Source organism: Microcaecilia unicolor, unplaced genomic scaffold, assembly GCF_901765095.1.
Source record: "Microcaecilia unicolor unplaced genomic scaffold, aMicUni1.1, whole genome shotgun sequence".
NCBI classification, from domain to species: Eukaryota; Metazoa; Chordata; class Amphibia; order Gymnophiona; family Siphonopidae; genus Microcaecilia; species Microcaecilia unicolor.
This window is the reverse complement of record NW_021963742.1, coordinates 244,135-388,313: the sequence shown is the minus strand read 5'-3', so window position 1 is coordinate 388,313 and position 144,179 is coordinate 244,135. Positions and strand designations below refer to the sequence as shown.

The 144,179-nt window shown below is 45.3% G+C and overlaps 2 protein-coding genes across 2 annotated transcripts; one reads left to right on the top strand and one right to left on the bottom strand.

Moving 5' to 3' along the window:
• Positions 1–35,522: 35,522 nt before the first annotated feature.
• LOC115459604 (COX assembly mitochondrial protein 2 homolog) lies at positions 35,523–51,972 on the bottom strand. Its single transcript, XM_030189414.1, has 4 exons — positions 51,954–51,972; positions 46,310–46,432; positions 42,734–42,805; positions 35,523–35,754 (listed from the first exon to the last, which is right to left on the bottom strand). Exons 2-4 carry the CDS (start codon positions 46,388–46,390, stop codon positions 35,674–35,676), a joined length of 234 nt encoding a protein of 77 aa, XP_030045274.1. The 5' UTR covers positions 46,391–46,432; positions 51,954–51,972; the 3' UTR covers positions 35,523–35,673.
• Positions 51,973–60,343: 8,371 nt separating this feature from the next.
• Positions 60,344–112,246, top strand: LOC115459608 (centromere protein N-A-like). Its single transcript, XM_030189417.1, is given in 12 exon segments — positions 60,344–60,482; positions 61,693–61,775; positions 70,536–70,581; positions 71,453–71,512; positions 73,376–73,452; positions 75,069–75,114; positions 75,117–75,238; positions 91,289–91,390; positions 92,044–92,101; positions 101,144–101,256; positions 109,613–109,739; positions 111,752–112,246. Coding segments are annotated over 12 exon segments (1,062 nt in total). The 3' UTR covers positions 111,841–112,246.
• The last annotated feature ends 31,933 nt before the right edge of the window (positions 112,247–144,179 follow it).

Below are 144,179 nucleotides of genomic sequence, written 5' to 3'. Positions count from 1 at the left end.
GGCGGGTGGGACTGTGGCGCCGGGCCCGGGGAATTTTGTCCCCCCCCCCCCCCCCCCCCCCTCGGCAGCCCTGGAAAAGAAAACCAAGACATAACCTTCCCAACTTCCAGTAACTAACACGGCTGTATTTTAAGCATTTTTTAAATATATTTTTTTCAGATCGTGCTAATTTTCATAATAGCATGCTTTTATCTGAAAAAAGTTAATGCAAGAGCACTTACTGGTAGCTGGTTAACGCTTCCACGCCCATGACACATCCCCAGCAAAAGCGTTTTTTTTTCTTTTTTTTTCAAATAGCTAACTCACGAGTTACTGCAATCTGACAAACCTTTTTTTTCCTGCATTAAGCACTCGTTAATAATGCGGTTTAGTAAAACAATCCCAAAGTGTGACAGAATCTTGTTGACCTTCAAACTGTATTGGGAGCTTCATAGGACAGGGAAAACCTTGATTCAAATTTAAGAAAAAAAATCGCAGTGTTCCAGTAAAAGAAAACAGGTTGACAAGTACTGTATTTTCATCTCCACTTAAAATCGAATGCACTTTGGTACAGGTTTTCTGGTTTCCATTTGCTAGGGCTTTTGTAAAACAAGACACTTGAAAGCTTTCTCATAGAGTACTGAAGACCTCAGAACTGATTAAAACCCCTACGTTCCTCTGTCCCACTAGTACTCAGACTTACAGCTGTACCTGAAAGAGTATCTTAACTACTTTTCACAGCGTTTGAAATGCGTTTGCTAGGTACGTTATTTTATTCAGTATAAAAGTTTGTTTTGTAAAATCTGCAGAGGTATTGCATTTGTATATACTGAAGCGATCGTTAGTGCGATCCTGCATGGAAATTTGATTTTCTTGTCGCACTTTGTTTACCAGATCAGTACTTTCCTTTTAATGTAGTGACACAATCAATGACAAATGACCATAATTAAAACCTTTCAAGCTCTATGGGGGAGATACTACATATGGCGCCTAAAAAAGCGGCGATGAAATCAGTTCCAATTAAGCATATTTTATAATCTAGGCGCCTCTTATACATAGTAGATGACAGCAGAAAAAGACCTGCACGGTCCATCTATGCCCACGATAAACTCATATGTGTATACCTTACCTTGATTTGTACCTGTCTTTTTCAGGGCACAGACCGTATAAGTCTGTCCAGCAGTATTTCCCGCCTCCCAACCACCAGTCCCGCCTCCTATCACTGGCTCCGGCGCAGACCCCGTATAAGTCTGCCCTCCCCCATCCTAGCCTCTCAACCACCAACCCCTCTTCCCCCCGCCACCCAATTTCAGCTAAGCTTCTGTGGATCCATAGTAACATAGTAGATGTAACATAGTAACATAGTAGATGACGGCAGAAAAAGACCTGCACGGTCCATCCAGTCTGCCCAAGATAAACTCATGTGTATACCTTACCTTGATTTGTACCTGTCTTTCTCAGGGCACAGACCGTATAAGTCTGTCCAGCAGTTTTTCCCGCCTCCCAACCACCAGTCCCGCCTCCCATCACCGGCTCCGGCACAGACCTCGTATAAGTCTGCCCTCCCCTATCCTAGCCTCTCAACCACCAACCCCTCTTCCCCCCGCCACCCAATTTCAGCTAAGCTTCTGTGGATCCATTCCTTCTGCACAGGATTCCTTTATGCCTGTCCCACGCATGCTTGAATTCCGTTACTGTTTTCATCTCCACCACCTCCCGCGGGAGGGCATTCCAAGCGTTCACCACCCTCTCCGTGAAGAAATACTTCCTGACATCTTTCCTGAGTCTGCCCCCCTTCAATCTCATTTCATGTCCTCTCGTTCTACCGCCTTCCCCTCTCCGGAAAAGATTCGTTTGCGGATTAATACCTTTCAAATATTTGAACGTCTGTATCATATCACCCCTGTTCCTCCTTTCCTCCAGAGTATACATGTTCAGAATATGCTTAGTTGATATTATTAGTTCATGTTATAGAATATGCTTAGTTGATATGTCAGCGCCTAAAACTATGCGCATCCATTTACACCAACAAAAACGTGTCCCGGCACGTAGATTTACGCACACTAGGCCATATTCTATAACTACATGTATAAATTTTGGAACGCCCGTTTCTCTACCCGTAACCATGCCTCTATGCCTGTGCGCATTAGAAGTTGAGCGCACTTTTGTTACAGAATACGCTGAGTGAGTTGTGCATGTGAATTCTAATTAGTGCCAATTAGTGCTCACTATTGCTTGTTAAGAGCTGTTATCGGCGCTCACTAGCTTGCTTAGGGGTCCTTTAGCTGCGGCAAAAGGAGGCCAGTGCTGGCATCAGCGCATGTTTTTGACATACGCTGAGGACCCTTTTTACTACAGCAGATAAAGGGCTGGGATTTTTTTTTTTAAGAAATGGCCATGAAGCACTTGCCGCATGGCCATTTCGGGGAGAGCACGTACTGCCACCCATTGAGGTGGCGGTAAGCGCTCCCGCACTAACCTGGTGGTAACCGGGCAGCGCGTAGCACTGCCCTATAACTGCCAGGTAAACACCAGAAATGGCGCACAGTGGGGGTGGGAACTACCACTGGGCTACTATGGTAGCCTGGCGGTACTGCCTGTTTAGCGAGCGGTAAGCCCACGTTGGGCTTACTGCTGCTTAGTAAAAGACCCCTAAGCTTTTGCTATTGAATCCACTTTGATTTCAGCGCGGATTTCTAGGCACGCTATATAGAATCAGGGCAGCCAAGAGACTAAGCTGGGCCTGGGGCAAGGCCGCCGATGCTGCTGCAGTCCCCGGTCTCACCTACTTGTCCTCGACTCCGTCCGCCACCGGGCCCCCTGCATTAAAATCGGCAGCACCTTCAGCTGAGCTCCGTTTGGAAAGGCAGATCACCTCTCTTCGGACCTTCCCTCCCTGTGTCCCGCCCTCGCGGAAACCGGAAGTTACATCAGATGAGGGCGGGACACAGTGAGAGAAGGCAGGCAGGTGAGACCGGGGACTGCAGCGCCAGCGGCCTGACCCCGGTGCCGGCCCGGGGAATTTTGTCCCCACTGCCCTCCCCCTCTCGGCGGCCCTGTATAGAATCTGGGGGTATATATTTAAAGGCTATAAAGTTTTGTATTTCTGCGGTAGTTTGGGCATTATGCATTCTAACTAATGGGGTCCTTTTACTAAGCTACAAGAAGTACTAAATGTGCTTATCGCAGCAGAAAAAGCCTTACTGCGGGGTGCGCTCAGGTGTCCCGCAGTAATTTGGGGATCAGTGGACGCTTACCAACACGCTAAAAAATAAAATGTATGTTTTAGCAGGGGGGACGGGACTAGGGGCGAGAGTGGGCGTGTTCTTCACTAATTGGTTAGTGCATCTACATTGCCTCGCACTAACTGGTTAGTGCATGAGCCCTTACCATCTACAAAATAGGTGGCGGTAGAAGCTCACATACTAATGGCCACGAACTAATGGCAAAATTAGCACGTGGCCATTAATACTGAAAATGGAAAAATCAACCATTTTACTCCTGCTGTGAAAATGGCCTCAGCGCGTGTTAGCGCCTTTCATCCAGCAAGCTTTCCCATGATTAGAAAGAGAGAAACCTTCATTTCTCTCTGTCCAGAAATATGAGGAATTAATTCTATATATTAAATAATTGGAGGTCTTCCGCCTCCTACACTCGCAAGAAATGACCCACCTAAGGACGTGCTAAGACCACTTTTTACTGCAGTGTGGTAAAAGGGCCCCTAATTCTTTTTTTTTTTCCTCTTCTCATGCTTACCATTCTTTTCCTCTGCAACAGGCCAGTTTTGTGGCCAGTGGTTTTCAACTGGGTCCCCTATCATGGAGGAAATAAGGGCAGGGAGTGAATTACAAATGTTGCACTGTATCGATAAGCCTTACTGTTAGCATCCTGAATCCTTTAGATCCTCCCCTTTAAGGAGCACTAGAAAATACTTTGATCTGAAGGAAGAAACTTTCGCAATTATGCCAAAGTGGAGAACGAAGGCTTGCACTATAATCTGACTTTTAAATCGGCATTTAATTCTATAGAAATTGTCCATTTTGTATTCCCAGCTGTTGTACAAAACTTTTCTCAGTAGCACTACCCGTGTGGCAGAAAAGAACTCTGTGGGGGGGGGGGGTTGTTTTCCAAAGGAGAATAGCAGGTTATTAAAAAAAACGGAGAAGAAAAATATCACTGCTTCATCTCCTTTATTCCTGATGTGTTGAATGTCTTCGAGTTATTGAAAATTCTGATTCCTAAACCTCTTCCGTAGTTTGTGGTTTCTGCAGTGCTGATCGTCCTTGGGAACCTGATGGGGAAAGAAGAGTGAAAGGTTAAAAAAAAACAAATTGCATTTTGGTAGAAAAGCAAAGGAAGTGGGCAAGAAGATCATGAACAGAATAGTAATGGCCTGGTGCAGGTGATATAGTATGGTTGAAACTCCTAAATCTGTAGGTCCCAAGAAGCTTTCGTGTGATGGATTTAGATCTAATTATTCACATTTTCCAAATCTGACCTCAAGGTGATTTGCAATCCATAGATATTTCCCCCGTGCAAGTGTGATGATGAAGAGTAAAGTAGCTTTCCCCAAGATGAAAAGGAGGGTTGGAATTCTGACTTCCCTAATTGTCATTCTGCTGTTCTAACCACTAGGCTACCCCTCCATTTCAGTCGAAGACTTGAGTGTACAAAAAGACTTAGTTTAGAAAGGCTTTTGGACATCCAGGATCACACTCCCACCAGTGGCATAGCCAGGGGAGGTGTCAGGGGAGCAGCCGCTCCCCCAAACGGAGTTCTGCCAGTTCCGGTGCCTATTTTTTTCATGTGTTGCATTGAAAATGTGCGCCAGCCCGCTCTTGCGCCGCTCTCGCTCCCCCCGCACCGTCAACCTGGCTCCGCTTCTGACTCCCACATTGAAGCATGTAAGGGGGACAACTTTCAAAACGGCTCACCAGATGTAAAATCCATGGGTCCAGTGCCCTCATGCAGTTGATACAGATTTTGAAAGGGAACGTTCACAGGTACTTTCCCTTGAAATGGCCCATGGGTACAGTTGTTTTTCTGTGCAGGCTATATTTGGATGGCTAAAGGTCTGCACAATGTAGAATCCTTTTGAGTATCATTAACCGGGTAAGGTGGGCAAACTTCAGGCAGCTCTGTTCGTTTGAATTTTGACATCAATTAATTTTTTTTAGATGGTTCCCTGTGATTTTTGGTTCCGTTTTAGGGGTCCTACAGGAAAATTTGGAAACTGTGGAATACAACAAGCACTGGAGCTCCAAGTGAAAGTGAGTTTACATAACCCACAGAAAGACATTCCTAGTCAGTGCAACATTTAAGAACTTTTATGAGCGGGACTGTGTGGCCCGTGTCGGCATACATACCTGCATTTGAGCCACATTGCATCACGTTAACAGTTGTAAAATACTATAGTATACGTTATTCTGAACCTGGGCAGTAGGGTGGGGCAGGATATCAGCACTGATTGCAGAAAAAGAAATGCTATGTCTTGCAGAGAAATATGGGACCAAAGCATGAGAAAGCATTATACGGACCACCAATGAGTCTGGCCAGGAAGATGATGGAAGTCACCACCTAGATTCCAGAGTGTAAGAAGATTTTTGTTAAGGCTTCAGTAAAATCTAAATAGTCGAATTAGGATGCTTCCTGGTGACCCAGATACTAAGATCAGATAAACCAGAATGCTCTCGGCCTCCTTTTTTCTTGGGATCAAAAACGCAGGCTCCGAGAAGGGGGGAATCCTTCCCTAGCCTTTTGGCTGAATGAGAACCTGCGCAAGATGGGGGAGGGGCTAATAACCTGACTCCTTTTTGGAAACACGATTGTGTAAAGTTTCTAAGGAAAAAAGGTACTTAGCCTCAATCTTCTTTGCCTCAAATTGTCTCTTCAGCAGAGTACAACATATATTTAACATTTAGCTGTAAATGATCTTGGGTTGTGACAGTAACATCTACCATACCACAGAGAGCGACGGAAGGATTTTTTTTGTTTTTTTAAATGTCCTTTTATGTCTATTGGTAAGGCTTATCAGCATCCCCTGGAGTGGACCCTATGTACCAAAAACTGAAAAGGGTGAGTCTACACATTATATTTACGGCAAAAAAATTTGCACAAAAAAAAAAAAACAAAGAATGTTGCAATGTGGACCATTTAAAGATTTTATTTTTGTTTGTGTGCCATGGAACAGACTAAACAATTTATAATGTTTGTATTAAGCAATTAATTTTAGAAGCGTACGGCACCCCATAATCATCACGTGGTAAATATCTTTTGATATTGGTGCAGTACTGAAGGACCTGTAGCTTCTAATATATCAAATTGACTGAGCTGATTTGTACATGATTTATTTGTCTGCTCATGTAAACCAGTGTATGGACATATTTTTGGGTGCCTTAGAAGTTGTATTTTTCATGTGTGTTAATAAACAGTATTTATATATTGTGAGAAGCCATTTTGAATAAAAATGCAAGAAAATCTTTTTTTTCTTTAGTTTGTCTGTTCCCAGTCTCAGTAATGATAAAGTGCTCGTTTTAAAAGCCCTTTTCCTTTTGAGACATGCATAAACCAACAATTAAGCTTTTACAAGGCCAGGATATGCACATCTATAACCCAAATGTGTGCAAATGGCAAAGGGGACAGGATCTGGTTGTGTTTTGGGTGGAGCAAGGATCAGTGCCGTAGCAAGGGCAGGGCGATGGGGGAGGTCCGCCCCGGGTGCACGCTGCTGGAGGGCTGCAGAGATCAGCCGCGCGCCTGTCGGCTCCGCTGGTTCCCTGCTCCCTCTGCCCCAGAACAGGTTACTTCCTGTTCCAGGGCAGAGGGAGCCAGTGGAGCCGACAGGCACACGGCTGCTCTCTGCACCCTCCAGCAGCCAAGAATGCACCGGGGGGGGGGGCTTGATGCACTAGGGAGGGGGGTGTCATTGCGCCAGGGGGGTTGATGCGCCGGGGGGTGTCGTGCTGCACCTTGGGGGGGACGGACGCCCCTGTACCTGGGGGGGGGGGGTGCGCAGTGGCGATCCGCCCCGGGTGGCAGCCGACCTAGGAACGCCACTGGCAAGGATGTAGTTGGTAAATACACATTGATTCCACATTTCAGAAGGGGATTAACCTCCAAATGCTATATATAGCACTCAGAAATGTGCATGCAAATTTGGGCACATGTCCAACTTGCATGCACAATTTAATTGAATAACGAGATAATGAGATGTCCTGATAGTCAATTATCGGTGTTAATTGGGATTAATTAAAATTTACATGTACATATTTGCATGCTGCTCCAAAAAAGGGGCATGGCCATGGGAGGATCAGGGGTGTTCCCACAATTTATGCACGTTGTTACAGAATAAGGGGGATCCGCACCTAATTTAGGCAAGAGGATTTACACCAGGGTTTAGTTGGTGTAAATATTCGTACCAGTGGCGTAGCCAAGGGTGGGCCCATGCCCACCCACTTTGGGCTCAAGCCCACCCAGTAGCAGCACACCTATGATGTGGCTGGCAGGGATCCCCAAGCCCCACCAGCCAAAAACTCCCAACAACTGTCCCTCCTGCATACCTTGTAAATAGCAGATCTTCGCCTGCAATGAGCAGCGACTGATACACACTGTTCGGACCGGCTCCACAGCCTTCCCTCTGATGTATTCCCACCTAGGCGGAAACAGGAAGTTGCATCAGACGGAAGGCTGTGGGGCCAACATGAGCAGTGTGTATTAGTTGTTGCTCGCTGCCGGTGAAAATCTGATACTTAAAAGGTATGTGGGGGAGGGGGGATATTTGAGAGACCATATAGTATGCAGGCGAGAGAGGGAAAGACCAAATTACTTGTCGGACAGGGCGGAGTTCTGCCCACCCATGTGGGGCCCAGGCCCACCCAAAACTGGGTGTCTGGCTACGTCCTGCACTAGGGAAGGGAAAAGAACAAGGGGTCCCAAAAGGGACTGGAGCTCATGCAATGCACACAGCGCTAACTAGTGACACAAGGGAAGGGCAACAGACAAAATGCTGGCAGGTTCAGACTATGACCAGAGGGAGAGAATGCACACAAAAGCTACACAGAAACACAGGTAGCAGAGACGAAGCCCACAGGGAAAAACGGGAAGCCGAGGACAGAATGGGACACGGACTCTACAAGAGCGAAGCTCCATAGGAATGGCTGACCAGGGAAAAACAGGCTGAAGGCAGTGGCGTACCAAGGGCGGGGCGGTGGGGGCTGTCCACCCCGGGTGTAAGCGAGTAGGGGGGTACTCCACTGGCATCCCAGTCCCCACCTGCCTACCAGCTCCATCGCCAGACGACCCTCTTCTCCTGCCACCCGGCACCTGACCCAGCCTTTAAAAAAAAAATCTCTGAAGTGGCGCCTCGCATCTCTGCGTGTAAAGGAAGAAAAATCGCCTCGTCGGCTGGCCTTCCCTCACTGTGTCCCACCCTCATGGAAATAGGAAGTTACATCAGAGGGCGGAACACAGTGAGGGAAGGCCGGCCAATGAGGCGATTTTCCTTTACACGCAGAGCAGATGCGAGGCGCCGCACCACCACTTCAGAGATTTTTTTTAAAGGCTGGGCCAGGTGGCAGGAGAAGAGGGTTTTCTGGCAACAGAGCTGGTAGGCAGGTGGGGACTGGGTCGGGGAGGGGGGCTCAGATGGGAGACTTCTACGATCTACGCCCTAATTGTGACTGAATAGATAGAGATGGACTGGAGTGTATATTTTAAGGGGCTTCAACATTAGCTTCAATCAGAACTTAGTACAAGAACAGTACTGGCAGACTTCTATGGTCTGTGCCCTGAGACTGGCAAACTCGGGTATACATATAAAGTATCACATACCATGTAAAATGAGTTTATCTTGTTGGGCAGACTAGATGGACCATGCAGGTCTTTATCTGCCGTCATTTACTATGTTACTATGTTACTCTTTGGGGTTCTACATGGAATGTTGCTACTAATTGGGAATCCAGAATCTTGTAACTCTTTAGGATTCCAGAATCTTCAGAACTTAGAACAAGAACAGTGCTGGGCAGACTTCTACGGTCTGTGCCCTGAGACTGGCAAACTCGGGTATACATATAAAGTATCACATACCATGTAAAATGAGTTTATCTTGTTGGGCAGACTGGAGAATTCCTTTATTAAATGAAAGCGGAAAATCAAATTTCAATACATTACACTGTGCAGTTATAAAGCCAGCCCCTCTATACTTTTATACAAAAATGCAAATTTTACACAAAAAACCGTCCCCCCCAACCCCCCCCAAACATTCAACTCAACTTCAAGCGTACATGCTTCCACCAAACCCCAAAGGTCTTTACCCCCACCTCCACCCGTTCCCATCGGGCCACTTCCTGGACAGCTCGGACAACGTCCCAGGAGACCTGCTCAGCAGACCTGCACTCCTGGCCCAGGGACACCCCGCAGCGAGCCATCCATAGGCAGTATCTGATGATAACTGAGATTAGAAAGGCGGTACCTGGCTCTAGCCGCCCCGTCTCCCCCTGCCTCCCATACACCCAGTCCGCATAGGTGTAGGACGTGAAGCTGGGGATGGCCAGCAAGGCAGCCACTCTCCGGCAAACCGCTATGGAGAATGGACACTCCTTCAGGAAGTGGTCCATGGTCTCCAGCCGGCCAGCACACTCCCCCCTTGGGCAGTCTCGGTCCTGCTGGTTCCTACACCGAAGGTTTGCCCTAACATACAACCTGCCATGTAGGGACAGCCAAGCAATGTCCCTGTACTTGTGTGGGATGCGTTTGGATGAAATAAACCGCAGGCCCTGCCTCAGCACGGGCTCCGGAGCATCCCTAAGAGCCAGGGGAGAGGAGAAGCGTTGGGAGCGAACCCGCTCCACCCAGATCTCCCTCTGTCCTGCCCTAACTTCCTCCCATGTAATGTCCCACAGCCGAACCAGCTTTACCAAAGATTTATAGTAGCCTACCCCCTCCGGGAACCCTTTCCGCAACCGTCCCACCCTACCTCCCCCCAACCAAGGACCCCAAAATCCCTCCCACCACTGGACAACACTGTGTACCCATCCTGGGGCATTCAGACCCCCCGCCCGCCCCAGGTTAAACTGGATGAAGAGGGAGGAGAATAGCAAGACTGGGTTTACCATTCCCACCCCCCCTTCCTCCCGCGACCGGTAAGTGAAATTACGTCGAACTGGGTTCATCCTGTTCCCCCACAGGAGTTGAAAGAACACGCTGTAAATTGCCGTGAAACAGCGTTCCGGCAGGAGACAGATGTAGCTCAGGAACAGGAACATGGGGACCACCTGGCTCTTCAGCAACCGGACCCGGTCCTCCATGGGCATCCGCCACCCCTTCCAGCGGTCCACCTTCTCCCTCGCCTCCGCTATCCTTTGTTCCCAATTTTCCCGCCCGTAATCCCCTCCCCCAAAATACACTCCCAAAACCCTCATTTTCTCTATCCCATCCGGGAACCCTCCACCTAAATTAAACCGCCGTCCCTCTGGCCCCACCCACAAGCTGGTGCTCTTGCCCAGGTTTACCCGAGACCCCGAAGCCTGGGAGTATGCTGCAAGGGTCTCCTGCAGCCTCCTCCCCTCCCTGCGATCCGCCACCCAGACGGTGATATCGTCCGCATAGGCGATGACTCGCAACACATTCCCTTTGCCTACTTCCACTCCTCTGAGCCCGTCCTCCCCCCCCCCCCTTCCAGCCTCCTCACCAGGGGATCAATGGCGAAAGCGTACAGCAGGGGGCTCAACGGGCACCCCTGCCGCACCCCCGCCGAGATCCCCACCTCCGCCCCCCTCCATCCATTCACCAGGGGAAAGAATCGCGCCCCCGCATACAATAACTGAAGTTGCGCGATCCATTCCCCGGGAATCCATAGTGGTCTAGGACCTTCCATAAAAAACCCCACTGCACTCGGTCGAAAGCCTTGTCCTGGTCCAAGGCCACGACCAGCCTGCCCTCTCCCACCCGACTACGTTCCAGGCCCTCCCTCACCCAGGCCACTGCCTCTAGCACCCCCCTTCCCGGGACCCCACACCCCTGCGGGGCTGCCAGCACTTCCCCGGAGATCTTCCTCATGCGGGCAAGGAGCATGTGAGCGAAGATCTTCCGGTCGGTGTTCAGAAGTGCAATCGGCCGCCAATTTGCCACATCCTGGGGGTCCTTGCCTTTGCTAAGAAGGACCAAAGCTGATGCCCCCATCGACTCAGGCAAGGATCCCCCTGTTCGTGCCGCCTCCCAGATTGCCAACAAGACTGGCGCCAACTGATCCCTAAACTGCTGGTAGAACTCTGCCGGGAGTCCGTCTGGCCCCGGCGCCGTCCTGCGCCGCAAGGCCCCAATGGCCTCCTGTACCTCCCGCAGCGTCCACGGCCGCAGCAAGGCCCGAAGATGAGGCCCCCCCTTACCCACCCCTGGGGTTTCCTCAATGTACCTCGCCATGGCCTCCTCCCCCAACCGTTGGTCCAAAAAGGCCCGCCCAAAGTGGGTCCCCACCACCTGCAAGATACCTTCCCTAGACTGCTGGAGCGTCCCCCCCTCATCCCTTAACCCCTCTACCACCCTCCTCTCCCTTCTTTCCTTACAGCAGTCATAAGGGTTCGGGCTGAGCAGCTTCCCGAAGTCCCGCTCATAGACGAGGGAAGAGTACCGATTGTATTGTACCCGTTCCACCTCCTGCTGCAAGGCCTCAATGTCCTCCCTCTTCCCTCCCCTGGAAATCAAATTGTCCCTTCGCTTCCTCAGAGCAGTTCCTAGCCGGGTGACCTCCCTCCCCTGCCTCCTCGCCTGACGGAGAAAGAACCCCCTGGTGCGGTGTTTCAAAACTTCCCACCAGTCCCCTAGGGAAGGGAAGACACCCTGAATGGATACCTGGTCTGCCAGAAACTCCAGATACTCCTGGTACAACACCCCCTCCCTCAACCATTTCTGATTTAAACGCCACAATCCTTTCCCCAATCCGTGAATCCCCCCTCCCCCCAGCTCGACCAGCACCATCTTGTGGTCTGAGAAATCAACCTCTACCACCCTTGGTGCCTTCCCACACGCCCCTCCCCGAACTAAAAACCGGTCGATTCTACTTCTACAAGTGCCCCGGGCAAAAGTGAAACCCTGCGTCCCACCACCAAACTCTATGTGCGCGTCCACCAATCCCGCTCCCTTCATGATCCCTGCTAGCCGTACCCCATCGTAACCTACTTGCGCCGCCCTCCTCCCCCTATCCTCCTTCCTCAGGACTGTGTTAAAATCCCCCCCCCAAACTAGCTGCCGTGAGGTGTAAAGGTACGGCCGAATTTTCCCAAACAGTGCTGCCCTTCCCCGTTTGCTTTGCGGCCCGTAGATGTTAATCACCCGCAAAGCCACCCCCCGCAATCTCACATCTAACACCAGACACCTCCCAATTCCCAGCTCCACCACCCTCTGGATCTCTACTTTAAATGTTTTGAAGAGGATGCCTATCCCCCCATACCGTTCCCCTGCCAGACCCCAAATAGAGGGCCCCCATCTCCAGGCCTGCTTTGCCCGCCGAACCTCCTCCAGCGTTCGCAGCCTGGTCTCCTGCAGAAGAAAACAGTCCACCGCCACGGCAGAGAGGCCATCGAACGCCAAGCATCTCGCCCTCTGGGAGGCGACACTAGCCACATTAAGTGTGGCGAATGTTAACAGCAGTCCAGCCATCATTGTGCCGTTCCATACCCCCCGCCCTCCTGGCTACCTTCCCTCTGCTCCATACTACCTCCAGGGATCCCTTCCCCTTCACCCTCCCCTTCCTCGTCCGCCCAGTCCCGGACCCCTAGCTCAAAAAGCCCCCCCCCCCTTCCTTACTTTCTCCCTCCCCTTCTTCCTCTTTTCTTCGCCCACCTCCCTCCCTTCTTGGGAGTCGTCCACTGACCCTCCCCCCCCTGCCTCCTCTCCCGCCCCTTCTGCCCCTTCTTCGACCCCCTCCATCTATCCTGCCTCCAGCCCATCCTCCCTCTCCTCTCTTGCCTTCATCCCTGCCTCCTGTCCTACCCTCCTTTTCTCCCCCACCCTCCCTTCAGCCCCCCCCAATCTGCCCCCCTCCTCCCCGACCTCCTCCACTACCATTTCCTCCTCTTCGTCCCTCAAAACCTTCTCCCTCTTCTTCTTCTTCCTTTTACCCGCTGTTCCCTTTCCAGCGTCTGCCATGCTTTCCAACCCATCCTGCCGGCTCATCCCATCCTCTCCTTCCTCTCCTGCCAGTTCGTCACCCCCTCCCTCATCTTCCAATCCCCTAAATCTGTTCTCTACTTCTATCCCCATTTCTGCCTCCCCTCCCCCTTCCTCCCGTACCCCCGTCACCTTCCGTTGTTTTTTTGACACCCGCGTCCAACCCTCATCTGCCCCGTCCTGCCGCTTCCGCCCTTCCCCCAACCCTTCCCCACCTCCCACTCCCTGTCCCTCCGCAGCTCCTTTCCCCCCCACCCCGGGAACCTGATCTCGCCCTACATTCACTCCCCCCCCTCTCCCTCTGAACTGGACCGCCCCCTCCCATGTCCTCCTCTCCCCCGTTATGGGAGGCCCAAGGGCAAGCTCTGAATGCATGCCCCAGACCCCCACACAAATTACACCGGATAGATGCACAAGACTCCGTAGGATGCTCCTTAGACCCGCACTTCCCACACTGCCGTACTGGGCACGACATACTAAAATGTCTGAATGACCCGCACTTGTGACATTGCCGCGGCTGCCCCTTGTAAAAGCAGAGGATCCGATCCCTGCCAATGAACGCCGCGGAGGGAATGTGCTGGGTCACGTGTCCTGCCTGCTTCAGCCTAACCTGCGCACACCATCCTCCCGCCCACACCCTACTGGGGTCAGGGAGTTTGGACAAGGGGGTACGCAATTCTGCGTACCGCTGTAGCCAGAAGGCCAGGTCCGCCCCTGAAATGGATTCATTTCGGACCAGCAGGGTTACCTGCACCAGGTCAGGTCTGCTGATCGGTACGGCCCTAAAGTTTCTCCAATCCCCTTTCCCCCTTACCCCCTCGTATTTCTCCCAGAAGACCTCCATGCCTCGCTGGGTCAGAAAACTAACATCATACTCTGGGATATTCACCGGGTGGATACAGGCATAGAGGTCCTCTGGGAGAAATCCTAAACCCAAGACCAACTTCAGGGCCTCATCCCTACTTGGCATCCCCCCCTCCCCCACCCACCTTAACTGAATCACATTCCTCCTTTTGGGAACCTGGCCCCCCCACCCTCCCCCCCATCCTTCCCCAATGCTTCCTGCCCCCCCATTCCCCCTGCGCCCGCCCCTCCCACCTACTACCGCCGCAAAGGATGGAGCACCCCCCCCACCGTCCCCCTCCTCCATCTCCTGCACTGAGACCCCCCTGCTCCTGCTGCGCCGTACCCCCCCCTCTCTCTCTTGCCTCCCCTCTCAGCCTCCCTCCCTTCTCTCCCTTCTGTCAGCAGACTTTGCACATCCCCTGCCTTCACAGTGTGCATCTGTACCATTTCCCCTGCAGCAAAAAACCTGCCATTGTCCCCTTCAAAACGTTCGCTAGAGACAGTGAGAGCAGGTTCCCCTAAATACTTGTTCCCCTCCCAATGCCCCTGACCCCCTCCCCCGCCCACCGAGCCAACCCTCCCCTCCCGGCCCGAACACTCCCCCCTGGCTCGCACCCCTGCAGCCTGGCCAACTGCAAAGTCAAAGGTACCAGTCAAGTTTCCTTCTGGCGCACACTGCAAGGCAAACACCTCCCGCTCCTCCCCCCCTCCTTCCCCCCCGGAACCTGCTCTCTGTGCTGGGTCCCTCCTTGCAACGTGCTGCTCCAGCTTTCCCTGTGCGGGCCCGCTGTTTTCCTGGGAACTGGTCTCCCCTCTGGCGTCCTGCTTCGTTGGGACTTCCTGCTCTGCCGTTTTGCAAAGTAAGAGTGGCTTCCCGCACTCCAGCACCACTCGCTCTCCCAAACATGGGGAATCCTCCTGCGCTGTAGCATTCTCCTCTGCGGCCATCCCTGCTCCTCCAGCCCGATTGGCTGGCGCCTCCTGCTCCAATGTGCTGGGCGGGCATGGCATCCCGCCACCCGGCAGCGCAGTTCCTTGCCATTCTGAACCTTTTTGTGGGGAACACTGTGTGGCCTCCTGTGCTTTCTCTATGGAAAACCACTCCTTGTCTTCACCTGCCTTTCTTCCTGCATTCTCCTTTAAGAGGCAGCTCCCTGCAGGAACATCTCCACTTTCAGTCCTTAGCCCTGCTGCAGGCTGATTGGCTGGAACATCCTGCTCCTCAGAGCTTTGTGGGTGAGGCCTCCCAGGCATTTTTTCCTTGCCGTCTGCTTTTACTACAGGCAATGGGAACAGGACAACCTCCTCTTCTCCAGGTAAGTTCTCTGTTTCAACTTCCACCACCACTTCTGTGGAAAAAGGTTTCTCTCCTGAAATTGCAGCCTCTGTTTCAACAATGTGAAAAGTCTTAGTGTTAAAGTTTTTTTCCTGTTCTGTTCTCCCACACTCAGGTGCTCTCAATGAGGCTTCCACAGCCCCACCTTCAGTCCTGCTTACTCCAGAAGCTGCCTGCAGAGGCCCCGACTGACTAGCAAGGTATTGCATGAATTTTAATGTATTTTGGGTGCTAGTTCCTGGCAGCTCCCCTGATGCTTCAATGTTCTGGGGTCCAAAGCCTGGGCTGATTCCTTCCTGCTCTGTTTGTTGCTTCCACTGTACCGAGGCTGACGGGGCCTGTCCCCCCGAGGCCATCCTGTCTCTGTTGATATAGAGTTCTCTCAGAGGATTTCCAGGGCCTTTCCTCAGGGCCCTCAGCAGCTGTTCTTTTCTCTGGAGAAGCCTAAGCAGCCTGGTTTCCTCTTTCATATAGGTTTTGCGATGCTCTGCTGGGGCCAGCCTGCTCAGGGCTTGTGCCATTTTGACTCGCTTCCCCAGGTGCACCACCTCCTTCTCCGTACTTTTAATTCTCTTCACCACTTTAATTATGCCACTGGCCGGGTCCTCTGGATCCTGGCAGTAGTCCACAAGCTCTTCCTCCTCTAGATCGTCACTATCCTCACTGCTTTCCTCCTCCACCTCCGGCAGGGCCTCTTGACAGATCTCCATTACCACTCTTTCCTTCTCAGACCAGCTCTTCTCTAGGGTCTCCGCCAGCTCTCTCTCCCCCTCACCTGCTGGACGTCGTGCGGCCGCGAGGGGGGTACCAGTCCGGCTTCCTCCCTTGGAGTCTGGCCCTCTTCTATCCACAGGGCTCCTTTCCCTCCTCCCTGCGGCACTGCAAGGGAGGAGACCGCTTTTCCTGACCCTCTGGTCCCTGAGCCCAAGAGGCCCCATGGCCTGGGCCTGTCCTGGGGAACGCTCCCCAGAGGCCCTCCACATCCTTGGGGAGGGAGTTAGGCCTCACTCTCCTCCCACTGGAAGTCTGCAGAGCTCTCTGAAACACCTCCTTCCACCTCAGCAGACTGAATGGACCATACAGGTCTTTATCTGCCGTCATTTACTATGTAAATCCCAATAAATATTTCAAATGTATGCAAAAGTGCAAATACATAGTAACAAAAACCAAACACTCAAAAATTGCAAAAACAATTCATTAAAAAGAAGACTAAACAAACTTTTTTGAGTCTCCTACTTATCAATGTTATAAGAACCTCCTTCAGAATATAAAATGTTCTCCGAAAGGGGTAAGTTTATAAGCAATTTCAGCCTGGACATCAGCATTTCATACCTTGACATAGGCTGTTATAAATTTCCCCAGTGTATCCTGGCATTTCTGAAGCAAAACTGACCTCAACAGGAAGAAGGGTTTCAGGATTTATGCACCAGCATTGTGGAATAAACTTCAATTAGCATTATGGCAGGAAGAGAACTGCCGCAGATTTTTAGTATATTCAGACGCCTGTGGTTCTGTGGAATTTAGTTGAATTTTTAAGTTACTATGCGTTATTGTTTTGTCGTAAGATATATTTTAAGCTGTATTATATGCTATTAAGTTGTCATAGTTATTGTTTTATGTTCGTCTTTTTTATTTCCTTTATTTCTTATTAGTTACCAATATTCCCAGAGTTCAATGCGACTTACATCAAGAACTAAAATACGCCCATCAGAAATACATGGTAAAATTTAAAACAAAAGAAAAAGAACTTCAATATCTCATAATAAACTAAGTACTGACAATCATTAATTATTACACATTCCATAAAACATACCTTTTAAATAGATAAACTTTCAAAAATGTACAGAACACCCCATAATGAATCATAGTCCTTATCTGAATCAGTAAATCGTTCCATCATTTTGCGGATAAATAAGGTAAAGTCAGTGCACGTAATGACTCAAATATAATACCTTTGGGGGAAGGAAATGACAGATCCAAGAAATTGCCAGCCATAAGTACATAAGTAATGCCATACTGGGAAAAGACCAAGGGTCCATCGAGCCCAGCATCCTGTCCACGACAGCGGCCAATCCAGGCCAAGGGCACCTGGCGAGCTTCCCAACGTACAAACATTCTATACATGTTATTCCCGGAATTTTGGATTTTTCCCAAGTCCATTTAGTAGCGGTTTATGGACTTGTCCTTTAGGAAACCGTCCAACCCCTTTTTAAACTCTGCTAAGCTAACCGCCTTCACAACTTTCTCCGGCAACGAATTCCAGAGTTTAATTATACGTTGGGTGAAGAAAAATTTTCTCCAATTTGTTTTAAATTTACTACACTGTAGTTTCATTGCATGCCCCCTAGTCCTAGTATTTTTGGAAAGCGTGAACAGACACTTCACATCCACCTGTTCCACTCCACTCATTATTTTATATACCTCTATCATGTCTCCCCTCAGCTGTCTTTTCTCCAAGCTGAATAGCCCTAGCCTCCTTAATCTTTCTTCACAGGGAAGTCGTCCCATCCCCGCTATCATTTTAGTCGCTCTTCGCTGCACCTTTTCCAATTCTACTATATCTTTCTAATTATAGGTAATAATATCTGCTGATTTAAATACTCAGGCAAATTTCCATACAACATCAAATAAATCTTGTTTTTGAAATTGTTCTTGACGTGTGCTGAGGTCCTTTATACCACAGCAGGTAAAAAGGCCAAAAAAAAGACATGGACATGTAGTAAGATTGCTCTTACCGTGTGGCCAAGTGGGGGGAGCACTTACTGCCTGCCACCCATTGAGGTGGCAGTAAGGGTTCCCATGCTAACCCAGCAGTAACCAGGTAGCACACGGTACTTCCTGATTACCACCAGGTAAACCCCTGCGGAAATGTTTTTCAAAGATTTCCGCTAGTGCCGGAAATGCCACACGAGCGGTAAGCCTGCCGCTTGGTAAAAAGACCCCTAAGCTAGTAAAAGGTGCTCTGCACAAATCATCCTAATACCTCATTTTGGGTGCCATTTTTATTTATTTATTTATGTATTTATTTGTTGCTTTTGTATCCCACATTTTCCCACCCATTTGCAGGCTCAATGTGGCTTACATATTACCGTTAGTGGCGTTAGCCGATTCCGGTCTGAACAACCCCATGGTATGAATGAATACAAAGTGATAATGTGGTGGAATGAGGTACAAGTAGTGTACATTGCGGTCTTTGGTTACATTGTGTCGCAAGTGTCCAGGTTTTTTTATATTGGGTCGGTGGGGTATGCTCTTCTGAACAGTTCCATCTTTAGTGCTTTCCGGAAGTTTAGATGGTCGAACGTAGTTTTTACTTCTTTTGGCAATGCATTCTATATTTGTGCGCTTAAGTAGGAAAAGTTGGATGCATAGGTGGATTTGTACTTGAGTCCCTTGCGGCTTGGGTAGTGGAGGTTTAGGTATGATCGTGTGGATTTTGTAGTATTCTGGTTGGCAGGTCGATGAGGTCTGTCATGTATCCCCGGTGCTTCACTGTAAAATATTTTACGAACGGTCGTGCAGATTTTGAAAGTGATATGTTCTTTGATTGGTAGCCAATGCAGTTTTTCTTTATTGAATCTAGCCCTTATTTACCCTCAGTTTGACACCCAGCTTTTGGTGCATCTCTAAGCGGAGCAGGAGTCCTCCGCCTACAGTCCTGTCAACAAGGGGTGCTGTTTCACTATCACATTTTCAATAGTGAGGGACAGGCAAGCTCTGCAGGACTCCAGGGAAGCTGCCTGTCTGTAGGAATTGAAAACGCAATATTGAAGCACTGCCCCCCACCCCACCCACTGGCAGCAATGCAGTTAGAGGACTCCCAGTCAGCTTAGAGGGAACAGTGGTGCACTATATAGAATTAGGGGACTAGGTACCTCTAAAAAATAGGCACAAGGCAGGAATCTATGTGCCTTTCCCACCCAGGCATCCAGTTACAAATTTTCCCCCAGTATGATCAACACCCTGCAGGACACAGACAAGGTAGGGCAATCCATTGGAAGGTTCTAGAGCAAGAGTTCTCAACCCAGTCCTCGGGACACAACTAGACAGTCAGGTTTTAAGGATATCCCCAATGAACATGCACCAATCAATACTACTCAATCCAGGATCACTATCTAATAACAGTGATGGACTAATATATGTATATTACAAACAATCATTGTACAATTAACCATTCATTTCTGCATATTTTATTATTAACATCATTATTAGAAAAACATTCCTACCCCATACGTTCCAAGTAAAATTAAAATCTGATGACAAACGCAACAAGGGCTCTGCAAATTTCTAATTACAATGCCTGCAACAGTTTCATAATATAAGCTGCTTGATACATCCGGAGCATCTCCCAAGTCTGATGATAAACCTCAAATGTCTTTGCAACATAAAATCCTGATTGGTAGTCGAAGGTAAGGATGATCTTTTAAACTTTGTCATTGTTTTGGATGAAGATACATAGTCATAACCAGCTCAAAGTGATTTGTGAGAGACTATAATATATTGAAGACATTTGAGGTTTATCATCAGACTTGGGAGATTCTCCGGATGTATCAAGCAGCTTATATTATGAAACTGTTGCAGGCACTGTAATTAGAAATTTGCAGAGCCCTTGTTGCGTTTGTCATCAGGTTTTTATTTTACTTGGAATGTATGGGGTAGGAATGTTTTTCTAATAATGATGTTAATAATAAAATATGCAGAAATGAATGGTTAATTGTACAATGATTGTTTGTAACCTACAATGAATATGCATGAGATCAATTTGCATCCACCACCTCCATTCTATGCAAATCTATCTCATGCATATTCATTGCGGATAGTTTGAAAATAATCTGATTGCTAGGTGTGTCCCAAGGACTGGGTTGAAAACCCCCTGCTCTAGAGACACCTGAATATCACAAACAGCAGAGCTGCCAAGTTACCCATTCCAGGAGACTACTTGGCCAGTCCTGATTTTAAACTTACTTCCCAAAGCAGTGTAGTATTTGAAGTCCATGATTCTATCCATTGAAATCGGTGCTGCAGGTCCCATAATGCACCAGGATGAAGTTGGCAGAAATCCAGGACCGGCCAAAAAATCTCCCTCCTGGAATGGGTAACTTGGCAGCTCAACCAAAACAGACCAGAAAACCAAGGGAGTAAGAGCACCAGAAAAGTTTAATGGGACCCTACACAGTCCATGTTTCGGCCAACAGGCCTTCCTCAGGGGTCTAAAACAAAACAGAACAAATAAATTAACATATGTACAACTTGAATATGGAAGTACAAATGTTGCAAAATTAAAAACCTTAAAAGTACAAAATCAAAAACAAGGTTAAAAACAAATCCAGATTAACAGCGAATCCAAAAATATCAATAAAATGCCAAAACATATAGACACACATCACAGACATACTAAAAATATCAGGACCATATAATAAAATAATTATGCCATGTAAAATATGGGTTATATACTAGAAAAAATAATGACAGTACTAATATGTAATAAAAGACACAATCTTACACTTCATGAATAAAATACAATTATGTAACGTCATTTGGAATATTACAGAATGACATAGCAAACACAGACAATTGGCAAAATGTGCAGAATTCATCTGAAAGAGGAAATCAAAATCCTAACAGATCATGACCACAATGTACATATTAATAAAAATGTTATTTAAAAATATTATTTGGAAAGTAAGACTGAATTCAACATATTAATAAAGATATTAATAATGTGGTTCGTTTGTTTTGATTCTACGGGAGATTTGGACCTTTCTCTTGTGTGTTCGGTAACTTGGCAGCTCTGCATACAGTGTACATGGGAATACATGGATCCTCAGGAGCTTACAGATCAATGTCACAACAAAAAGATTTTATTGAAGATACCGTGTATGCATAGGCGCCCCGTATAAGAGGCTTGGCCCAACCATGACCTTTAAAACCGGCTCCGATCCCCACCTGGCAGTGTCGACGGCGTCCCCTGTGCCTTTGGGCAGCTTACCGGCACACGCAGCACTTCTCTTGTTTCTCCTCTTCGTTGCCGTCGTCCCACCCCCCCCTTCACGCGATTCGCGAACCGCGCTGCCGCTTAGCAGGGTTGCCAGGTGGAAAATTTTTTTCCCACCCAATCCAGCCTAAAAACAGCCCAAAACCCGCCCAAACTCAAACCCCGCCCCTGACACCCCCACCCCCGCGTCATCACCCCGCCCCCGCCGTCATCAACCCCGCCCCCGCCATCATCGGCCCTGCCTCCCCGTCACTGGCCCTGCCTCCCCATCATCGGCCCCGCCTCCCCTGTCATCGGCCCCGCCCAGAACGTCACTAACCCCGCCCAAAACGTCATTAACCCCGCCCCCGCGGCCGAAAAAACCGCCCGAAAAACCGCGGAAAAGAAAAAAAAAGAAGCCCAAAAAACCGCGACCCGCCGCGGGCAAAAATTTCCCGCGGCGGGTCGCGGAAAACCGCCCAATTGGGCGGTAAAACCGCCCACCTGGCAACACTGCCTCTTAGCACTGCTTTAAAAAATTTACACGTCAGCAGGAACAGGCTGCTTCAGCCAATCCCAGGAGCCTTCCTTCAGCCCTCAGGGGCGGAACACGTTGAAGGAAGGCCCCTGGGATTGGCTGAAGCAGCCTGTTCCTGCTGACGTGTAATATTTTTTTTTAAGCAGTGCTAAGCGGTTCGCGAATCGCGTGAAGGGGGGGTGGGACGACGGCAACGAAGAGAAGAAACAAGAGCAGTGCTGCGTGTGCGGCACAGGGGACGCCGTCGACACTGCCAGGTGGGGACCGGAGCCGGTTTTAAAGGTCATGGTAAGCCTCTTATACGGGGCGCCTATAGGAGCATGTGCAGGGCAAAAGTTTTGGTGTGTTGGACAGGGAGGATGCAGGTGGCACGTGTTGGGAGCACCTAAGACAGTAGCGGTGTGTAGGGGGTGTCTACCTGTTGGTGAGATGTGGGAGTAGGGGCTTGTGTATGTTGGGGCACCATGAGACTTCAGCCCCATGACCAACAGCACAAGCTTAAGCACTTAAACACATTTAGTTACTTTCTGGCTGCTTTGGGGAGGGTTAAAAACTAGAATCAGGAGGCAACGTGGCTGCACTGCTGGAGGTGAGTGCCATGTGTGTCAAACTTACCACCTCCCAATACTACCACTGTTGCCTTAGATATTTTGACAAAAATTTTGAACTGTGGGTCCAGCATCAGGTAGCTCTACTAGCTGGTGGCCACAGGATTTTTGCTGGGCTTGTCAAAGATAGCTGTGCCCCTGGATAGACTCTTTAACTCAGGGCAGGGGTTTGTGGGAAAAAAAAAAACTAACCATATTTAGCTTCCTTCCAGTGCAGTAATTAACATATATCTGTGGTTTCCCCAGAGGTAAGAAGGAAGAAATCTAAAATTGTTTTTTAAATGAAGAGAATCAATAAGATTACAAATAAGGCAAGTCTGTTTTAAACTTTTATGAAATAGAGTTCACAGAGAATGTGAAATCTCAATAGATCTAATCTAAATGCTGTTCATAGGCGCCCGGTATAAGAGTCGGATACTGGGCCAGCATGATCAGAAAAAGTCACCAGACAACAAAGGTAGAAAAGATCATTTTATTTTCATTATAGTGTTTGGAATATGTCCACTTTGAGAATCAGGTGCTCAACATTAAAAGTTTATATTTATTTATTTACTTATGGCATTTTATCCCACATTAAACATGAATTAGGGTGTTTTGTGGCTGTACATGAGAATTGTATATATTTATTACATTTGTATCCCACATTATCCCACCTTTTTGCAGGCTCAATGTGGCTTACAATTCATCGTGGATGCTCGGAAAGAAAAGAAGGTACATTTGGTTTTACAGACGTTTTGGGTACATGATGGTGAAATACATAATACTGGAAATGGAAAAGGAATGTACAATTGGTTTTACGTACATGGTGGTGAAATACATGATAGCAGGGGCGTATCTGCGTGGGGCCTCAGGGGCCTGGGCCCCCGCAGATTTTGCCCTGGCCCCCCCTACCGCCATCAACCCTCCCCCGCTGCCGTTCTTACTTTTGCTGGCGGGGGACCCCAACCCCCGCCAGCCGAGGTCTGCTTCCACCTGCCGCTGCCTTCAAAACTTCTTCTTCAGCCGGCGGGGGACCCCAAACCCCCGCCAGCCGCCCCGCGCTGTTTAAAATTCATCTTCGGCCTCCGTGGCCGTGCTGCTGGGATAGGCGGCGCTGTTGAAATCCACTTCGGAGTCTGACGTCGTTGTACGTTGTACGTGCTGCGACGTCAGACTCCGAAGTGGATTTCAACAGCGCCGCCTATCCCAGCAGCACGGCCACGGAGGCCGAAGATGAATTTTAAACAGCGCGGGGCGGCTGGCGGGGGTTTGGGGTCCCCCGCCGGCTGAAGAAGAAGTTTTGAAGGCAGCGGCAGGTGGAAGCAGACCTCGGCTGGCGGGGGTTGGGGTCCCCCGCCAGCAAAAGTAAGAACGGTAGCGGGGGAGGGTTGGCGGCGGGAGGGGGGTGGAGAGACTAAGTTATTGGTGGCGGTGGGGGCTCGGCGGCGGCGGCGGCGGCGGCGGGGGGGGCGGGGGGGGCGGGGGGGGCGCTAAAATGTGCCCCCTCCCTCTGGCTCTGGCCCCCCCTACCGCCGGAGTCCAGATACGCCCCTGCATGATAGTGTTAAGCAAAAGACATTAGATACATGATGTGAGGCAAAAGACATTAAAGAACATTCATGGATATCTTAAGAATGTAGAGTTACGCGAGTTGTTCTTTATGATATATTTTGTCGAAGAGATTGACGGTCTGCACTTTCCGTATGGGTGGTATATTGGTGTATTAGGTTCTGCCCAGTGTAATATTTATGGTACAGTAAGGTTCTGAGTGTGTTTTTGCACAAAGTTGTGCATAGTGTTTTACAGTTGAGCGATTGTGCTTAGAATATGCTTTGAGCAACCACTTTATTCTTTGACATATGATACATATTTAATAAAAGGTATTAATTGTGACTTTTATTTTTATTTATTTATTTTTTTGTGTGTTATCAGACAATTATGGATTTAAGCTCCACCCCTGGCCCCACCCCTAACCCCGCCCCCTTTAGCCTCCCCAAACAGTTGGGCCACCGACCGCCTATGCGTGTATGAACAAATCGCCCGACACAGGTGTGTCCATTTGTGTATGCTAGAGACCACAGGATTCCTGTTTGAGCTGGTTTTTTCTTGACTTTTATGCACCATATTTGCCCCTTTACGAAGGTTTCAAATTAGCCCCTGACACAGCCCTAGGTGGGCGAAACACGGCCTGTGTCGGGCGATTTGTTCATACACGGTATCTTCAATAAAATCTTTTTGTTGTGACATTGATCTGCTGGCTTTCTTTCCCATATTGGATTTTGCAGATCGTTTGCCTTGTTGTTTTTTGGGATCCTCAGGAGCTTAGCCAAGATTGGGTGCCAGAGCCGGTAGTGGGAGGCGGGGCTGGTGGTTGGGAGGCGGGGATAGTGCTGGACAGACTTATACAGTCTGTGCCAGAGCCGGTAGTGGGAGGCGGGGCTGGTGGTTGGGAGGCGGGGATAGTGCTGGGCAGACTTATACAGTCTGTGCCAGAGCCGGTGGTGGGAGGCGGGGCTGGTGGTTGGGAGGCGGGGATAGTGCTGGGCAGACTTATACGGTCTGTGCCAGAGCCGGTGGTGGGAGACGGGACTGGTGGTTGGGAGGCGGGGATAGTGCTGGGCAGACTTATACGGTCTGTGCCAGAGCCGGTGGTGGGAGACGGGACTGGTGGTTGGGAGGCGGGGATAGTGCTGGGCAGACTTATACGGTCTGTGCCCTGAAAAAAACAGGTACAAATACTACTACTATTTGACATTTCTAAAGCGCTACTAGGGTTACGCAGCGCTGTACAATTTAACATAGGACAGTCCCTGCTCAAGGAGCTGACAATCTAAAGGACAAATGTACAGTCAGTCAAATAGGGGCAGTCTAGATTTCCTGAAAGGTATAAAGGTTAGGTGCCGAAAGCAACATTGAAGAGGTGGGCTTTGAGCAAAGATTTGAAGATGGGTAGGGAGGGGGCTTGGCATAAGGGCTCAGGAAGGTTGTTCCAAGCATAGGGTGAGGCGAGGCAGAAAGGGCGGAGCCTGGAGTTGGCGGTGGTGGAGAAGGGTACTGAGAGGAGGGATTTGTCCTGTGAGCGGAGGTTACGGGCGGGAACGTAAGGGGAAATGAGGGTAGAGAGGTAATGAGGGGCTGCAGACTGAGTGCATTTGTAGGTAAGAAGGAGAAGCTTGAACTGTATGCGGTATCTGATCGGAAGCCAGTGAAGTGACTTGAGGAGAGGGGTGATATGAGTATATCGGTTCAGGCGGAATATAAGACGTGCAGCAGAGTTCTGAACGGATTGAAGGGGGGATAGATGGCTAAGTGGGAGGCCAGTGAGCAGTAGGTTGCAGTAGTCAAGGCGAGAGGTAATGAAAGCGTGGACGAGAGTACGGGTGGTGTGCTCAGAGAGGAAAGGATGAATTTTGCTGATGTTAAAGAAAAAGAAGTGACAGGTCTTGGCTATCTGCTGGATATGCGCAGAGAAGGAGAGGGAGGAGTCGAAGATGGATCAAGGTAGGGTATACACAAAAAGTAGCACATATGAGTTTATCTTGCTGGGCAGACTGGATAGACCGTGCAGGTCTTTTTCTGCCGTCATCTACTATGTTACAAACCTTGTAAACTACAGAGCTGCCCAGTTCCAGGCAGTAGCATTGCCAAGGGGGACCTCAGGGACCTGACCCCTCCCCCTCCCGACATTGTGGCAGCCAATACATGGCTGGCAGGGGAGCTCAAGCCCTACCAGCTAAAGAGTTTCCCTACTGGAGCCAGCCAGCCCATGCTGCGTGCACAGCAAGACGTTGGCAGGGTGCTCTAGCTGCTGATGCTGGAACTTCCGCACATGCATTTGAACTGAGCATGCATGGAAATGCTGATGTCACAGGCTGGAGCAGCCTGCTTCCCTGCTTCTTAGACAGCAGCTGCAGGCCTCTGGAGGCAAAACGTCAGCTGCCAGGGCTCGAAAAACTTTGCCAGCAAAGGTATGATCAGGAGCGCAGCAGCAGCAACACCAGCAGTGGGGAGGGGAGGGGGCTTGAGAGGAAATGCTTGACCCCCTAGTCCACCCATGGACCCCTCCCCCCCCCCCCTTCCCAAATCAACTTCTGGCTATGCCCCTGGTTCCAGGAGGGAGGCTTTTTGGCCACTCCTAGTTTTAAACATATCCCAAAGCAGCGTGGGATTTGTAGTCCCTGATTCTATCCGTTGAAATTAGTGCTGCAGATCCCATAATGGATAAGGACGAGGTTAGTAAAAATCCAGTACTGGCCTAAAATCTCCCTCCTGGAAATGGAAGCTCTGCAACTATTGTCTGCTTTTAAAAAAGTTTAAATACGTGTGGTGACACCAAAGTTTGAGGATAAGTCAAGGCAGGGGCACAACAGGATACTGAACAGCGTTTTTTGTTTCAGATCCGAAAATAAACATGGGTCACAGACATGTGCCCAAACCAGAAGACAGGCTGCAGTAGTTCTGGGTTTAAATTTTTGTTAATTTATAGAACTCAACTACATCACTGTTGTACCCATATGATTGCTTTTATTTATTTATCTTTTTTTATAGCAGTGTAATATTAACATTCTATGGGGCTGGTGGTTGGGAGGTGGGGCTAGTGCTGGGCAGACTTCTACTACTACTACTACTAACCCTCATCCACACCCTTGTCACCTCTCATTTAGACTACTGCAATCTGCTTCTTGCTGGCCTCCCACTTAGTCACCTCTCCCCTCTCCAGTCGGTTCAAAACTCTGCTGCCCGTCTCATCTTCCGCCAGGGTCGCTTTACTCATACTACCCCTCTCCTCAAGACCCTTCACTGGCTCCCTATCCGTTTTCGCATCCTGTTCAAACTTCTTCTACTAACCTATAAATGTACTCACTCTGCTGCTCCCTAGTATCTCTCCACACTCGTCCTTCCCTACACCCCTTCCCGTGCACTCCGCTCCATGGATAAATCCTTCTTATCTGTTCCCTTCTCCACTACTGCCAACTCCAGACTTCGCGCCTTCTGTCTCGCTGCACCCTACGCCTGGAATAAACTTCCTGAGCCCCTACGTCTTGCCCCATCCTTGGCCACCTTTAAATCTAGACTGAAAGCCCACCTCTTTAACATTGCTTTTGACTAGTAACCACTCGCCTCCACCTACCCTCCTCTCTTCCTTCCCGTTCACATTAATTGATTTGATTTGCTTACTTTATTTATTTTTTGTCTATTAGATTGTAAGCTCTTTGAGCAGGGACTGTCTTTCTTCTATGTTTGTGCAGCGCTGCATACGCCTTGTAGCGCTATAGAAATGCTAAGTAGTAGTAGTAGTAGTATGGGGCTGGTGGTTGGGAGGTGGGGCTAGTGCTGGGCAGACTTTTACGTCTGTGCCCTGAAAATGGCAGATACAAATCAGTCAAGTATACACATAAAGTAGCACATATGAGTTTATCTTGTTGGGCAGACTGGATGGACCGTGCAGGTCTTTCTCTGCTGTCATCTACTATGTTACTATATTAATGTGTCTAGTATAGGGGTTCTCAACCCAATCTTTGGGGGGGGGGGAGGAGTTCAGGGTTGGACTGGAATTCAAGATATCCACAATGAATATGCATGAGATAAATTTGCATGCTTTGCCTCCATTGTATGCGAATTTGTCTCAGGCACATCCATTGTGGTTATCTTGAAAACCTGATTAGTTGGGCTTGTCCTCCGGACTGGGTTCAAAACCCCTGGTCTAGTAGCAACTATAAGAATTGAGACGTACTATTAGTAATAACATTGTTACTTGTTCACAGTGGACTGAAGCCGTCTGTTGATATTTTACACTGATGAGGTGCAAAGGGTAGAGATTTTCTTGCCAAACTAAATAACTTTGGGAGGGGGAGAATAAAGGCAATAAGCTTTCCTTCCATTACCCTGGTGATTACATTATCTGCTGATATAATGAAAACAAAGGATTTCTGTGGTTTCATTAAATCATCCCAGTCTATGAAACGCTGCTGAATCATTTCCCAACCAGCAAAAAAAAAACAAAAAAAAAAAAACACCTCTTTTAAACCTATCATTCTCCTTTTTTTTTTTTTTAAACCTGGGCTCTTCCTCCTGCTTTAAATTCTAAAAACAAAGCCGATTGGGGGCAGCTGGAGTCTGGGTTTAATCTGGAGGGAGATGCCAATTGTCGGTATCCTGTGAGAATTGGATCTAAGTTTACAATTTCGGTGAGCGATTATGCTCTAATTGGATTCGGATTTGTGTTCTAATCCCCCCAAGTGTTATTCCTTCCACATATTCTGTTGTTTATTTAAATTTAGCTACAGAAACGATGCGCCGATCTGACGATTTAAAATTTAATCTGTGGCAAATACGAATAATGTCACCATAAAACTTCACGGATAACTCCAAAGGTCAAATGTGGGGCAGCAAAGTGACTCATTCACTTTTGTGATATCAATTCTGACTACCTTATTATGCTCGTATAATGTTCAGCAAAAAGCCTCGGTTTCCTACGGAAGTTCAGGGATAGATTCTGTGCCAAAAGCTAAACAATTCTGCAGCTCGTGTACGTACATTTCCGTACAGAATTATATATACGTGTGTTTTACTTTAGAAAGATCAAGTTGGTTTCTAACTTTTTATGTGTCTGGGGGACTTAGTTTGAGTTTTGGGGGGGGGGGGGGGGGGGGGGGGGGGTGGAGAAAGGGATCTTAGTGATGGGCACGGAACGGGATCAGAGACGACGAAGAGTGAAGGAATGGCCTAATGGTTAGAGCACCGGTCTTGTAATTCAGAGGTGGTGGGTTCAAATCCCACTATTGCGCCTTGTGATCTTGGGCAAGTCACTTAACCCTCTATTGCCTCAACTTAGATTGTGAGCCCTCCTGGGACAGAGAAATATCCAGAGTACCTGAATGTAACTCACCTTGAGCTGCTAATGAAAAAGGTGTGATCAAAGTCTAAATAAATATGGAATGTTGCTACTATTTGAGGTTCTAGATGGAATGTTGCCACTTTTTGAGATTCTGGAATGTTGCTACTATTTGAGGTTCTAGATGGAATGTTCCCAGTGGAGGAGTGGCCTAGTGGTTAGAGCACTGGGTCTTGCAATCCAGAGGTGGCCAGTTCAAATCCCACTACTGCTCCTTGTGATCTTGGGCAAGTCACTTAACCCTCCATTGCCTCAGGTACAAACTTAGATTGTGAGCCCTCCTGGGACAGAGAAATATACAGAGTACCTGAATGTGACTCACCTTGAGCTACTACTGGAAAAGGTATGAGCAAAATCTAAATAATAAATAAAACAGAGAGGACAGAAAATCTCAGGGACTGGGTGGTCAGAAATGGGGTGAGGCAGAAGTGCTTTTCACACACCCACTTTTCATATCCTTATTTATTTTTCTTGGGATTTATTAACCCAGCAGGTCCAGTTTAACATCACTTACAATATTCTAACATCATAACAATAGTAAAAGGACCAAATATAATCTCTCCCAGAGATGCCAGATTACCTAGTTCAAGGCTGGAGACTTTTTGGTCAGTACTGGCCTTTGAATTTACATCCCAAAGCAGTGTGGAATTTGTAGTCCCTGATGCTGCCTGTTGAAATCAGTGTTGCAAATCCCACAATTTATCAGGATGGGGGGGGGGGGGGTCAGAAATCCAGGACTGGCCCAAAATCTCCAGCATGGAACTGGGTAAGTCAGCATCTCTGCTCTTCATATCAAGTCCCATCCCATCCCTTATTATCACCCTCCTTTCTCCATCCGCATCAATTTTTTTCTCTCCACCACCCTCCCCGATTTTCCCTCTTCCTGTTGATTAGCCACTAGTAGGAGCGCCCAGGGCGGATTACATTAATAATTATTATAACTATACTAATTATACAGAGTATTGGTGATAATTACTCAGATTTAATTTTTGTTCCCCAAAGAAATTTCCATTCAAAGTCAATACCAGAGACAAAATGACTTTCCAAGATCACAAGTGTCAGTGGTTAAAAAAAAGGATGTGAACCCTACCTTTCAGCTCACTGCTCTAACCTAACTGGGTTACAACCGTGCAGCAGTGGGGTGTTTAACTTTCATGCAGTTCACTTCCTCTTCTAAGGTGTGTAAGGGGAGCAAACAAAAGGGTGAGGTGCATTTCTCCCCCTCTCAATGCGCACATACAGAGCCAGCCAGCTGCTGCAATTCTGCTGTATCAGCAAACTTTTGCAGCCCTTTAACCACAGAATCACAATAGAACAGAACACAGATGTTATACATGTAGTAATACATTTAGTCCACAAGAGGGCAGCACAGGCTAGAGTATAGCAATCACAAAGGCATTTGAACCTTAAGGGTGCAAACACTGCTTCAACACTTTTTGCTTGCTAGTAGCAGACTGCTTTCTTGACTATATGATCTCTAACTGCCATCGTTTTCTGTTTCTATATTTATGTTCTCTTTCTTGCAGTTGCAGGAAATGAAATCTTAAGTTATAAAGATGCACGGTAATAACACTGTTTCAAAACTGTACAAAAGCCAGCTGTCTTTCAGTATGTTCAAAACAATAATGTTGACTGTTGAGGCTCATCTCTTGTGAACATTTTGGTTAAATCTTCAGATCTTCCCAGTCCGAAATCTAGAACTTGAGATTGAGAATACTCCAAAGCACTGACGTGGCTGGAGCTGCACATAATTGTGTGCATGGAATGAGGGACAGAAGCGAAGAGGTGGCCAAAGAGTAGGGTGCAGAAGAAAGGAAAGGAAATCAAACAGGATATTGGAGGAGAGACCAGGGGCGTAGCCAGACACCCACATTTGGGTGGGCCTGGGCCCAAGATGGGTGGGTAGAAGAACTCCGCCCTGTCCCACAAGTGATTTGGTCTCTCCCTCTCTTGCCTGCATGCCATACGGTCTCTCAAACATCCCCCTACCCCGCATACCTTTTAAATAGCAGATTTTCACCGGCAGCGAGCAGCAACTAATACACACTGCTCATGTTGGCCCCACGGTCTTCCCTCTGATGCAACTTCCTGTTTCTGCATAGGCAGGAATACATCAGAGGGAAGGCTGGTATGCAGGAGGGACAGTTGTTGGGAGTTTTCAGCTGGTGGGGCTTGGGAATCCCTGCCAGGCACATCATAGGTGTGCTGCTACTGGGTGGGCCTGAGCCCAAAGTGGGTGGGCCTAGGCCAATCCAGGCCCACCCTTGGCTATGCCACTGGGAGAGACCCAGAATAAAACGAGGTAAAAAGGTTCAGACAGCAAAGATAGACCACAATTATTTCAGTTTAGCTCTCCATAACCTGACTTTTGAAAATGTTGAATTTTGTTTGCCATATATAATTAATATAGTAACATAGCCGATGACGGCAGAGAAAGACCTGTACGGTCCATCCAGCCTGCCCAACAAGATAAACTCATATGTGCTACTTTATGTGTATACCTGACTTTGATTTGTATCTGCCATTTTCAGGGCACAGACCGTAGAAGTCTGCCTAGCACTAGCCCCACCTCCTAACCACCGGCTCTGCCACCCACTCTCCGCTAAGCTTCTGAGGATCCATTCCTTCTGAACAGGATTCCTTTATGTTTATCCCACGCATTTTTGAATTCCATTACCGTTTTCATCTCCACCACCTCCCTCGGGAGGGCATTCCAAGTATCCACCACTCTCTCCGTGAAAAAATACTTCCTGACATTTTTCTTGAGTCTGCCCCCCTTCAATCTCATTTCATGTCCTCTAGGTCTACCGCCTTTCCATCTACGGAAAAGGTTCGTTTGCAGATTAATATTTCACATTTTGAACGTCTGTATCATATCACCTCTGTTTCTCCTTTCCTCCAGGGTATACATGTTCAGGTGAGCAAGTCTCTCCTCATACGTCCTGTAAAGCAAATCCCATACCGTTTTCGTAGCTTTTCTTTGCAACGCTTCAATTCTTTTTACATCCTTAGCAAGATATGGCCTCCAAAACTGAACACAATACTCCAGGTGGGGCATCACCAACGACTTATACAGGGGCATCAACACCTCCTTTCTTCTGCTGGTCACACCTCTCTCTATACAGCCTAGCAACCTTCTAGCTACGGCTACCGCCTTGTCACACTGTTTCTTCGTCGCCTTCAGATCCTCAGATACTATCACCCCAAGATCCCTCTCCCTGTCTGTACATATCAGACTCTCACTGCCTAACACATACATCTCCTGTGGATTTCTACTCCCTAAGTACATCACTTTGAATTTCTTCGCATTGAATTTTAATTGCCAACCCTTAGACTATTCTTCTAGTTTCTGCAGATCCTTTTTCATGTTTTCCACAAACAAAAATGAGGACATTATAATGCGTTTGTATCACTCCATGGTGTAACTGCAACTTGAATACCGTGTGCAATTCTGGTCAACGTATCGCAAAAAAGATATAGTGGAATTAGAAAAGGTACAGAGATGGGCGACAAAAATGATAAAGGGGATGGGACTATTTCCCTATCAGGAAAGGCTAAAGCAGCGAGGGCTCTTCAGCTTGGATAAAAGACAGCTGAGCGGAAATATGATAGAGGTCTATGAAATGAGTGCAGTGGAACGGGTAGATGTGAATCACTCGTTTACTCTTTCCAAAAATACTAGGACTAGGGGGCACGCAATGAAGCTACAAAGTAGTAAATTTAAAACAAATCTGAGAAAATATTTCTTCACTCAACATGTAATTAAACTCTGGAATTCGTTGTCAGAAAATGTAATAAAAGCAGTTAGCTTATCGAGTTTTAAAAAAAGGTTTGGATGGCTTCCTAAACGAAAAGTCCATAGACCATTATTAAAATGGACTTGGGGAAAATCCACTGCTTATTTCTAGAATAAGCAGCATAAAATGTATTGTACTGTTTTGGGATCTTGCCAGGTGCTTATGACCTGGATTGGTCACTGTTGAAAACAGGATGCTGGGCTTGATGGACCTTTGGTCTGTCCTAGTATAGCAATACTTATGTTCTTTTCATTCTGGAACAAACTGCCCCTGCCCCAGAATGTTGCTCAGTTCCTTACAAATCTAAAACCCTCCTCCCTATACCATGGCCTCATCCACACATCAAGAGTCTGGAGCTCTGCCTATCCCTTGGGCCATGCGCAAGAGCCTAAATTTTGCTTCCAGAACCTCCCTTCTACATTTCCTTGCCCAGAGGCGGTTGTGACCCAGGCAGACCCGAGCTGTGCTGGGGATAGACCCTCAAAGTGGCCACAAGGTAACCCTAGGCAGGTGGCTAGGCATTTCATGAGAATAAATTTATAAAATTAGGTACAATGCCAAAAAGGGAGCTTAAGTTGTATAACAGAAAAGTAAGCAAATATTTAATGAAAGGCTTAACACAGAGTCTTTCATAAAATATGTACAGCACCAGCTATGCCGGTAAAAATCCACTCAAATCCATCTGCATTTCCAGTTCAAGATATATCCACTTATGTGCTGCCGTTTGCATGTTTCGGTGGCAGTATTACACAAACCATGCGACATGTGGTAAGGTTTATAAACAAGCACGCACTATAGCGCTGAACACGTTCTCTCAGCTCTGCAGAAAAAGAAGACTGGAGGACCCAGGAAGGCACTAGCACATGCGTGGTGGGAGATTGCTAGAATTTCTATTTCATTCACGCGTCAGTGTCGTACCAGGCTCCATTGGATGACGTTGCCCACATGTGAGAATAAGAAGGCCTGCTTTCCTCGGAGAATGCAATCATTACCAGACACGCTGGAATATGTGCAGATCTTCAAATTTTAAAAGTCCCTGGAGTGGAGTAGCAGCGGACTTTGATCCTGGGGAACTGGGTTCAATTGCCACTGCTGCACCTTGCGACTCTAGGCAAGTCATTTAACCCTCCATTGTCCCAGGTACAAATAAATATATTATGTAAACCGCTTTGAATGTAGTAGCAAAAAAACACAGAAAAGCAGTATATCAAGTCCCATTTCCCTTTCCCCCAAAGAAAAACAGCAATTAGATGAAATACTTAGACCTGAGAGGTCCATTTTAATCAGGGCTGTAAAGTCAGTACACGAAACCTTCGCTTCCAACTCCTCTATGTTTCTACTGTCTGACTCAGACTGATATTAGGCTTTAAAATTTTTGTTCTGGATCTAAAGTACTGGTAAATATTATATTTACCAGTACTTTTACATCAGGACAAAAAATATACAACTTTACTATCCTATATAATAATTCTCACCTCCAACGTTTGAATGTGCCTGGGACCATGCCTCCCTCAGAGGTGGTCTGCTAGGCAGGCACGCACTGACGTCAGTGACAGCTGATACCAAAGCAAAGGGAGGAGTAGGGAAACTACTCCTCCCCCTGCCTGGGAATCAGCTGTCATTGCACCGCTCCCTGCCACTTTGGAGCAAGTGGCAGGGAGCGGGGCAACACAGACCCCCCTTCCCCCCCCACCACCGAGTTCCACACTCCACCCTCCCTCCGCTTACAATAACCCCCCCACTCCTGCGTTATGGCCCACTGGACCCCCCTTCTCGGTGAAAACCATCCCCCGCCGCCGTCCAGCTGAAGTCCTGTGCTTGCCTTCGCGGCATTGCTTCTTCAATGCTCTTCGGTTCAAGTTCCTCTGTGTGCATCTGACGTCAGACGCACGCAGACGAACTTGAACACAAAATCATTGAAGAAGCAACGCCGCGAAGGCCAGCATAGGACTTCGGCTGACGGGGGTTGGGGTCCCCCGTCAGCACAGGTACTGGACGGCGGCGGGGGACGGTGAAAACGGAGGGAGGGCAGAGTCTGGAACAGCAAGGGAGGGTGGGGGATGGCCTTGCTAGTGCCCGTTTCCTTCCCTTAAGAAACGGGCAGTTTTTACTAGTATACTATAATGTAAGTTTTTATTTTGAAGTCGAGCTGGTACATTACCATCTCTAACTACATCCCTGGTTTTAATGAGACAACAAAACTAGCATAAAAGCTTTCCAAAAGCATTATATGATGTAACAGAGTGTCCCAACCCAAATCTCAATTAAAAACACTGAAATTACTGTTAAAACAAAAAACACAAAACTGCAATGTGCTTCAACATACTTTCCAATGAGACTGTTGTGTGTTTCAATGACATCATACACATTGGAACATAAAATGAATCAAAAACATTAGATGCCGGTATTAAATATTTTTATTTAAAAAAATCAGCAATTGAGAAATTTGCACGCTCAAAATGATCTGAACGTTAAAAAAAAAAAAAAAATCAGTCTTTTGATCTGTCTTCACAGTGTCCATATGGCACAATCACCCTGTTAAAAATCGTGTCATTTTTCAGTCTGCTTTTGATACATTCATGATCCTTTTTCTCATCTCTTCAGCACGCGCTTGACTTTTGGCACGATTTTCCTGGTACTAGAAAGCAAGGGAGAAGGAGAACCCAGTTACAAACCTTATAAACGGATGTACTGGATGGCCTACAATTCACTACGTAAAAGGAAAAACAAAGCTCCAGTCTGGAAGACATCGTTTCCTGGATTCTATATACGGCAACAAAAGCTGCGTACGCAAATCAGCGTCCAAAGCCAATTTGTACGTGCAACTTGAGTAATGAGCCAATCTGCACCAATACTTGGCTGCTAACAACCAATGGACGTTAATTGGCATGAATTGGGAGTTATGCACACATTGTATTCTATGACGCTGTGCACGGAAGTCCTATAGAATGTAATTTCAGGGGCATTCCCAGAATTTACACAAATTGTTACAGAATAAGTGCCAAATCCAAAAAGCGATAGGAAGTATAGCAAAAGTGTCAAAAAATGTCAGAGAACTTGTGTATGAAGTCAAGGGATAGTCTCATATAGTCACCGGGGCAACTCACCAGCAATCAGGTGTACCCTGTGTAGTGACAGTTTTTAATCATTGACTGCCCCCAGCCTTCCTTAGCGTGTGGTATACACAAAAATATTTTTGTTTGTGTGTGTGTGGTTTTTTTTATACTGTATCTTATTTCTCTCTTTTAAATTCCACACATATAAAGGGGCATAATCGAACGGAAACGTCTATCTCCATGGGCATTTATCTCCGAGAACGGGTCCATGAAGGGGCGGACCGAAGCGTATTTTCGAAAAACATGGACGTTTATCTTTTTTTGAGCTGGGCGCGTTTGTTTTTCAGCGATAATGGAAACCGAAAGCGCCCAGCTCAAAAACGAATAACTCCAAGACATTTGTTCGTGGGAGGGGCCAGGATTCGTAGTGCACTGGTCCCCCTCACATGCCAGGACACCAACCGGGCACCCTAGGGGGCACTTTTACAAAACAAACAAAAAAAAAAAACAACAAGGTAAAAGAGCTCCCAGGTGCATAGCACCCTTCCCTTGTGTGTTGAGCCCCCCAAATCCCCCTCAAAACCCACTGCCCACAAGTCTACACCATTACTATAGCCCTAAGGGGTGAAGGGGGCACCTACATGTGGGTACAGTGGGTTTGGGGGGGCGGTTTGGAGGGCTCCCATTTACCAGCACAAGTGTAACAGGTGGTGGGGGGGGGATGGGCCTGGGTCCACCTGCCTGAAGTCCACTGCACCCCCTAATAACTGCTCCAGTGACCTGCATACTGCTGCCAGGGAGGTGGGTATGACATTTGAGGGTGAAAATAAAAAGTTGTGAAACATCATGTTTTGTGGTGGGAGGGGGTTAGTGACCACTGGGGGAGTCAGGGGAGGTCATCCCCAATTCCCTCCAGTGGTCATCTGGTCATTTAGGGCACTTTTTGGGGCCTTATTCGTGGAAAAACAGGGTCCAGGAAAAGTGCCCTAAATTCTCACTAAAAACGCGTATTTTTTTTTTCCATTATCGGCGAAAGGCGCCCATCTGTGATCGCCCGATAACCACGCCCCATCAACTTTGTCCGCATCCGCGACGGAATGCAGTTGAAAACGTCCAAATTCGGCTTTCGATTATACCGCTTTATTCGTTTTTGTGAGATAAACGTCTATCTCCCAATTTGGGTCACAATATAGGCGTTTTTCTATTTCGATTATAAGCAGGATACTGTACCAGAGGTAACTTAATCTGTAAACATCCAGTAACATTCCTTGCTGATGGAGATAATTTGACAGCACTCATCTTGTATATGTTCCCAGGTGAGGCAATATTCCCGACAGGTGCCTGTCTCGCAGTTTTAGCTTTGTCAAGGGAAAATCTGATAAAGAGCAGTGTTAGTATCTCTCCTTACGACTCCAACCCAGTCAAATTATCTCCATCAGCAAGGAATGTTACTGGATATTTACAGATTAAGTTACCTCTGGTACAGTATATGTGTGGAATTTAAAAGAGAAAAATAAGATAAACAGTATAAAAAAACAACACACACACACAAACAAAAATCTTTTTGTGTATACCACACACTAAGGAAGGTTGGGGGCAGTCAATGATTAAAAACTGTCACTACACAGGGTACACCTGATTGCTGTTGAGTTGCCCCCGGTGACTGTGAGACTATCCCTTGACTTCATACACTGAAGTTCTCTGACATTTTTTTTTGACACTTTTGCTATACTTCCTACCACTTTTTGGATTTTGCAAGTATCAACTTTTTGGGGGGGATTAGCGCCACAAGTAAATGACAGTGTTATGGTATAAGCCAATCATCAGAATTAAATGTGTAGCATGATATTTTGCTGGATTATATATACACCAATATATTTGTGCAGCTTTTATATATTTGACACTGCAGCAGAGAGAATAGTTTCATTTCAAGCTCCTTTTTCTGGGAACTTCTGAGAGCAGGGATAGTCAATTACAAACACTTAAAGACAAAAGAGCTTCCTCTGCCCTCCCACCTAACAAAAGCTTGACTAAGGTGGGCACCTGAATACCCCATTGAAAACAAAGAACTCAGAGGAAAAGCATAAACAGGACATTTGCTTGTCAAAGGTATACCTGCCCCTCCCATCAGCTTTCAGACATGTACAGAAAGGAAGGACTTGTAATGTGTATCTGCTCCAGAGACTGAGCAGGAAGCCTTTTTCACATCAAAAGACCATTTGTCAGCAAGATCCAGACAGCAAGTCTTGTGATGTCATAAGACATAAGACATGAGACCAAGACTCAGGGGTCGTGTGCAGACATGAGACCAAGATACCACAATGCTTTGCAAATGCCCAAGGGTCGTGTGGAAACCAGTAAACCAGGACAAAGATCAAAGTTGCCAGGTGGGCTGGTTTCCCCACCCAATTGGGCTGGTTTTTAAGCCAGGATGCGGGAAATTATCGAAGGTTGCGGGCTGCGGGAAATTGGGCTTCTTTTTCACTGCAGCTGTGCAGGGTGTGGGCTCTTTTTTCGGGGCTTCTATTGGTCTAACTTGGTCCAATAGAAGCTTTTCCGGGGCTTCTATTGGTCCAATAGAAGCTTTTCCGGGGCGGGGTTGACATCGGGGGCGGGGTTTATGACGCCAGAGGTGTCGTTGGGGTCGGGGAAATGACATCAGAGCTGACGTCAGGGGGCGGGGTCGGTGATGTTGGAGGCGGGGTCGATGACATTGGAGGCGGGGTCGATGACATTGGGCTGGTTTGGGGCTGATTTTGGGCGGGGAAAATTTTTCCCATCTGGCAACCTTGACAAAGATCCACATGGCATATATCAGATTCTCTTCAACTGCAAGCAACTCAGATCCACTCACTGCAGAAGCTCTCTCTCTTCCAGACTCTCCCTCCAGGAGATTCTCTCTTCAGCACCAATCCAGATGCCTTGCTCCTGATCTGCAGTTCACCTGCCTCATGGCTCTTCAATGGACCACAAAATGCTTTGTAAGTTATAACGTTTGATCTAGACCTGCTACTTTACCTTACTTAAGCACAGATTATCTGTAAAATATCTCTTAAAACCTACCTCTCGTGTGCAATTGTATATTAAATCAACCTTTTTGAAGCTAAAAATACGGTCTCCTTGTGTTCTGAGTATATGGTATCTTTTATATATACTTAATTTATTGCAATTATCACCTTTGGTGATTGGTGGAGAAATTAATATCCTAAAACTTATAAATACAGCACCTGCTCTTAAATTATAAACAGTAGCGAGTGCTCTCTAGACCTCTTTTCCCCCAAGATAAATCATTTCTTGTAACAGTAACTTAGGTGCCGGCATTTACACCTGTTTTCAGCAGGCATCATTGCCGGCATATAAAGTTAGGCGTCATTTAAGCGCTGAAAGCTGTTCTATAAACAATGTGAATCCTTTATAGAATAGCGCTCCGTACTTGAATTTCTCAGCATCATTTATAGAACCTAGTTCTGTATGGATAATTTGATACATATTAGGCACAACCGCCAAAAAGAGAAAGTAGGCAAATATTTAATTTTTAACAAATACTGAGCCTTTCATAAAATACGTACAGCACCAGCTGTGCCGGTAAAAACCCACTCAAATCCATCTGCATTTCCAGTTCACGATATATCCATTTATGTGCTGCCATTTGCATGTTTCAGTGGTGAAATTACACAAACCGTGCAACATGTAGATGTTATAAATGTGAACGCTCTATAGAGGGGCAGAAGTGTGTCACAGGGGAGGTGGACTTGCAGTCAAAGAGGAGACCACATCTCTACCATCAAGCACTCCGTTAAGCCCCAAATCTCAAAGCAGAAGTTATTCAAGGGACTCGCACGATTCCGAGTAGGTGTAAATGCCAGAGGGTAAGTGTGCCATGGTGTACATGTATTGCTAGAAAGACCAAAGAGGACACGCTTCTCTTCATAAACTTCTGTGTTTTGCAGAGTATAAATGTAAGCATGGCCAGTCTAACCATTAGGCAAGACGAGGGAATTGCCCAGGATGGCAGCCTCTATGGTAACAGCAAAGGCAGGTGCAGATAAAGTCAAATGAAGTTATGAGATGATGACTCCTGTCTGCAAGGTTGGACGGGGGAATTGGGTGCACATTTTTCTAGACTGTTCTTGCCTCCATGAACTCTGGAGTCATGTTTTGGTTTGGAGGGATTGAATGGATCTATGATTTGTTATTACTGATGATTGCAGCCTATTTGGAAAAGAGGGAAGGGGGGAGCTGGGTAGGTTGTGAGTAACAATTTTATTTTATTCTGCAAAACCTTGCAGTTCCATCAAGGATTACAAGAAAGGTGACTGGACAAGCCAGGACATAAAGTTAGGATTTATTTTATTTATTTTTGTTACATTTGTACCCCGCGCTTTCCCACTCATGGCAGGCTCAATGCGGCTTACATATACAGGTACTTATTTGTACCTGGGGCAATGGAGGGTTAAGTGACTTGCCCAGAGTCACAAGGAGCTGCCTGTGCCTGAAGTGGGAATCGAACTCAACTCCTCAGTTCCCCAGGACCAGAGTCCACCACCCTAACCACTAGGCCACTCCTCCACGCCATAGAAACACAATCAACTAAAAAATAAAATACCCACACATTTTTGAAACAGGTAAGTCTTTAAGATGACGCCTAAAATCTAAATACCTCTGTGCCTAAAATATCAAAAACAAACCTCTTTACCACACCGGGCTGCCTGAAAAGAAAATATCTCATTCTTCTCTTGCCCGTTATGGAGGGAAAAGAAAACAAGTTAATCATTCCAGAAGGCCTTGCTGAACTGGATAGTATAAAACAATTAGCAAATAGTGTGGTGCCATCCCACAGGAAACTTTATACATCAGACGAAAATTTAAAAAGGATTCTGGTAGATGGTGGCAACCAGTGAACCTTAGCATAATAGCAGGAGAGTCGATCTGATCGTTTCAAGGGGAAACAACAACAGGGGGGCAGACTCAAGAAAAATGTCAGGAAGTATTTTTTCACGGAGAGAGTAGTGGATGCTTGGCATGCCCTCCCGCGGGAGGTGGTAGAGATAAAAATGGTAACGGAATTCAAACATGCGTGGGATAAACAAAGGAATCCTGTTCAGAAGGAATGGATCCTAAGGAGCTTAGCCGAGATTGGGTGGCAGAGCCGGTGGCGGTGCTGGGCAGACTTATACGGTCTGTGCCAGAGCCGGTGGCGGGAGGCGGGGATGGTGGTTGGGAGGCGGGGATAGTGCTGGGCAGACTTATATGGTCTGTGCCAGAACCGGTGGTGAGAGGCGGGGATAGTGCTGGGCAGACTTATATGGTCTGTGCCAGAACCGGTGGTGAGAGGCGGGGATAGTGCTGGGCAGACTTATACGGTCTGTGCCAGAGCTGGTGGTGGGAGGCGGGGTTGATGGTTGGGAGGCGGGGATAGTGCTGGGCAGACTTATACGGTCTGTGCCAGAGCCGGTGGTGGGAGGCGGGACTGGTGGTTTGGAGGCGGGGATAGTGCTGGGCAGACTTATACGGTCTGTGCCCTGAAAAGGACAGGTACAAATCAAGGTAAGGTATACACAAAAAGTAGCACATATGAGTTTATCTTGTTGGGCAGACTGGATGGACCGTGCAGGTCTTTTTCTGCCGTCATCTACTATGTTACTCTGTTCTGAGGTGTCTGCAATCTGAGGACAGCCCAGATAAATAACTTTACAATAATCCAAACAACTTAGTAACAATGTTTGAACAAGCGACCGAAAACGATGTTCCCTAAAATACATTCTAATGCAACATAGCTTATGTATAACTAAGAAAGCCCATTGAACTACTCTATTCACTTGAAACGCCATAGAGGCTCTTGAATCCAGAAAAAGACTCCCAAGATGCTCACCTATGAAGAAAAAAAGAAACTTTGTGGTGTATCATAATATTATTAACCAACTTATTCGAAAAGGCATACCACAACGATCCATCCTAAATACCAGACAACAAAACCCATACCAGAACGGGACAAAACCGAACTCGCGACACTGGATTGCTGAACTGTACTTTGGCAGTAATGAACTTTATCGTTACACCTCTCTACTTCTCATTCCAAGAATGAACTCTCTACAGTTGACTGCTTAACTTTCCCTGTCACTCATGAACTCTTTAAAAATACCACTCTATTTCTCATGCCAGAATTTGAACTCGCTACACTTGATTGCTTAATCTACTCTGACTTAACAACCATATTGTATTTCTCAATCCAGAAATGGCAATCGCCATTACGGCATTATGTAAGCCACATTGAGCCTGCAAATAGGTGGGAAAACGTGGGATACAAATGCAACAAATAATAATAATACTGGATTCAACAAGCCCCCCAGAGCCAGTGACTAAAACAATTTTGCGTTAGAAAGGCAAAAAGCCTTCATTTACACCAGCTCTAGGGCATCTTTTCCATCACGTATTTTAATATTGCTTTTATAAAAGAGGCAGGATTTTGGCATGTTAAAGTGCTTTAACAAGGTGCTCCATTTCAAAATTACCCTCAAAGTGGACAAGTTGAATATTTCCCCCATAACAAAACAGACTTACCTCCTTTTTCAAGCACCGACGCATTTCTCGATCTGCCTCATTGCACTGGCCAAAATACTTCATGAAGCGATTCTGGTACAAGAACAGACGAGGACACGTGATCACACGGACATGACAGAGTTCATATTTTCCACCTCTCTTTTATTCTTCATTTCACAGGAACAGCCTTCCGTTTCACTTTGTCTCAAACCATGATGCACATTCTGCTTTTCCCTTCCTTCAAAAGGAGCCTTTAAGAGTGATTTTACCACAGAAGCTACTTTATTTTCTACAGGAAAATTAGCTTTATAAAAACCACCATGTCTAATTTGTTCCCTCATGTAAATGTGACACCCATCCCCTAAAAAAACAACTTTTGAAGTATTCTTCCAATTTAATTCCGATTTCTGCCACAGATAGAATGCCCCTTGCCCAATCTCTTCATGTGCCAATCCCCTCCACCAGTAATTAGGTCAGTTGAATTTCAGGTTGATTAGAACACATTGTGATGTCATCAAGTGTTTTTAAAGCTTCCATGCCATTGATTGACACTAGAGAATGACACGGGGACGGGGAACCGCAGTAACCTCGGGGATGGGGACAAACTTTGTCCCAGTGTCATTTTCTACTCTGAAGCTTGTTAATGAACTGGACTGTTATGTTTAAGTGATGCCTACAAAGATATTTTGGAAAACCAAGCAAACATACTGGCCACAACTTGCCAAATTTGCATGGGGGATCCTGTACATCCTACCAGCACGTCTTCTAAGAAGACAACTTCTATTCCAGGAAGGACTGTGGAAGACAGGAGAGCTAGATTGAATCCTGAGATTGTTGTTGATTTCTTATTTATCCACAGATTTTTTTTAAAAACACACAACAGTGCTTTACAGGGCATATTTTTCCCCTCTAGGGCATATAGTATGGGTTGTATTTTATACCCCTGGACATTTTAACAGTGTGAATTAGGATTCCTTGGTGTAGTAGAAATCACCTATTGTTGGGGTTGGAAGGGTAGAGGGTGGTGGTGGGAAGGAGGGTTATTATAGCTGCTCATTGTTATTATGGTTCTCTATTTGTAATTTATACACAACAGTTGCACAGCATATTGTTCCTTTTTATACTTTAATAAAAAGATGTAAATATAAAGTCATAAGTGTTCAAGGCTTATGCAGATGAGGACATAACCTGTGGGGATGGAGAAAACTTTGTCCCCGTGTCATTCTCTAATGGACACTATGCACTTTGAAAGGCATCTTGCTATTGGTAAGCAGTCATAACCATATGCAAATGTTTGTACCAAAGAGGAAACTAGGCATCATGAAGCATTTCTGTGTTATCCAATACAGTTTTAAAGATGCACATTTAAATAGGAATCTGATTTATGAAAAAGGCAATCCTCGGGCATAGTGACTCGAACTCTAGAATGCTGCTGCTGATCTATGTAATTGAGGATCGTATACTATATTGAAGTCTCTCCCCCCCCCCCCCCCCACAAGACAATATTGCCCCCCGGAAAGGGGGCCAATAGAGCAATCAGCCTACTGAAAAATTGTTTATCAAATACATTGGGGGCATAGACACTACATAAGACGAAACGTTTCCCCTCCAGCAGTACCTCAGCCAAGACATATTGTCCATCCTGATCTCGTTTTAATCGACTTAATTTGTACATCTAGGCCTCGACGAAAAAGGATCATTACACCCGCTTTCCTTCGTATAGCTGGAGCCTCTATTACTCGTCCAACCCACCTCTGCTGGAATTTAGCATGCTCTGCAGTAGTGACGCTTCAGAGCTTGCAGCACTTTTGTACGTTTAAATCGGCGAGGATACTCCCCCTAAAGTCCAGGATATAAATTTAAGTGGACTCAAGTCTCCAAGGGTTATAGCAATTGATAGAAACTGCAAATCTAATTTGGAATAACTAGAAAGAGGTGCCCCCCCCCCCCCCACCCACCCACCCAGACCCTTGGGCCTCTCCATCATCTTTAGATATCTCAGGCTGCTAGCGAAAGCCCTCCATCGACTTGCAGTAAAAAAAAATAAAAAAAAAATAAAAAAAGAGGGGGGGAACCCTTCCCCCCCAACCTATCATAGAATCTCGTCACTGATAGCCCCAACTAGAGCTGCCCCCTGTTTATAATGAAAATGTCAAACCCTGTTGTAAATTATTAGCCTCTCAGAACTCCTATATCATTGAGTGGTAGCATCCTTAATTTCTATAGCCACCGCAGTCCATATCCGTATTGGCTATCAGTGACGAGATTCTATGATAGAATGGTGCAGGTTGGGGGGGGGGGGGGGGAAGGTTTATATATATATATATATATATATATATATATATATATATATATATATATATATATATATAACATTTTCCATCAACTAGCTGTGTGTAGCTCTGCATATTTATTAGAATAAAGTTTTACCTTAGAGAGCACCTGCCACACCTTCTAAGTGTTAGAAGGTGTGGCAGGTGCTCTCTAAGGTAAAACTTAGTTCTTGAAAGTGTTTTTGAAATTTTAATATTTTTAATGGTTTTCAAAGGCTGCACCGTGATAAACTAATGTACTATTGTAGTTCAACACTTTCAGCAGCTCTGCTTAACTACAATTCAACAATTGAATGGATATGAGGTCACTTAGCCGTTACTTTCCCAATGGGGCTCTCCGTTTCACTCTTCACTAAACTTCTCAGGTCTTTTTCCTCCATTAATTAAAAATTACAAAAACATTTTTTTTTTAATTATGATTCACAGTGAATTGGTAGTTGAATCAATCTTATCCTTCAGCTTTGAATGTTGGTGATACAAATCAGTTTGCTGAAGTAGTGTCTATAAGAGACAAAGCCTAATTTCGGGCGCCGTTTACTGGATTCTAGCCCCTTATGCCCATCTTGTGATTGCCTATTACTTGGCGAGTACAGTTCAAGTTGTTGGTTCTAGTTTAAAGAGCTCCGAGTAACAATGTCCCATTAAGCACTGCTTCTTGTTTCAAAATATAAGATCAACCACCTCATTCTTTGAGACCTCAGGGTAAATGTCTACTGGATGTCCATTCATTCCATCAAGTCTGTTTAGAAGACAAGAGATCTTGGACATCCTGTAGAATACTCTTCCTTCAGAGCTGGGGAAGGCGACTCCGCTGCTCTCTTTCAGCAAGCTTTCCCAGAAGTTGAGATGGTGTAAACTTTCTCAAAAAGTGATTATAGACTAGCTTGTTTAAGCAAGTCTTTTGCAGAATTTAAAAGATGTTTAAATGTGGGTTTTTTTTTTTTAATTTAATTTGGGTTTTAGTATATATGTTGGATTGTAACCCGCTTAGATTTTATAGCTAATGCAGGATAGAAATCTGCTAAACAAGCTTTTTCATCTCGTTTCACTTACATCTCACCAAATCTACCATATTTGTTTGTGACAGATAACGAACATACAATCACCACAGACACAAGCGGACAATATTATCACTCACAGTTGTGCGTGTACCTTACCTTTTTAATTATGGTGATAGAAACAGTATCATGTAAGTTTCTCAGTTACATATAATAGCCTTACAACCTGTTTCAGGATTTGTTCCACACCTACCATCTCATCTTACCTCTTGATGGCACTGCTTGAGCAGGACAATAAGGACATTACACTCCTCAGTGTGCAGGTGAGGTGAGAGGTCTGGATGCATCTCCAGGTCCAAGGGACAAAAGAAAGGAGAAAATCCTTCCACCTGCCAAGACAAGAGGTATAATATCAGATGAGTGTTTCATCCTCTACAGGTCTGAAAATAAATAAAAGCATTACCACATGGAGCATTTTGTGGTCTCTCAAATGGGTAAGGTGTATTGAGTGTCAGGACATAAAACATACCCTGAGGCATTCACCAAGAGCAAGGGCCGCTTGGAGAGAAACATTTTTATGCTACAGGATCCTCATACTTCTACTAACAGGTCTCAAAAGACCGATGTGGTTCATAAGGTCTTTTTCTGCCGTCACCTACTATGTTACTATGTATAAGAAGCAGCCCCCACCACTGACACAACTAGGATTGAATGAGCTCAAAGCAGAGAAATTAAGATAAGCCCTATAAAACTGTTACCCCAACTTGGGGGGGGGGGGGGTCCCCTCAGGAACTCCCATCGGGGGAAGGGGTGGACATCAGGGGTACAAGTGTGTATGCAGCAGCAGCAGCCCTGTGTGAGGCGTGGTGTGTGTATGTAGGGAGTGTCAGTTGTAGGTGGGGTATCTGGAGTCAAAAAGCAACAAGGCAGGCAGTCCACCAAATCCAACGTGGAAGATAAAACCAAGAGGCGGACCTTGTAAGAAACATTTATTATCTAAAGGCTCACAGGCATCCAAACATCTGTGCCCCACAGGCCATGTTTCGCCAGAGATACTGGTTGCGTCGGGGGCAGAATTACCAGCTCATGTAAAACTACAGACATCACCTTGGCAAACGCACCCAGGAACAGGAGCACTGCTTGCTTTATTTCATCTGTTGGACCAGCCAAGGTGACAGCTGCAGTTTCATCAGGATCTTGTGAGGGCTCAAGAGCACACAGATTAAAAAACAAAAAAAAATCACAGCAGGGCCTCCAAGCCTGAAACAAATCGAGAGTCTTATTCATAAAAACCCAACACGTGTTTTGGAGTAACAATGCCTGCCTCAGGGGTCCAAACACTCAAATACTCTCTAAGGCAAACACAAAAAGGAAGGTGAACTCCTTTAAATAGCGCTACAAAAAGACTCAAACAGATGGTGAAAAACACTATAGCCTATCTATAAAGTCAAGACTTCTCCCACACAGTACGACAGATCCAATGTAAGTACTACCAGCACAATTGAGACCACTACAGTGATTGTTGTTGGCATTAAAAAAAAGACATACAATGCCATACTTTGTATTGTTTGAATATTTTTACTGCTGTAATTGTCTATAGCTTATGTTTGAGTTATTCTTGCTGTACACGGCCTTGAGTAAATGCCTTCAAAAAGGCGGTGAATAAATCCTAATAAATAAATAAATGGGCTATAAGCCCCTAATGCAGTCCATTGGTTTTCTTTTTTCTTGTCACAACTTTTACTGTGCCAAAAATGAAAACTTCTCTCTTTCTGGTAGATAATAAAAAGGAGCTCATTGTGAACACCATCCACCCTAAAAGGTTGTTTTGTGGCTGTAGATGCAGAATTGTGATATTGTGGCTGTAGATGCAGAATTGTGATATTGTATAAGTACGGTATGTGTTTGTGTTCCTAGTCACGCATCCAAAGGTTATGTAACCCTTTCAAGAAAGCCAGTTAATCATTTAACTTATTAGTGGAACACAACAAGAGGCATGGTATGGTCACATTTTCAATATAGTAATACTAGAGCTCAGCTAAGGAACAGGTTATTTTGAGTTAATCTTCAATGGACCAAACTTGCTTTCCTCGTGCCATCACCAGACAGTTGGATAGGCGGTGCCTTAAAAGATGAAGGGTAAAGAATGTTTTAAAGGCATGTGTAGGCCACATTATCCCAAGTAAACGTGGGTCAATGTGGCTTACTTTTGAAAATAGAGAGACAGAATAATAGAATTCCGTAACATCATAGGAGCAAGTAAATGGATGTGTCTGAAACACTTAAAGTTAAGATTAGCATATATATCCAACTGGGCATTTTAAAGTCTCTCCTTTAACGATGCCGCGTGTTCAGAAATCATAGCCATAAGTATAAACAGTTATTCAAACATTGTCACATGCAAACAGGAATCCATACAGACGTTGCAAAAGTGAACAACTTCTACAGAGTACATCCAAAACTTCAATTTTTATGTCTTCCAAAATTCTAGTCAGCAGATGTACAGATGAGTAGGACTCAAAGCAGTCCAAAACAACACAGTTTATACCTAATTGTTCAACCAGCCTTAGGTTTTGCATTTAGGTTTAAAAAGCAATACTAAGTGCATTTAAGGTCTGGATAAATGAATTAAGACCATCAAAGTTTAAAGCAAATGGCCAAAATATGTAATACTTGGTAGCAATAATGAAAGAGTGATGGAATATTCAAATAGCAGGCAGCTAACAGTACGCTGTTTGCTATTTGAATTTTGGTGGTGTATTGCTGGCCTGCACAAACATTTTCTTGCCACAACTACCAAGCTGTGGATGGATATTATTGTATGAATGGGTTAACCTAACAACTATCAGAGGCAGACACGGTCTTATAATTTACATTATAATTGTGTTCAGATTTGGGTAGTAACTGAGTAAATGTTATTAAATCATAGCAGGAAGCTTGAAGTCGACTCAACTTTCATTGAATATCAACCAGTTAATAGTTTTAAGGCAAGATTTTCTTTGCTGAACTCCATGCCGACTCATTTTCCCTTCCACCAGATTTGCTCCTCCTCGGTTGACTTTAAGAAGATAAGAAATTATTTTATTCTGTTATGACAGAAAAGACATCCCATCAAGCTATGCATCACCATTTGCAAAATATAAATATGTCATTCAGCTCCAACTTTCTACTGCTGCTTTCCCTTAGCCATCATTATTCCCAGGCCTCGTCTATATACTAACACACTGCTGAGAGACAAAGATTTAAAAAAAAAAAAAAAAAAAAAAAAACACACACCACTTACATCCAAACAGACTAAGATATATACACACACAACAGAAAAATACGGGCACATTTAGACTGGACAGAATTTCTGCACGAAGGTACCTCTTCTCTCATTATTCAATGCCTCTCTTTTGAATAGTAGTAATAGAAAAAAAATCAAGTGCGTTTTTATAGTATACCACTGCATTCCACAAAACAAAAAGGAGCAAGTTCTCACACACTATCTTTCTCTTTTGACTACACATAGTCAGCTCTGTGGGTGCTCAAGCATCCTCAATATTGACCAAATTCCTTGACCATGTCTAGGGAGAGGTAATTTCCATTGGATTTAGCACCCCTGATTATTTTGAAAAAAGTTGCCTCCTATAAATCTACACACAGGAAAAAAAAATTAAATGCTCACAGGTTTCAACCTAATTAAACTTTAAAAAAAAAAAAAACCCTTTGTACTTAAAAATAAAAACTCTGAATATTGTCTGTTTTGGTAGCCCTTAACTAAGTGAAAAAGTCTCAACACCAGTACAACGCTTGCTAGGGTGCCCCAAATGTCATGAAGACTACAATTTAAGCCAAATTACTACTCTAACCTATGAAAGATTATTCCGTTGTGATAGTTCCTCTTTGTACATCTGTATGCTGCACAACGGAGTGTTTATAATATAACAATGAGCAAGCAACATGGATAGAGCAGCTAATAGCCTCCTTCTTACTTTGTTTTGGTGTACCAATATGGCAGCAGCCGGGGGGGGGGGTGGGGGGGATCGGGATCTTCTGTTCCTTCTCCAACCTCCTTGGTGACTTTCCGCCGAATCAACCCCTCGTAGGAAAAGAGCAGCGCGTCAGAGTGGGCAGGCGCAGGTCTGGTCCAGGACCGAGCTGTAGGTCAGCCCTGAGGCACACCGCATACCGAAAACATAAATGTCAGTCAAAAAAAAACAGCGATCCATTTTAAGCTCGTGCTCAAGGGTCCGGGGATCCATCTTTTAACCGTTATTAATTGCACGCAGTTATGGAATGCTTACCTACAGACCTGAAAGCAATCAATGAAAACACTACTACTACTATTTAACATTTCTAGAGCGCTACAAAGTGTACGCAGCGCTGTACAAACACAGAAGAAAGACAGTCCCCTGCTCAAAGAGCTTACAATCTAATAGACAAAAAGTAAACCATTTAAATTTAAAATATTTAAGCAGTCAAGCACAAGAGAACAGTCACAGAAGGACTGAAGATGTTGAAGGGTGGTCAGTGTGATTAGGTGTAACTCTGGTTGGAGTAGTGGGAGAAGGTGATAGAAGAATAGAAATGGGTGAGGTAAAAGTAATGAGAGGGAGGTTATATAAGACATGTCACTCTAGGGGTGGGTAGAGGGGTAGGGTGGGCCAGGCTAAGTCTAAAGCAGGAGAAGGTGTTCTCTGCATCCTGTGAGATGGAAAATGCTCTCTGAAGCTGGCTGCTATAAGTTGTTAGTTTTCTCTGCCTGAAGAGATCCAAACCACACCCACGAAGTTCAAACTGTCTGTGGGGAGGTTGAGGGGAGGAAATGGCAATGCTTGATGAAAGAGAGAGCTCATTTTGATTGGAGATATACTATAGGATGTAACACTATGGCAAAAGGCGGGTATAAATGTACTGAAATAAATAAAATAAATTCTGAGGCCAGGCTAAGTCTAAAGCCAGAAGAAGGTATTCTCTGCAGCCTGTGAGATACACTATCTTTCGAAAATCTCTGAAGACATTCTTCTTCAACAAGGCCTACAATGAGAACCTACAGCCTCACTAAGAGGCATATTTTCAAAGCACTTAGCCTTCCAAAGTTCCATAGAACCTATGGAACTTTGGAAGGCTAGTGCTTTGAAATATGCCTCTAAGTCACCTCACCAATCCACTCAATTATGAACGCCCACCTTCTATAACTACCCTAACCACTCTCTCCCTTCTTCCCTTCCCTTCCTAATCCTGGAGGTACAGCGAAGGGCGACGAAAATGATAGTGGGGATGGGACAACTTTCCTATGAAGAGAGGCTGAGAAGGCTAGGGCTTTTCAGCTTGGAGAAGAGACGGCTGAGGGGAGATATGATAGAAGTGTATAAAATAATGAGTGGAATGGATCGGGTGGATGTGAAGCGACTGTTCACGCTATCCAAAAATACTAGGACTAGAGGGCATGAGTTGAAGCTACAGTGTGGTAAATTTAAAACGAATCGGAGAACATTTTTCTTCACCCAACGTGTAATTAGACTCTGGAATTTGTTGCCGGAGAACGTGGTACGGGCGGTTAGCTTGACGGAGTTTAAAAAGGGGTTAGATAGATTCCTAAAGGACAAGTCCATAGACCGCTATTAAATGGACTTGGAAAAATTCCGCATTTTTAGGTATAACTTGTCTGGAATGTTTTATACGTTTGGGGGAGCGTGCCAGGTGCCCTTGACCTGGATTGGGCCACTGTCGGTGACAGGATGCTGGGCTAGATGGACCTTTGGTCTTTCCCAGTATGGCACTACTTATGTACTAATCGCTACACATTACTACTGTATCTGATATCCTGCAATGACAATGTTAACAAATGTATGTAAGCCACATTGAGCCTGCAATAGGTGGGAGAATGTGGGATACAAATGCAATAAATAACAATAATAATTACACCCGAGAAAGGGACTCACTGCCGTTGGCATAACTCCTGCAAATGCCAAAAACCACGTTAAAATAAAGCTACGATATCTCTTCCACCCGCCTCACCCCGTCCCTGAATGAAATAAACTGTCAAGCCAATACCGTACCTGAACCTACAGGAGAATTTACAACCAACTTGCTGACCCAGCAGCAACCACATCCCTTAAAAGCTCCGACAAGCTCCACTCCATTCGTAACGGAAACCGGAAAAAGTAAGAAAGGGACCTCTCCGCCATTGGCAGGCTGTCAGGAGCAAGACGGGAGACGCCACGAGCCTATCTAAGTCCATTATCTGGGCTGTAACCAGTGTGGGCAGAACTTGTCGCCATAGCAATGACATTATTGGGTGTACCAAGATGGCAGCGGCAGCTTTGGGGAGAATTAACATGGTGGAGACTGGCTTCAGCTTTTTATGTCATGGCCGTCTGCTGTCATGAAACCTCCTTCAAAACTTTGCCAATGAGGGAGCGAAAAGATCACCCGCGCGCGCAGCAGCGTGAGCTGTGCATTTCCCCAAGGAAATCTCCCTCCTCGTTGTGTCACTACGTGTCCTCAGCTGTTCGTTGCCACGAAAGAGGTGTTACCTGTTTGTGTCATTAAATCTCCTTGGTTTAGTTCTCTTTATGAGTATAAAATGTTAAAGTCTTTTCGGTGTATATATTTTGTACTTTGTTTCTGTATAAAAAAATAATGTAACCCTAAAACCTCCTTGATTGGATTGTTTTTGTCCTCACCCTGGAGACGGTCGCAGTTGTGACGACACGGAGGCGCCGGACTGTGATTGGTGGCTTTGAAGCGCCTGCTCTGGCGCGTTTTGGAATCAATCAGGAGGTTAGATGGAAATCTCGTTGGTGTGAATTGCTGGTGGGGTCCTGAGCTTGGATTTCTGGCTCTGTTTTTCTCTTTGTTGCCGCTGGGTTGTCTGCTTTTGTAGCAGTGAGGTAAAAAGAGGCCTTCGAGTGACAGTGAGAGTTCCCCGTTCCCTTTCCTCGCCTCCTCTAATGGACATTAGTTCTGTGCTGGGCTTTATTCGAGGGGAGTATATTGGGGTCTGTAGGTTTTCGCTTTCCGAGTGTCAAAGGCTTTTTTAATATGGGTTGCGAGCTGAACTGGTAGTGTGCGAGGGAGGGCCCCGTTTTGTATCTGGACAGTTGATCAGTTCTTGGTATTATTTCTTTATTGATTGCATTTGTATCACACATTTCCCCACCTCTTTGCATGCTCAATGTGGCTTACAATACATCATGAATGGTGGAAATACAAAAGAAAAATATACATTTAGTATTACAGAAGGAACTTGGGTAACATGATATTGATAAAACATGATAGTAGTTTTTGATAGCAGATTTTGTAAGACAGTTCTGAGTATAGGTGGAAGAGTTGTGTATGTTCACATTGGTTGATCTTTGTGGTATGCCTTGTTAAAGAGATGGGTCTTCAGCAATTTGCGGAAGTTCATTAATTCGTCAATCGTTTTTAAGTTACGCAATAATGCATTCCATAACTTGTGTGCTCAAGTAGGTAAAGTTTGTTGCATGCATTAGTTTGTATTTTAAGCCTTTGCAGTTAGGGAAGTGCAGGTTAAGGAATGTGCGGGATGATCTTTTGGCATTCCTGGGTGGTAGGTCTATCAGGTCTGACATAGTAACATAGTAGATGACGGCAGAAAAAGACCTGCACGGTCCATCCAGTCTGCCCAACAAGATGAACTCATGTGTATACCTCACCTTGATTTGTACCATTCTTTTAAGGCACAGACCGTATAAGTCTGCCCAACACTATCCCCTCCTCCAACTACCGCTCTGGCACAGACTGTATAAGTGCTGCCCAGCACTATTCCCCCCGCCTCCCAACCACCAGGTCCGCCTCCCACCACTGATCTGGCACACACCGTATAAGTCTGCCCAAAACCCTCTTCCCCCCACCGGCTCCGCCACCCATTTCGCTAAGCTTCCGAGGATCCATTCCTTCTGCACAGGATTCCTTTATGTATATCCCACGCAGGTTTAAATTTTGTTACCGTTTTCATCACCACCGTCCCGTGGGAGGCATTCCAAGCATCCACCACTCTGTCAAAAAAAAATACTTCCTGACATCCTTTTTGAATCTGCCCCCCTTCATTCTCATTTCATGTCCTCTCCTCGTTCTAACCACCTTCCCATCTCCGGAAAAGATTTGTTTGTGGATAAATACCTTTCAAATATTTGAACGTCTGTATCATATCACCCCTGTTCCTCCTTGTCCTCCAGGGTATACATGTTCAGGTCAGCAAGTCTCTCCTCATACGTCTTGGAACGCAAATCCCATACCATTCTTGTAGCTTTTCTTTGCACCGCTTCATTTTTTTACATCCTTAGCAAGGTGCGGGCCTCCAAAACTGAACACAATACTCCAGGTGGGGCCTCACCAACGACTTGTATAGGGGCATCAACACTTCCTTTCTTCTGCTGGTCACACCTCTCTCTATACAGTCTAGCAACCTTCTCGCTACAGCCACCGCCTTGTCACACTGTTTCGTCGTCCTTCAGATCCTCGGATACTACTCACCCCAAGATCCCTCTCCCCCTCAGTACATATCAGACCCTCACCGGCCTAACACATACGCTCTCATGGGTTTCTACTCCCTAGGTGCATCACTTTGCATTTCTTTGCATTGAATTTAGTTGCCAAAACCTTAGACCATTCTTCTAGCTTCCGCAGATCTTTTTCATGTTTCCACTCCCTCCCGGGTGTCCACTCTGTTATAATCTTAGTATCATCCCCAAATAGGCAAACTTTACCTTCTAACCCTTCGGCAATGTCACTCACTCCACTACTCACCTTTCCCTCCTCCGAGCGAACTCATTTATCACCACCCTCTGTCGTCTGTCCGTCAACCACATGTAGGCTGGTGCTTCTCCGTGAATGATTTTGTGACTAGGGAGCATATTTGAACGTGATGCGTTCTTTAAATGGGAGCCAATGTAGTTTTTCTCTCGTAAAGGTTTGGCACTTTCATATTTTGTTTTACCGGAGAGGCGTTACAGACTCCGGTCTAAACAAATACAAAGTGATGTTGTGGTAAGATAAGTTCATGTGGCAGAGCCACACTAAGGAATCGTACAGTGGAAGAGTTGTGTTATGTCCGTTACGTTCCTTATTTTTGTTGTTTTGCAAAGATCAGGCATTTATGTATGATCGTAGGGCATTCCTTTTTAAACAGGTTAGTTTTAGTGTTTTCTGGACGTTTAGGTGGTATTTCGTTTGTTTTCAAGGCTTTTGGTAATAAGTTCCACAGTTGTGTGCTTATGTAGGAAAAACTGGTCACGTAAGTTGATTTGTATTTGAGTCCTTTGCAGCTTGGGTAGTGCAGATTTAGATATGTTCTTGTTGATTCGGGTGTGTTTTCTAGTTGGTAGGTCAATCGAGTCTGTCATGTATCCCGGAGCTTCACCGTAGATAATTTTGTGAACCATAGGTCAGATTTGAAAGCAATGCGTTGTTTGATTGGGAGCCAGTGTAGTTTTTCACGAAGGGGTTTTGCACTTTCAAATCGCATTTTTCCGAAGAATAAGCCTAGCTGCCGTGTTTGAGCAGTCTGGAGTTTCTTTAAGGTCTGTTCTTTGCAATCCACCGCATAAATTCTGCAGTAGTCTACATGGCTTAGTACCATTGATTGTATCAGTTTGCGAAATGTTCCCTCGGAAGAATTGTTTCAGGCGTTTGAGTTTCCAAATTGAGTGGAACATTTTTCTTTGTTGTGGATGGTCACTTGGCTCTCTAGTGTAAGTTGCGGTCCATTGTACGCCAAGGATTTTCAGGCTGTCTGAGATAGGGAGGGTGTAATCTGGGGTGTTGATAATAGTGGGTTATCCGCGCTGTGTGGGGGATTGAGAGGATGAGACAGTGTGTGTTTTTTTTTTTTTTTTTTTACGTTTTTTTTTTCAATTTATAAATTTTTATGTGAAAATTGCAAATATCAACATGGGAATACTGCATTCTCCAACATTTCCATCTTATATTTACCTGTAAACAGCCAAACTGTCCATCATCCTTTTTCCCCCTATTATTCCCCACTTACTCCCCTCTCTCTCTCCCTCCCATCCCCTCCCCCCAACTCTCCCCCCCTTCCCGTTTTCATCCTCCCTCTTCTTCTGTGTGTTTTTTCTTTGTTTACTTTTAGTTTAAATGCATCTGCCCAAGAGTCGCATGATGTTCAAGCTGATCTTGATTTCGTTGGTGATTTCTGTTAGTTTAGATTTGTAAGGAATGAATATTGTGAGCGTCTGCATAGATGAAAGGGTTAGGCCTTGGTCGGATAGAGGAGCTTGGCTAGTGGGGTCATCATTATTATATATTGTGTTATTTGTAGTTGTGCGTTTTCCAAGGCACTGTCTTCAAAAGAAGTACAGTGTGATTATTTGAATTGGAGGAGGGGTCTCTTCTTCTGCAAAAAATGACTTCATATTGAGTTATTCCTTAAAGTGGTTCCGTTAATATGAGTAGTGAGTCCTGTCTATTTATTATATTATATGCTAACACTTTGAGAGATTTTACTGAACTATAAAATTGAGGTCAGTGATCTATAAAGGTATCACTGGCCTGCTAGTGAGGTCAATCTGGATATGATTGTTTTGGGGGTTTGTTTGTGGGTTGTTGTTTTGTTTGGTTTGTTTGTTTATTGATAGGCCCAGATCAGCAATTTCAATGTTAGGTATTTTCGTTTCTTGGTTCACATCTCTTATAGGTTCGTTATGAGGATGATGCTCTTGCTGAATTTATAAAAAGGACAGTTATGAAATTCCATTGCACAAGATGCTGGTTGTTCTAAGGGCTTGGGACGTCCTGACTGACGGAGAGCTGCAGAACGTAAACCTGCGGCAGGCCAAGGAGAACATTGCCATGGATTGGTGCACCTCTGTGAGGTAAAAGGAGATGTGATCTATCTATATAGACCACTGATTTGAGTAGTTAAAGCCACACCTGTTTCTTGGCTCTGCTATTACACAGCAAAGTATTATGTAAGATCATTGTATGCTTTTGCTGTGCCAGTGGTCACAGCAGAACCTGGAACTCAACTTGCTGTGAGTACATTGTCAGAATATATAGTTAAGTTTGGATCACTAGAATTGTTTTGCTACCTTTTATGAAGCATCTGTAACCATCTGGTTTTTTTTCAAACTTCATTCAGAGGTCTGGTTTACTATAATAATTGGTGCTATAAATGATCGTAAGAATATAAGAACTGCCATACTGTGTCAGACCAAAGGTTCACCAAGCCCAATATCCTGTTTCCAACAGTGGCTAAACCAGTTCCCCTAAGTCTAAATTAATAGAAAATGTTTCTCCAGGATCTTGTCCAAACCATTTTAAAAACAATTATGCTAACTGTTTTTGTCTGACAGTTATTCCAGGGCTTAACTATGCATTGAGTGAAAAAAAAATATTATCTGCTATTTGTTTTTTAAGTGTGCTGTTTAGTAACACAAATCCACATTCTGTCATATCTCCCCTCACCATCTCTTCCAAGCTGAAGGGCCCAGACCTCTGTAACCTTTCCTCATATGAAAGTTCTGTCCTCTGCCATTTTGGTTGCTCTTTTCTGTACCATTTTTTAGATGCGGTGACAGAATTGTACACAGTATTCAGGTGTGGGCATAACAATGGAGCAATACAGGAGCGTTATGTGATATTCTTTGTTTTATTCTCTCTTTTTCCTAATAATTCCAACATTCTGTTTACTTTTTGGCTACTGCCGCACTGAAGCTTTTCAATGCGTCGTCCACAATTTCCACACATTCTTTTCCTGGGGCGGTGACTTCTAAATGTGGAACCTAGAATCATGTAGCTATTATTAGGGTTATGCTTCCGATGAGAATCAATTTGCACTTGTCCATGCTAAATTTCATCTGCTATTTAGATGCTCAGTCTTACAAGGTCCTCCTGCATTTAGTTTAGTTTATTAAGACTTTCTAAACCACCTTTCGAGCCATACTGCAAATCGGTGCACGGCTTAAAAAATAAATGCAATTAGTACAAAGTTAATAAACATTGGATTTATCTGCAGCAAACAGTATCTGTGTTCCAAACATCCTTGCCATCCCAAACAAGTCACATCTACAGAACGATGAGGACTCCAAAATGTAATGAGATACCCAACTTTTTTTTTTTTAACAAGTAACAAATCAGGTTTTTAGCACACTTAGACTAGTTTTCCCTTGTATACCCTCCTCTGTGGACTAAGCTGCCAAATCATCCTAGACTTGAACCATGATAACAAGTTTGACAGGTTGTCTTCAACGTAAACTATAAGAGGACATAACTAAAAGGTTACCTTGGAAGAGCGAAGGGCACCTGAAGGAATAAGCTGATCGGCCAGATACCTAGAAGTTTGTGTATAACGCCCAGTGAGCGTCTTGATCAAACAACTTTTGAATAATTTTGTGTCACCTATAAATGTAATTACCTCCCTTGTCCCCACTCCTAGATCATTTATAAATATAGTTAAAAATCACCAGTCCCAGTACAGATTTCTGGGGTCTACTATCAACCTCTCTCCATTGAGAGAATTGTCCATTTAATCCTAATCTCTGCTCCCCGCCCTCATCAGGGCATTGCCTCCTATCCCACGGTTTCTTAATTTCTTCAGGAGTCTCATGGGAGACTTTGAGGCATATTTTCAAAGCACTTGGGAGGCTAAGTTCCATAGGTTCTATGGAACTTTGGGAGGCTAAGTGCTTTGAAAATGAGCCTCTTTGTTAAATGTTTTTTTTGAAAATCGATACCCCGTATCAACTGAGTAACCTTTATTGACATGTTTATTCACACCTTTAAAACATTGCAGATTGAATGAGACAAGACTTCCTTGAGCTAAATCCATGTTGGTTTTGTTCCATTAAACCAAGTGTTAAATTTTGTTCTTTATAAAGTTTTTCTACCATTTTGCCCGGTAGTACCTCAAGCTCATCATTGTGTAATTTCCTGGAATACCCCTAGAACCTTTTATAAAAAAATCAGTGTTATGTGTTATGTGATATATGTATTGTAATAAAAGAAATTAAATATTTTAAAGGAAGAACGTTTTTTGTGATATAGTTATAAACTGGAGCAGAAAAAGGCTGAAAGGTTTTAGCCTCTTTCTAGCATTTCTTTTTTTTTTTTTTTTTTAAATATCTTTATTATATCATAGATGCAATTTACAGACCAGAACAATTAACAACTTCACTGTCTCCCAAGGTTGTCGAAAGATGTTATGCCATCCAAAGAATAACAATGAGATTACAAATATGATATATAAATTCAAAAAACAAGGTCCAGATAATAAAACTTCAGCAAGAAACATGGGTTTTGACATAAGTTCTTTAAAATTCATTTTTGCACAATATGCACATTTGATTTTTAAAAAAGGGGGTGGGAGGGGTTGACCATTGATGGAAGTTGAAAGCATAAATGGCCAAGTTTGTGGCTAACAGTAAACTCTGAGGTCTCTTCCTCCATTATAAAAAGTTTGTGAAGATTATATTGGAGGTTCTTTATCTAAGGCTTTTACTCATTGGTTTTTCAGTGAAAGAAGAAACGGATCCCATTGTCGGAGAGAGACCTCAGTTCATTTGGCCAGGAGTCTACATTCCTTTCTTTGAGCAAAAACTTCTCTCTATATATAGTTTGAGTCAAAACTAGTTCTGAGTCTTAGGCCAGTTTCCACATTTCTTAACATAAGTGGGTCACTGTAACGCCTTTAGATGTATTGACTGGACAGGAAGTAAATTAGCACAGAGAAAATTACAAGAGGACCTTACCGCATCTCAAAAAGATTTGGTAGACTTAGAAAAGGTACAGAGACGAGTAGCGAAAATGATAAAGGGGATGCGATGACTTCCCTATGAGGAAAGGCTAAACTGGCTAGGGCTCTTCAGCTTGGAGAAGAGACAGCTGAGTGGAGATATGATAGAGATCTATAAAATGAATGGAATGGGTAGATGTGAATCAATTGTTTACTCTTTCCAAAAATACTGGGACTAGGAGGCATGCAATGACACAACAAAGTAGTAAATTTAAAACGAATCAGAGAAAATATTTCTTCACTCAATGTGTAATTAAACTCTGGAATTTGTAGCCAGAGAATGTAGTAAAAGCAGTTAGCTTAGCAGGGTTTTTAAAAGGTTTGGCTAGTTTCCTAAAAGACATTATTAAAATGGACGGGGGAGGGGGGTGGGCGCTAGAGAGTGGTTAAAGAATGGCAGCATGATTAAGGAGCTCCTCACCTCCCTGGCTTAATAACATGATTTAACCTTCTTTTTCTACAAGTAAGAAGTATATATTTGCTTAATAACACTTCATTAATAGCTACTAGCAAACAATCGAAGAGTGAGTCGACTCTTACAATGGGTTCCAGCTCAAAACGATCAAAACCGATCTGTCATCGCCGGAGAAAGTTACAAGAGGACAAGCCTGACATCATTGCTACTTTTGCTTTAATAATGGAGCAACTTACCTCGGTAACTGGCATGCTCTCTGTCAGATGTAAACTTTATCAAGGCAGAGTGGCTCACATCAATGCGAGTCTTGATTTGTTTGAAGGAAGAATGGATCAATTAGAACAATGCCTTTAGCTGCATGGAAGATCAGCCCTAGTATTTCAAGTGCTACTAAAATGGTGCGGGATATGCAACTAGCCATGGACGACGTAAGGGAATCGACAGCGTCAAAAACAATATCCGTCTGCTTAGGTCTTCCGGAACATTCAGAGGGGGGAAATCCCATTAAATTTCTTGAGGAATTTATCCCAAAACTACTGAAGATAACTTTTCAGCATTCTTTGAAATAGAAAGAACACACAGAATTCCATCTGGTAATTTTTCTGCCGGGAAAACATCACTTCCTATTATAATGAAAATCCTTCGTTTTCCTCAAGTCTCCGAAATTCTGCAACTTGCTAAGAGGCAACAAAAACATTAAGTGGAATGGTAATCACCTTCAATTTTTACCGGACTTCACCAAAAATAAGGTGGATCTTCGAAGGAAATTTCTAAAGCTTTGTCCTCGTCTGAGGGCTTTGAATGCCTGATTTGGTCTTTTAAGCCCTGCTCGCATGAAGGTGACGCATCTTGAAATCACAAAATTTTTTACTGATCCTGTTATTTTGGAAAAATATATTACTGAACACGAAGGGGCCCATATGCAAACAACTACGTGACTCATGTAAAGATGTTTTGTAATCTTTTCATGAGATGGTATATGCGTGTATATTATGAGCTGTAAGTAGTCGTGCACTTATATTTGAAGGTTAATAGTAGCTAATATTTCTCTTTTAGGGAGGGGGATGAGTTTTTCTTTTCATCTCCATTCACACAGCTCACCTCCGGGAGACTCCTAAGGGAGATTCAGACTGTTATGGTATACACTTTTATTGTTATTTTTATATTTTTATTCCAAGACTGTTCTGTTTTTTCTTTGTGTTAACGTTAATGTAATATCCTATACATGCAACAGTGTTTGACGTCATTTGGGTGCTTTAGTGCAAACATATATCCTCTTAGTATAATGAGTAATCATATGAAGTGTGTCTCAATGTCAAAGGTATACTGAATCCCATAAAAAGGGAAAAAAATCTTGTCCTATTTACAATCTTTGTCTGCATCACTTGCTTTTTTTTACAAGAGACACATTTTATCTGCTTTAGAATCTGTAAAATTGAAATCTAAATGGTTTACTTCTTGTTTTTCTCTCCTAGTCTTAAAAGGAAGAATGGTGTTGCTATTTTATTGGCTAGAGACTTGCAATTTTCTCTTACTAACCATCACACAGACTCAGAAGGTAGATGGATTATTTTGGTGTTGAATATTCAAAATGTTACTTATGCGTTTATTGATGTGTATGGTCCTAATCTTGATTGCCAAAGAAAAAAACAGCACCACGGGCCTTTAAAAATGGAACACAGTTCTTTAATGAATGAGCCTTGACAAAAAGACCCGACACGGGCCGTGTTTCGGTGACTAGCACCTGCGTCAGGGGTCTACATAGAATACAAAACACAGAAATATTATTTTTTTTAAAAATTTTAACATATAATGAATAAAACCAAAGATTAATATTTAGACTCATCAAGCATACATATAGAAGCTTATATAAACACCTTTAATTCATCTCTATTACTGAAGAAGCCTTTCTTCAGAAATCACAGATCATACGGCAAGCATTCTTTGAATTGAATAACACCACAGATGTTCTCCCTTAACAATATGGGACTCATATAAGGCATATATCCGGGGAGTCAGTATTGCTCATTCCGCATTTATTCACAAGCAACGTAAGAATGAGATACTCCAACTTGAAAAAAGAAGTATCTTTGGCTGAACCTCAGTATATGTTATCTGGTCTAGCGGAGGATCTTATTAAACTTCAGAAAACTCAAATTTAACTTTAATAAAATACTAACCTTAAAGGAGGGCATTCAACTCTGTGCTCAATCTGCTGTTTACTTTGCTGAATGAATAGAATTGGAAGAATCTTGGCCAACTATCTGAAAGGAGCAAAGAAGAAAAGCTATGATTCATGCTAGTAACAGCAGGTACTGTATTGACTAAGCAAAAAGACATTTTAAACCATTTTTGGGATTTTTATAAGGACATATATTCTTCTCAGCATAAAGTCTCTTCTGAACAAATGAGCTCTTTTTACACTCTTTACAAGCCCAAAACTTGATACCCAATCTCTCTCCAATCTGAATGCTGATACCTCCATACAGGAACTCAAAAAAGCATTTCTTCATTGAAACTCTGAAAATCCCCTGGTAATGATGGTTTACTATAGAATATTATCAAAAATTTGCTTCTATATTATGCCTAGGTTATTACATTTATATAATCACTAGTAAAAAAAAAAAAAAGGGCCCGTTTCGGAAAAAAATGAAACGGGCGCCTAGCCAGGTGCTTACCGAGGGGGGCACCAGGATCTCCCAGAAGTGCTGTTTTGGCGCCGCTGTTTGTACCGGCCCGCCCTCGATGTCATAGCGTTTTGACGCGAGGGCAGAGCTACAGTTCCCTCTCGGTGTTTTAATTTTGTTTTGGGCTCACTGCTACTCCGCCGTGTCAGCCGAAATTCAGAGGGGGGCTCCAGGATCTCCCTCGAAGTCCTGTTGGTGTTTGTTTTTTGTTCTGTCCTCGCCGCTACTTCCGCCGTGTCACTGGAAATACGAGGGGGACTCCAGGATCTCCCTCCAAGTCCTGTATCAGCGCTGCTCTGTCTACCGCCCCGCCCTTCACGTCAGACATCTTCTATGCCCTCTCCCTTATCACCTTTACTATTCCTCCTGGCATTAGAACCTCTTCTCATAGCTATTAAAAGTCAGCCAGAAATCCAGGGTGTTCCTGTTGGGAATATTTCAATTAAACTTTATGCTAGCAGATGAGATCCTGCTGTATATCTCTAATCCAGAAACATCTCTTCCTTTTCTATCCAATTTGTTGGAATACTTTGGTTCTCTTTCTGGATATAAGTTAATTGGTCAAAAACTGAATTAATGCCCTTGAACATACATTGTATAAATCACAAATAACAGCCTTCCCTATAAGATGTGTCCAACTCAAATTAAATACCTAGGAGTCTTTTTGGGGTCTCTTGGGAAGACACAATCAAAATCATTATGGATTTACTTTTGAAAAATACTCGAGACACCTGTACTATATGGTCTCCCTTGCATCTTAGGTTGGTGGGGGAGAACTGAGACTATAAAAATGGTCATTGCTTCACATATTCTGTATATATGAGTATGCTTCCGTTCCAATTTCAAGTCCTTTTTTAAGGTTTTAGATAATATTATTTCTTCTTTCTATGGAAAAATAAGCCTGCTAGAATTTCATTATCTAAATTACGTATGCCAACGCCATTTAGGAAGTTTGAAATTGCCAGACTTCTTTTTTATATCAGACCTTTCTTCCAAGGACTGTTTTCCGTAACCTGGTACAATCAATGGTGCTCAGTCATCTAGACTACTGCAACGCAATCTACGCTGACTGTAAAGAGCAAATAATCAAGAAACTTCAAACAGCCCAGATCACTGCAGCCAGACTTATATTCAGCAAAACAAAATATGAAAGTGCTAAACCCCTGCGAGAAAAACTACATGGCTCCCACTCAGAGAACGCATCACGTTCAAAATATGCTCCCTAGTTCACAAAATCATTCACGGAAATGCACCAGCCTACATGTCAGACCTGATAGACCTACCACCCAGGAATGCCAAAAGATCATCCCGCACATTCCTTAATCTGCACTTTCCCACTGCAAAGGTCTAAAATACAACTAATGCACGCGTCAAACTTTACCTACTTGAGCACACAGTTTGAACGCACTACCACGCGCAACTTAAAAAACGATTTACTAACTAACTTCCCGCAAACTACTGAAGAACCCATCTAATATAATAAACTCACCGTGAACGTTCTGAAGTCACTCAAACACTCCCTGAAGGGTTCGTGGATTCATGGTGTGAAGCCAGCCAGCCAGCCGTCTCTGCCCCGCCCTCGGTACAACGTCATGACGTCGAGGGCGGAAAAAAAAAACCAACGATCGCACACACGCACGGGAGGAGTAGGGAAAGGACGTCAGATGCAAAGAACCCCGCCCTGCACAGGCTAGCAACGCCGAAGATCGCTGGAGGAGTCTGACTCACTCAGCACACACACAAGACTTCTGCTGGCGGGATTTTGGGCCCCCCCGCCATCAAAACTACGATGGTGGGTGCGAAGGCCACGGTGGGTGGGATGGCGGCGGGAGGAGGGGCATCGCGCAGAGGACACGCTTCATTACTACTTCTTCTAAAAAGCAGAATCCTCCCTCCCCCCCAAAAACTAAACCATACACACACACACACACACTCTCATCCTCATCTGGCACCGCTTCCTTACCCCCCCCCCCCCCCCCCCCACACACACTTACACACTCACTCTATTTGGCCACACTTCCTCAACGCCCCCCCCCCCCCCCAACACACACACACACTCTCTCTGCCAGCGCTTCCTGAAACCCCTGCCCCCCCCCCCCACACTCACTCATCTGGCTGTGTTTCCTGACCCCCCCCCCCAAACAACCACACTCACTCTCATTTGGCCACACTTCAACGCCCCCCCCCCCCCCAACACACACACACTCAGTCTCTCTCTCTCATCTGGCAGCGCTTCCTGAAATCCCTGCCCCCCATACACACTCACTCACTCATGTGGCAACCCCCCCCCCCCCCACCACACACACACACACCCAGTCTCTCATATCGCACCGCTTCCTGAACCCCCCCCCCCCCCACACACACACACACCCATACTCCGCTCATCTGGCAGCGCTTCCTGAAGCCCCCCCCACACACACACTCTCATGTGGAAACACTTGATAAACCGCCCCCCCACACACTCACTCACTCATCTCGCAGCACTTACAGACAACCCCACACACCCCTCCTCTTCCAAGCTGAAACCCCCACACACACCCCCCACACACACCCCTCCAACACACACACTCTTTCTCACTCTCATCTGCCAGCGCTTCCTGAACCCCCCTCCCCCCACATACACTCTCTCTCTCTCATCTGCCAGCACTTCCGGAAACCCCGTACACACACACGAACAGACACTCACTCTCTCTCATCTGCCAGCGCTTCCGGAAACACCGTACACAGACACTCACTCTCTCTCATCTGGCAGCGCTTCCTGAACCCCCCCTCCACACACAACACACACACACTCTCATCTTGCAGCGCTTCCTGAAACCCCATACACACACACTCACTCTCTCTCTCATCTGCCAGCGCTTCCTGAACCCACTGCCCCCCCCCCCCCCACACCACTCTCTCACTCGCATCTGGTAGCGCTTCCTGAACCCCCCGCCCCCCTCTTCTTCCAACCTGAACCCCCCCCCCCGACACATCCTCCCTCCCCCTCCTCCAGCACACCAATTGCTTGGGTGCAGTGGTGGCAATCTCAGACACTGAAGGAGGTATCTCTGTCACACACACACACTCTCTCTCTCATATACAATGTCTTTCTGACTCTCACTCTCACACACTCTGTCTCACACTGTATCACACACACTCGCTTGGTCTCATACACTCACTCTCACAGAGAATCTGTGTCTCACACACACTCTCTCTCTCGCACACACACACACACTGTGTCTCACATACACACTTGCACACACTCTCATTCTCACACACACACTCTCTCACAAACACACTCACACCCAGACTCTCTCTCTCACACACACTCACACTTTCACTCTGTCTCTCACACAGTCACTCTCACATACACTCTCCCAAACATACACACTCCGAGGAAAACCTTGCTAGCGCCCGTTTCATTTGTGTCAGAAACGGGCCTTTTTTACTAGTCTCTTTAATAAGGCATACCACGAAGATCAACAAATGTGAATATACACAACTCCGCCACATATATTCAGAACTGTCTTACAATATCTGCTTATTATATTACTATCATGTTTTATCACTATCATGTTACCCAAGATCCTTCTGTAACATTAAATGTCTATTTTCTATTGTATTTCCACCATTCATGATGTATTGTAAGCCACATTGAGCCTGCAAAGAGGTGGGAAATGTGGGATACAAATGCAATAAATAAATAAAAATAGCATTTTTACTAAAAGGAGTAGTAGCATGGCTTAATTGTTCTAGTGTGCCTGCTCCTGCATGGCTTCTTTTGGAACAAAAGATGGCTCATCCTCTTTCATTAGACTTTCTGCCTTTATTGTCATCTTCCGCCATAGTTACCTTATGGCCCATTATTTATGACACTCTTAAGGCTCTTATTTTTTAGATTGTACCTGTGAAATATCTTTGTCCTCTTCTCAGATGGCATCACTTTGGAGCCATGCTCACATAAAAATTGGTGGTTCTTCTTTTATTTGGAAGGAGTGGATTTCCTGTGGAATATCTCTATATATAAAACGCACCTCCAACGTTCTAATTGAAGCCTCCAGCCGGAAACTTGAGGTGGCAGAGATATCCGCTTTGGCACCTGGAGTGGTTGCCCTGGGTGATTAACAAGGTCAGCTGGGGTGCAGAGCTCCTTTCAAGTCACACACACACACTCTCTCGCACATTCCCTGTCTCTCACACAGACAATCTCACACACACACTCTCCGAGGAAAACCTTGCTAGCGCCTGTTTTATTTGTCAGAAACGGGCCTTTTTTACTAGTGTTGTATAATTGATCTTTGTTCTGGCACTAATATTACCTCTTTTAAAGAGCTAATGCAAAAATTTCACCTGCCTAATACTCAATATTTTAGGTATTTACAATTGAAGTCTGCACTTGCCAAAGTATTATAATGTACAATTAAACCCTGGCATTTTTCATATATTTGACTCTATAACTAAAACAAAGGGAATAGGCTCACAATTTTTTCTGTACTCCTACCATCTAGTCGCTCGAAAATTGTGGCTCTTCAAGATATATGGACAAGGGACACTAATCATGCCATGTCTGATAAGTTATGGAAATGGTTTTGGATTAAATCTATGAAACCTATTGCTTCTGCCCCTATATTGCAATCTCTTTTCTTACTTTCACATAAAGCATTATGGACCCCAGTTAAAGAACATAAGGTGGATTCTACATCTTCAAATTTGTGCTGGTCTTGTAATGGAGATATAGTTACATTAGAACATATGTGTTTTTCTTGCCCGGATCTTCAGGATTTCTGGTTATCAGTTTGGGACAGAATTTGTGCTATCTTTCATTTGAATCTCCGTCTTTCATTCCATGTTATAGTTTTTCGTTCTGCAGGGTTGAAACAAGCAGGAGTTAAGTGTAACTATAAATTATTTGATGCGCTATTAGCGGTAGCAAGCTCTACTATTATAAAAAATTGGAAAAATCATAAACTGGTTTCTTTTTGCTTTTGGTGGGCTACTGTATGTATGACTTTTAAATATGAAAAGATACTAGCTGAACGTACCAATTCTTTACCGGTATTTCATAAAGTGGGAACAGTGGCGTAGGAAGGGGGCGGTCCGCCCCGGGTGCACGCCGCTGTGGGGTGTTGGCTTCGCTGGTTCCCTGCTCCCTCTGCCCCGGAACAGAGAGAGCAGGGAACCAGCAGAGCCGACGCAGCTCCCAGCGATGTGCACTCGGGCGGATCGCCCCTCGCCGCTTCCCTATGCAAGTATGAATGTGCTCCGGAGGGGGAGGGTGCTCGCCGAGGGGGGGTGCCGTGCTGCACCCAGGGGGGTGCGCAGCGGCGACCCACCCCGGATATCAGCCGCCCTCGCTACGGCACTGCGTGGGAACAAGTAGCCAAATTTTGTCAAATTTCAACTGTGAATTAAGTCCTTGATAAGTAAACCCGTCGGTTTTGTTCTTCCTTAACCGTCTGTAATGGCATTCTATATTTAAGGACATTGCATTGTATAGAACTTTTTATGACATCCTGGTTAGGACTGTGTTTCTTTTGTTTATATGTATACTAGCAGTTGAGCCCGTAAAACGGGCTGGTATTGAGGTTTCCTTCCTCCCTTCCCCCTCCCCCCGAGGTCGCCACCGCTACCGTTTCTCCCCCCCCCCCCCCCCCCCCCCCCGGAGTCGCCGCCATCCCCCACCGGGCCCGGGCCCTCTCTTTCTCCGCTACTAACTTACACATCCATTCGCCGGAACGCAGCACGCACATCAGCTGAGCTGCCGTCAGCCCTTCTTTCTCTGCCTGTGTCCCGCCCTCCTGTGACATAATGTCAGCGAGGGCGGGACACAGGCAGGGAAGGAAGGCCGATGGCAGCTCAGCTGATGTGCATGCTGCGTTCCGGCGAATGGATGTGTAAGTTTAGTAGCGGAGAGAGGGCCCGGGCCGGGGGGGGGGGGGGTAGCGGTGACCTCGGGTGGGCGGTGCGGTATCAACCTCGGCGGCGCAGTTTCCCTCTCTGTCCCGCCCTCGTCATCACGTATTGACGCAGGGGAGGGACAGAGAGGGAAGTCTCTACTGCGCAGTGCACTATAAAAATACAAAAAATATATAATGAATTGTTGCACAGACAAGTTTATAACTAAAGGACATTTACAGCAAGCAAGTTGAGTGCACTATCGGAGGCTGGGGGCAGTCTATGATTATAAAGAGTCACAAAGCAGAGGCTTAAGAGAGGCATGATATAGAATGCCAATGTGACGGTATGAGACATCCCTTTAGTAAACAGCACAAGGTGTATTGAGTAATAACTGCTCCTCCTGCAGTTTGTTGTTATTTTCAATTATAATAAGGTGGAGCACTGCCATTTTTGTGTTATTTTTTGATTGTTATTTCTAGGATAAGCAGCATAAAATGTACTGTTTTGGGATCTTGAAACAACAAAGAGAGTCCAATTCTCCCTAAAAAACACAGAAAAAACAAAAAACGGAATAACTCAAAGAACCAGACTCAAAATATGAAAAGCCAAATTTATTGCAATAAATTTGGCTTTTCATATTTTTTGAGTCTGGTTCTTTTGAGTTCTTCCGTTCTTTTGTTTTTTCTGTTTTGGGATCTTGCCAGGTACTTGTTGTGACCTGGATTGACCACTGTTGGAAACAGGATTTTATTTATTTATTGTGAACATTTATATCCCACATAATCCCACCAAGGCAGGCTCTATGTGGCTTACAACGTTGAAGGAAGAGTACAATACAATAAGTCATATCAAGATGGAGCAGAGAGTAGAGGAGGGAGAGGGGGTCAACAGGGGAGAGGGATGAGGGAATGCAGGGGATCAAGCAGGAGTGGAGTAAAACGATTACACAGGTAAGTCTTTAGAGATTTCTTGAATAGGCTGTGTTCCGCTGTCTCTTATCTTGTATAAACCCTAAGTCTCCATTTTACAAAGCTGGGATATGCGCGTATTAGACTCAGTGTGTTGCTGGCTTGATGGACCTTCGGTCTGTCCCAGTATGCGCTTATGTAAATCCATGACCCCTTTAGAAAATGAAAGTCAAAGCAATTTACATGTATTATATGCAGGTACTGTGTCTTTAGTGGGCTCACAATATAACTTTTTGTACCTACAGCCCCTGCTTTTTGATGCTGTTTCTACAACCATTCTATTACGTCAGGGTGACCCTAGAGGAAGGTCAGGTTTCCAAAGTATTGGGAGTTATTTTGCATTCTTCATTATCTATGGAACCACAGATAGGAAGCTTAAAGACTCTTCTAACAAAAACCTTTATTTTCAAGCATCATTTCGCACTTTTGGTTCAGAACCTAATACTTTCACAGATTGATTTCTGCAATGTCCTTTATATAAGAATTTCTGGCAAGATTTGCAAAATATGACAGCAAGTCTGATTTTAGATATAGTATGACAGGGCCATTTTTTTTTATTGCATCTTAATTGGCTTACTGTCCAAGCCCACATAAGTTTTTTTTAAGTGGTTTGTTTTGTTTTCAAAACCTTGCATGGTCCTGCTCCAGTTTCTCTTCCAACTAAGTGTCTGTCTGGATTAGATATTTGATGACCTGTCTCATTTTGTGTCTGTAAACAAAATTTAGTCCTCCTTTGGTCTTGGTACCCAAACCCTAACGTATTGTACCCACACTGATTTTCAGGGAAAGCAGACGAGACTGAAGCATGCAGCCATTCTGGACATCATTTGTAAGTGCAAAGAAAAATTGTTTTTCTTCTTTAGTAACATCTGATGCTGAAAGCAGTTTCTATTAAAACTGGTTCTTTTGGCAGACATAGATGCTGGGGTAAAGTTAGACCTGCTGTTTTTGCTCTCTCTCTTTTAAATCTAAATTTTATTCTTGCAGTTCCGTTCTCCTCTAGCCTTTCTCAATCTTTCTGCAGACCAGCTGCTACTCTCAGTCCCAGCCTCTGTTCCTTCACTTCCTACCACGGGTGGCTGCTTTCGCTCTGCTTTATGCTTTGAACAGCTGTTGGTACTCCTGGATGCTGCCGCTCCATCTTGCAGCTGTGGTGATTGGTGTTGTGCTACTTTTTATCCTGGGGTGTCCCTGCCACTCCACTTTATGCTTTCGAACAGATATCGGCAGTCCACCTTACAGCGTGCTGTGCCACTTTTCATCCTGGGTGGCAGCTGTAGCTCCACTTTCGGTCCAGACAGCTGCTGTTTTTGCCCCCCCCCCCCCCCCCCCCCCCCCCCCCCCGCACCATACAGGAGTCTTGGAGACCTGGCACTTTTTTCCCCCCCAATTCTTTTCTAATCTAATTTCTCTGTCCATCGTAGTTGGAAGGTATTTCTTCTCAGAACCGTTTTCTGCTTCCTTGTACTTGCCTCACCTGATGGCAGCCATCTTTGTTCTCTTGTTAGCTTATGTGAGTCTAGGAAGCAGAAGTTATGCACTTGCTTTCGTGGATATGACTAATTAGGTGATTTCTGTTTGTCAGTTTTCAATATGCAATTCGGCAATTTCTCTGCCCCATGCCCCTTCTAGTAATCTAACATTAGCTGTAGATGTACTCCTCTTCCCATTCACATAATTCATGTTCTGTCTCTCTCCAGATAATCACACATTTCGAGAGAAGAGAAATTGGAGTGTGTATCAGATGGTCAGACCACTAGGTATGTAAGCATAGTTCACCTGCAACTTAAAATCTGTTATTCAATGAGGCTTATTTTCAAAGCACTTAGCCTCCCAAAGTTCCATAGAAACCTATGGAACTTAGCCTCCCAAAGTGCTTTGAAAATATGCCTCATTGTATCCTACCTGTTCCCTGTTAGATCTTCGTTAAAGGACCAGGAGGCCTATTTTCAAAATACTTAGTCTTACAAGGTTATGTAACCCATGGAACTTTCAAAGTCTAAATGCTTTGGAAATGAACTCCCAGATGTGTTAAATGGTTTTTTTTTTTTTAGACAAAAAAAATATGAAAAACCCTTTTAGCACATCAATCCCAAAGACTCTTAAACATATGAAACTTTTTCCCTTTCTTTGGATTACTGTAAGTAATTGTGGTCTTGTTTTAAAGCTGCTATATGCTGTAAATTCAAGTTTTTCTATCCTTCTGACTGAATCCCTTTTAATTTTTTTATTACAAGTGCTTTTTATACTGCTGTAGAAGCTCAGAGTCCATATCGCGTGGTCTACATGCTAAAAATGACTAAGAAAGAAGCAAAAATAAAAACAAAAACATAATGCAATTGCAAAGGTGTTTGTGGAGAGGGTAGGGGAATTTAGAATAGAAACTAAGGAGGGAATTGAAAAGACTGAGTGATTAGGTGGAGTGTAAGAACATTTATCAAAAAGCCAAGCTTAAAGCATTTGTTGACTCTATATGAAATTGTGGGTGGAGTGTATCCCAAAGGCATGGGTCCAAATGTAAACCAAAAAAAAAAAAATTTCCATTAAGTAGCTTCCCACTATTCCAGAATAAAGAGCCTTACGGGAGCAGGGATAGCGGGATTGAGACAGACATGAGAAGCAACTGCTTGCCCTGGGATTTGTAGTATGGCGTGTTGCCATGATTTGGGTTTCTGCTAGGTACTTGTGACCTGACTTGGCCACTGTTTGGAAAACAGGATACTGGGCTAGATGGACCGTTGGTCTGACCCAGTATGGCTACTCTTAGTTCTTATGATTCCCGAGAAGATGGACCCAGGTCCGTAGGGATCCCACAGGGATGGAACCCGGATCTTGCAGGATCCCCATGGAAGTGCCTTCCCTCCCCCGAGCCATAGGGTGCCCTTCTGGCACATACCTCAAGGCACCCTGGTGGTCTGGTGGCTTCTTCAGGGCAGGAAAGATCCTCTCGCTGTCTCTGCTTTTTTTTTTATCACCATTCAAATTTTTACAAGCGATAAAACAACTTGCCGGAAATACAGAGAAAGTAATAATGTCTCTGCTTTAAAAAAAAAAAAAAATTTGGCTGCCAAGACTTCAAGCGGCGGCTTCACAAGACTTCTGCAGCACATTAGGTAACCCTGAAATGTCAAAACAAATGTAGGGTTATACAGCAGCATGGTAGTAAATTCCAGCATGTAAATCCATAACACAGCATAAACTATCCTCTTAAAATTCACTCCAGAAGATGGCAGACATAATTGGCCTGCCGGGGGCTGAGTGTTATGTATATTTTTATCTTTGCTTTTTATTATTATTTTGAGTATTTTTACTAACGTGTTAGTATTTTCTAGCCCCTGGCGCAGCCTTTGCGTGGGCGAAACACAGCCTGCGTTGGGTTTGTTTGGTTTTTATTTCAGAATAAAAGGCTTTTGAGCATATATTCCTGAGTCTGATCTGCTTTTGTTCATTGCCATCTTGGAGTTTTGGATTGTGTGCCCTATTTTCTTGGACCCATTTTGATTTGCTGCGTCAAGAGGATGAAGTGAAGTCTGAGAGAAGGGAGATGGGTTAAAAGACCCCCTTTCATTGAACTAATCCCATACATTGAAACTGGGTACAACTCAAATTTTCTTCTGTTGCAGGTTGCCAAATGGAATTATTTGACATGGCAGAATTCAAATCGCAATTTAAAAGAAATTTGAAGTCAACTTTTCAAAATGTAAGGATGGGGAGATGCCATTCAGCATCTGGCAGTTACATGCACTAGCTTAGACTGTTGCTCCTGTTGCACAGCCATTTCAGATCCTAGAACGTGAAAATTTGAGAGGCAATGAATGATTATTTGAATGGAAATTGAGGCACAATGCTAATTTAGAACTTCACACAGCAGAAGGCACATTAACTTGAAAATCATTTTACAGTGCATCTGAGGAACTGGAAAATAACTTAAAAGCTAACATTTTTTAACTACCTGCTGTCACTTTGGTTTGCCCCAATAAAAATTCAGTGTACTTGGATAATGGTTGTTTCATGAATGAAGCAGAGATTGTAAGTACTGTTGGTCTGGACCGACTGAGCCAGCTGTGATTGTTCTACTTCGATTAAAATCAAACCAGCAGATATTCAATCGGTGGTGTGGTGTTTTGCTTTGTGTTGCCTGAATCAGCCCCAGATGTTCAGTGCTAGGCCATGTCTGGGCACGGTTTTAAATATCCGAGGCTAATTGTGACTGTCCTGGCTACCGGAGTTTATGCAGATCCTGGCTCATATTCCGCCCGAGCCCTCATAAATTTTTTTGAAATTTTTGTTTAGCCCCTTAAATCCCCCTCCTACTCCCTGGGCCTACCAAAGGTCCTTTGTGGTACAGTGGACCAAGAGCAAGCCCCACTCTCTCCTGCCCCTATCAGCTGCCACAACAAAATGGCTGCTGTGACCTCTCACAGCTGCCTTGAGATACTTGGTAGTTTCATGAGGCTGCCACTAGAGTTGGCAGCGGCCATTTTGTTAGGGCAGCCCCTGGGGGGGGGGGGTCACTCCTGACTCCACTGAACCAGTAGAATCTTAGGTAGGTCTGGGGGAGCCTACTGTGACCGGGGGTTGGGGAGGGAGGTTCTATCCTTGCCAGAGGGGTGGAGAGGAAGGAAGGGGGGGCTGTTGTGGGTAGGGAGGCACCTGCATAACTGCCAGCTCCTTCCCAACTCCACCCCCTATACTTCACCTGACCTGCCCACTTCATTCGTTGCCAGTCAGAGCTAATAATCAGCGGCACTGCCTGGTTACGTGCTGCTGAATATTTGCAGTTGGGCAGCCTAAAGCGATTTAAGTGGGCAGGAGTCCCTCTTGCCTGCTTAAATCACTTTGAGTATAGGTGTGAAACATTCTTTCATTTTAATTTTTAGTTTTTTTAGTTTCCAATCATTTTTGCAACCAAAGGCTTCCGCTGTCTGTAGCTTGTTCCGATTGAGCTGCCACTTAACATTTGTGCCTTTAGTCAGTATAAGTTTGCTACTTCAATACAGCTTTAATGAAACGTTGGTTCTATCAGTTGGCCCATATGTGGCCCTATGATTTAATTGAAAAGGCTTATAAAAAAAAAGCCAAGTTTTGAACCAGTTGTGAACCTTTGAAAATTAGCACACTTTTCACCATGTTCTTAAATTCCTTGTTTGTTGACATAAGGTAGTTAAATCTCTTTAGTCTTTAGATGATTTAGCTTAAATTTACAGAAGTGTTTTTTAATTTATGACTTCTTTTGTATGTACAGAGTTTTGCCATGTGCCCAAACCTTGGATCTTTTTTTAACTTCCTTCTGTAACATTTTTCATCTTTTCCCAGGTATCGATCCACTTTAAAGAGTTAGATGAGTCTGTGTGGATTCGAATAGCTGGGGAACTCACTACTTGAAACCACAACAATACAAACCAACGTTCGTTGTTTATCACTCTCAGACTTCCTACGTCTTCATCAGCAACCTTTCAAAGTCTTGCAGGCCAGCGCTATGTCAGGTACCAGACAGTTTCTTATTCGTCATGAAAGACGCAAGACTGTGACACTGAAAACTGAACAGAGTGAGCATGGTTAGAGGCAGTTCAAGATGCCGTATTCTATGGATGTGAGACCCAACATCTCACTCACACAGGCCACCCATCCAGTGTTTCTGTTGATGGTGACTTTGTGCACAGATAATCTTTAGACTCATCTGTAAGTTGATCTTATGTATAAGTCGAAAGCAGTTTTATGATTAAAAATGGCCTAAAGTCTGCGACATATAAGTCAACGCTACGTCCCACAACGCTCCCTCTCTCTTCCCCACACCCCCCACCCTACTCATAGCCTACAGCTTCACGAATTTCAACAACAGTCCAGAACAGACTTAAATCCAGAAGGAAACAGCTAAATCATAAGATTTTTTTTTTTAAAAGAGTATTTTTATTGCATTTCAACAAATAATACAATGCTAGTAACAACATATAATCCAACTTCCAATATATTCCAACTTCCCCTCCCTCCCTCCTTTCCCAGCATGTGTCCTTAATATTGACCATTATGTTATATAGTGTTATTTATTTTTTTTTTTTACCCAGTTCCATATCAAGGAGTGATTATAATTTTTGGTGCGTCCAAATCCACGCCGCCTGCTAGTCTCCATGTTGAATACTTGTCCCATTGTTTGTAAAATTGTGTAATCTGTCCTGATTTTATTGCAGTTCATTTTAGACATTTGGTATAGGTAGTCCATCTTGTGGTGTCCACCTTTATCACTGGTGGCATCGTGGGTTGTTTCCATTGCAGATGCCAATGTAATCTTTCCTGCGACCAGCCACACTGAGGCTAACCGATGTGTCGTTGCTGGGATATTTGCTGGTTGAAAATTGCAATAAGCATGTCTCCGCCTTGAAGTCATATGGTTTCCCTATGATTTTTTCTAATGTTTGGATTAGCTCCATCCAATATTTCTGTGCCGTGGGGCATGTCCACCATATATGAGTCATATCGCCCCTCTCCTCACATCCCCTCCAACACCATCCATTGCCTTTCTAAACATTTTTGCTATTTTGTGAGGAGTCATGTACCATTGATATAGTATTTTATATCCATTTTCCACTAATGAGCTAGAAATAGAAACTCTTAACATGGTCATCAATGCCTTATCCCATTTTGTGCTATCATAGCTTATCTTTAATCTTTCTCCCCTCTTTGTGTGTAATATGTTAATGGATTATAGTATGCTCCCAGTGCTTTATATAGCCGAGATATACACCCTCTTTGACAACCTCCTCCCATAGCTTGCTCTAGGGCAGTATCTTCCATATTCACTTCCTTTTTAGCCCTTTTGTTTATATAATCTTGGATTCTAGTGTAATGATAATGGTGTGGACCCTGGTAAGTCGTATTCTTCTTGTATTTCTGTAAATGGAATCATGTTCCCTTCTGCCCATAGTTGGTGTAAAGCTATTAGTCCCTTTGTTCCATATTCGAAAACATTATCTATTGCCCCTATAGGGCATCCCATTGCTGTCTGTATCTTCATGCGCCTATAGTGTTTCCTGCTGGAAAGACTTTTGTCTCAAGATATTCCAAGTTTGTAGGGGAAAGCGTATTGTCGGTGGTGCCACTCCTATACATGTTAGTAATTGTTTTTGTGGGGCCCACCAGTATTGTATCTAAGTTCTCCATACCCAACCAATATTTCTCAATTGTATCCAAGGTTTATATGCCCTGGAACCCCATGCCACCAGCACCGTAATTGTGCAGCTTGATAGTATTGGAGGAATTGGGTACCCCCATGCCCCCCTTGTCCTTGTGTTGAAACATAATAGCTGCCCTTACTCTAGGTGGTTTGTGTTGCCATATATTGCGAATACTTTGCGATGTAGACGGCGAAAGAATTGCCTGGGTATCGGCAAGGGCAATGCCAAGAATAAATATAGAATCTTTGGCAAGATCATCATCTTTATCGCCGATATCCGTCCCATCCATGATAGTTCCAGCCCTTCCCACCTCTCCAATTCCTGAAAGAGTTCACGGGTTTACAGGGAAAATTTGCCTCATATAAGTCCGTTACTTTAGCTGTAAGATTGATCCCTAAATATCGTAGTGATCGGGAAACCCAATGGAACGAATATCTCAGCCGTAAGGTCTGTTCTATCTCCTCAGACAGACCTATCCCCATTATCTCTGATTTGTCCATATGTACCCGAAATCCAGATAGCCTCCCATATTCTTCTAGACTTGCCATTACCCCTGGCAATGACTCTTGAGCACGGGTCAATGTAAGTAAAATGTCGTCCGCAAACAGCATTATCTTATAAGTCTCCGTCCCCAATGTCAGGCCATGTATTCCCATGTGTTGTCTAATGTTTTGAGCTAGTGGCTCCATTGTGAGTGCAAATATAAGTGGGGATAACGCACAGCCCTGGCGAGTTCCCCTTTCTAGGTGTATTAACTTGGTTCCCGAGCCATTAATCCGTAGGGTGGCTATGGGATCAACATAAAGCAATGCAAGCCATGAAGCGAATCGTCCCGAGATACCCATCTGTTCCAGCACTGAGAACATAAATGCCCATCGGACACGATCAAATGCCTTTTCGGCATCTAGTGATACTAGCAATGTTGGTTGTTTTGTGTCCCCCGCTTCATGGATTGAGGTGGATCGCTCTCCGTATATTGTCAAATGTCTGTCTCCCTTCTATAAAACCCCGTTTGATCAGCATGGATCAACTTCGGCATCACCTGCTGTAATCGATGAGCTAAGATTTTTGTAAATATTTTATAATCTGATCCTAGCAATGAGATTGGTCGATAGGACCCACATCTCTGGGGGTCTTTTCCAGGTTTCAGCAATAGTGTTATGTTTGCCAATCGCCATGAATATGGTAGCTTTGTTTGAGCCTCCATTTCGTTAAATACTCGGACCAGTACCGGTGCCAATAAATTACTATACTTCTTGTAATATTTATTTGTGTACCCATCGGGGCCCGGGGCTTTCCCATTCGGCAGATTCCGAATGGCCCACTGTACCTCTTCTAATGTGATTGGCTGGGATAATGCCTCTGCTTCATCTTTTGTCAGTTTGGATAATTTTGTATGGTTCAGATATTCATAAGCTTCTTGTGGGTGTTGCTAATTCCTCAGCTTGATATAGTCCCTGTAGAATTTATAGAAGACATCCTTGATGTCCTGTAGTTTAGTGCATATTTCCCTTCGTCTGTGTGTATTGTATGGATATAGGAGGTTAAGGCCCGTTCTTCAACTTATGTGCTAGTAACCTCGATGTCCTGTTCCCAAATTCGAATATGTTTGCCTAATCTGTTGCAGTTGCTCTGCTATTTCTGCTAATTGTGTTTTCTCTCAAAGCCAATTGTATAGCGTGCATGCGATTTTGAGCATCTTTTGATAGCGGTTGGCGCTGGATTGCAGTGTTAAGTCCAATAATTCTGCGTGTAGGGCTTGCGTTTGAATATTCAATTGCTTCCTAATATATGCTTGGATGTGCTATTATTTTCCCCCTTATACAGCTTTTAGACCCTCCCATAATATCTGCGAGGTGACTTCCCCATTATCATTGATCGTTATGTATTCCTTTATCTCTGCTTCTATGCGGGTGATCGCTGTAGTGTTTGCTAATAGCTCATCCTTGAACCGCCATATTGGGGCCTCCGGGGGTCGTATCGACATTTCCAAGTCTAAAATGACCGGTGCATGGTCCTGACCATGTTCTTGGGAGTATTGATATATCTTTTACTCTGGAAAATATGTTAGGTGGTCCTAGCCACATGTCTATACGTGATTGTGAGTCATGAACTCCCGAGTAATATGTATATCCCCTGGATTGTGGGTGCTGGTGGCGCCATAGGTCTAGTAATTGCCCCGTTTCTAAAAATTTATGTAGCTGGGCCCTTTCTGATTGTGCATATCGTACTCCCTCTGTTGTGTTATCTAGTTTTGGGCACATCGTCAGGTTGAAGTCTCCACCCATGAGCAGTGTGCCTTCAACATTCTTACTCAGTATCTTGGATATTTCCCTATAGAAGGCACCCTGACGTTCATTTGGGGCATATATGTTTAGTAAGGAAAATGTCTCCCTTCCCAGTTTTCACCACTAAGAGAAGATATCTGCCCTCTCTGTCTCTTATTATATTCTGTTACCTGCCATGGGAATTTGCTGTCAATATATAGAAACTCCCTTTTTTCTTTTTTTCTTTGTGGTTGGATGCAAAATATATATGTCGACCCTGTCCCCCTTGGCATAGATGTTCCTTAACTGGTAGCAGGTGTGTCTCTTGTATAAATGCCACGTCAGCCTTTAGGCGTTGTATCTCTTTAAATAATAGCTGGCGTTTTGTTGGGGAGTTTAGTCCCTTAACATTAAGGGTCATCCAAGTTATCTTGCTCATCCCCAGAGTGTACGTGGTATTTTATAATTCCTGTCCTCTGCTTGATAGCTCATCTGTATCTCTTTTGTTATATTAGATATGGTCATCAAATTCACATGCTTGTGTCTTCTATCTTCCCTCCCCCCACCCATCCCGTTTTTCCTCTTCCCTCCTAGTTGGCACAATTGCATCCTGTGCATTTATGTGCCTTTGGAGTAGAGACCTCACCCCCCTCTTTACACATAGAAATATTAAACAGTATCCAACTACAAAACAGTATTAAATCAGCAAGTTACAAGATATAGTAAAACATAACAGACCTACCATTTTTTTTTTTTTTTTTTTTTTGTAAATCACATGCATATCCTATAGTAGAGTAAATTTTTGCTATTGTTTCCAGGACTATATGACTTACTCTGTGGGTGAACTTCCCATGTCAGTTCTTATTCTGTGCTTTCAAGTTATTCATTGTCCATTAGTCTCCAATACAGTTCTTAGTCGGGGGTCCGAGTATTGTCGTTGTAAGCGTCCTCTGCCTTTTGTCACTCTTTGCCATCGTGGTTTGACCGGTTTTAGTCGCAGTAGGCGGGTGTGTTGTATTCCCTTCCCCGCTCTAAATCATAAGATTTTAATAGGTGAGAATTTTATATATATCCCTTATTGATAAGTCTTCAGTTTTATTCACCACTCTCACTTAACTTTGGCAAGTTTACTAAAGCAAAGGCTGTAGAAAAATCACTCGCCCTTCGTATCCAAGGAGAATGTTTTATTTAGGAAGCAATATTTCTCAGCACCCACACACACACTCCTGTTTTGTATTTTATTTGCTTTGTTTTGGGTTTCACTCACCAACTCTTTCTACACCAATGTCTCTTTTAAACGTTTTCTTTAAACCTACTGTTAGAGCCACAAACCATCAAATGGCTTTTAGCTGTCCCCTGATCATTCTTGCATACTTCCCTGCAGGCATGCCCCCCCTCACAGTGTAGATGCTCAGCATAAACTTTCAAAACAGCCAGAATATTTTCAGATTTTAAACAATCGCTACTATTTATCTCACTTGCTACCTCCTCCAAACCTATTCTCGTTAAATTTGAACACTCTTCACACGCGCCCTAAATTAGAGCTCTTCCCACACTAGGGACATATATAGCACTGACTATCCTCTAAACTACAGTCAGCTTTTGTCTAACGTATTTCCATGAAGCTAACAACAACAAGAGTGTTATGGCACTGATGGGAATGACCCATAGATAAGACATCCCTGTTTATTGACGGGATTTTTGAAGTCAAAATTTCTTGATTTATACACAATTATATACGGTAAATCAGATTTGAACCAATGACAGAAGTAAAAAGCTACCTGTCCCAGTGCCTTTAGATTGTAAGCTCTCTTGAGCAGGGACTGTCCTTCCCCTTGTCTAAACTTGTACAGCGCTGCCTAACCCTGGCAGCGCTATAGAAATGCTAAGTAGTAGTAGTAGTAGTAGTAGTGCCAATGTGATGTGCAACAACAGATCGGCAGAGTATATAGGCCTTATGATCCTTAACTTCACTCATGGTGTAATGCCACACATTCTGGCTGGTCTCCAGCCCCACTTTTGCTTCTTAACTAGGGTGCTCTGTGCTTATACCATGCATGCATGCATTTGTTCTCTTTGTTGCCAGCCCCATTGTTTCTGCATGTATCTCCTATTTCTCCGAGGACAAGCAGGCTGCTTGTTCTCACGACTGGGTGACGTCCGCGGCAGCCCCCACCAACCGGAAGAAGCTTCGCGGGCGGTCCGCACGCAGTGCACGCCCACCGCGCATGCGCGACCGTTCCCGCCAGTCTTTTCTTTTCCGCACTGGAGAGAGTCGTGCGTCGCCGCTCTCTCTTAGCCCCGGAAAACCGTCGCGTTGTCCGCGAATTCGCTTATTTTCTGTTTTTTGTTGCCGCGCGTTTCAAACCCTTTTTTTCCTTTCTTCAAAAAAAAAAAAAAAAAGGAAGAGAACGCGCTGATTTTTCCCTCGTTTTCTAGCGAGGTCGTCGCGCGGTCGCTTTATTTTTCGAGGTGTGATTTACAGCCACCATCGACGACTTTAACTTCGCCGACGCGATTTTTCCGTCGATGTCCTCGAAGGTCCCGAGTGGATTTAAGAAGTGTGGTCGGTGCGGCCGGCCTATCTCGCAGACCGACACCCACGCTTGGTGCCTCCAGTGCCTCGGGCCGGAGCACAATATCAAGTCGTGTTCTTTGTGTCTTGGTCTCCGGAAACGGACTCAGGTTGCGAGGCAAGTTCTTCGGGACCGTCTTTTTGGAACGTGCGCCGGCCCCTCGACGGCATCGGTATCGACGGCCGGTTCTTCGGTACCGGTATCGGTGTCTGCGAAATCGGCACCGATGGCATCGACCCCAGGAGTACAGGTCCCGTCGGCCCGCCGGTCCTCCGGTGACGGTAGGGGTGAGAGGCCGCGTGGGCAAATCGGCCCCGGTCACTCCCTCTGCTCACGGCCCTCGGGACCGAACCCTGTCCGACCCGGGCCCCTCGAGACCGAGGGGGATCGACCTCCTCCTCCGTCCCACCTGGCGCCGATGACGGGCACCGCAAAAAAACAGAAGAAGCACCGTCATCGGTCCCCATCGGTGCGCCCGGCCCTCGATGCCGGAGAGGAGTCGACGCCGAAGCGTCCGCGTCGAGAGGAAAGGTCCCCCTCGGTAGTGGAGGTACCGACGGTGCAGTCTCCTGGACCCGAACAGCTTCCGGTACCGACGCCTCTACCGGCCCCCCCGTCTTTCCCGACAGCGGGCCTGGACGAGTGCCTCCGAGCCATCCTTCCGGGGATCCTGGAAGGGCTGATGCGCCAGGCTGTGCCGGCGCCGGGGGTGCTTGCGCCCTCGGCGCCGTTGACTGTGGCGCCGGTGAGCTCTAGCCCGGTGCCGAGGCCTTCGACACCGCCGCCGCGACCGCCACGCAGGTGGAGTCGACGTCGATGGAGGGAGCTTCGTCCCCGCCGGCGCGGGAGTCCACCGCTCGACGACACCGAGGCCTCGGTGCCTCGACATCGAGCCGGGCCCGGTTGAGGACTCAGCTGCATGAGCTTATGTCCGATACCGAGGAAGAGGCCTCGTGGGGGAAGAGGAGGACCCCAGATATTTCTCCTCAGAGGAGTCTGTGGGCCTTCCCTCTGACCCCACGCCTTCACCTGAGAGGAAGCTCTCGCCTCCCGAGAGCCTCTCCTTTGCCTCCTTTGTCAGGGACATGTCTATATGCATTCCCTTCCCCGTGGTCTCTGAATGAGCCGAGGGCTGAGATGCTCGAGGTCCTCGACTATCCATCTCCACCTAGAGAGTCCTCCACGGTGCTGTTGCACAATGTCCTTAAGGAGACACTGCTTCGGAACTGGATGCGACCATTATCTAATCCCACCATCCCCAAGAAAGTAGAGTCCCAGTACAGAATTCACTCGGACCCAGAGTTAATGCGGCCCCAATTGCCTCATGACTCGGCGGTCGTGGATTCTGCTCTCAAGAGGGCACGGAGTTCGAGGGATACCGCCTCGGCGCCCCGGGGCGGGAGTCTCGCACTCTGGACTCGTTTGGGAGGAAGGCCTACCAATCTTCTATGCTCGTGACCCGCATCCAATCTTACCAGCTCTACACGAGCATCCACATGCGGAACAATGTGAAGCAACTGGCGGACCTGGTTGACAAGCTCCCGCCGGAGCAGTCCAGGCCTTATCAGGAGGTGGTCAGGCAGCTGAAGGCGTGCAGAAAGTTCCTGTCCAGGGGTATCTATGACACCTGTGACGTGGCATCTCATGCTGCGGCCCAAGGTATAGTGATGCGCAGGCTCTCATGGCAGCGTGCCTCTGACCTGGACAACCGCACCCAGCAGAGACTGGCCGACGTCCCTTGCCGGGGGGATAATATTTTTGGTGAGAAGGTCGAGCAGCTGGTGGACCAACTGCATCAGCGGGAAACCGCCCTCGACAAGCTCTCCCACCGGGCGCCTTCAGCATCCACCTCAGCAGGTGGACGTTTTTCCCGGGCCCGGCAGGCTGTGCCCTATTCTTTTGCCAAGCGTAGGTACACCCAGCCGGCCCGAAGGCCTCGTCAGGCACAGGGACAGCCCCAGCGCGCTCGTTCTCGTCAACAGCGTGCGCCTAAGCAGCCCCCTGCGCCTCCACAGCAAAAGCCGGGGACGAGCTTTTGACTGGATCCACGGGAACATAGCCGCCCTCAAAGTGTCCGTACTGGACGATCTGCCGGTCGGAGGGAGGTTAAAATTTTTTTTCACCAAAGGTGGCCTCTCATAACCTCCGACCAGTGGGTTCTCCAAATAGTGCGGTGCGGATACGCCCTGAATTTGGCCTCCCTGCCACCAAATTGTCCTCCGGGAGCTCAATCCTTCAGCTCCCATCACAAGCAGGTACTTGCAGAGGAACTCTCCGCCCTTCTCAGCGCCAATGCGGTCGAGCCCGTACCACCCGGGCAGGAAGGGCAGGGATTCTATTCCAGGTACTTCCTTGTGGAAAAGAAAACAGGGGGGATGCGTCCCATCCTAGACCTGAGAGGCCTGAACAAATTCCTGGTCAAAGAAAAGTTCAGGATGCTTTCCTTGGGCACCCTTCTGCCAATGATTCAGAAAAACGATTGGCTATGTTCCCTGGATTTAAAGGACGCATATACTCACATCCCTCACTGCCAGCTCACAGACAGTATCTCAGATTCCGCCTGGGCGCACGGCACTTTCAGTATTGTGTGCTGCCCTTTGGGCTCGCCTCTGCCCCACGAGTGTTTACAAAGTGCCTCGTGGTGGTAGCGGCGTATCTACGCAAGCTGGGAGTGCACGTGTTCCCATATCTCGACGATTGGCTGGTCAAGAACACCTCGGAGGCGGGAGCCCTCCGGTCTATGCAGTGCACTATTCAACTTCTGGAGCTGCTGGGGTTTGTGATAAATTACCCAAAGTCCCATCTCCAGCCAACACAGTCTCTGGAATTCATAGGAGCTCTGCTGAATACCCAGACGGCTCGGGCCTTCCTTCCCGAAGCGAGGGCCAACAACCTCCTGTCCCTGGCTTCGCAGACCAGAGCGTCCCAGCAGGTCACAGCTCGGCAGATGTTGAGACTTCTGGGTCATATGGCCTCCACAGTCCATGTGACTCCCATGGCTCGTCTTCACATGAGATCTGCTCAATGGACCCTAGCTTCCCAGTGGTTCCAAGCCACCGGGAATCTAGAAGATGTCATCCGCCTCTCCACCAGTTGCCGCACTTCACTGCTCTGGTGGACCATTCGGACCAATTTGACCCTGGGACGTCCATTCCAAATTCCTCAGCCCACGAAAGTGCTGACGACGGATGCATCTCGCCTGGGGTGGGGAGCTCATGTCGATGGGCTTCGCACCCAGGGTCTGTGGTCCCTCCAGGAAAAGGATTTGCAGATCAACCTCCTGGAGCTCCGAGCGATCTGGAACGCATTGAAGGCTTTCAGAGATCGGCTGTCCTGCCAAATTATCCAAATTCGGACAGACAATCAGGTTGCAATGTATTACACCAACAAGCAGGGGGGCACCGGATCTCGCCCCTTGTGTCAGGAAGCCGTCGGGATGTGGCGTTGGGCTTGCCAGTTCGGCATGCTCCTCCAGGCCACATACCTGGCAAGTGTAAACAACAGTCTGGCCGACAGACTGAGCAGAGTCATGCAACCGCACGAGTGGTCGCTTCATTCCAGAGTGGTACGCAAGATCTTCCGAGAGTGGGGCATCCCCTCGGTGGACCTTTTCGCCTCTCAGACCAACCACAAGCTGCCTCTGTTCTGTTCCAGACTTCAGGCACACGGCAGGCTAGCGTCGGATGCTTTTCTCCTTCATTGGGGGATCGGCCTCCTGTATGCTTATCCTCCCATACCTTTGGTGGGGAAGACCTTACTGAAGCTCAAGCAAGACCGCGGCACCATGATTCTGATTGCGCCCTTTTGGCCCCGTCAGATCTGGTTCCCTCTTCTTCTGGAGTTGTCCTCAGAAGAACCGTGGAGATTGGAGTGTTTTCCGACTCTCATTTCGCAGAACGACGGAGCATTGCTGCACCCCAACCTTCAGTCTCTGGCTCTCACGGCCTGGATGTTGAGGACGTAGACTTCGCTGCGTTGGGTCTGTCTGAGGGTGTCTCCCGTGTCTTGCTTGCCTCTAGGAAGGATTCCACTAAAAAGAGTTACTTTTTCAAGTGGAGGAGGTTTGTCGTTTGGTGTGAGAGCAAGGCCCTAGAACCTCGTTCTTGCCCTGCACAGAACCTGCTTGAATACCTTCTGCACTTATCAGAGTCTGGCCTCAAGACCAACTCAGTAAGGAATCACCTTAGTGCGATTAGTGCTTACCATTATCGTGTGGAAGGTAAAGCCATCTCTGGAGAGCCTTTAGTCGTTCGATTCATGAGAGGCTTGCTTTTGTCAAAGCCCCCTATCAAGCCTCCTACAGTGTCATGGGATCTCAACGTCGTCCTCACCCAGCTGATGAAACCTCCTTTTGAGCCACTGAATACCTGCCATCTGAAGTACTTGACCTGGAAGGTCATTTTCTTGGTGGCAGTTACTTCAGCTCGTAGGGTCAGTGAGCTTCAAGCCCTGGTAGCTCATGCTCCATATACCAAATTTCATCACAACAGAGTAGTGCTCCGCACCCACCCAAAGTTCCTGCCGAAGGTGGTGTCGGAGTTCCATCTTAACCAGTCAATTGTCTTGCCAACATTCTTCCCCAGGCCTCATACCCGCCCTGCTGAACGTGAGTTGCACACATTGGACTGCAAGAGAGCATTGGCCTTCTACTTGGAGCGGACACAGCCCCACAGACAGTCCGCCCAATTGTTTGTTTCTTTCGACCCTAACAGGCTAGGGGTCGCTGTCGGGAAACGCACCATCTCCAATTGGCTAGCAGATTGCATTTCCTTCACTTACGCCCAGGCTGGGCTGGCTCTTGAGGGTCATGTCATGGCTCATAGTGTTAGAGCCATGGCAGCGTCAGTGGCCCACTTGAAGTCAGCCACTATTGAAGAGATTTGCAAGGCTGCGACGTGGTCATCTGTCCACACATTCACATCACATTACTGCCTCCAGCAGGATACCCGACGCGACAGTCGGTTCGGGCAGTCGGTGCTGCAGAATCTGTTTGGGGTGTAAATCCAACTCCACCTTCCAGGACCCGAATTTATTCTGGTCAGGCTGCACTCTCAGTTAGTTGTTCTTCGTAGGTCAATTTTCTGTTGTATCCTCGCCGTTGCGAGGTTCAATTGACCTGGGTTCTTGTTTTGAGTGAGCCTGAGAGCTAGGGATACCCCAGTCGTGAGAACAAGCAGCCTGCTTGTCCTCGGAGAAAGTGAATGATACATACCTGTAGCAGGTGTTCTCCGAGGACAGCAGGCTGATTGTTCTCACCTACCTTCCCTCCTCCCCTTTGGAGTTGCGTTTTCATCTTTTTTGCTTGTCATTCAACTGGCGGGAACGGTCGTGCACGGGCGGGAAGATGGCCGCGCATGCGCGGTGGGCGTGACCTGCGTGCAGACCGCCCGCGAAGCTTCTTCCGGTTGGTGGGGGCTGCCGCGGACGTCACCCAGTCGTGAGAATAATCAGTCTGCTGTCCTTGGAGAACACCTGCTACAGGTATGTATCATTCACTTTCATGTGCCTTCTCCACACAGAACCCAAATATCCTTCTTCTTTCATCTATTCCTCCCCCCACCAAAAAATCCACATAGTTTGTCTCCGGCAGATATTTGCCAGGTAGCGACATGGTCGACGCTACATATCTTTGCCAAGTACTAGAGGATGGAGGTTGCAGCATGCTTGGAAGCCAGTTTCGGAGCTTTGGTCCTCGAGCAGCCACCAGCATCCCACCTACTAAAGGGATTGCTTTTAAACATCCCACAGGTTCTGGAATAGTGGGAAGCTACGTAATGGAAGGAGAAATTAGGTCTTCCGTGATCATTTTCTTTCCATTAGTCCTTCCCTCTATTCCAGGGGCCCGCCTGAGGTTTTGGAGATGTCTAGTCTGTGCGAAGTAATGGGTTAAATAGTGACTGTCATCTTGTAAGGTGCTTCCTGCATACCCCTTGTTCTGTACCAATTGTCCAGAGATGAGAGGTCCTCACTTGTTTGCTTGTCTGGTTTGTATAAGTCAGTGCGTTGTTGTGTTTATTCTGAGTTTTACCTTACTGCTTGTCTATAAATATTGAAGAGCTGGACTGGATGTCAAGAGATGTTTCAGCTCAGTTTTCAGTTCGCTATCTCCACTTGCTGGTTGATGGTCACAACTATCCCACAGGTTTGAAGTCACCAGAGGAACTTTCTCCAACTTTGGAGACTCATCTGCCTTGACGCAGAGCCAATGTTCTAGTTGAAACTCTTTTCCATATACTTCCCATGAACAGTACTTTGAAGAGTCAGACTCAAACCTTGCCTGGGAGACAGATCAAGACCACCAGGATCTCTCAGCTGAGGAGTCCTATGGCATTACATTTGATCATCACCTGAGAGACATAGATCTCCTCTGGAGAGTCTATCTTTCCATAGTGTAAGTAGCAGATGAATCCAGAAACTGGTGGGTTGTATCAGTCTACCAGCAGGTGGAGATAGAGAACACTGAAAGAAGCCAGTGATCCTGGACGTCCAGCCCCTCTTCTTTCAGTATATCTCTCTCCAGCAGGTGATGGACAGATTTCCTCCAGCTCCTGGGTCGTATTGGCCAGTTGAGGCAGGGGGTGTATGGCGGGTGGTGCCAACTTTGAAGGCATACTTGTTGCTCAGGTCCCTGCCTTATCCCACAGCTTCCTGTACTCCAGGCTGCTCCCTTCAAGAAAGAAAGAAAAAGATGACGGAACCCTTATTGGGAAAATAATTCAGTGCTGACAATGACATGTTGTAGTCACAGTTCGAGATTCATGTCTCTTTTGTGAGGAAGGTTTGCTCTTTGGTTGTCTCAGTTTTCTGCTTTGTGATGCAACATATACTGAAGGAAGAGGGGGCTGGACGTTCAGAATATTTTGAAGTTCTAGATTATGACTTTCCACCTAGAGAAGGAATCGATGTCCACTTCATTCAATTAAGAAAAATACTGAAAAACTGGGAGACTCCACTGACAGTTCGGGTAGCCCCAAAGAAAACTGATACGATGTGTACTAGATACAGAAATCCACCGGATTTGAGAGATCACAATTATCCCATCATTCTCTAGTTGTGGAATCTGCCTTAAAGCACACTCGCATTGCAAGATCTCATGCTTCTGCTCCTCTAGGAGAGAAGCTAGGACATTACTCTTCTAGCAGAAAAACTTTCAGGCTTCAATGCTAACCAATTGCATTTTTGGATTATCAACTTTATTCCACAATTTACGTACTCTGTATTAGAGATTTTATCTTTTACGGAATTCCTTCTCCCTGAGAAAACTGAGGAATTCCATAAGCTGCACACAAAACTTCTCGACTATCGTAAATATCTGACAAGACATGCCTTTGATGTCTCTTCACATATTTCCTCTTTAGTAGTGACAATGTGACATCTCCGACCTCGAATCCGCTGTTCAGGAGCGTCTAGCAGATGCTCCTTGTCATGAAGGAAACATTTGGTGACAGTCGAAGTGGCCGATCTGATTTAAAGGATACAATCTAAAGATGATGTGTGAAAAAGTGCTGAGGCAGGCACACAAGCACCGAAACACGGCTCCTGTGTCGAGTCATTTGATGACCATTGATAAAGACTTTGTAATTACATACGTCTCCCTGGGCTATTGAAAGAGCCAGATCATCCTACTCCTTTTTTCGCTGTACTATTGTGGTCACACCTCATGCCTTAGTCTGCAACATGCTCTAGGACACTGTTTCCCAAGTCTGCTCCTAGAGTACCCCTTGCCAGTCAGGTTTTCAGGATGTCCACAATGAATGTGCCTGAAAGAGATTTGCATATGATGGAGGCAGTGTATGCAAATCAAGTTCATGCATATTCATTGTGGATATCCTGAAAACCTGACTGGCAAAGAGTACTCCAGGACTGGACTTGGGGAAACACTAATATAGAACATACAAAGCCTCATAGGAAGTCCTCCCAGATTTTTGTGTCCTTAGACCCTAACTGATTGTACATTTGGTGATGGGAATCCCCAATATCAACTTGGTTTGCTGACTGTATCTCGTACATGTATACTCGGGCTGGGCTGACCCTTCGTGGCTGGGTTACTGCTCACAATGTCGGAGCCATGGTGGCTTCAGTAGCTCATTTCCGCTCTGCCTCCATTGAAGACATTTGCAAGATGGCTGCATGGTCTTCTATCCACACCGTCACTGCTCACTACTGTCTGGAGCAACATTCTTGGTGGAGTAGCCAGTTTGGACAAGGAGTCCTGCAGAATATTTTTGCCACTTAAAAGTCAACTCTGCCCTCCCGCCCCTTTTTTTTCCCACCAGGCTCACTATCTGCTTAATTATAAAATTGACTTTTATTGTGATCCTGGTAGCTAGTGAGTCCTACATGTGAGAATATTATGTCTGCTTGTCCTTTGAGAAAGCTAAGATACTTACCTGTACCGGGTGTTCTCCAGGGACAGCAGGCATAAATTCTCACATCCCTTCTGCCTCCCTTTGGAATTCTCTCTTAACTTTAATGCTTTACTGCTGGTCTCGCACTCCAGCATCGGGCGGGAAGGTACCTTCACACGCACGGTGGGGACACTGCTTCAAAGATTTTAAATGACAGTGCACTTGGCACTGTCCACACTGGGCTCCATGGATGACGTCACCCACATGTGAGAATGTATGCCTGCTATCCTCGGAGAACACGTGCTTACAGGTAAGTATCTTTAGCTTTCTCCTTCAATCGGCTTCTAATGTACCTTAAGAAATAAAGTGATGTCAAGAGCGGGGTCTGTTAGGATTCATGTTTTGGCATCTGCATTCCAAACCAAACTAGCTAGTTGATAGTCCTGGGTTTATTTGTAAAACCGTACTGCTACTTTTTAAAACTCTTTTCTAACCATGCCATTTAGCTCTGAGCTAGTTTTTAAATCAAACGATGGCTGCCAAGAATCTTGTGCTCCCCATATTACAAGACCAGCGTCAGGTTTCTTCTTTGATAAATCACACCTTGCAAACACACATAGAATTAGATAATGGCACGCAAGATAAAAGTAACAAGGTGCTCTTATTTTGCATGCCATTGCCCGATTCTACATTATGTACATCTATACAAAGTGACTGTCGGCAGTGGTGTGTGCTGCCATATGGCAGACAGCATTTTGATTTGCAGGCCTGTCTTCCACTCCTCAGTTGGTCAGAGTTGGGAATGCTAGGGAAGTACTGTTCACGGTCCTTCAAAGATTCTCTCATCCTGCAATAGCAATACACGGTGGCCAGACTGTGGTTGTGCATGTGATAAATTCCAGAGAGATGCAGTTAATGGTCACTAGGTGGGAGATGGGAAATGTCGAGAAGGGGTGGGGGGAGATCCTGACTAGCTATGAATGAAGGTTCTTAATGCTGTAGCCTGATAAAGGGAGGTTGAAACTGCCAGGCCACAAAGAAAACCCACATAACGACTGCAGAATTTTGTTGGTGGAAAGAAGTGCTAAACATGCTCTCTTCGATTTGTGAAAAGTCAGGGCTGACGTTCTGTGGCAAAAGTATATTTGTCCTATTGCTTCTTTTGTCTTCAAGGCCGTGGTTATTGCTGCCCAACACAATGAGATCCAGGAGATGGAGCTGCGTGGCCGTTCGTTGGACTCCCTTAAAGATATTGTTTTTAAACAGTATAATCAGGTGAGCCCACGCTCCCAGCAGCGGCTTTCTAAGATGAGTCTTGGTTTTCTGTTTCAGGACAGGTGGGAGATTGTTATAGTGGTACAGTATTGATCCGTTGATGTGGACAGCCTTTCAATAAGGTAACACTCGGGCAGCCAAAGTCTTCCTCCTTGAGAAGTGAGGACGGTTTCTCAGAAAGGAGTTACTTCATACCTCGGTAATTGTTGAATGCCCTGTAGAAGTAACAGACATTTAATATAATTTTTCTTTGCCCTTTGTAATAACTGTCCCATGTCCTTCGTGATGAAGGTAAGGGTCCCAAGGTCACCAATGATCAGCAGTGTTCTTACTCTAGATGTAAAATGTTTGTTTAGAGGATTTTATGGTGTTGCTGAGCTAGGTAATAAGTGTCATACACAGGTGGGTGCCAGCTGTCCTACCAAGCGTACCAGACTGCTTTCACGGACTCGTTCTTGCCCTGGGGAGGAGAAATGAGGTAGACTGGCAACAGCTTCTACTGCCACAAAACAGAAGCATTAAAATAAAGGTTTATGTAAGAACCTAGATATTAAATAGAAGAAAGTCTTAAGAGTTCAATGTAGGGTTTGCCAAGAATGTTTCAGAGATTAATGCCTAAGAAATTAATATTTGATTTTTTTTTCTTTTATTAGTCTTTTCAGACGTATCATCCAAGGCCCCTCCAAGAAAGAAATGTGGCTTCAGAAATAGGTATTACAGAATTTTCTAAGCAATCGGTCCCATCTTTTTTTTTAAGCCAGCAACTGCAATGCCCAATTAACTTGTTTTGTCCGTTATGATGCTTTACAGGTGAAGCGTAATCCTGGAAAACCGCCCAAATTACCCCCCTTCTGTGGTTGGTCATCTGGTTCTGTTAGCACAGCCAGATGACATTAACAGGGTGGCATCTACTAAGGCCATGTTTCCCAAGTCAGTCCTGGAGTACCCCCTTGCCAGTCAGGTTTTCAGGAGATTCACAATAAATATGCATGAAAGAGATTTGCATATAATAGAGACAGTATATGCAAATCAAATCAATTTAATTCATATTCATTGATATCCTGAAAGCCTGACTAGTAAGGGGGGAGGGGGTACTCCAGGACCGACTTGGGAAACATTGTGCTAAGGGGCTGTATGTCAAGGGAGGCAAAGAGCAGCAGTAATGGTGGCTGCGCATGTCCAGAGAGGAAGAAGCGATGGGGGAAGCAGCAACCATGTGGGCCCAGGGAGGAAGAGGTAGTAGCAGTGGCAGCTGCATGTGTTCAGACCAGGCATTTGCAGCAGCCATGGTTGTGGCAGTCTTTTTGTCACTACGGCCTGATGATAAGAGAAAAGGTGGATAGTATGTTGGAATTAGGGAAAGGAAGGGAGTAGTGTGTATTGCTCTAAGAGGTGGTAAAGTGCACTGGCATCAAGGATGGGAGAAGCAGGGTGTGTGCTGCTGTCTGGAAAGCAGGGAAGGTGTACCAGGGTTAGTGAGGGGAGGGGAATTGATAGAGAAGCGAGTATGTGGCTGCTGGGGCTAATGAGGAGAATAAGTATATATCAATGTTTAATGAGCCTGCAAATAGGTGGGAAAATGTGGGATACAAATGCAACAAATGTGTGGAAAAAAAATGAATTCACCTAAAAATATTCCTAAAGTTTAATTTTGTGTAAGTCCCCTTGTTGTATAGGTGAGCTAGGCAGCTGCCTAGTCAACTGCCAGGGATGGTGGGAGAAAGGGCACATAAAGAACTTATTTGGTAGGACCAGGGCTGGCGCCAACCTTAAGGCTGGAGGGCCAGGCAAGCAAGGCATCAGACTTCCACTCAGACAAAAATCCAGATCACACTGTGAAGTAACGTAAATCAAACTGGAGCATTGCTGCACTCTCAATTGATTTTATTTATTGCATTTGTATCCCACATTTTCCCACCTATTTGCAGGCTCAGTGTGGCTTACAGAAACCTGTTATGGCCTCACCATATCAGGGTACAAAGATACAATTGATGTTACAGAGATATGAAGGATAACAGGATCATAAGTAGTCTAATCAAGCAATTATAAAAGATATTTATAGTAAGGGATGAGTGGTGTTATGTTGAATTAGTTATGGATTTTCATGATAGGTTTTCAGCGATTTGCGAAAGTTAGTGATTTCGTTAATTGTTTTCACGTGATTTGGTATAGCGTTCCATAATTTCGTGCTCATGTAGGAAAAGCTGGAGGTATGTGTTAGTTTGTATTTTAGTCCTTTGCAACTGGGGAAGTGTAGGTTAAGAAAAGTACGGGCAGATCTTTTGGCGTTTCTGGGTGGGAGGTCTACGAGGTCAAGCATGTATGACGGAGCGTCTCCGTAAATGATTTTGTGAACACAGATGAACACCCAAAGTTAAGTCAAACACCGACTTATATACATTGGATAGCCTTCTCTTCTACTCACACGTTTCATATTTCAAGGCTACTCAGGGTGGGCTGATGATATTCAGATAGTTACTAGCACACTTGAACAAGCTGATGGTCACGTACATTAAAGTGATACCTTTGCTGCTGTAGCCTGGTACAGTAAAAGATGTTACTCTTCCATATCATCAAGCTGATCAATCCATAGACTGGTGGGTTGTGTCCATCTACCAGCAGGTGGAGATAGAGAGCAAACTTTTGCCTCCCTATATGTGGTCATGTGCTGCCGGAAACTCCTCAGTATGTTCTCTATCTCAGCAGGTGGTGGTCACACACAGCAGCAGCTCTGGCTAGGCCTCCAAGCCTAATTTTTAGGTTTTGTTGAGTGCCTGGGGTTGAGGGCTCTTTTGAGCAAGTGCAAACCTGGTGGTGCCAGGTCCCTCCTTTTCTCCCCCCTCCCGCTGGCTCCGTTAAAAAAAAAAAAAAAATTTTGAACGTCCTTAAAGGCGTTTATTTCGACGTTTATTTAAGCGTCTATTGCAGCTACTCACTGGGTCGTTACAACTCGGAGCGGACAGCAGGTAATTTTTACCTTTTTATAGCGGGCAGGGGGTTCCCCGATTCTTCTCCTCGTGGCATATGGCGTCGGAGGGCGAGGGCGCAAAGGGTCGCTCCCCGGGTCGCTTGAGCGCTTCTAGAGGGGATGCGGGGGTCTTAAAGCCTGATTCGCCCTTGTTGGGTGACAGTTTCGTGACCGATGAATGTCCCGGTCCTTCCTCCGGCGTGGCGGTTTTTCCCGCCATAAACGCCCATCCCCCGCTCCTCGCCTCCGCCATCTTGGCCGGCCACGCGGCTCGGACGGCTTCTTCTTGGGCCGCCCTTGAGGTTGGAGACATTAATGCCATGAACGCCCTTAATTTGGGCGACGGCACAGAAGCGGCTAAAGTTAAGAGCCGTTCTTCCCGCGCGGCTCCTTCGCGGAGTTTCGCGCCGGACGCCATTTTGGATGCGCAGCATGTCTCTCCCCCGCTATTGAGAGCGCCGGTTGAGGGTGCGTCTAGGGCTGTTGCCCAGGCTGCGGAAGTGCACAGTCTGGGGGGTTTCTCCCCCGAGTTTGTTTTGCTGCTGCATCAGGCCTTCCTCATGCACAACGCTGCCCCTGCTCCCTCGTCTGGTAAAGAGGTTGAGGTTCCCAGAGGTAAACGCCCTCGGGTTGATTCCCAGGCCTTGGAGGAATTTGTCTCCTCCGATGTAGATGAGGGCAGCGTGTCTGAGGTCTCCCAACGGTCCTTTGCGGATTCCTTGGAGGAGACGGATCCCCGCTCGGATGGAGCGGATGACCCCTCTGCAGCGCGGCTTTTTAGCCCAGAGGATTTGCCCAACCTGTTGTTACAGGCCATGGACACTTTGAAGATTTCCTCTCCGGAGGACGTCTCTCCCTCAGCCCCTGTTGGCTCTGCCATTATGCTGGGGACGAAGCGCCCGCCTAGAACCTTCCACGTGCATGATGCCATGCACACCTTAATTTCGGCTCAATGGGATGTCCCAGAAGCGAGCCTTAAGTGGCTAGGGCTATGTCCCGCCTCTATCCTTTGGCTGTGAGTGAACGTGAGGCCTATCTGTGGCCTACCGTGGATTCTTTGATCACTGCGGTGACTAAGAAAACGGCGTTGCCGGTGGAAGGTGGCACAGCCCTAAAGGACGCCCAAGACAGAAGATTGGAGGCGGCCTTAAGGTCGTCCTTTGAGGCGGCTGCTTTAAATTTGCAGGCCTCAGTTTGCGGCTCCTATGTGGCCAGGGCGTGCCTGACTATGGTACAGCGGGCTTCCCCCTCGGATCATTCCTTGAGGGCTGATTGGCCGGCCCTGGAATCGGGCTTAGCCTATTTGGCAGACTTGCTGTATGATGTCTTGAGAGCCTCAGCTAAAGGCATGGCTCAGACAGTCTCTGCGCGGCGGTGGCTTTGGCTGAAACATTGGTCTGCTGACCACGCCTCTAAATCCCGCCTGGCTAGATTGCCTTTTAAAGGCAAGCTGCTCTTTGGGGTCGAGCTGGACAAAATCGTGACCGATCTCGGCACGTCTAAGGGCAAGAAGTTACCAGAGGTCAGGGCTCGGGCTAGTGCTCGTCCCGGTACCTCCAGAGGACGGTTTCAGGAAGCCCGTCGGTACCGCCCGGGCAGGTCGGGTTTTTCTGCCCCCTCTTCCTTTAAGAGGAATTTCTCCCCCAAGCAGCATTCCTTTCGCAGAGACCGCCGTCCCGGAGGTGCTCCCTCCGGTCCTCCCCCAGGGTCTCGTACCCAATGACGGGGTCTTGGTCCACGCCCCAGTGCAGATTGGAGGACGGCTGTCCTCGTTTCTGGGCGAGTGGACCACAATAACTTCAGACGCGTGGGTGCTGGAAGTCATCAGAGACGGCTACAAACTAGAGTTCTGCCGACCCTTAAAAGACGGGTTTGTACTCTCTCCCTGCAAGTCTCCGGTCAAAGCTGTGGCAGTGCAGCAGACCTTGGACAATCTGATCCGCCTGGGCGCGGTCGTTCCGGTGCCAGAAAGTCAGCTTGGCAAGGGACGTTACTCCATTTACTTTGTGGTACCAAAGAAAGGAGGTTCTGTCCGGCCTATCCTCGACCTCAAAGGGGTCAATCGGGCCTTGAAAGTGCGGCACTTTCGCATGGAGACTCTCCGCTCTGTTATAGCGGCAGTGAAGGCAGGAGAGTTCCTGGCATCCTTGGACATCAAGGAAGCGTACCTACATATTCCCATCTGGCCTCCTCATCAACGCTTTCTGCGTTTTGCAGTCCTGGGACGACACTTCCAGTTCAGAGCCCTCCCTTTCGGGTTGGCTACTGCTCCGCGGACCTTTTCCAAAGTAATGGTGGTCATCGCGGCCTTCCTACGAAAGGAAGGGGTACAAGTCCATCCTTATCTGGACGACTGGTTGATCCGAGCCCCCTCTTATGCAGAGTGCGGCAAAGCTGTGGACCGGGTAGTTGCTCTTTTGAGCTCCCTGGGATGGATCATCAACTGGGAGAAGAGCCAGCTGCGCCCGACTCAGTCCCTGGAGTACCTGGGAGTTCGATTCGACACCCAAGTGGGCAGAGTGTTCCTGCCAGACAATCGGATTGTCAAGCTTCAGGCTCAGGTGGACCAGTTCCTAGTAGCCTCTCCCCTTCGGGCTTGGGACTATGTGCAGCTGTTGGGCTCTATGACGGCCACGATGGAAGTTGTGCCCTGGGCCAGGGCTCATATGAGACCACTTCAACACTCTTTGCTGCAGCGCTGGACTCCGATGTCGGAGGATTATGCTGTGCGCCTTCCCTTGGACCCAGCAGTGCGCAAGGCGCTGAGCTGGTGGATGCAGACAGACAAGTTGTCTGCGGGAATGCCTCTGGTGACCCCAGAGTGGATTGTCGTCACGACGGACGCCTCGTTGTCGGGCTGGGGAGCCCACTGCTTGGGAAGGACAGCGCAGGGGCTATGGTCTCCTGCAGAGGCAAAGTGGTCTATCAACCTCCTGGAACTCAGAGCCATTCGGTTGGCGCTTTTGGAGTTCATCCCGGTACTGGTGTTGAAGCCTGTACGGGTCTTGTCGGACAATGCCACGGCTGTGGCCTATGTCAACCGCCAGGGAGGTACCAAGAGCGCCCCTCTAGCCAAGGAGGCTATGAATATTTGCCAGTGGGCGGAAGCGAACCTGGAGCAGCTTTCAGCGGCCCACATTGCCGGAGTCATGAATGTCAAGGCGGACTTTCTCAGTCGCCATACCTTGGAGCCCGGAGAGTGGCAGCTATCTGCTCAGGCGTTCTTGGACATCACGAAGCGCTGGGGCCAGCCGAGCCTAGATCTGATGGCGTCATCGGCCAATTGCCAAGTGCCGCGCTTTTTCAGCAGAGGACGGGACCCTCGATCCCTGGGAGTAGATGCTCTTCTCCAACAGTGGCCGACACAAGAGCTTCTCTATGTGTTCCCGCCCTGGCCCATGTTGGGCAGGGTGCTAGACCGGGTGGCAAAGCATCCCGGCAGGGTAATCCTGGTGGGTCCGGATTGGCCCAGGCGTCCCTGGTATGCGGACTTGATCAGGCTCTCAGTCGACGATCCTATGCAGCTGCCAGTGGAGCAGGGCCTGTTACATCAGGGTCCCGTGGTGATGGAGGATCCCTCCCCCTTTGGTCTTACGGCCTGGCTATTGAGCGGCAGCGTCTGAGGAAGAAGGGCTTCTCAGACAAGGTCATCGCCACTATGCTGAGAGCGAGGAAGCGCTCTACTTCTACTGCTTACGCCAGGGTTTGGCGTATCTTTGCAGCGTGGTGTGAAGCAGGCTCACTTTCTCCCTTCACTGCTCCAATTTCTTCAGTGTTGGCGTTCCTGCAAGAAGGTCTGGAGGAAGGCCTGTCGCTCAGTTCCCTTAAAGTCCAGGTAGCGGCTCTGGCTTGCTTCAGGGGCCGCCTGAAGGGTGCTTCCCTGGCTTCGCAGCCAGATGTGGTGCGCTTTCTCAAGGGAGTTAATCACCTGCGCCCTCCTCTGCACTCAGTGGTGCCTGCATGGAATCTCAACCTGGTACTAAGAGCATTGCAGAAGCCGCCTTTTGAACCCTTGTCGAGGGCATCTCTGAAAGACCTGATGTTGAAAGCAGTCTTTTTGGTGGCTATCACTCCAGCCAGAAGAGTTTCCGAGCTCCAGGCGCTCTCATGTCGAGAGCCTTTTCTGCAGTTCACTGAGGCAGGAGTGACTATTCGCACAGTGCCTTCCTTCCTGCCCAAGATTGTTTCTCGCTTCCATGTGAATCAGCAGCTCTGTCTCCCTTCCTTTCGTAGGGAGGACTACCCAGAGGAGTACTGTGCTCTTAAATATCTGGATGTGAGACGAGTCATCATCAGATACTTGGAAGTGACCAATGATTTCCGGAAATCGGATCATCTGTTTGTCCTGTTTGCAGGTCCTCGTAAGGGTCTGCAGGCTGCTAAGCCTACAGTGGCAAGATGGGTCAAGGAAGCCATTGCAGCGGCTTATGTGGCCGCGGGGAAGGTGCCGCCTATCCAGCTGAAGGCTCACTCCACGAGAGCTCAGGCGGCCTCGATGGCAGAGGCCGGATCCGTCTCCTTGGAAGAGATATGCAAGGCGGCAACTTGGGCTTCGGCTCATACATTCTCCAAGCATTACCGTTTGACTGTGGCTGCACGGGCGGAGGCCCGGTTTGGAGCTTCGGTGTTGAGGTCAGGGATTTCATTGTCCCGCCCTGGGTGAGTACTGCTTCGGTACATCCCACCAGTCTATGGATTGATCAGCTTGATGATATGGAAGGTAAAATTATGTATAATCATACCTGATAATTTTCTTTCCATTAATCATAGCTGATCAATCCATAGCCCCTCCCAGATATCTGTACTGTTTTTATTCTGGTTGCATTTCAGGTTCAAGTTTAGTCTTCAGTTACTTCAGAAAGACTTCGTGTTCAAGTTTTTTCACTTGGATTCTTCAAGAGTTAAGACGAGTTTGTGTTACAGTGAGCTGCTGCATTCCTCTCCCCTCCGTTTTACGGGGCTGGATTGAGACTTAAAATTCTGCCGGCACTCCCTCCCGCTTCGTGCGGCTGTAGGGCAGCTTTGTACCCCTCCCGCTTCGGCGGTGTTAGGGTCAGTCAGCTCCTCCCGCGGTTGCGGTTGCAGGATAAGCCAGATCCCCCCGCATCGGCGGGTGTGGTGTCCCTCCCCCGCTCCGCGGGGATGAGCTGGACGGATTCCCCTCCCCCACTTGTGTGGGGATGAGCTGGGTTAATTCCCCTCCCCCGTTTCGGCGGTGGTGAGCTGGGCAGAGTGTCCCTTCGTGGGTGTAATTCTCTAAGTGCTGAGTCCTGCGGATGGAGCTTTGATATCGACATACTGAGGAGTTTCCGGCAGCACATGACCACATATAGGGAGGCAAAAGTTTGCTCTCTATCTCCACCTGCTGGTAGATGGACACAACCCACCAGTCTATGGATTGATCAGCTATGATTAATGGAAAGAAAATTATCAGGTATGATTATACATAATTTTACCTTGTTCACTTAAATTTTCCTACTCTCTGCTCTAGGCGTAGGGTCCCATGAAAATGATGTTATGGACTGCTTGGGTGTGGTAGTGCTGAATGTCCTAAGATTCCACTTACTACTTCTACTTGAGACTACACAGGGTGAGAAGGGTCCCCACACCTCCTCACTATAGCAAGCCAGTACTGGGTTTCAGATCTGTCACTTGCCCCAGTCTCTCTCTCTCTCTCTCTCTCCAACTCACTCTTGTGGGTTAACAGAAAAGAAGGCTGCCAGCTACAGACACTGATGTGTTTATCAGGAACAACAAGAGAAAAAAAAATCAGGGGCGTAGCCAGACCTCAATGTTTGGGGGGGGGGGCATATTTTGACCTGCCTCCCTGCCACAACTCCCACCCCCGCCGCAACCCCACATACCTTGGCTGGCAAGGGTCCCCCAACCTCCACCAGCCGAAACCTTTCTTCGGCACTTTTCTCTGCGCATTGCCTGCCCTGCTTCCTCTCACATCACGTGCACGCTCGGTTTTAGTGAAACTGAGCATGCACATGAGAGGAAGCAGGGCAGGCAATGCGCAGAGAGCAGCCCTGGAGAAACGCTTCAGCTGGCCGGGGTTGGAGAACCCCACCAGCCAAGCCAGGGGCTTAGGATCCAATTTTGGGGGGGGCCAGGCCCCCCGTAGCTATGCCACTGGGAAAAATACATACAGCCCTATACTGTATATTTTCCCTTAGTTACCCCTGTAATCGGAAACCATCTCTGTGCATGTTTTTAGTACCCCACCAATTAGCTTGAAAATAAAATCCCTCAATGGACTATTAAAGAATCTTGGTTCCAAAACCTGTAAAGTATGGAAAGCTGTTTTCTGGATAAATGAATGTTTGCTTTTATTTTCAAGAATTCTAGTCAACATTAAAAAAAATTTCACTGAATATCATATACTTTACAAATAAATGCCACTCGGTGTAAATTTCACACATCCTATGGCTGTCTATGAAGGCAGTCTGTTTCCGGTGTAACCTTGTTTTTTTTTTTTTAATGTACTTAACAGGTTTTTTAAACTAAGCTCTTCCATTTGTAAACCCCCTAGAATCTGAAGCCCTATTTATGGGCATCATTTGAGTGCAAAGGAATGGGCTTGTCATGTGACCCAGGAATCGTGGATAAGGGGGTACAGCTGGGCTACGTGCATTGCTTTTAGTGCTGTACATTTTTTTGCTTCAAGCATTGTGGGGGGGGGGGGGGGGGGAGAGTCATTGTTTTTGAGATACATAAACCTCCCCAAAAATGGATGAACAGGTTGGATTAAAGAGATTAGAACTTCTCCGCTTTTTTTGTAGTTGATCCAAGGGTGATTTATGAAAATAAGCAGGAAAAAGAGCGTGTATGGACTCTGAACCAGGAAGCTTTTGGTGATGGACCCCATCCCAAACTAGAATTTGCTCAGTATAAGGTATGCTCTCTTTCTCTCATGTCTAGCCATCTTCTGACTTAACATAACAAAGCTTAGTTTATTTGAATCTGCTAGACCAATTTCCTCAAGCATTTCTTCCAGGGGTGGGCAACCTTTATACAAAGAGGGCCACATGATCACTGCCATCAAAACTCAATGTGATGACTGAATGAACAAAAATTATTACCAGTATGGTGTGTTACTGTATATTTCTGTCATTACTTGAAAAGTTTAATGAGATCTCTGCTGCTGTTCTGAAGATATTTAATATTGTCGAAACTCTGGTTAATGTTTGTGTGTATACTTCCATGGTCTTGCAGGCCACATAAAATCAATGGTGAGCTGCATATGGCCTATGGCAGTGATAGTGAACCTTTCAGAGACCGAGTGCCCAAACAGCAACCCAAAATCTAATTATGTATCGCAAAGTGCCAACAGGGCAATTTAACCTGAATAACAGAACTTTAAAAGCATTTGGCATGCTTTTGAATAATTAATGTGATTTTTGCTGTTGCATTCATGCTGATAACTTGTCTAACCTTGGCTCATACTTTCCTCTCTCCCCTGCTCTCCCCTCCATCCACCCACCCATGTCCAGCAACTCTCCTCTGCCCTGCCCTCCATCCATCCATCCATACCCAGCAATTCTGTTCTCTCCCTTGTTCTGCTCCCCTGCATCCATCCATACCCAGCGATTCTCTTCTCTCCCCTGCCCTCCCCTCCCGCTCCCATCCATACCCTGCATGTAAATCTTTTTTATTACCTCCGTCAAAGCAGCTGCGTCTTTGAAAGCCCTGCCCGTCTCTAGCCTTCCCTTCATGAGTTCATTCCCTCAGAGTCAGTCCCGCCTTCTGACATCATTTCCGCGAGGGCGGGACTGACTCTGAGGGAACGAACTCGCGAAGGGAAGGCTAGATACAGGCAGGGCTTTCAAAGACGCGGCCGCTTCGACAGAGGTAATCAGCGCCAGCAGGGAGGACATGCAAGGGGATGTTGGGTGGGTGGGCCTGGAGGGAAAGTGGCTGGGCCTGGGTGACGGCACGCATGCCAACAGAGAGGGCTCTGCGTGTCCTCTCTGGCACGCGTGCCATAGGTTCGCCATCATTGGCCTATGGGTTGCTCACCCCTGATATATACCAAAGCAAATTACAGATTCATAAATTGTACAAGCAAGTAGTTAACTATTAAATTATTATCCATAGCCTTTATATTGTAATCTAAACACCTGACAGCTTACTACAAAGGAGCCACAAATACTGGAAAACAAACATATCATAGGGAGAATAGGGAACAAGGGTATCAGAGAAATGAAGGATTAGTGATATTACTGCAAGTCCTCTGTTTAAAATTTCCTCAGGCACTCGGGCAAAGTAAAAGGTTTAGAGTAGGAGCTCTTAATCTGCAAGCAGGCAGGCAGCATGTTCCACAGAGTGGGTGGTCAGTCAGTAAATGTTTACTGCTAAAGATGTAAAAAGACTGGAAGTGGTGCAAAGAAAAGCTACAAAAATGGTATGGGATTTGCGTTGCAAACCGTACGAGGAGAGGCTTGCTGACCTGAACATGTATACCTTGGAGGAAAGGAGAAACAGGGGTGTCATGGTACAGAAGTTCAAATATTTGAAAGGTATTAATCCGCAAATGAACCTTTTCCGGAGACTGGAAGGCTAGAGGACGTGAATTGAGCTTGAAGGGGAGCAGACTCAGGACTAATGTCAGAAAGTATTTTTTCACAGAGGGGGTGGTGGATACGTGGAATACCCTCCCACGGGAGGTGGTGGAGATAACGGTAATGGAATTCAAACGTGTGGGATAAACACAAAGGAATCCTATTTTGAAGGAATGGATCTGTGGAATCTTAGCAGAGATTAGGTGGCAACGCCGGTAATTGGGAAACAAAATCGGTGCTGGGCAGACTTCTACGATTCCCCTGATCGTGACTGACTAGATAGGGATGGGCTGGAGTGTAAATTTTAAGGGGCTTCGACGTTATCTTCAGAACTTAGTACAAGAAGAGTGCTGGGCAGACTTGTACGGTCTATGCCCTGAGAATGACAAGGACAAATCAAAACTAGGGTATAAAGTATCACATACCATGTAAAACGAGTTTATCTTGTTGGACAGACTGGATGGACCATACAGGTCTTTATCTGCTGTCTTTTACTATGTTACTATGTATGTGTGGTGGTTACTGGACATGTCACAATTGTTTGTCACATGGGGGCGCTGTTTAATTTTCTAAAACTGGAAGCATTCTGTGGAGGCAGGAGGCTACAGAAACCAAGGTCACATGCCAATGAACTAGCGTCCTAAATATATATTCAGCAGGGTTCTTGATCCTCCTTTCAAGTGTGCAGTTTGGTATCTCTAAGGATTTATCGGTGGGAGGAGGATGGCGACTGATTCCAATATTGTAGTACCTTAGAGGAAATAGGCCAAGTTACTTGAAAGGCAGGCTATCCCTCTATCCTCCTCTGAGGCATCTAAGATCCTCCCAAAATTATAGCTTCCCCCCCAAGGAAATCAAATGATCTGATACCCAGTTCTGCTGTGTAGCAGTCTTTACTGTCTAGACCTCAGTACCAGAAGAGCTACACCTAATTTAAAACTGTCTCTGCTTTTTGCCATGCCTTTAATGGGTTTTGAGATTGACTAGCCAGCTGCACATACCCAGACTGAGGTCAACTGCATACACTGTGGTTTTCTGGGGTAGCTCAGGGTACATCCTTTTTTCCTGGATAAAATTAGGCACAGGAATCATAACCATGCAAAAAGAAGGCAGCCTCAGGACAGAGTTGAGTCAGGAAAAGCAATGTACATAGTTGAGAATTTAAGGGAGAAAAATTCATCCTACCCTTTCACAAACACCCTCTAAATTCTGTGCTTTCACAGGGCCCAGATTTTTTTTTTTTTTTAAGTTTTTATTATTTTCAAAGTATCACAAAAGCCTTGCCAATCCCTATAAACCATACATAGAGCATAAAATACAACTGTTGTAGCAAGTATAAATTGGAAACAAGGTACAGTCAAATAACACTATTCTATAAACATAGAACCCCCCTCCCCCTCTCCCACCCTACCCACCCTGGGTAACATACTGCAGTCCATTCCCTGGAGCTACCTAGAGCTCATGCGGTTACATCAAACAGAGATCCCTCTCCAGTCCATGTAAGGTGTCCATATCTTGAAAAACTTCACCACCGTTCCTCGTTTCAGGGCTTTCAATTTTGTCCATCAAACAACAGTAGTACACTTTTGCAAAAACCTGGTCCATAGTAGGAACCATCGATTGTTTCCAACATCTTGCAACTAAGATCCTGGTTGCTGTAAAAATATAGGACAGTAAGTGTTGTTGTGAATTCTTCAGTCCCGTCTGTGGGACATTAAGCAAACATCCCCCTGGATTCAATGTAACTGTCCATCCCAAACCATTCTGAATATAAGTGATTAAACTCCCCCAGAACGTGGAGATAACCGGGCATTCCCACCAAATGTGCCAAAAAGTGCCCACTGCCCCGCACTTATACAGGGCCCAGATTTGTAGTCTCTCCACCAATTTACACACTGATCCTTGTTCCCCACCCCCCACTTGGCACTCCCCTTTATCCTTTCCACTGATTAGGCTGGCAGGAAGAGGACAGTAGTGGATCTGGCCACTTCTCTGCTGCTGCAAAGTCCAAACTCCATAAATCAAAGCATGAGTCAGATCCCAGTGGCAGAGGGGGAGGACCTGTCCTCCATCCTCATCCTTCCGCAGGCCCAGTTGACGTGGCAAGAGGTGCTAGGTCTATTGATGGCAGTCAGGAAGATATGGATGGGGAAGAGCCTCAGCAAGCATCACAAGAACTGGCAGCGAGGTGCACCCAGCCAACACATCTCCTGCCCACAATGTGGGAGAAACCTGGCAATTCTGCAGCGAGAATGCTCTCCTTGTGGCTGTGAATCGCAGGAGCCCAGCTCACGTTCTTTGTCTTGAAACAATTGTGGGAAATCTATCCTCTCCAAGATCAGAGGGCCTTACGTCTCCTTCTGCACTCTGGTATTTTCATGCTTTGATTGGGTTGAAATTCTCTCGCATCTCGGAAGACTACATCTGATCCGGAACACCTCTAAAATTGGTGCAAAGAAGTATGATCGAGTCACCCCTCTGCTGTCCGTGTGTGCTGGCTCCCTATCATTGATCAGATCCTGCTCAAAACTCTCTGTACTGCACGCCTGGCGTTCCTCCTTTCCTCTTCAGTTTGCTCTTACTTACACCCCAGCTCAGTAATTCCCTCAGCATATTTGTTTAGACAGTGCTAGATGTTCCTGTTTTGGTATACTTGTGCAGTGGTTGCCAAACCTGGTCCTGGAAGCACCCATGCCAGTCAGGTTTTTGGATATGCACAATGAATATACATGAGAGATTTGCATGCAGATCTTTGTCGTGAATATTCATTTTGGGTATCCTGAAAACCTGACTGGCTGGGGTGCCTCCGGGACCAGGTTTGGCAACCGCTGTGCTTGTGCCTACTCTTTGGAATGTCCTGCCTCTTGAGGATACACAGTGAAACCCAAGTCAGCATTAAAACCTTTTATTTCAGCCAGGCTTATGGTAAACATTTGATTTTATATAAATGCCATCCAACAGTGACAGTACAGACATCAAAGACAGTCTCACACAATCTGTTCCAAAACAGTGAAGATAAGTGAAGGAGTGGCGTAGTGGTTAGGGTGGTGGACTTTGGTCCTGGAGAACTGAAGAACTGAGTTCAATTCCCACTTCAGGCACAGGCAGCTCCTTGTGACTCTGGGCAAGTCACTTAACCCTCCATTGCCCCATGTAAGCCGCATTGAGCCTGCCATGAGTGGGAAAGCGCAAGGTACATATTCCGCCAGAACCGATATACTCATATCACCCCTCTCCTCAAGTCGCTTCACTGGCTTCCGATCAGATACCGCATCCAATTCAAGCTTCTCCTCCTTACTTACAAATGCACTCACTCTGCTGCTCCACCCTACCTCTCTACCCTCATCTCCCCCTACGTTCCTGCACGTAACCTCCGCTCACATGACAAATCCCTCCTCTCAGTACCCTTCTCCACCATTGCCAATTCCAGGCTCCGCTCATTTTCCCTTGCTTCACCCTATGCCTGGAACAGTCTACGCCAAGCCCCCTCCCTACTCATCTTCAAATCCTTGCTTAAAGCTTACCTCTTCAATGCTGCATTCGGAACCTAACCTTTCGAACATAGAGGTTGCCCCAATCTGTCTGACCTATATGATTAACTGTACATTTGTCTTATTAGATTGTAAGCTCTTCGAGCAGGGACCGTCCTTCCATGTTAAACTGTACAGCGCTGCGTAACCCTAGTAGCGCTTTAGAAATGTTAAATAGTAGTAGTAGTAGATTCTACATGGAATGTTGCTATTCCACTAGCAACATTCCATGTAGAAGGCTGCGCAGGCTTCTGTTTCTGTGAGTACGTGCAGGACATCAGACTCACAGAAGCAGAAGCCTGCGCGGCCACATTGGTGATCTGCAAGGGCCGACTTCTACATGGAATGTTACTAGTGGAATAGCAACATTCCATGTAGAATCTCAAATAGTAGCAACAGTGGAGGAGTGGCCTAGTGGTGAGGGTGGTGGACTTTGGTCCTTGTGACTCTGGGCAAGTCACTTAACCCTCCATTGCCCCAGGTACAAATAAGTACCTGTATACAATATGTAAGCTGCATTGAGCCTGCCATGAGTGGGAAAGCGTGGGGTACAAATGTAACAAAAAAAAAAAAAACATACCAAACCCTCCCTCCCATAACTCAGTGATAAAAGACCAGTTAAACATCACAGTAGCTATAATTAAGTATTCCACTTCGTGCATGAGGTTTTGCTTTGACCGATTTTAATTGTTCAGCCAGCGGCTTGGCCCTATCGCAGTCCCCAACATTTAAAGGAAAGGGGATGAGATTTGATAAACTGGGTTGTTTTGGGGTTTGTTTGTTTTTTTGTAGAGAGGTGTGGTAGCCGTGTTAGTCCACTCGTAAAGGTTATCAATAGAAATCAAACAAAATATGGAAAAGAAAATAAGATACCTTTTTTATTGGACATAACTTAATACATTTCTTGATTAGCTTTCGAAGGTTGCCCTTCTTCGTCAGGTCAGGTTCTACATGGAACGTTGCTACTCTTTGAGATTCTGCTGTGGAATCTTGTCACTCTTTAGCATTCCGGAATCTTGCTATTCTTTGGGGTTCTACATGTAGAGAGGTGTGGTAGCCGTGTTAGTCCACTCTTAAGGTTATCAATAGAAATCAAACAAAATAAAACATGGAAAAGAAAATAAGATGATACCTTTTTTATTGGACATAACTTAATACATTTCTTGATTAGCTTTCGAAGGTTGCCCTTCTTCGTCAGATCGGAACCTTCGAAAGCTAATCAAGAAATGTATAAAGTTATGTCCAATAAAAAAGTTATCATCTTATTTTCTTTTCCATGTTTTATTTTGTTTGATTTTTTTTTTTTTTTTTTTTTGTAATTAGGCTACTCCACTCGAGTTATTTAATGTCTTAATTCCTGTCTCTCCTTTATTTCTCATTATTTATTAAGCTTCAGCTGTAACCTAGAATTCCTTATGTGGTCTGTCTCCCCTAGACTTTTGATTTCTGCCTGTAAACCACTTACATTTCTATGATTCGCAGTTTTTCAAATAAAGCTGAAATGTATTACATTATTTGTTCTATCTATTTATGCCATATATCCCCTCTGTTTGTGTTTGCTGTGTATATTGTGCTGACACTATATTAATACAATCTTATTGCTTCAATTCAGTTTTCTTATTTCACTGCGAGTATGATTTAATTGTTTTGTTTAATTGAATTCCTCAACTCCACCTGAAATTAAACATGACCAAAACCGAGCTTCTCATTTTCCCACCCCCCCCCCCAAACCCACCTCCCCGCTCCTCCCGTTTTCTATTTCTGTTGATGGCTCTCTCATTCTCCCTGTCTCCTCAGCTTGAAACCTTGGGGTCATCTTTGACTCTTCTCTCTCCTTCTCTGCTCATATCCAGCAGATTGCCAAGACCTGTCGTTTCTTGCTTTATAACATCCGTAAAATCCGCCCCTTTCTTTCCGAGCACTCTACCAAAACCCTCATCCACACCCTTGTCACCTCTCATTTAGACTACTGCAATCTGCTTCTTGCTGGCCTCCCACTTAGTCACCTCTCCCCTCTCCAGTCGGTTCAAAACTCTGCTGCCCGTCTCGTCTTCCGCCAGGGTCGCTTTACTCATACTACCCCTCTCCTCAAGACCCTTCACTGGCTCCCTATCCGTTTTCGCATCCTGTTCAAACTTCTTCTACTAACCTATAAATGTACTCACTCTGCTGCTCCCCAGTATCTCTCCACACTCGTCCTTCCCTACACCCCTTCCTGTGCACTCCGCTCCATGGATAAATCCTTCTTATCTGTTCCCTTCTCCACTACTGCCAACGCCAGACTTCGCGCCTTCTGTCTCGCTGCACCCTACGCCTGGTATAAACTTCCTGAGCCCCTATGTCTTGCCCCATCCTTGGCCACCTTTAAATCTAGACTGAAAGCCCACCTCTTTAACATTGCTTTTGACTCGTGACCACTTGTAACCATTCGCCTCCACCTACCCTCCTCTCTTCCTTTCCGTTCACATTAATTGATTTGATTTGCTTACTTTATTTATTTTTTGTCTATTAGATTTGTAAGCTCTTTGAGCAGGGACTGTCTTTCTTCTATGTTTGTGCAGCGCTGCGTACGCCTTGTAGCGATATAGAAAAGCTAAATAGTAGTAGTAGTAATTTCTAATTTCCCTGCTGTACACCTCCTTGGATGAATCTCTTCAAAACAGCGATTAACAAAAAGATAATGGCACATTATTTCTTTGCTTTTATTTTCCAGATTAATCCTTATTTTTATAGTGAGAAAAAGTATTAGCAGTCTTGCATCTTCAAAATGGTATTTAAAACCTAGTAACATAGCAGATTATGGCAGATAAAGACCTGTACGGTCCATCCAGTCTGCCCAACAAGATATACCAGCCGCAGCTCGTTTTTAAGAGTTTGTCAGACACTCACTGTCTTAGACAGCGGAGCCCCATCATATGCAGTGAAGGGGGACACAGGTAACAGTTACAGCCATCCTAAGATCCACTGGCCTAGGAGACCAGAAGTAAAATCTGGGATGTGCCATTTGTCTCTTAATAGTGCCAGAACTCTGGTGCAAGGCCAAGAACAGGTCCTTCCCTGAGCACTGACCCCCCGAGTGTACAATTTCCTGCAATGTAAAATCACAGGCATTAGTAATTTTATGTATTCATGTAACTTGCTGTTTTTGCATTGTCCTCAGCTCGATACAGTGTTCAGAGGTGAACCGCAAACGGGCATCCTTGCAGGTAGAGAGGAACCGTTCAGATGTGTCGTCAGGTTTTCCAGTCCTCATCTTTTGGAGGGATTAAGATCCTTGGCACCATCTGGTGAGTCCTCACCGCGTGTGTTCTCTGGGATGAGCTTTTCATTGTTTACACTATGATTGGTTAACGTGAGGAGCTCTACTGGAATCTTTGGTTTCTCTATATTTAGTTTCTTTTCTTTTTTTTTTCTGCAAAAAAAAACCACACACACATGTAGATGCAATAAAATGTATCTATAAAAAAAATTCTATAATATTAGAGGCCAACCAAATTTCAGGTTTGACACCAAAACCATGCAGCAAATCCCTGTACATTTTCTACTAAATACAAAACGTGAGCATGCCCCCTCCCAGCCTGACACCTATCTTAGGAAGCCCTGGTAGTCTAGTAGCCCCTTCAGGGGCAGGAACGAATCCCACTCATTCCCACCCCGTTCTGCTGCTCCAATGGAAATGGTTGCAGAGACTTCCCGTGGCAGCCTCACAAGACTGCCACGGGAGATCCTGGCGGCCATTTTGTGCTTGGAACCCACATGGGCAGGGGATTCGCTCCTGCCAGTGTGGTATCCAGTTGCAAAATAGCTACTGAGACCTTCCGCGTCAGTCTCAGCAGCCACAGGAACGAGTGGGATTTCTTTCTGCTCCCGAAGAGACCACTAGACTACCAAGGTGTCCTAAGGTAGGCCTTGGGAGGGCCTACCATTGTCAGGTGGGGGGGAGGGGGGGGGGTAATCATGGGGTGGCTGCCACTGGGGTTTGGACTTTCTTGTTTGGGTGGGGTGGGGGGGCATTTTTGTTTATGGTTTTGGTTTCTTTCAAAATTGAGCGTCCAGTTACATAGTAACATAGTAGATGACGGCAGAAAAAGACCTGCACGGTCCATCCAGTCTGCCCAACAAGATAAACTCATATGTGCTACTTTTTGTGTATACCCTACTTTGATTTGTACCTGTCCTCTTCAGGGCACAGACCGTATAAGTCTGCCCAGCACTATCCCCGCCTCCCAACCACCTGCCCTTCCTCCCACTACTGGCTCTGGCACAGACCGTATAAGTCTACCCAGCACCATCCCTGCCTCCCGCCACTGGCTCTGCCACCCAATCTCGGCTAAGCTCCTTAGGATCCATTCCTTCTGAACAGGATTCCTTTATGTTTATCCCACGCATGTTTGAATTCCGTTACCGTTTTCATTTCCACCACCTCCCGCTGGAGGGCATTCCAAGCATCCACTTACTCTCTCTGTGAAAATTTGTCACAGATTTGATTTTGGCAAAAAAACAAAAATTTTGGGTTTGGTTGGGCTCTATATAACGTCCATTGTATAACTTCTGTTATATTTATGTAATAAGAGATAACAGTTTTTATTGGTGCAATGAAAGGCAAACCTACAAAGACTCTTGAGTGCACATTAGAAGCACTTTAATCTGAATGTACAAAATACAGCAACATGAAAGATCCCATCAGGATAGTAATATTGGGTGCTCTTGAAAAGCTTCCAGCCATCATTCAGTAGTCCTTGAATTAACCTGCAGTAAACCTTACACGGGTTTTTTCCCCACAAGTTAAGGCCACCATCTTTTTTTCTACATTTTTCAACTAGTGGTCATGCGCTATTGTTGCCAATCAGCGCACGATAATGCGGACATGCTGACAGATTAGCACAGGAATGCCTTACTGTCCGCCACAGAGATGCCCCTCAAAAATCTAAAAAATTTTTCTTAGCATGTGCAGATTTGAAACTTATCACAGGTCAACTGAGCGCGTCCTGCAGTAAGCCATTTTACCGCAGCTTAGTAAAAGGATCCCTTAATGCTTTGATGTGGCAGTGATTCAAATGGGGTTTTGTGCCTCGAATTTGAGTCAGTGCCTCAAGAGTCCTTTGGCATGCCATGAGTTCTTTGCAACCTTGAGCTTTGACATGAGCCTCCTGTTGATTTGCTGCCAGCCTCGATTTTCCTCTGCATAACTCTATCTCAAGTAGACTAGTGTGGGGGGGGGGGGGGGTTGTTTGTCTGAAATGCGTCAATACCCCAAGTTGCTCAGGCTGTAACTTAGTTATTTATTTTTTCTTTTTAGGTTTTGCAGACGCACCACTGTCACAGTTACTTACCTGCATCCCTCATAAGGCCAGAAATTTGTTCAGAATTGGAGAGAAAAGGAATTAATTTGAGAGATTACGTCAGCCTTCTGTGTACCAGATTGCATCAGCTTGCTGTGTGATGGCCTCCAAATTAAACCTTTGCATGATATCAGTACCATCTAATGACCTGAAGGAAGTTGGATAGACAAAGGACAACCGTACAATGTGCATACGTTAGCAAGGTCTGACTTCTTCAGGGTTCAGACGGCTAACCAAGAGGCCTGCTTTTCCTTCTTTCTGTGCCTTAAGTATGATTTTAAGGACACAGTGTTTTAATGTGTAGCAAATACTGATCTGAAAATCCATAAAGTATAAAATCTTGTAGTTTGAGAAATCCTTATATTTTGCAGTATTAGAAAATACTAAAATAGCGGCTCTGAGCATGAGCATCTAGCAATATTTATTCTGATTTATTATATTTAAAAATACAAAGCAGCAAAAGTCTGCCTACTAATTTTAGAAAACAAAGAAACCCTCCTTTCTCCGAGGACATGCAGGCTGCTTGTTCTCACACACGTGGGTGACGTCCACGGCAGCCCCTCGGATCGGAAGAGTTTCCCCAGCAAACTCCAAAAGTCTCACGGGAGGTGCAGCGCGCGGGGCACGCCCACCACGCATGCGCGGCCGTCTTCCCGCCCGTGCGCGACCGCTCCCGCTCAGTTTCTTGTTTTCGGCAGTGGAGAGGGACTGCGTTGCATCCCGCTCCCCTCAGCCCTCGGAAATCGTTAAGCGACCTCTCGCTTGTTTTCTTAGTTTATTGTTTAGGCGCCGTTCGCGCTTCTCCTTAGTTAAAAAAAAAAAAGAAAACTTGAGTTTCCTTTATTTTTTAATTTTTGTCCTCCGTAAGTTTTCTTTCGCCGCATGTTCACATTTCTCCCCTTTTGTGGCCTTTTTTCCGCCACCATCGACTATTTTGATCTCGCCGCCGCTATTTTTCCGTCGATGACATTGAGGATTCCCAGCAGCTTCAAATAGTGCGGTCGGTGCAGCTGGGCTATCTCGTTTTCCGACACCCACGCTTGGTGTATTCAGTGCCTTGGGCCTGAACACAACCCTAAAGCGTGCAAAATGTGTCTTAGCCTTAAAAAGTGGACACAGGTGTTGAGGCAGGCTCAACGGGAGCTGAGCCCCGGCTCTTCGGCGTCGACATCGACAGCATCAGCACCGGCGGCGTCAACTTCGGCACCAGAGATGGCATCGACATCGGGAGAGCAGATAACACCAGCCCGACGACCAACCCCCACTGGGAGCAGTGAGCAGTCGAGTGGGCCTCTACCTGCCTCGAACGCTCCTGCTGTACAGGCCCATCGGAACCGACCTGTTTCGGACCCAACCCCGAGGAGGCGTGTGGATTCCACGTCCTCCTTGTGGGTACCGAGGAGCGCCGATAACGTGCATCGAAAGAAACCTAAGAAGCATCGTCATCGGTCTCCTCCTTCCCATGGTACCGGGAGCTCCGGGGCGTCGAGGGATTCGGCACCCGAGAAGCGTCGGCGCCAGGAGGACCGCTCACGCTCCATCCAAGAGGTGTCGGTCGTCGGGCAGTCCGGGACCGTCTCCTGGCCCCGTGCGGATTCTGCCTCCGACTCCTGCACCGGCCCCTCAGCCTTTACCGGCAGACACTCTGGATGAGCACCTCCGAGCCATTCTTCCAGGTATCCTGGAAGGGCTGCTGCGCCAGTCTCTCCCGGTGCAGGGGGTGCCTGCGCCCTCGGCACCATCGATGGAAGCGCCGGCTGGCTCTGGCCCTGTGGTGCGGCCGCCGACACCGGTACCGCTTGCGTCATCTGTCTCGGCCGCCACTCAGGTGGTCTCCCCGTCGATGGAGGGAGCTTTGTCACCGCTGGCACGGGAGTCCTGTTCTCGACGTCACCATCGAGGACCTGGTTCCTCGGAGTCGAGACGAGCCCGGTTTCGGACGGAAGTCAGAGAGCTCATGTCTTACACCGAGGAGGAGACCTCGTGGGGGGAGCAAGAGGACCCCAGGTATTTCTCTTCCGAGGAGTCCTGTGGTCTTCCCTCCGACTAATATTTAAGTAAACAGTATGGGCTGTTAATCCTGCTTCCGTAATCTAATACAACAAGGACTGGAAAACGGCCAATCTAAATCCCAAAGGGTTGTATAGAGTGATCATACAACAAATAGCATAAACGTGAGAATTACCCTCAGAAACCAAGGCTTCCACCAAGGTCTGACCAGCAGGACTCTGATATCTATATAAGATTTTTGTGTCCGCGGTCTAGTCTCTTTCATAGGGTAAAACTTTCCCACTCGCTCTCTACTAAAACTATTCTTTTTCAAACATAAGTTTCAAAACATTACTGAGTTTACAAATATTCCCAAGCTACAGCTTAGCATAGATGAACTTAGCTTTCATTTGGCTGGCTTGGTAACCCCACATTCCAACTGTTGATTATCATTCAATGGGGCCCAAATCGTTTCACCCACTTCAGGGCTTCATCAGGAACCACCCAGTTTAAACATAATTACAGGGGTATGATCTAGAATAAAAACACATATTAAACTCAGCAAAATCAAAACTACTAAATAATTCACACACACTCAAACATACTAGCATACCACTTCAAAAATGTATACAAAATCTAAAACCCACCCAACCCTCAAGCACTTACTTAGCTGACTAGACTTCTCTAGGAACTGGCAGCAATCACTATTCACACCCTCCCATTCCTTAATATAAGGGTACTCTAAAACGACAACGCCCATACGTAATCACTGGCGTCGTCTAGATCACAGCTGTATCGCACTAGAGCTTAAAGATCAATAAACCGATGGAAATCTGATCGCCATCTGACAATACACACCATTGTGAAAAATTAATCATGCTGAATAACTGAGCAAAAAATGTGCCTCCAGTCTAAGAAACACTTACAGAATCGCATGTCCTTCACAAGCCCACACTATAGAAAACTACACGGCAGATCTAAACCGTAATAGATTAAATCACCTCATGTTCATCATGGCCATATGGTATTATGTAGCCATAAACTGCGATAACCTGGAACGTTACTTATTACATAATAGATCTATCACAAAAACACAAGCTTTAAAGCACTCACAGAAGCAGGAAAACACTGAGGGGATCTTAAAAACGATGGATTCAAACTTCTCTGGCGTCATTGCGTCACTGGCTTCATTGCGTTTGTGAGAGATGAAAAAGATTAAACCAATAATAAAGTTTATGCATGGATGCAAAAGCAGGATCCAGGAGGTGATACTGGTGCAAGGAACGTCCATACATCCCTTAGCTCATTCTCCTCCTCTTCGAGTGGGACTGATGAATCACTTAATACCAATAAACAACAGCCTTTTTTAGTAAGAGGCAGAGGAAGAGGGAACAGAAGCAACTGGAACAACAGGCCATGGACAAGATCTCAGTCGGAGAATCAGTGGTGATTAATTTAGCCACAAGAATACTTTCGACGATTGAAGAGAGTGTTTTGGCCAAAGGTTTTTCTTTTGTACCTTCAGTGCAATTTGATGAATTTCAATTTAATGTGGATTTGGAGAAGTTCATGAGGACTTTACATCTGAGATCTTTTTTTGGTAACACACATACAACAGTGCCATCATTAATCCCAAATCCACATGGAGACCGCAGAACCAGATAGATCCTGCGCTCATTATGTTTAAGCAAATGGTTCTAACAGACATCGACAAATGGAGAGTTAAGGGTGGCTTTAAATTTCCTAGGAAATACAATCATAGCAAAGAAGAACTAGCTGCCATTCAAGAATTACAGAAAGATGAGTCCATAATCATAAAAAGGGCAGACAAGGGTGGTGCGATTGTGATTTTGGATAAACAACAATATATAGAAGAGGGTTTAAAACAGTTAACAAACGTTTCAAACTATGTAAAACTGCCTTTGAACCCCACTAAACGATTACAATCAGTCATCAATAGAATAACTGATGATGCTCTACAGCAAGGTTTTATAACCTCTAAGGATAAAAAAATTTCTTTGCTGTTCCCACCCAGTAATACCAGTTCTGTATTTTCTACCTAAGGTACATAAACATCTCACTAAGCCACCAGGTAGACCTATTCGCTCTGCTCGACAGTCTGTTTTAGAGCCTTTATCCCAGTTCCTGGATGATTTTCTGAAAATTGAAGTATTGAAAATTAAATCTTTTATTAGGGACAGTACTCATTTTTTACAAAAACTGGCATCCATTAAGACCAAAGATGTTTCCTCCTTGTTGATGGCAACTTTGGATGTGGCATCACTGTATACCTCTATCCCTCAAGGAGAAGCTTTGTCCGTCATCAAAAGTGTGCTAGAGAGGAGAATAAGACCCCACTTGATACCCACTGATTTCCTTATGAAATTGGCACGTCTAGCATTAAAAGAGAACTATTTTTTGTTCAATGGAACGATATATTTGCAGAAGAGCGGGGTAGCGATGGGTGCTACCTTCGCGCCATCAGTAGCGAATTTATTTATGGAGCAATTCGAAGAAGAGTGGTTAGAATCTTCTCCGCTTGATTCATTAATATATTGTTGGTGGCGATATATTGATGACATCTTCCTTCTGTGGAGGGGTACATCTGAAGGTTTTTCCTCGTTTATGGGCTGGCTGAATAGCTGCAACATCAACATCCAATTTACCAGCAATATATCAAGCACCAACATCAGCTATTTAGATGTTGATGTAATGATAACTCCACAGGGATTTTCCACCAAAGTACATCACAAAACGACAGAAATACCTTCTTGCACCACAGTAGTTGTCATCCTCAGCACATGCGTGACAATTTACCCGTCTCTCAATTTTTGAGGATAAAGCGAATTTGCAGTGATGATTCAACATTTAAATCACAGGCTAAGGATCTTATGAATAAACTAAAAGAACGCGGTTATTCTAATAAGGTACTTAAGAAAACTTATCGTAGAGCAAAATATAACAATAGGGATCTATTGTTATCTACAGCTTCCTCCAGAAATAAAGATGATGATACCATCACTATGGTCCTCAAATACACAGAAGCAGGGAAACATATAGCAAGTATTCTAAGACATAGATGGGACATTTTGCAGTCTTTTTTTCCTTTTTTTTGTCAGAAAAGACTTAGGATAGCTTTTTCTAGAGCAAATAACTTAAAGGAAAGACTGAGTCCAGCAGACCTTAAAACTAAAAGATCATCTAAGACAATTTTGGGTCACTTCAAATATGGCAAGTGCCAGAGTTGTAAGATAATGTTACAAACGAAATCTTTTGTCAATGCTGCAACAAATACTACCTTCTTGCTCAAGCATTTCTCCAATTGTTCTACAGATTTTGTTGTATATACCATCACATGCCCTTGTAAGAAAATCTATGTTGGCATGACAACCAGGATGTTGAAAATTAGACTATCTGAGCACAAGTCTAATCTACACAGATCAGTGTTGAAGGAGCCCATTGTGGAGCATTGTTTGACTTTTAAACGCACATTTGAAGATTTGAGGTGTTGTGTTATAGACAGAGTAGAACCGCTTGCAAGGGGTGGTAATCGTAAATTAATTGTCCAGAGGAAAGAAACCAGATGGATTTTCATTTTAAACATCATAGAATCATATGGGCTTAATGGTTCTATTGAATGGAATGCCTTCTATTGATATAGTTTCTTTGACTTTTGGTAGTATCTTGATAGCATTGTTTAAATCTTTTTTCTACATTCCTTAGCATGATCAGATGCTCCCAATGTACTAGCATGGATGAGCCCATTAGTTATGTAGCACATTGGATTTAGTTTTAGGTTTTCTGGCACATTCAATGAGGATTTACATCAACGTTCCATCTATTAGCCAGTATTATTATGCTGTATGGTTGCCACATAGACTGTGTACATATGAAGATATTGGTGAGCAGACTAGGTAGTGACATCATTGTGGCATTGAGTATGAATGTTTAAGGACCGGTACAAATCAAGGTAAGGTATACACAAAAAGTAGCACATGTGAGTTTATCTTGTTGGGCAGACTGGATGGACCATGCAGGTCTTTTTCTGCCATCATCTACTATGTTACTATATTACTAATGAGGGCATATTTGTTTAGTTTTCAACACATGAGATATGTATTCAAATCAGTTATTTACTGAGCATATGCATGGATCTGATGGAACAATTACGTTAGTGAGGGTTCAATTGAATGCATATGATTGCCTGAATTGTCAGGCTATGTAATGACGTGAGTGACACATTGACGTAATCATGTCAGTGAGATTCATATTTATCGTCTTTTAAGATCTGTTTAGCAATTGTATATTTGCATGAACGCTTTGAAAAATTAGCCACTGATTTGTTATGTGTACAATACAACTGATGATTCAGCTTATCAAAGTCTGTGGTTATGGTTGCGAGGGTTGCTTAGCAACGCAATGACGCCAGAGAAGTTTGAATCCATCGTTTTTAAGATCCCCTCAGTGTTTTCCTGCTTCTGTGAGTGCTTTAAAGTTTGTGTTTTTTGTGATAGATCTATTATGTGATTAATTCATGTTCCAGGTTATCGCAGTTTGTGGCTACATAATACCATATGGCCATGATGAACATGAGGTGATTTTGGTTTAATCTATTACGGTTTAGCCCCTCCGAAGGGACACCACCTTGTAGTGGTGGAGGGGCTTCCATGTTTCAATGACTCAGAGGGCTATACTGAAGGGCTACCCATATCAGACAGGCCTCTGAGGAGAAACCAGACAAAGAGTGTCCCAAACTGGGAGAGTGGTGAGACGGTAACCTGGAGTTCGTATGCCCAACGGCCCAGCTGCCCTCTGAGGTTCTGTCTTCTTTATGTAAATTTCCTCTCTGCAATTGCATTTTCCTTAACTGAGAGGAAGGGAACAACCGGCGCTGATGGCCAGCGTTTTGTCCCCTGAGCAGCAAGTGCAGGACCGCTGCGCATCGAACTGCTCACAGATGAAAGGGTTGGCGAATCCTTTGATTAGCGCCGGCGAAGGAGCGTCGACACTCTTGGACCTGGAAAAACAACTCCATCGCTCCCGAATTATTCAACCACCATGTCCAAAGGAGTGGAGGAGTGAGTTAGAGGCATATGCTGAAATGGAGGACGTTTACAGCAGAACCCGAATCGGCGGAACCACTCCTAAACACCTCAAGAGAAATCATCTTGGAGTTTTTGGCTTCCGTGGCGGTTACATTGAATACCATCTGGAAGGCGCTTCGGGACCTAACGGCGGTAGTAAATAACTTTGTTTCAGATATGATCTTATTGGGGAGTTGCATGGACAATTTGACTGAACCCTCTGAGAGTGAAAAAAATTGATATGACAGATGAAGTTCTGTACAAGCAAGAAGTGGTTATGATCTTGAAAATGATAATGGACCAGAAACTTTGAGTAATAAGGTGGATGTTTTTGTGGATGATTAATGTCGAGATTATTGTTTTTCCCAGAATTCCAGGTATGACTCCTAAAGTTTTCCTCAGAAATGTTTCCTTAATTATTTTGAAAGGAGTGAAGCCTGTGAAAACTGGGATTGCTTTAATCAGTGTAGAGACTTGAGTATATGTATCGTTAAATAATTTCTGGTTTTTAAAAGAGAGTGAATGTAATCAGATGTATTATTTCTAACTAAAACCTGGACAATAAGTATGTTCTCAATGAAATGTATTGACTATACGCCGTATTTGGTCTTGAGGAAGCCAACCAGATGATCAATGTGGAATAATGTATTAGATAAGTAATATCTGGGAATAATCAGGTTAATACCATGTTTTCTTTTTTCTGTTTACTGTTTAATTGATCTCCTTGTCTTATTTCACTCTCCCTATTTTCTTCACTTTGTGGTCTAAGAAAGAGAAAGATTGTATATAATCCATATATCTAGTTGGGATTGTTTTCTTCTTATATTGTATTAATGTGCAATCATCTCTGTATTACTGTTTGCAAGTGACCCTTGTAAAATGAAAAATTATAAATAAATGATTTAAATAATTATTACGGTTTAGATCTGCCGTGCAGTTTTCTACTAAAACTACACCGGCTGATATTCAAGATGATTTAGCTGGCTAGAAAAGGCCACCAACCACTTAAATTGCTTGTTCGCTGCTATCTGGTCATGTTCAGTGGCACCTAACTGGTTATCTTCACTGAATGACTGGTTAGCACCAAATTCAAAAGCGGCTAATGCTTGGGCATTCCTTGAGCGGAATTGGGTTAAGTTACAATATTCAGCCCCTCACCACATAAGTAAACTGCTTAATTCGGGCTGCATAAATAGCAGTCCTATCTTTAAGTGATGAGGCTTATGCGGCCAAGGGCTGAATCTTGACTTAACTAGCTATATGTTAGCCAGCTCACAAAAAAAAAAAAAACGAGCTGTTCAAACAGCGAGTAATATAACCTGATTGTTTATTCCACATCTCTGTCAACCTATTGTCTTGCTGACCTATAGGAGTCCCTTGACCCCTGATGCAGGCGTTCGTACGCCGAAACACGGACCGTGTCGGGTCTCCATTATAAATAAAGAACTACATTTTTCTCAATCCTGAAGGCCCAGTGTTTGCTTTGTTTGTTTGGTTGCTTTTGTATGCTGTATTCCCTCTCTTTTGTGACTGTTCCAGACTACAGGCACACGGCAGACTGGCGTCGGATGCCTTTCTCCTCCATTGGGGGACCGGCCTCCTGTATGCTTATCCTCCCATACCTTTGGTGGGGAAGACCTTACTGAAGCTCAAGCAAGACCACGGCACCATGATTCTGATAGCGCCTTTTTGGCTCCGTCAGATCTGGTTCCCTCTACTTCTGGAGTTGTCCTCCGAAGAACCGTGGAGATTGGAGTGTTTTCCGACTCTCATTTCGCAGAACGACGGAGCGCTTCTGCACCCCAACCTTCAGTCTCTGGCTCTCACGGCCTGGATGTTGAGGGCGTAGATTTTGCTTCATTGGGTTTGACTGAGGGTGTCTCCCGCGTCTTGCTTGCCTCTAGGAAGGATTCCACTAAAAAGAGTTACTTTTTTAAGTGGAGGAGGTTTGTCGTTTGGTGTGAGAGCAAGGCCCTAGAACCTCGTTCTTGTCCTGCACAGAACCTGCTTGAATACCTTCTTCACTTATCAGAGTCTGGCCTCAAGACCAACTCAGTAAGGAATCACCTTAGTGCGATTAGTGCTTGCCATCTCTGGAGAGCCTTTAGTTGTTTGATTCATGAGAGGCTTGCTTTTGTCAAGGCCCCCAGTCAAGCCTCCTGCAGTGTCATGGGATCTCAACGTCGTCCTCACCCAGCTGATGAGACCTCCTTTTGAGCCACTGAATTCATGCCATCTGAAGTACTTGACCTGGAAGGTCATTTTCTTGGTGGCAGTTACTTCAGCTCGTAGAGTCAGTGATCTGCAAGCCCTGGTAGCTCATGCTCCCTATACCAAATTTCATCATAACAGAGTAGTACTCCGCACTCACCCTAAGTTCCTGCCAAAGGTGGTGTCAGAGTTCCATCTTAACCAGTCAATTGTCTTGCCAACATTCTTTCCCAGACCGCATACCCGCCCTGCTGAACGTCAGTTGCACACATTGGACTGCAAGCGAGCGTTGGCCTTCTATCTGGAGCGGACACAGCCCCACAGACAGTCCGCCCAATTGTTTGTTTCTTTCGACCCCAATAGGAAAGGGGTCGCTGTCAAGAAACGCACCATCTCCAATTGGCTAGCAGATTGCATTTCCTTCACTTAAGCCCAGGCTGGGCTGGCTCTTGAGGGTCATGTCACGGCTCATAGTGTTTGTTAATATATGGCCTGGTTTTAGATCTGCCACTGGAATTGTGATGGACAAAGCCACAGAGCCAAAAACATCTGAAAAAGTACTGATTAGGCCAAACAAGTAACAAATGAATTAATATTTGAGAATCTGCAGAAAGCAGGTCTGAACAATGAGTCTTGACACAAACAGGTACAGGTACAATATCCAAATAATATATAGCACCTGAAATGAAAGAATGATGGATAAAATGAATAAAATGTGGTTCTCAAAATGGGGCCTATTTTAGTATATTAATGTATAAAATGATACTGATACAGAGATCAGAAGGTGTTGTGAAAGATGTTGATGAAATATGTGAAACTGGTATCTCAACAGAAAAAATGTTAGTAACCGCAAAAACAGTTTGTTCCAAAAAAACATGTTGATATTACCGGAAAATGTTGCAACCTTGTGAAATACATGGAACGGAAGAGCTGGGTACAAAATGCACAGATGGCAGTACGCGACAGTTTAACCGCAGAAATTGAGAAATATTTGAAAAAAACAGGTCCCAAAATAGGTGCTGCCATAGACTTCAATAGAGAGATGAGAGTATAAAAGAAGGGTGATTTGGGCTTAATTTCGGAGTCGTCCCCAACGCATCTCAGACGGCAGAGCGCTGTGCCATTGAACCCAGAATCTGTCCGATGTCTGTATTACTTTGAAACTTTGGTAAGAATAAATGCCTTCTATCTGAAACCTATCTCTGTCTTCATTATCAAGTATTCCTTACCTGTCACTTATTTTACAAACTAAACTAAACCCACACCAGACACTCATTTTGTGCACAAAATACTGATAGATTCAAATAGACTATATGTGGGAACATAAATGGCCCAGAATACACCTAGATCCAGAAAGGCAGAAAGCAGAGGTCATGGGGATCAGTTTTGAATTACGCCTTCTGAGGCCTCCCCAGAACCAACCACCCTGGGATTGGAGGGAAACCATAAAGAATCTTCTGGATGAACTTAAGATGTTCCCCTCCCCATTTGGAAAAGTCCAGAAGGGGTCTAAAAGAGGTCCATTTAAAACAGTGGTGAGCCCCGGTCGCTGACCGTACTCGCTGACCTTCCTCCCCCCCCGCACGCTGTATTTTTACACGCTAATTTTTGAACACAGAGGGGATAAATCTATGTTTTCAAAAATATTTCTTTCCTGTCTTTCCATTTTCTTCTCTGTTCTTTTTCTGCCCCTATCTTCTGTCCATCCTCTCCGTCCTTCTTCCCCTCCCTATCTTCTCCCTTTCCTACCTCTGTCCGGACCTTCATTCACTGCTCACTGCAGTTCTCGGACAGTACACTTCATCTGCCCTCCTGTATGTCCTGCGCTCTCAACTAGGATATCTCTCTGTCCTGATTGCCCTCCCCAATTGCCCGGTTTTTATTGCCTCCCTCCTTTTCGTCTCACTTGCCTATTCTGGCTATCTTCGTACTTACTCTGCTCCCTGTTCTCTCTCACTGCAGTTCTCTGAAATCATTCCGGTCTGCGTCTTGTCTGCACCTAATCGCTCTTTTTCTCAGCGCTGCACTTATCTTTTCTTCTTCCTTTCCCCCGTTTTCTGACACTTTGAACAGTTGAACTTAGAGACGGGTTTCGTTTTCCCTCTATAATTTTTTTGCTGCAAAACACAGACTGGTACATCTTATCGCAACCCACAATGTGGTTCTGCATTTTTAACCTTGACTTTTCGGTGTGACCACACATGGCTCGCTTAGCTTCCTTTCTCTCTCTATTCCCTCTCTGTTACAAAAATCCTTACATTTCAGATTCTGTCTTTTTACAGCTTTGCTCTGAAACCCTTTCGTTACTATTGCGGTACATCCTTTTGTAATATGATTTGGTTTCCTGCCATTACAGTTAAACTACATCTGTATAATGGTTTTTCTAATTACTTTTACTTATAGGATTAATTAAGGGCACATTTACCTAATAATCCGTACTTGCATGCGTGGCCCCCGCTTAGGTTTTTGTTCTATTATGGTACAGTAAAAAAAAAAAAAAAAAAAAGGGTGGTTTTCACTCCGGTATTTGGTTTTTACCATTGTCTTTATGTGACATGATTAATAGGCATACATTTCCTATAACTTGTAGCATTTCCGGATGCAAGCTACATATGAAACCACAAAATGTGTTTTGCAAACCTAGTCTCTATGATGCCCCTTCTCTGTCATTCCTTTATTTCCCTCCCTACTCCTACCTCTCACGGACATTGCCCACTTGAGGGGTATTGGGCACTATTATTCTGTCCGTTCCTTTCTTACCTCTCACCTCTCTCCCCATTGTCTCCTCTTTTGCTGGCTTCCTATGCTGGACTAATACACCTGTATCTTTCTCCTTGTACGATTCTGTCCATCTGACTGTTCTTAGACTTCATCTTGTATTCATCACCTATATACTGTTCCTTTTGAGTGTTTGCTGTATGAAAGAATATGTATGCCATCTCGATTCTGAGTTTTGGGAGACCATACTTAGCAGATGGTGACTGTATTTTCTTTTTCAGCACGATTGTCAGTAAGCGGTCTTATGCGGGCTATTCTTTGCCTAACGCCTTGACATTTCGTGTCTTAAGTCTCTGTCCAACATTTGTTTTCCTCCTTCTTTTTCCCTGAACCCCTGTGTATTTTATGTCCTATCTTCTGTCCTTCTGACAGCCCATGGCCCCCCCCCCTTCCTGCCCAAACACTTCTGTTTCATTGCCCTTGCCTGTCATCTAAAAATACTTCGGCTTCGCTGAAACCTGTGATTTGGGTTTTCCCCTTCTTTCAAACTGTATGATTCTTTGCTATCTTTGCTGCTCTTACGCCCATTCCCTGGTCTTTACCTTCTGTTCTCATCTTCTCGTCTGTGGGCGTGCGCCCTCCCGTTGGTTTTTTTTTATATGTTCCCCAGTCCTGTCTACTTTTTTTCCCTATTCGGTGAGCCTACGGGTTCACCTCTGTTTTTCTTATTTCTTACAGCATCCTTACATTGCTTGTTCTCTCACTATAAAGCACATTTCCTGTTCCTTCTTTAAGACGTTGTCCTACTGACCTCTTTTTCAAAACTGCTTTGTTCCTTTGCAAGCTTAAAAGACATTAGTATCACCTTTCAATTTTGATGCCCGGCAAAGCTATTCTTTTTGCAGCCCCATGTAACACAGTTTTTGTGCTTCCGGAACTCCGCTTAATACATTGCTAGTTGCAGTCATAATTGATATATAGTTATTTCCTGTTGAACTAACTCTTTGCTTGCCTCATCTGAATGTTAGGTACTTTTTCTCTGCAAGTATCAAAGTAGTAAACTTACTTATCTTTCGATGGCTCATGTTGCCGAGTTCAGTATGTGTGCACTTCTGTGCATGAAGCAATGTACGGAAGTATTTTCTTGCTTTCACTTTTAGGATTACGGCACAGCCTTTTAGGGTTTTAAAATCATAAAATAACACTAATCTATAGCCTATTTCCTTTCTTCTTCTCTGTATTTCTTATGTCTCATCTCAGTACGCCATAACTGTATGACTGTAGGAAACACCTGCTTCCTCTTAAGCTATTATAGTCTATATTGTATAGTGAACTTATCTGATCCGAAGAGCTTACATATGCTTACTTTGCTTTAAAATTTTTGTTTCCCTCTCTCTTTGTCTAACATCGGACATTTCTACATATTATTCATTCTTTCCGGATGGAACCTGGTCCTCATAAGTCCTTATAAGTCCCGTCTTTCTGTTTTTCTCTCCTTTTTCCTTTCACATTAAAAGTGCGTAGAAGCTCCACTTCTCCTTTTTGGGCGGTGCCCACTTCCTTCTTCTTCTCAATATTATATTCTCTCCCTCTTCACTCTGCTAATCTTTAGCTTGGGCATCTCTTGTAACATTTTGTTTAAAAATAATTTCGTACGTTGTATAGAGTGTGTGTCATCACTTTTGACAGACTGCTACCGTCTTCCGTGCTGTTAATTATTTTTATCTTTTCTGCTAAAACTCCCATTTGGAGTATTGCCTGCCACCTGGCTATTATTGTATTTGAAATGGACAATGCTATTCTCTAATTGCTATCGTACGCCACAGTTTGCATACTAAGAATTTTAGACCTGCATCTGTTTGACCTTGGAGCCTAACTTACACATATTTAGTAATCAACCTTTTTCTACGGTCCTTTTCAAACACTTGCGTTGTTTTTATTGGCCACTGCTGCATGAGCTTTGGGGACTGAGCTTCTGCCATGATTTCTGCTTGCCACGATTAATATGCACTCATTTCCTGTAAAACTGCTTGCCCGTAACTTTCCTGCACACAAGTGATTTAAGCTTACGATACTGTGCCTGCGTTCTATAAATAGATAGTGTACGGCAATGTTCTTAGTCCAATCATATATTTACTTCTCTGTAAGTTTAACCCTGTTTTATGATACATAGTCTCAGTATATGACAAACAGCAGTTTTTGGATGCTTGCGGTTTCAATGTTAGCGATCGTAGCGCTACATCTTTGCTTGTCTAGAATGGGTTTTGTTTTTGCAGTATAATATTATGCGAGCTCCATTATAATGATTTATAGTTGGTTTTTTCTAGGGGATTTTTTTTGTTTAATTCCTTGAAAATCCAATTTTGTTGTACAGTTTTTTTTCTCCTTCCTCCCCCTCTGATATGGGGAACAGCTCAGCTTGTCCATCAAATGCATTTTTTTTTTCTTTCCTTCCTCTCCAAGTCCCACCTACTCTCCTACTTTGCGTCTGTCACTCTTGCGTATAACTTTTATGCATGTATATGCTGTATAACAGTGTGAATGATTTTATTTTCTATTATATGGCTTTGGTTTTGCGGTTCTCTTCACTGTCGGCACTCCTATTTTAATGCTTTTGAGTTCCTTTTTATGAATTATTTAATAAGCAATCTTTTGTCTTGTTACTCTTTTATGGTACCTTCCCCCAAGAGCTTACATGTGTTTAGTGTTAAATTTTTCTTTCAATTTTCTTTTAACAAAATTTATTTTCTTTTTATTATTTTTGCAGTTTGTTACAGGGGCTCTTCCCTGGGATGGGCTATACCTTTTATTCTACTAAAAATTTTTTTTTTTTGTTGTTTTGTCTCCCCTTATATACCAGTGTCACGCTATAACTATTGGGCTAGATACCGATGTCTGATGTCTGGGACTCACACCCATTTGAGGGCCACAAACCCTTCAATGGATGACGGTATCTCTATTATTAGATTTTAAGCAGACTTCCATTCCATTTTCGGAGTGGCCTGCGGTCTCGGCATTATTGCCCACCTATGAGTTACTTGTACAGATGACCGCGGAGTTAATACAGAGACGTCTAACGACTTTCGTTGCGATTGTGTACAGGTTGACTCGGGCATTCAATATTTTTGAATGGTTAGTGGTAACGGAGAAAATTCCTAGTCTTTCAATGTTTTAGTTGGGTTAGTGGTAACAGAGAAAATTCCTCACCATAAATTTGTCAGTGTTTTGTTGTAAACGAGAAACATTCCAAACCACTGTAGGTCCATTCGAGGGCTTAGTTGTAAAAGAGAAGATTCCTAAGCTGCGGAAATCCAGTGGACCGCTGCTCTTCGACTCAGAAGACCTTTTTCGCGGGTCCTATGGGTTCTTTTTGGGAGTGGTTGCAATGTCCCTTTTTGGGGGCTCTATCATGGGCTGGAGCTCATGGCCAATTGTAACCGGAATAATTCTTGGCAGGCAGTAGCAACCGAGATTTATTCCTGTCTTTAGAAGCACACTCTGGGGAGTAGTTTTTATTAATTTGGGGTAGAGTAGTATGCACACTGACACTATATTCTTAAATACTCTGTCCATCTTTGTGACTTTCATGCGTCTGTTCATTTAACTTGCGGCTAAAGCATTGAGCTTTCCGCCAATTAGTAATTTCTGTTTTAGGTTCCGCCACCGGGACGCGCTTGAAGACGCGTGAGTATAAGTGTTTTTTTTTGTACGCATGATGCATGTTTTTTGTTTAGATAATTTTCCTTTGCATGGTTTTGTTTAGTTGCCCCTGTTATAGACCTCAGGATTTTGACTTGAACCGTCTTACTTAAAGATATTGCATTGTATAGAATACACTCTTCTATGAGTTCCTATGTGGATTGTCTTCCCCCTATTTCAGATCCCACTATGTCCCCCTCCTCATCCCCTAGTCCCCTGGAAAGAGTCCTTAATTTCTTTCCCGCTGATAGAAAAGAACTTACCCGCTTATGTCAAACCTGGCATACCGGTTGGTCCGCTAAGGATCAAGGACTGGAATGGCCATCAAAGGGCTCATTTGATCAGGGCAAACTCCAAGCTTTGGTCTGCTACAATGAGTCCCACAAAACAGGAAAATCTAGGGATAAACATTTAGCTGCCATTAATAAATTCATACTTATTGCACAAAACCAGAACGATAGGAGTTTAGGTAGGTCCGATTGCGACCAAGCTCCCTACCAGGAGGCGGTAATACCTACTGCCCCACCACCTTATGATGCTGCTACCGCTGCAGGTACGACAAAGCTTCTACCATGTGCAGTGGGATATACCCCGATACCCCCAGGATATTGTGATAAACCGGTCACAAGTCCTCTGCTGCAGAATTCTCAAGGATCTCAGACAGTAACACCCCCGCTGCCTGCGGTATCTCCCGCTCGTATGAAATTTGACCCACCCACTACCGTGCACATCGCCGGTGTTGTTGATCTATCTCTTCCCTCATCACAACAAAACTCAAACCCAATATCTCAGGGATCAGTACAAACTCAGACGCCCTTAACCCCTTCAACAATGCCAAGTGCAATGCCAGTGGCTCAGACTGTTGCTCAGTCGCCCACGGTCACGACTGCCCCAACGATGCAAGCAACTACCCAAACGCTAACTCCACAACCTCATGTCTATCGTACTATTGGTGGTTATGAGATTGACATACCCCCCCCCATTATTGAACATTACCCTTGTGTCCAGGACCCTTTGGTTCCGGTCTCCATTCACCACCCAACTATCATTCAGACTGATGCGGCGGCCCAGACCTCCACCTGTCCTGTGCCAGGATCAGGATTGACCTCACACATGACTACTCAAACGGCTACCTACCCATACATGGGACATTCAACACAGACATCACCTCCACCGCCACATTTGGACTCCACTGTCCAAACTGGTTCCTTGCCTCCCGCATCCCTACATTACCCTATCTTGTCTCAGTTACGACAGATGGGCTTCATCCCATGTAGTCCTGCTACACAGACACGGGCTATTTGTCAGGAACTCTGTGATCGGGGTTTTGTTACAGCGCCCCCTGTTCCAATGAACCCTTCCATGCCGACTCTAGAACCTGAGTGTTCTACTCCTCCTAGATGGGAGCAATTGGGTGCACGCCCCAAGGGTAAAATTCCCCAATTAGCAGAGGAACTGGCTCGTCTCCGCCGTCCTCTCATACTTCCAGCCAAACCAGGTACTGGGGATCTACCAAAAATAATATCCTCCCCATTAGACGCAGCATGGGAAGTTTTACAACAACAACTCCCAGCTAAATCTGACCTGGAGGATATTCGAAATGAACCTCCCCCAGTGCTAAATTTCTCCTCCTCGGTGGAAGGAGATTCGTCGCACCTGGAACTACCCAAGCCCCGTCCCCCTGACACTCACATTCCTTCAGGGGCAGGTTGTTTGCCACAACATGGCACCACATTGGCCAGTATGGGAAATGACCTCGCATTCGTTTCAGAAGGACTTCGTTCCTTACGTAAGTCCATTTCAGAACTCCCGGATACTATTGCATCTGCTGCATCAAAATCCAAAATGCCCCAACAACATGATGTTATTTCACATCATACCAGACAACGCCACCCTCAAAGTTATCTTACTGACGAGGGATCTAGTCGCTGCCTTGCAGTTATTGACGGTCCCCGTCACCCTACAGGTCTGAACATTGATACAGAACCTGGCTTATCTGGTCCACCTAGCACACCCGCCCAATATGTGGCATTACATGAAAATTCATGGTATTATGTTCAACCATGGATTGATAATCTTGCAGGATGGTCTGAGGCGCTTCAGCCTCAGTCCGCCCTCTTCCCACGAGAAGGATCCTTGCGGTCTGATAAGCTCTCACTAGTGAGAGATCTTATTTATGACCACCCTGACCCCCATTGGGATCAGAAAACGACCCTCTACCTAATCCAAGGTCTTCAGGTTTGGAAAAAGTACGAGAATCAATTTCCCCCAACCGCATCAATTGATCTCCTTACATCTTCATTGATTAAACCCTTTGAAAAAGTAAAACTTTTTCCCTTGTTAAATAAGATGTCAGGTGGTGTTCCTCATACGGAGTACACTCCACTTTCAGCAGTTGAATTAAATAGCCTCATACTGCAACTCCCGGATATTACATTAGGAGGTAACCGATGGTTGAAGAAATTTCAGGACATCACACTAGGTACCACCCTGTCAGATGGAGACATGAAAGCGCTTTTGGGCAGAACCCCACACGCCAGTGTCACTGACATATTCACTCAATCGGGCTATGCCAAATTTGTAACAGATACCGAGTATGATGGCAATCCTTTAACAGAGATTCAGACCAAAGTATTCCAGGAAATCCGGACCATGTATCCGGCTCTAAAAGACTTTTCAGTTATCACTTCTCAGAGATGGGAAATGGATTCAGAGCCTATTGAGGCTTACTTACTCAGACTCCAAGATCTCTATAAAGAAGAGACGGAGGAGAAATTTGACTCCGATAATGCTCTTCCGGTATTCTATCATTTACTTAAGGGAACCCTACCTTCACAGATCAAAACAAAACTTGAAGACACAGTCGGTCTCCAACTAGAAAAATGGCCAAAGATTCGTGAACACATCCTTCATCATTGCAGAAAACTTATTAAAAGCAAGCAAGATGAAGCCCAACATCGTAAGACAGTACACACTAACTTAGAAGTGCTGCAGACTGAAGATCTCAAAGAAAAAAGAGCCTCTAAGAGCTCTGATGCAGATCCCAATGCCCCGGAGACCTCTCCCCCTGTTATTGTTATGTATGCTGACCAACGCTATGACAATAACACCCGCAATCAGGGCCCACGGCCCTACCGCCCAGACCGTAGAACTGAGTACCCTGAAGAACGTGGTCGCCGCTCTCAACCTCAGCGAGGTCCCCCACGGGGGCCCCCTGATTCCAATAGACGACCCAGAGACTACCGTTCCTGGCCTAGTCCTGATCGCTTTCCAGATGTCCTGTGCTTCCGCTGTCAGGAATACGGCCATTATGCACGTGAATGTCCACAACCATTACAAAACAGACCTAGACATATAGTCCGGCAAGAACGACAAGAACGCCAGTCATTCCCTTTATGGAACCCAGACCAACGCCGCCCACAGTGACTAGGCGTGGTCCACACTGCTGCAGGATTGGATGATCCCATGATCACCTTGTTAATCTGTGATGTCCCCGTTCCCTTTTTAATAGACACAGGCGCCTCTCGCTCTGTGCTAGCCCATGTCCCGCACAAATTGCAGAAACTTCTTAAAGTTTCCCCTAACAATATTACCACCACAGGCTTTGATGGTGTCCCAACAGACACACCCCTGCTTGAGCCTTTACCAATTACCTATGCGGATCAACAGCTATCTGCTCCCTTTTTGTATGCTCCGTTGTGCCCTGTCAATTTACTTGGGAGAGATCTGTTGACATTGTTTCACTTTGAAATTCATTTTGATCCTTCTCCTAATGAAAGCACCTCACTCATTATGGCTGTCACCTCTATGGTTGAGAAACAAATAGAGGTCGCTCTGAATGACCTACCAAGTTTTCTTTGGGCCACACCTGAGGAACCCTATGGTGAGGTTAAAGGCCCTCCCCATCGTATTCAGCTGCTACCGGGTTGTAAAGGCCCTAAAATTGCCCAGTATCCGCTAAAACCTGAAGTTATTGCTGGAGCTCAGGAACAAATTGATTCCTTATTACAGCAAGGTATCATTGAAAAGTGTAATTCACCATACAATACTCCATTATTCCCAGTGCCAAAGAAAGAGCCTGGCGCCTTCCGTATAGTACAAGACTTACGCGCGCTAAATGACCTCACTTACGCGGTATTTCCAAACGTGGAAAACCCAACTACACTCCTCAATAGTATCTCTTTGCAGACATATCATTCCACCATTGACCTATCCAACGCCTTCTTTTCCATCACCCTTGACCCTGTAAGCCGTCCGCTAACGGCTTTCCAATTCAATAACACAACATATCAGTGGACCCGTCTCCCCCAGGGATTTACAGACAGTCCAACAGTCTTTTCTCAAACTTTAGCAGGACACATACAGGAATTTAAACAGTACAGATACGATCTCCCACCACAAACCTCTATTGTACAATATGTAGACGACATGCTCATTACCTGCCCTGACTTTGACACATGCGTTCAGGTCACCTGTGACTTCCTTGGCTTTCTTGCTACGAAAGGCTATAAAGTTAACAGAAAGAAATTAAAAGTAGCTCAGACACATGTTACCTTCCTTGGACACCACATAGGCCCCCGTCAGAAGGGCCTAGGTCCCGATACTCTCCAACATGTATCCTCCTTGCGGATGCCCACTACTGTTTCTGATCTCAGAGGTGTCCTTGGCATGTTGAATTTTTGTCGCCTTTGGATACCCAATTATTCAGCTCGAACACAGCCATTTTATATGAAACTACAGGGTAAACAGAAAATTAAACGAGAACCCATTAACTTCACAGCTCAGGAAACATCAGATCTTATGGCTCTTGTAAAAGATGTTATGCTTTCCTCCCCATTGGCAACTATTGATGTTTCTCAGGATGTACACCTTTGGGTTGTGCATACTGAGACTACTTGGTCTTGCCTAATCACTCAAGAACATGATGATCTTGCCTGTGGTTACCTTTCAGGTACTTTTTCCCCTGTAGAAAGAGCCTTTGCCACTTGTGAGAAAGGCCTTGTTGCCGCCAGCACAGCTGTCACGAAATTATACAGCTACATTCCTCACCTTCCAGTGATTCTTCACACGTCCCATGATGTAAAATACCTGTTGGACAAACAGATTAGTCACATGACTGTCTGCCGATTGCAAAAGTATCAAGTACTTTTGTTCAGTGTAGTGCACTCTATTCACCCATTAACGTTAACTGACCTTCAACGCCTAGATCCATTACTCACTGTAACAGAAACAGCACAGAATGCTATCTTTCCCCATGAGTGCACTACCCAATTGTCTGTTCCCGAATCCCTCCATCTGCATTCAGAAATCTTGCAGAGTGGTGAGGTTTGGTTTACAGATGGTTCTCAGCAAAACGGAGTTGCTGGTTTTGCCGCCCTCCATTATACACCGGAAGAACACATTCTGGATCCTATACAATTCAGGTTACCAGATGCATTTACAGCCCAAACCGCAGAGCTAGCAGCGGTTTTGTACGTTCTACTGTATAAAGCACTACACTCTGATTTGAGCATTGTCACCGACTCAGACTATGTTTTTGCTTCCTTGCATTCCCATGTTCGCAAATGGAACCAGAGGGGTATGATTTCCTCTACGGGACAACCTCTCAGTCACTTACCTTTGTGGACTGCACTTTTTGATGCGTTGGAGAAGCGCCATCAAAAAGGCCTCCGCACCAGTATCTCCTGGATTAAAGCTCATCAGGAGACAGTTTTTTCTTTCGCCATTAATGGGAACCATGCTGCTGATGAACTAGCCCGTGAGGTCACTTCCTTTTCCAGCCTTCCTTCCGAGTCCCCTACTGATGTGGCGCTTCCGGTTATTGCAACCGAAGTGCCTCCCCTTGACATACCTCCTTCTACTCCTTCAGACTCCACACACTCTGAATCCTCCTCTCCAAACACCCCACCTATTTTCCCTGTACCTCCTGTCATAACCTCCTTACTATCTCCTGAATCAGAGCCCCCTGTTACGTCCCCTCCCTCTAAATCCCTAACCTCTGACTTCTCTACCACCCTCACTTCCTCTCTTTCACAAGCAGAACTCACTTTGTGGAAGCAAGCTGGATGTTTTCTTAATCCAAATGGTCTTTGGACCCATCCTAATGGACAATTATGTGTTTCACAGCATGTTTTATCCCTTCTTTTGCATGCCCTCCATTATCCTTTACATTTGAATGCTAATACACTGTATGATCAATTGTCTTCCAAGTTATGGGCTCCTCAAATGATGCCCATGTGTCACACCGTAGTTCATAATTGCTACAAATGTTTTCTGTATACACCTAAACGAGGACCTGTCATCCCTGCCGGTCATTTGCCTGTTGTCCAGGGACCTGGCCAACACTGGTATATTGATTTCACAGATATGCAGACACCCGTTCGTGGTAAACGGTTTCTGCTTGTCTGCGTGGACAGTTTCTCTAAGTGGGTGGAAGCTTTCCCTTGCACTAGAGAAACCGCACAAACCATGGCACAGTCACTGTGTAATGAAATTATTCCTCGATTTGGTATTCCTGGCAAAATTACCACAGATAATGGTACACATTTTGTGAATGAACTGTTGCAAAACCTCCTCCCAGCACTTGGCATTACACATAGAACTGTCTGTGTTTACAAACCCACCAGTAATGGTTTGGTTGAAAGATACAATGGGTTGCTCAAAACAAAAATGCGTCAGCTTATGGCAAATGGGATAAAGAATTGGCTTGATGCCCTCCCTTTGGCACTGTTATCTCTCCGTGCCACTCCATCCTCTTCCCTTAAACTGACGCCGTTCCAATTATGTACAGGTCGCCAGATGCGACTCCTACCTGGCAATCCAGACACTCAAGTACCCGATCAATACTCAGTATATTGGGATATCTTGCAGACTATTGTAAGTTCTCTGTCCTCAATTCCACAGGCCATTTCGGACAGAAGAGGGGATTGTGATGCCAATAGATCCCCCCCTTATAAAGTGGGCGATCTAGTGCACCGGCGTTATTACACGCACAAGACCTGGCGAGATCCCATCTACGTTGGGCCCTTCAAGATTGAAGCTCTGTCAGCCACAGCTGCCAAGCTTGAGGACCACACATCCTGGGTCCATCTGAAAGATATCCGCGCCTATCCAAATACCCAATCAGGCCTCCTGGATGTTTCCATTGATGTTTCCAGCACAACAGTCACTGGAGAGACCAGTCCCACCACAAACTCCATCTCCACCACCACTGAGCCCAAGACCACCGACCCCACATCCAACACTCTTGAACCATCTTGACCAACTCGACCAAAGACTTAACCACTTAATCAACTTAGACCATCCATCTCCTGAATCCCACCTCCTTGATCTGGCTGACATTGTCATCCAAACCTTCGCTGATTCTCCAGAGTCACCATCTGAACAACCACCTGTATTGCAACCTGCTTTTGAGTTGCCGTCCTCACCTCTTCCTCCAACTGTTCCAGCACTCCCACTTCCATACGTAGATCTTCACATCCGTCTCATCCGAATCCGTAACCTTGCAGAGGATCTCACCCAAATCCGCAACTTAGCTGAAGAATTGAGTGTGGAAGAACGAGAGACTGTTGCGTCTGCCACAGTACAGAATTTGCACAACAACATCAGTGAGCTGCTTGACATTCTACATTTGTACTTCCCGAATCAAGCCAGATAAATGCCACAGCAATTTCCGCCGATTTTCACTCCAGAAGAACTCATTCCCTTACAGACTATTTCTCTACATAAAGTTCCTATTCCAATACCACCTTTCCCAACCACTCCTGTGAAAGTGTTGATACCACCACCCTCCCCCGCTTGCAAGAGTCTCCGCAGGGAACCAACTGCTGAGAACCTTGCTGCCCTCGACAATATCAAGGAACCTGATCCACCTGACCCACTGGACATTGGACTTTACCCTGTTGATAAGTGTAACTCTGAGCAGGTATCTGAAACCAATTCCCATTGGTCGAACGACTTCGACGACACTTATTTGGAAGGCGACACCAATCCTGACGACACGGACGGAACCAGTACCCGCCCAAGTGTTGTCTCAGCAGCAGTAACGGTGTTACATCAGTACACCCTCTTCTTCTGCTTTCCATCTGCTCGATTGTTTGCTGTTGGACTCGTGTGCATCATCCTACTTTGTATAGGTTTGGTTTTGTTTTTCACTACCCTGTTTACCTATACTGCTGACAGTAACCTCCTGGATCTTTGGATCACACTTACTGCCTTTCCCACTGGCAACGTTACCTTGCCAGCCGGAAACGCCACAGTACTTGCAACTACTTCTGTGCTTGCAACTACTCCAGCAGTACTTGTAACTACTTCGGTACTTACATCTACTCCTGCTCCATCACCTACTACAGCAGCCTACACAGAGCCCCAACAATACACCGCATTTACCCGCCTGTTTGGATACAGATCCCCCCAGACGACCTCAAAGATAGGTCCCATTGCCACCAGTCATCCCACCCCCTGGGCAGATACATCTGCCACGACAGACTTTTCAACTGGCTATCCTCCAGAGCCTATTGACACCTCTGCGACTACTCCTGTCCTCACTGATTCTCCTGTTTTGCATTCTACAACTGTTCCCAATAATATCAGTAGCTCGGTCCATATTGTCCCCAATCTTACAACTACTTTTGAGGATAATATTACCTTGCTTGAATTACGACCCACCCCTCCTCCTTATTCTCTGGTTCCTCCTAGTGACGCTCCTCCTCCCACGAATACTACTTTAGCCACTCCAAACATCACCGTCCCAGCCACTCGACCCCCCAGATAGCTCATCATCCTTAAGTAACCATCAATATATGTCCCAGAATTTACCAGATAACCCGCCATCTCCACCTGATTCTCCCCCACCATCGCCTTTTAGTATAGGTGTACACTTAATCCCTGAACCCCCAGAGTACCTTTTTGATTTAAGAGAGTTAATACATCCTCATTGGGACCCAGCTCCAGAAGACGATCCCAATTGGGACCCCTTCACCCGCTATCTGACATTGTGTGAACCTTTGTTTGAGAATTGGACACTAGGTCCTAGCCGAACGGTTACAGACACTGTGATACTGTTTGGAGGAACTTTAGGTTTACAAATTGAACAGACCGACGACCTCCTACTAAGACCACAAACTGCTGACGTTGTAGATTTTTGGATAATCACATACGCCGTATTGGGCACTGATTGGATACCCTTCCTGTTCATTAGAGAAGTTGGATTGGGACCTTTGGAAGTATACAGTCTTTTTGTTATCCCCGACACTCCTGAAAGAGGAGCTGTTAGAATTTACCCACCCTACCCAGTTATTAGAATTTACCAACCCAACCCAAATTCTTCCTAATGGTATATCAAGCTTTGGTATACCTAGGAATATTAATTATAGCAATTACAGTTCTGGTTAGGACCCTAGGATTTATTGTGTTACTCATTTTCATTAACCGCCAATTACCTTTGGTACAGTCCACATCTTACATTTAACCATGAAAACTACCAACATGAAGTCCTTAGTCCTCCTGTTGTGTATGCTCACCATGCCCACGATACAAGGAACACAGAATCTAGAAAGTTTCCTACAACAATTTATTACCACCTACGAAATAACATTACCCACTACCAAGGACACAACCACAATAACCCTTGATGTGTGTGCTTACACAATGTGTGGGGAACATCCGGTACAGCAATATTTGTCAGCTTTTGAGGTATACCTGTGTCCCTTCTCCAATTGCGGAAGTTGGGCACATGTATGGTGGTACACAGGTTCATGGGTTCCCTACTCAGGTAGTGAGATTCCAGATCTAAAAAAGAGCATTTCCATCATGAAATTGCGATGGACTGGCCTTTGTCCAATGACTAAATGTAATCAAGTGGCTATCACTTTCAGAGGAGTAACGGCTGTGACATACAGAACTTATTCCTTAGGAATTGATGCCACAGGTAGAGATCCCATTGGAAAATTCAAAATTATTCCACCTCCAGCCCAAACTGAAGCGAATCCTTTGATGCCAACAAAAATCCCAGAAGTAAAGATTCCTTACCAGATTGTGCCAATTAACAATTCCAAAGATTTAATAGCATTAGAAACAGGATTTGGAGAAACAAACCTATGGCTCGAATGGGCACATTATACTACAAAGAGCTTGAATGTCTCTAATTGTTATTTTTGTTCCCATGCAAGAGCAGAACCAACGGTAGTTCCTTTCCCTTTAGATCTCCACAATGATCCAGATGGTTTTTGGTGTATGTTAGAATTATTGCAGGTAAAAGAAAAAGTCAATCAGTCTTGTCAGCATCTTGACAAGCATCACCCCTACTTGCCCCCTCGGATGAGGGTTCCACCTGCATTCAGGATTCCAGATCCTGCTACCAGATATCATACATGTATAGAACGATATGAGGGGAAAAATACACGGTTTTTAGGAAATTTGACTAATTGCAACACAACCTTAGGAAAAGAGAGTCTGCGAAATCTTAATCTCACAAACTTTTCACAAGCTAGAGCAGACATATGGTGGTACTGTGGAGCCCATACTATCCACCATACACTTCACATACGTTGGAAAGGCAGATGTGCCTTAGTAAAATTGGTAATTCCAATCATAATAGCATCCTTGCTCCCTCCTCATAGCAGCTCTTCCTCACGAGTGAAGAGAAATGCAATGCCTGGATCTTTTGATGATCGGGTCTATATAGATGCTATTGGAGTTCCAAGAGGGGTTCCTGATGAGTTCAAAGCCAGAAACCAAATAGCTGCAGGATTTGAATCAGTTTTCTTTTGGTGGTCCACTATAAATAAGAACGTAGACTGGATTAATTATATATATTACAACCAGCAGAGATTTGTGAACTACACTAGGGACGCAGTTAAAGGAATTGCAACACAATTAGACGCCACCAGCAGGATGACGTTGGAAAATAGACTAGTTCTTGACCAACTTCTAGCAGCGGATGGCGGAGTGTGCCAAAAGATAGGTACACAGTGTTGCACCTTTATCCCCAACAATACAGCTCCAGATGGATCAATCACCAGAGCTTTGGAAGGCTTAACCTCACTGTCACAAGAATTGGCAGAAAATTCTGGCGTTGATACATCCTGGACTGGTTGGATGGATAAAGCTTTTGGTAAATGGAAGACATTTATCATTTCAGCAGCCACAACGATAATCATAGTGGTAGCAATTTTTGTATTAGTAGGATGTTGCATAATCCCTTGTGCTAGAGGCTTAGTAGAACGCTTAATTGAAACTGCAATCACGAAAAAGACAACAGCAGGACAATATGTCCTGTACGAAAATCTCCTTCCCAACACCACAGGAGATGACACATTGGACTATCTCCCTCTGAGAAGTACCAATCGCTATGCAACTGCTAGGGACACTAGAGAAATGTCTGCATCTGTATAATCAGGTAATAGCACACACAGGGATACAATATAACCATATAAAGCTTTATAAGATAAGATATAATCAGTATATAACCAAAGAATTAATGATTAAATAGGTAAGAATAAGATAGAATTTGCATGTTAAAGGGTAGAAGTATAGTAGTTTTTGTATAACCATAGATATTGATAAGTAGAAATGATTGAAATAATTGAAGTGGTGCCAGGATGGTAATCAGAAACCAAATAACTCAGACTGTACCAGCTTGCACTGAGACTCAGAAAATTTTATGGCCTTGTAGGATACCTTCTGGAATGGATGGTACCATGGTATATTTACCCTGGTGTCACCCTATGGGATAGGGTGAAGAGGGGAATGTTAATATATGGCCTGGTTTTAGATCTGCCACTGGAATTGTGATGGACAAAGCCACAGAGCCAAAAACATCTGAAAAAGTACTGATTAGGCCAAACAAGTAACAAATGAATTAATATTTGAGAATCTGCAGAAAGCAGGTCTGAACAATGAGTCTTGACACAAACAGGTACAGGTACAATATCCAAATAATATATAGCACCTGAAATGAAAGAATGATGGATAAAATGAATAAAATGTGGTTCTCAAAATGGGGCCTATTTTAGTATATTAATGTATAAAATGATACTGATACAGAGATCAGAAGGTGTTGTGAAAGATGTTGATGAAATATGTGAAACTGGTATCTCAACAGAAAAAATGTTAGTAACCGCAAAAACAGTTTGTTCCAAAAAAACATGTTGATATTACCGGAAAATGTTGCAACCTTGTGAAATACATGGAACGGAAGAGCTGGGTACAAAATGCACAGATGGCAGTACGCGACAGTTTAACCGCAGAAATTGAGAAATATTTGAAAAAAACAGGTCCCAAAATAGGTGCTGCCATAGACTTCAATAGAGAGATGAGAGTATAAAAGAAGGGTGATTTGGGCTTAATTTCGGAGTCGTCCCCAACGCATCTCAGACGGCAGAGCGCTGTGCCATTGAACCCAGAATCTGTCCGATGTCTGTATTACTTTGAAACTTTGGTAAGAATAAATGCCTTCTATCTGAAACCTATCTCTGTCTTCATTATCAAGTATTCCTTACCTGTCACTTATTTTACAAACTAAACTAAACCCACACCAGACACTCATTTTGTGCACAAAATACTGATAGATTCAAATAGACTATATGTGGGAACATAAATGGCCCAGAATACACCTAGATCCAGAAAGGCAGAAAGCAGAGGTCATGGGGATCAGTTTTGAATTACGCCTTCTGAGGCCTCCCCAGAACCAACCACCCTGGGATTGGAGGGAAACCATAAAGAATCTTCTGGATGAACTTAAGATGTTCCCCTCCCCATTTGGAAAAGTCCAGAAGGGGTCTAAAAGAGGTCCATTTAAAACATGTTAGAGCCATGGCAGCGTCAGTGGCCCACTTGAAGTCAGCCACTATTGAAGAGATTTGCAAGGCTGCGACGTGGTCATCTGTCCACACATTCACATCACACTGCCTCCAGCAGGATACCCGACGCGACAGTCGGTTTGGGCAGTCGGTGCTGCAGAATCTGTTTGGGGTTTGAATCCAACTCCACCCTCCAGGACCCGATTTATTCTGTTCAGGCTGCACTCTCAGTTAGTTGTTCTTCGTAAGTCAATTTCTGTTATGCCCTCGCCGTTGCGAGGTTCCATTGACCTGGGTTCTTGTTTTGAGTGAGCCTGAGAGCTAGGGATACCCCAGTCGTGAGAACAAGCAGCCTGCTTGTCCTCGGAGAAAGCGAATGATACATACCTGTAGCAGGTGTTCTCCGAGGACAGCAGGCTGATTGTTCTCACCTACTCTCCCTCCTCCCCTTTGGAGTTGCGTTTTACTCATTCTTTTGCTTGTCATTCAACTGAGCGGGAACGGTCGCGCACGGACGGGAAGACGGCCGCGCATGTGCGGTGGGCGTGCCCTGCGTGCGGGACCGCCCACGAAGTTTTGTTCCAGTTGGTGGGGGCTGCCGTGGACGTCAACCCAGTCGTGAGAACGATCAGCCTGCTGTCCTCGGAGAACACCTGCTACAGGTATGTATCATTCGCTTACTGTTCAAGCCGCACTGCTTATACTGCACTGTGTATACTGTACTGCTTATACCATACTGTGTATACTATACTGCTTACTATTTAAAGTGTACACGAACTACAACCAACATGAATACCAGAAAACTACTCATGATGATTTACTTCCTCCCCCTAATCCACCACGCATGGACCACTCCCAATTTAAACAACAACTTACCCACAATACATAAACCCTATATACAACCCATCAACAACACACCAAACCAAAAGAATAACAACCAACTAATAGGAAAAATAAATGCATACGGAAATAACCAACAGAAAGGGAAAAAAGGAAACAACAAAACCAAATACCAAGAAAACAGACAACTAATAAAAATTAACACATCCACGGCCCGGAACGAACCAGACCATCTAATCCAACTGGGATACGCAAATGCCAGGTCAGTAGTAACCAAAACAGACTTTATAACAGACTGGATCTCTGCAGACAATCTCGACCTGCTATTCATCACTGAAACCTGGATCCATGACCTTAAGGATCCCATAATCCTAGATTTATGCCCACCAGGATACAAAATTACCCACTGGACAAGAAACGGGAAAAGAGGAGGTGGCATAGCCATAATATACAAATCCGAGTTCACTATCACAACCACAGCTGAATCTATCATACCTCAACTTGAAATTGATTCGATAAGAATCAATCACCCAAACCTGCAAGACCACCATAACGCAATCTTACTCTACAGGCCGCCAGGTAACTGGCAAGACTCTCAAACACACCTCAAGGACTTCATCTCGAACACGTGTATCTCTACTTCAAACCTTATCATATTAGGTGACATTAATCTGCACTTGGAAGATCCTACCTCAACAAGCACCCAAGAATGCAAAGAGTTCCTACAATTATGGGATCTTCAAGTACCAAAAGCACAACCAACACACACCAAAGGACACACACTAGACATTATCGCATATAAATTTGATCCAAACCTAAACCTTATACTAGCAGATACAAAATGGACACGCACACTGTGGTCAGATCACTACAGAGCATACATCTCCCTCCAATGGCGAAAGAAAACTACACTCAAAAAAACAAGAACGAAAAACCTACACCACGAGAGGAAAAATAGACCCGACAACATTCTGGGAACAGATCTACTATAATGGATGGACAATAAAGGCAGACATAACCAAATTCCTACTAGATTGGGACGACAGATGCAGAGCAATATTAGACAACATCGCCCCAATTCAAACTAGAACCTCGCACAGAAAGAACGCAATACCGTGGTTCAACGATGAACTGAAAAAACTCAAAACACAAGTTGTTAGGAAATTAGAACGTGCATGGAGGAAAAAGAAAGACGATCCCACACTTAATGCTTGGAAACAACTCCATAGAAAATATAAATACACCAAAAGACTATACTACAAAACTGAAATTGGACCAAATTACAAGGACACACACAAACTCTTCCAACTTGTGAACAAACTACTAGACACCACAACAGTCACGAACAACAACAAAGACAAACCAGGAGCTGAAAACCTCGCTAAGTACTTCAAAGAGAAAATAATACAACTGCGAGTTAAAATACCGGCCAGCCCCATCGAATACGCTGCACTCCTAGACTGCCTAGACCCAGACCCTGGAGTATACCCAGCAGATAGGATCTGGACTGAATTCGAGGTAATATCAGAAGATCTCATTGCCCAAACGCGTAAAAGATTCGCCAAAGCTCATTGCAAACTAGATATATGCCCAAATAACCTTATGAAATCGGCCCCCCAACACTTTATAACAGATCTAACGGAACACATGAATTTTATGCTACAAATGGACTCTTCCCAAAGGAGAACGGAAACATTCTACTCACCCCCATACCCAAAGATGCAAAGAAAAACGTGAGTGAACTAACCACCTATAGACCAGTAGCATCCATTCCCTTAATAACCAAAATAACAGAAGGGGTGGTAACCAAACAACTCACAGACTATCTAAACAAGTTCTCAATACTACACAACTCCCAATCAGGATTTCGTTCTAATCACAGCACAGAAACAGTACTAGTTACGCTCATAACTAAATTCAAACAAACGATTGCAACTGGCAAGAATATAATACTACTACAATTCGACATGTCAAGCGCCTTCGACATGGTTGACCATGGAATTCTACTACACATACTTGAATACTTCGGTATCGGAGGCAACGTTTTTAATTGGTTTAAAGGCTTCCTAACCACACGCTCATATCAAGTGACATCAAATTTGATTACATCAGCCGCATGGACACCTGAATGCGGAGTTCCACAGGGATCTCCCCTCTCACCGACCATATTCAACCTAATGATGACACCCTTGGCAAAACTACTATCAAACCAAAACCTCAACCCATACATCTACGCTGATGATGTAACGATCTACATCCCATTCAAACAACACCTAAAAGAAATTTCCAATGATATCAACCAAAGCCTACATATCATGCACTCCAGGGCAGACGCCTTTCACTTAAAACTCAACGCAGAAAAAACCCAATGCCTAATACTCACCTCTCAACACAACACGAACAAATTTACCACCATCAAAACACCAAAACTAAATCTACCAATCTCGGAGACCCTGAAAATTCTTGGAGTCACCATTGATCAGCACCTAACACTTGAGAATCATGTGAAAAACACAACCAAAAAGATGTTCCACTCAATGTGGAAATTAAAAAGAGTAAGACCATTCTTCCCAAGAAACGTCTTCCGTAACCTGGTACAATCTTTAGTACTTAGTCATCTAGACTATTGCAACACACTCTATGCTGGCTGCAAGGAACAAATACTCAAAAAAACTCCAAACAGCCCAGAACACGGTGGCCAGACTCATTTTTTGAAAATCAAAATACGAAAGTGCAAAACCCTTACGAGAGAAGCTACACTGGCTCCCACTCAAAGAACGTATCACGTTCAAAATATGTACTCTAGTACACAAAATCATCCATGGCGATGCCCCAGCCTACATGTCAGACTTGATAGACCTACCACACAGGAATGCTAAAAAATCATCTCGCACATTCCTTAATCTTCATTTCCCTAACTGCAAAGGTCTAAAATACAAAGTAATGCACTCATCAACCTTTTCCTATATGAGCTCCCAATTCTGGAATGCACTGCCACGCACCCTAAAAGCGACCTATGAACTGACCAACTTCTGCAAACTACT

What these genes read in the sequence shown, in the direction of transcription:
- LOC115459604 (XM_030189414.1), bottom strand. Translation starts at nt 46,390, where the DNA reads ATGCATCCAGACCTCTCACCTCACCTGCACACTGAGGAGTGTAATGTC. An exon ending in TCAAGCAGTGCCATCAAGAG is followed by an intron (nt 42,806 to 46,309) that starts GTAAGATGAGAT and finishes TTCTTGTACCAG; the next exon opens with AATCGCTTCATGAAGTATTT. An exon ending in GTCGGTGCTTGAAAAAGGAG is followed by an intron (nt 35,755 to 42,733) that starts GTAAGTCTGTTT and finishes CTTGCTTTCTAG; the next exon opens with TACCAGGAAAATCGTGCCAA.